General features: G+C 45.9%; 1 protein-coding gene and 1 long non-coding RNA gene across 3 annotated transcripts; one reads left to right on the top strand and one right to left on the bottom strand.

Annotated features, from left to right (window-relative positions):
- Window positions 1-5770: 5770 nt before the first annotated feature.
- On the bottom strand, window positions 5771-26296 carry sp6 (Sp6 transcription factor). 2 transcript variants are annotated; one of them, XM_033035010.1, is made up of 2 exons: window positions 26205-26296; window positions 5771-7703 (listed from the first exon to the last, which is right to left on the bottom strand). In XM_033035010.1, exon 2 carries the CDS (start codon window positions 7667-7669, stop codon window positions 6530-6532), a length of 1140 nt encoding a protein of 379 aa, XP_032890901.1. In that variant the 5' UTR covers window positions 7670-7703; window positions 26205-26296; the 3' UTR covers window positions 5771-6529. The 2 variants fall into 2 exon arrangements, with proteins under 2 accessions (XP_032890901.1, XP_032890899.1); XM_033035008.1 differs by lacking the exon at window positions 26205-26296 and adding an exon at window positions 17969-18306.
- Window positions 26297-43208: 16912 nt separating this feature from the next.
- On the top strand, window positions 43209-64802 carry LOC116982323. The gene is made up of 3 exons (XR_004414419.1): window positions 43209-43243; window positions 58998-59066; window positions 64393-64802. It is a non-coding gene; the product is annotated as an uncharacterized LOC116982323 (long non-coding RNA).
- The last annotated feature ends 54557 nt before the right edge of the window (window positions 64803-119359 follow it).

The following is a 119359-nucleotide window of genomic DNA, read 5'->3' as shown; positions in this document are numbered from 1 at the left end:
TCCTTCGTGAATTCATTCTGGGGTGATTTGATGAACTTGAGCAACATGCATAAAGACGTAGGAATTCTGACGTTGATTGATGAAGACGTTCCTTTGCTCCATGTCTGCTTCTCCTTCATCATCGACGAATTGAGCGCAATACTGTAAAACCCGTACTCTTGAGAAATCACACAAAGGTGAAACATTTGAAAACAAATCTTTATTTCTTTTTTATATCAACACTGGAGACAATGTTAATTAAATAAAAGACACAGTAATAATTTGCTATTGTGTCTGTATTTCACAGCATAATCTCCTGGAGAGCAGAAACTTGTCTTGGGTATGGGTGGAATTGTATGCAGTTCCCAATTTTTAGCCCCATTGCAAAACACCAAGGGCTGGAGAAACACGGCGCGTCAGGCAGCATCTGTGGAAGGGAATGGACAGGTGACGTTTCGGGTCAGCAATCCTCTTCAGATGGAACAATGCCTGGCCCTTCCCGCTATCGATGCTGCCTAAACCATTGAGTCCCTCCAGCACTTTGTGTTTTGCTCAAGATTCTAGCATCTGCAGTTCCTTGTGTCCCCTTTAGTTCCACTGCAGTTGATTCCATTGCTGAAGTATCAAGAACGGCTGATACCATTGCCATCTATATTATGTGTAGGAAGGAACTGCAGATGCTGGTTTAAACTGAAGACAGACACGAAAAGCTGGAGTAACTCAGCGGGACCGGCAGCATCTCTGGAGAGAAGGAATGGGTGACGTTTCTGGGGGGCCTCAACCCGAAACATCACCCATTCCTTCTCTCCAGAGATGCTGAGTTACTCCAGCTTTTTGTGCCCATCTACCATCTATATTATGTCAGATTCCAAGTTGAATTTCTGCCCACCAGATTCTGTAAAGACATATCTAAAAGTGGAAAGGAAAATTTTATTTAACAAATGTTTCAATATTTGAACTGCAGATCAGAATTCTAGTTTATCACACTCTTTACAAAGAAGCCCTTTCAGGGATGAGCTCGTGATGTAACATTGTAAATTTATTGCAAAACATGGCGTTTATTTCTAATTAGTTGTAACAAGCTCCTCCCATGACTTCTGCTTTGTTCCATCCCATTATTACACATTTCACAAATGTTGGTATTGGTAATTATAGCCAGCAACTTGGTTCAGTTTGAGAGGGCCAAGTAACCTGATATTGCACTAATCAACCAGTTATTGAACGGACCCAGATGCAGGATAGAGGAAGAGTGGGTTCCACCGACATTGTTAGGGATGGAGTGAGGGTTCGTATGAAGCATATCTTCAGCCGGATGAGCTGAATGGCCTAGTTGTGTACTTACTCCTCACTTTCATTTCATGTTTCATGTATTTTGTGTTTTTTATGACTATTGGCAGATTTTTTTTGAAATGATGAAGAAACTGAGGTCGGTCGAGGTCCCGACCACGGGGGAAAATGGAGGAGGACTGGCTGAATTTTGTGCCTTCCACCACAGTGATGAATGCTGTGGTGGATGTTTGTGTTCAATTTTTAGTGTGTTCTTTTTCATTATACCGCTGCTGGCAAATTCATTTCACTTGCACTTTATGTGCAAGTGACGAATAAAACTGATTGTATTGTGATTGTAACTGCAGAAGATGGGAGAATACCGAGAGCTGGATCTTTCGGACTCTGGATTACACTAAAGAGGCTAAGATTTAAGTTTGGGTTGCTGGAACAAGGAAAACAAGGACACCATCATTAACAAAAGGATGTTTAAGTGGCCAACTCTCTAAAGCTGTGTGTGAGATGACTATTTGTACCATGGCTATTGAGGGGTGTAATGACTCACATTTTTCTCCTATGATGACTGTTTAGGAATATATATTTGCCGATACAACAGCATCAAAGTGCTGGAGTAACTCAGCGGGACAGGCATCATCTCTGGAGAGAAGGAATGGGTGACGTTTCAGGTCGAGACCCTTCTTCAGACCCTTCGTCAGTGTATCCCCATTTTACTTTACAACTGGCAACATCCAAGATCCCACAGCAATCAGCATCCCTAGTGATGTATCTCTCTAATGTGAAGGAATCCAGGAAGTGGCAAAAACAAGTGTTTTATCCTAAGCATTTACATTAACAAGACAAATATTCATTATTTTTTCATGTAAATATATCTGCTATTAAATATTTCAGTGTCTACCCCAGCAGTCCAATATCTCGGAATGGATATTGATTATTATTTATTATTGATCAGTCAAACACTAGGTGCACCAGTTCACATTTTCTGGAGGGCATGGTTTGTCATTTTGTTCCCATGTATTAAAGTCACATTAATGTCCACAGAATACACAGTAGACAACATCTGAAAATGCACGTAAGAATATAGTTGATAAAAATTAACTTGACAAAACTACTCATAACCACGATCTACAAGAAGGAATAGGTGGTTCTCACAACAAATAAAATGTTTGTCTAATGAGTGGGATGGTGACCTTGTCTTAAAGTCACCCTGAGTCTCTGACACGTCACCCTGTGGTGTGTCGAAAGGCATTTCTTAATGCCTTGACACAGGATTGTCACACTGTACACACAATACTGGCTATAAGGAATCTATTGGGACTACTGTGGTAATTTTTGCAGCTTGCACACTAGGTGATTATAGGCGCACTATGTTACAACTAAAGTTACTAGTATTTTACTTGTTGCCAACCAGACAGTGCCTGGATGATGAGAAGTGAATCAATTTTCTTTCATAAGTCCAACAACAACAAAAATTACTCAACAGTGCGAAAAATTCCCCTTTGGGAATATTCGGGATGTTTGATCAAGCTATTTGCAACTTCAGGGCAAACAAAAGACTTCAGGGCAAAAATCTTTCTGAACATTGTAGTGGTTATGATGCTAATATTTGTTCGAATGATGAGCCGCGGAAAGTCCCTAATGAGGGCTAGAGCAGTTTGATCGAAAATATTTGCACTTTCATAGCACCTAAACTGAACATAGCATCTTGAATCGTCGTTCATGGTGCACTGCTTTTTAGAAGCGTGAAACGTATTAAAATGTAATAAAACTAAGAACTGTGCATTTGTTAATTTACAAAGTTGAGCCTGCAGCAAGTATGCGGCGGTTTGTAGCCATTTCTGTGAACTATGTATTTTCTTGGTCAATGAGGCATGCTGCAGCTCATGTACTGTGTGGCAAGCCCTTCATTGCAGCGGGTCCAAATTCCTCGTACAGTTTGTTCTCAGGGACACTGCTGTCCCGTGGAAGTCAGTCTACTTTTGTAAATAAATCCTGTGTCATGATCAAGCGTGATCATTGGCCTGTACAGACTGAGGGCATCTTTGATCAAACTGGTACGTTGAGGTTTGGGAGAAAACAAGTGTTTCTTGCCCAGAGTAGGTGAATCGAGGACCAGAGGACATATGTTTAAGGTGAAGGGGAAAAGATTGAACAGGAATCTAAGGGGTAAACATTTTCACACAAAGGGTGGTGGGTGAATGGAACAAGCTGTCAAGAGGACGTAGACTTCAGTCTGAAGAAGGGTTTCGGCCCGAAACGTTGCCTATTTCCTTCGCTCCATAGATGCTGCTGCACCCGCTGAGTTTCTCCAGCATTTTTGTGTAGACACAAATGCTGTAGTAACTCAGCGGGTCAGGCAGCATCTCTGGAGAGAAGGAATGGGTGACATTTCGGGTCGAGACCCTTCTTCAGAGCAGGTAGCTGAGTCAGGGACTATCCAAACATTTAAGAAGCAGTTAATCAGGTACTTGGAGCGGACATGTTTGGAGGGATATGGACCAAATGCTGGCAGGTGGGACGAGTGTAACTGGGACATACTGGCCGGTGTGGACAAGTTGGACCGAAGGGACTGTTTCCACACTGTATCATTCTATGACTATGACTCTAAGAGTGTCAAGGGGGAACTTGTTGCATGAAGGAAAATGTCTTTAGCGCACTCTTTGCCCAACACAGGCCATTAAATATATTCAGAGACTAGACTTTTCAGACGGATCCTAAGTTTAGGAATTATGAGGAGAACATTCAGTTACTAAAATGATTTTCTCAGAAGGATAGAAGGAGAATTAATACTGTATATTATTTAAGGTATGATTCTTTTTTTAGAGATTTGATAGGAAAGGGTAATTGTGTGTGATTAATAGGCAGTCATCAAGTTAAAGCAGTCATGAAGTGAATGAGAGCAGGAGTTAGTTGTTCCTTATAGATTATCAATGAGAATAGATGAAAAGATATAACATAACAGGAATAGATTGGGTAGATGCACAGTCTCTTGTCCAAAGTAGGGGAATCGGGAACCAGAGGACATTGGTTTAAGGTGACGGGGGAAAGAATTAATAAGAATCTGTGGGGTAACTTTTCCACGCAAAGGGTGGTGGGTGTATGGAACGAGCTGCCAGACGAGGTAGCTGAGGCAGGTTGCAATGTTTAAGAAACATCTAGACAGGTACATGGAGGCCCCATAGCAGAAGTGTCCACGTCGCGGGGCTGGAAACTGGACGTATCCTGAGCTAATTCTGCTACCACCATCATCTATTGCAACAAGTGATGGCTCCCACTGATTGTCGCCGGAAGCTTGCGTCCTTTTCAGGACGGACGATGACAGCGATGTCAACATTTGAAACATGGAAGATGGACACCAAAGAAGAAAAAGGTACATGGATAGGACAGGTTTAGAGGGATATGGGCCAAATGCAGGCAAGTGGGACTAGTGCAGATGGGACACGTTGGTCGGTGTGGGCAACCCTTAGGTGAATATTGGAATGTACTTAAAACTGAGACAGGCATCAATGGGACACTATATACATTGTATGTCAATGTATATATTCGATTGATGGAGTCTATGATTGCCAGGTGGATATAGGAAATGATTCAAGGATGTGCTCAAAGTCTTCTTGAAGAAATGCAACATTCCCTCTAACTCTCTGGGAATCTCTGGCCCATGGCTGGTCAAAGTAGGGAAGAATCATTCAGGATGCTATTGCGAACCTTGAGTCTATCCATTGGGAGCACAAGGTAAGCCTTTTCTTACCTCCAGTTTTCGTCTCACCCCTGATTCTCAGCTTGAAGAAGGGTCTCAACCCGAAATGTCCCCTATTCCTTTTCTCCGGAGATACTGCCTGACTCCAGTTACTCCAGCATTTTGGGAGTGGTGGATGATTGTTTTTGACAGTGTGCTGAGTACAGTCCAGTTCCACAGGGACTGGTGCAGGAGCCACTGATTTTCTCTTCATGGGTTAGACTTGGGTATTTTGGGTTAAAACAATTCCAGATTTGGAGATGACACCAAAGTTGGAAGTATGATGAAATGCCGGGACAGTTGCAGACTTCTAGAGAATATTGGCTGGTTGGCAGAGTCAGCAGATGCATGGTCAATGGAAGTTACCTGATAAATAACGTGGTATCACATCTTGTTGGGAAGAGGGAAGACAATATTAAATGGGGACGTCTGTGCTTCATAAGTTCCATGTGCAGAATTAGGCCAATCGGCCCATCAAGTCTACTCTGCCATTCAATCATGGTGGATCTATCTTTCCCTCTCGATCCCATTCTCCTGCCTTCTCCCCATTACCCCTGACACCCGTACTAATCAAGAATCTGCTCATCTCCACCTTAAAAATATCCATTGACTTGGTCGGTGGCAATGAATTCCACAGATTCAACACCCTCCGACAACGGAAATTCCTCCTCATCTCCTTGATGAGTGCTGTATGACTATGTGAATGCACAGTATTGGAGTATGGGATCAGAGGGAACTGGTGGTACATGTATAGGTTGGATAAATAGTTTTAAAATATCATGCAAAATACTTAACAGCGACAAGCAGGCGTGATGTGTCCTAATAAAATACTGATATCACAACTAGAATATTGTGTCTAGGTCTCGGCATTGCACTAAAAGTAATTTGAAAAAGCCATAGGGAAGGAAGGCGCAGAAGAGAATGTTTCCCAAATGGGAATGGGAATATGAGCAGGAAGGAACTGCAGACTTTGTTATAGCCAAAGATGGACACAAAATGCTGGAGTAAATCAACAGGATAGGCAGCATCTCTGGCTGTTCACTGTACCTCGGTACACGTGACAATAAACTAGACTCAAACCCAAACTCAACTGGGAAAAACCGCGGAGCTTCAAGGAGAGTGAAGGACCAGCCAGATGGAACAGGAACAGTGGTCTGGTTGACCTCCTTCCACGCTGTAGCTCTAACATGTTTCTCAGTTTTGTAAATAAATTTAAATAGATTTTCATCACCTTTCTAATGCCCTTTTAGTAATGAAAAAAACGTTGGCGAAGTAAATCGTCCCTAGTGTGTGTGTAGGATAGTGCTAGTATACAGGGATCACTGGTTGGCGCGGACTCGGTGGGCCGAAGGGCCTGTTTCCGCGCTGTATCTCTGAAACTAAACTAAACTAACAAAAAGTGTAACCTTTTTTTGGTGGGGAATGTTGACTTTCCTTCAGAGCCTATACAACAATATACAGCGTTTAGCAAGTGCAACTATTTCATACACTAACATGTTAACTTTACAATGAGCGCACACTTGCAAAGTCTCAATTCTGCTGCCTGTCGGCATCTGGGAGGCCGTCGTTGACCCCCTTGCCCTCACGGTCTCTCAGCATGCCGTCTGGTGACTGGGGTTGTCCAGGCAGGGGGACGCACTTGCTGCCGTCCCGGGCGGCCTCTTTGGCGGCCACCTGGCTGGCTTCTCCGTGGGTCTTCATGTGCTTGGTGAGGTGGTCGGTCCTCATGAAGACCCGGTTGCAGACGGGGCAGAGGAAGCGCTTGGAGCCTGTGTGGGTCTGGAGGTGGCGCTGGAGCTCGTCGGAGCGGGTGAAGCGCTTGCCGCAGAACAGCCAGTTGCATACGAAGGGCCGGTCTCCGCTGTGCCACCTGAGGTGGGCCTTGAGGTGGGATGTCTTGACGTACGCCTTCCCGCAGCCCGGGATGTGGCAGTTGTGAAGGGTCTTCTTCTTGTTGCCGCCTTCCACTGATGTCCCCAGTCTCTCGGCCTCCATGCAATTGGGGCAACGGCAGTTCCCCTGTCCCGAGCTTCGAGACAATGATCTTCTGGCCGTCTTGGGTCTGGAGGCTCCATCCAGCGTCTGATTCAAGACTAGGGCATCCTGGATCGGCTCGGACTGCTTATATCCCTCTTGGTTGGCCATGACTTGGTTGAACTGCAACAGGTGAGTGGGTGGCCCGCATAGTTGGTTCTCAGACCCGTAGTTGCCCAGAGTTGGCTGAAGCCCAGCTGGGTGGGTAGAGTTCTGGAGGCCGGCCGTCGTGTTCTGCAGGTCCATCCAGCTCGACCCGGCGTGCAGGTCCCACCAGGTGGTCGAGAGACCCCCGTCCTCGGCAGGACCACCTTGGTGGGAAGGTCTAAACCAGGAGTCGTGATAGTGAGCCATGTCGACTCGCGGGTGCAAGGGGTTGGAAAAGTACTCGACCGTGGACTGGAGGTTGGGCTTGAACTGGCCGCAGTCTTGTCCCTTCAAACTCGGGCCATTGAGCAAGGCATACTTGTTATTGAAGGCGAAGTTGGGAGCTGTGTTGGAAGGGCTGAAGGCACTGCTACCGGACGTGGCTAACCCCAAGTTCTTGGGAAGGGTGGCCGTCTTCCAGGAGTTGTAGCCGGAGGACAGAGGCGAGGCTGGTTGCTCCCCGATGCTACTCCATGTGGCAGTTTGCATTGCCGAGATCACCTCCCCACGGAGTCGATGCCGACTACAAAAAAGAGAGGAAATGTGTTAGCAGGTTCAAAGGACAACTCTTTATGAGCCAGCGCGGCCGAAAACAAGCCGGGCTTGTTGTTACCTTTGTCAAGTCTATAATGGCACACCAGTTAATCAATGAAATTGTAGACTTGTCAAGGAAAGAATGTGCTTCTTTCACAACTCCTTGCTGCTGCATGCCATCTACAAGACCAACGGCGGACAATACCGCAGTGTGGAGGAACTTTAGAAGCTGCCGTGTTAAACGTGCAGAGTTGTGGAGTCACAGAATCACACAGTACAGATACAGGCACTTCAGCCCCCTGAGTCAGCATAATCATCAAAGCTGAGAACAAAGGGGGATCCAGTGGGGGGGGGGGGGGGGGGGGGGGGGGGGGGGGGGGGGGGGGTGCAGTGGATAGGACCGAAGATACAACACAAAAAAGCTGGACTCACTCAGTGGGACAGGCAGCATTTCCGGAGAAAAGGAATAGGTGGCGTTTCGGGTCGATACCCTATTTCAGACGGTTTAGTTCAGTTTAGTTTAGAGATACGTCGTGGAAACAGGCCCTTCGGCCCACCAAGTCCACACCGACCAGCGATCGCTGCACACTAACACTGTCCTACACACACTAAGGACTATTTACACTTATACCAAGTATACCAAAAACACAAGCTAATTAACCTGCAAACCTGTCTTTGGAGTGTGGGAGGAAACCGATGATCTTGGAGAAGGGTGGTGCCAAGACTCGAGGGCCTGAGCTATAGAGAGATTAAGCAGGCTGGGTCTCTATTCCCCCAAATACTCAAAGGTCGTGCAGGTTTGTTGGCTAATTGGCTTGGTAAAAATTTGTAAATTGTCTCTCGTGTGTGTGGGATAATGTCAGTGTGCGGGCATCGCTGGTTGGAGTGGAAGGGCTTGTTTCCGTGTTGTGATTTAAAACTCAAACTAAACAAGAATATTTGACATTGTGGGATTTCATGGTCACTGTAGTTGGTGCTTGTATTTTATTGTCAATTTGGTTCCAATTGCCCGGTTGGCATTTGACTTATGGCCCTGGGTCATCAGTCTGAACATTTGGATGATTGGCTCAGGTGGATGAACAGTGTATGCCCAGGTATCAATGTCTACCTGGTCCAGCCCATCCAATACGGAACTTGAATAAACCTCAGGTATCTCACCAAAGCATGCAGGGGTTGTATTAAATCAGGATTAGTAAAAGCAAATTAATCCTCAAACTTGAAGGGGTACAGAGATTTGCAAGGATGTTGCCAAGGGGAGGGACTGAGATTATAGGGAGATTAAGCCGGCTGAGACTCTATTCCTTGGAGCGCAGGAGGACGAGGGGTGATCTTATAGTGGTGTACAACATTACGAGAGGAATAGATCGGGTATAGGAATGGATTGGATAAACCCACAGAGTCTCTTGCCCAGAGTAGGGGACTTGAGAACCAGAGGACATAGGTTTAAAGTGGGGGGAGAAAGGTTTAATAGGAACCTGATGGGTAACATTTTCACACAAAGGGTTGTGGGTGTATGGAACGAGCTGCCGGAGGAGGTAGCTGAAGCAGGGGACTATCGCAATGTTTGTGAAACATTTAGATAGGTACATGGATAGGACAGGTTTAGGCAAAAATACAGGCACGTGAGACTAGTGTAGATGGGACAAGTTGGTCGGTGTGGGCAAGTTGGGCTGAAGGGCCTGTTTCCACACTGTACCTCTCTATTTCTCTAAATCTGGACTTCATTGTAAATCATTAAAAACTAAATGAAAACTAAAACGTCACATGCCTCTGATGCTCCGGTTTCCTCCCACACTCTAGTGATGTAGAGTTTTGTAGGTTAATTGACTTGTAAATTGTGAATGTCCCTAGTCTGGTGATCGGGGGTCGGCGCAAATTCTGTGGGCCGAAGGGCCTGTTTCCACGCTGTATCTAAAGTAAACTAAAAGTCTGGGGACGTTTGGGGAGAGGTCCATTCTCCAGGATGAAGAGTTCAGCGGTCTTCAGCGGTCCCTATCCTAAACGTCGCCTGTTCATTCCCTCCCGCCAGTCCCGCTGAGTTCCCCCAGCACTTTCACCCGTCTGAAGAAGGGTCTCGACCCGAAACGTCACAAATTCCTTCTCTCCAGAGATGCTGCCTGTCCCGCTGGGTTACTCTATGCTTCTTGCTTCCATTCTGAGTTCGTTTAAGCTATTCTCTGAATAAGACCCGAATAAGGTGCGTCTGAAGAAGGGTCCCGTCCCGAAAAACCACCTATCCATGTTCCCCAGAGATGCTGCCTGACCCGCTTGGAGTACTTGGAGTCTTGCTTAGATCCGGGAAAAGTTTGTACGCGGAGCCCCCATGAATCCTTCATAAACCCATAAGCGATAGGAGCAGAATTAGGCCAAGTCTACTCCACCATTCAATCGTGGCTGATCTATCTTTCCCCATTATCCTGCCTTCTCCCCAAAACCCCCCGACATGGCTTTGAGAGTCGACCTGTTGCCCGTCTAGCAGCAGAGACCCGGGTTCGATCCTAACATTCGGGTGCTGTCTGCGTGGAGTTTGCACGTTTTCCGTGCGGGGTTTCCTCCGGGTGCTCCGGTTACCACTCACATTGCTAACGCCTGCGGGTTGGGAGGTTTATTGTAATTAACCTGAAAGTTACATGGTGCGAGGGTGAGTGGGTCACATCTGCGGAGAATTGGTGGGTGAGGGCATGTTTTCCGTGATCCCTGACAATTTAGACGGGTTATCCCAGATATTTGCGCGCCCCAAGACAGTATCAACTGCACACGAGTCAACGGGGAGGGGGGGGGGGGGGGGGAGAGAGAGAGACACACACACAAAAATAAAACGAAACACAAACTGCTGGCGGGACGGATCTCGGCGGATCAGGCAGCATCTAGGGCATGCGAGGTTCCATGTCTGGACCCTTCTCCAGAACTCAGTGGAGCTAAACACAAAGGCAGGAAGAACACACACGTATCTTTCCTGCAGCTCAGAGCGTTTGAACAAGTAGCCAGGTTACAGGCGGGTGGATCCTTTCATCATCCTGGCTGCGTATTTCTGGCGCAAGATCTGGAGTCAACGTGGTTTACCCGGAAATTAGCCGTCATCATATATTGATATAATGATGATATAACTAAACCCATTGACACCGTATGTCCACGGGACCAGTAGTGATGTTATAGACATTATGATTATGTTATAGACATAGTCTGAAGAAGGGTCTCGACCCGAAACGTCGCCAATTCCTTCTCTCCATAGATGCTGCCTCACCCGCCGAGTTACTCCAGCGTTTTACAGAGAGTGGTGAATCTCTGGAATTATCTGCCACAGAAAGTAGTTGAGGCCAGTTCATTGGCTATATTTAAGAGGGAGTTAGATGTGGCCCTTGTGGCTAAAGGGATCAGGGGGTATGGAGAGAAGGCAGGTACAGGATACTGAGTTGGATGATCAGCCATGATCATATTGAATGGCGGTGCAGGCTCGAAGGGCCGAATGGCCTACTCCTGCACCTATTTTCTATGTTTCTATGTCTATCTTCGATTTTACCAGCATCTGCCGTTCATTCTTAAACATTAATGTTATAGACACGGACCTCATTAAAACAAAAGTGAGTGCTGTTTGTGTAGGAAGGAACTGCAGATGCTGGCTTAACTGGAAAATTAACTTTCGTATCTTGTCTAGTTTAGAGATACAGCGCGGAAACAGACCCTTCGGCCCACCAAGTCCGCGCCGACCAGCGATCTCCGAACACCATCCTACACACACTAGGGACAACCTACATTTCTATACCAAGCCAATTAACCTACAAACTTATACGTCTTTGGCGTGTCGGTTGAGACTAAAGATCTCGGAGAAAACACACGCGGTCAAAGGGAAAACGTGCAAACTCCGTACAGACAGCACCCGTAGTAAACGCGGGTTTCTGGCGCAGTGAGGCAGCAACTCTACCGCTGAACCACCATTTACTTATCGCCCGTCACAATCTTCAGACCCCAGGCCAGCCGGGCTGGTAAGGACGAGATTTATATCCAGGATGTTTGTATGCATTCTTCCCTCGCAAGAGCCTAATTTAACGATAACTATTTACAGTGACGCAGCGTTACTCCAGCACTTTGTCTTTTACTTTGTAAACAAGCATCCGCAGTTCCTTGTGTCCCTATAAAAATTTGCATTCGTTTTATTTTTGATAAATACGCTAGAAATAAACAAAATACTGAAATATTGAAATAATAGGTTACAGGGAAAAGTGACATTAATATTTAATGAAATGCCATATTCCTTACCCTGTCCCACTTAGGAAACCTGAACGGAAACCTCGGGAGACTTTGCGCCCCACCCAAGGTTTCCGTGCGGTTCCCGGAGGTTGCAGGCGGTTCTCGGAGGTTGCAGGTAGTGGAAGCAGGTAGGGAGACTGACAAAAACCTCCGGGAACCGCACGGAAACCTTGGATAGGGCGCAAAGTCTCCAGAGGTTTCCGTTCAGGTTTCCAAAGTGGGACAGGGGCATTAATGCACCGCTTCACTAGTGTCCAAATGCCATGGTCACCAGGCGCACATTTCCGAGGATAAATGAGACGATTGATTTATTGATTGTCTCAAGAAAATTAAAATATAGTCACAACGCTAAAACACCAGACATTCTGTCTGAGCCTAGATTTTAATTTATGGCCGCATACATTTACCCCATTTGTATCACCACTTGGGAACCAATGTGGGTCTTCGCTGCGAAGGGCAACGAGTCCAGAGTTTCTTCCAAAACTCATGGAATTTAATTTCTATATATGGTCACAATATCGAAGATTTCAATTCGGATCACTCCACCAGATGTACACAATTCATTTTTTTAAACCAGATTTCGCGAGATAAGGACACCACCGAACACAAACTACCACGGAAGAAAAGACACAAAGTGCTGGAGTAACTCCGCGGGCCAGGCAACATGGACGGGCGACGTTTCGGGTGGGAGCTTCTTCTTCAGACAGATGGTAAGGGGAGGGGGTGGAGGGAAGGGGCAGGACAAAGTGTGATGGATAATAGGTGAACACAAAGCGAGTAGAAGAAAGGTCTCTAGCCGAAATGTCACCTATTCCTTTTCTCCGGAGATGCTGCCTGACCCGCTGAGTCCAGCTTTACTCGCTCTACTAGCGAGTAAAGGTGGGTTGATAGGCCGCTAAGTTACTCCAGCACTTTGTGTCCTTTTGTTTGGAAACCAGCATCTGCAGGTTTGGGGTTGGGACGCCACTGAGACGGAAACAGCATTCTTGTTTCTACCAACCACGAGAGACTGTTTATAACTCAACAATAATGTTTATTTCAAAAATCTTCGCAGGTACATTTACCCTGTAATCACATTGAGGGCCAACTCCAATTTATTTATTTTTCTTTAATCCTGTATATTACCAAAGAAACACGAGTATGATATTCCTGCAGATAGACACAAAATGCTGGAGTGACTCAGCGGGACAGGCAGCATCTCTGGAGAGAAGGAATGGGTGACATTTCGTGTCGAGACCCCTCTTCATACGCCGTGGCTGGTACTATATATATATAGTATATATGTGTGTGTGATTTTACCTCCATGTAGAGTCATGGTGATACAGCAGAGAAATAGACATTTCGGCCTAACTCGCCCACACTGATCAAGATACCTTGTCCCGTTTGCCCGCGTTTGGGCCAAATCCCTTTAACCCTTTCCTGTCTATCGCACATACTTGCCTTTCAAACGTTGTCGCAATACCCGCCTCAACTACCCCGTCTGGCAGCTCGTTCCAACACATTTTCCATGAAAAAGTTGGCGCTCAGGTCCTTATTAAATCTTCACTCTCTCGCCTTGAACCTTTGCCAAAGAGAGGCACAAACTATTGGAGTGACTCAGCGGGTCCGGCAGCATCTCTGGAGAAAGGGGAGAGGTGACGTTCGGGTCTGGAGCCTTCATCAGACTCTAAACCTAAGCCCTCTCGTTCTTGATTCCCCTACCCTGGGGAAAAGAGACTCTATGGGAATCATCCTATCCATTCCCCTCATAATTGTATGTGCCTCTAGAAGGTCACCCCTCAGCCTCTTGTGGAACAAAACCCCTAGCCTGTCCAACCTCTCCTGCAGCTCAGAGCGCCGAGTGTTGGCAACTTACATTTCAAGTTAACCATTGCCTAATCGTTATTTCCTGTTCATCTTGTTTCAGGATCGTGGGTGTCCCACGGCCGTATAGAAACCCGATTGATATTCTACAGTAACTTGAATGCGGACATTTATTCAGATTAAAGTCACCACCTGTCTAGAAATCGCAATTCTTTCATAAGATAGAGGCCTACACTCTAATACGACCCGACCTCGTTTTTGCGTGAGTTCAATTTAGCGAAGGCAAACATTTTGAAAATCTTGCGATGCAAGTTTTCCCCAAGAACAATAAAAAATAGTTATGATTCGTGAATTGCCAGAGAAGATCCACATGTCAAACGCCCGCGGGCAGCAGAACAAGGTGTGTGCAGGAAGGAACTGCAGATGCTGGTTTACACCGAAGATAGACACAAAAGGTGTCGACCCGAAAGGTCACCCATTCCTTCTCTCCAGAGATGTCGCCTGTCCCGATGAGTTATAGTCTACAACTTCTCTTTTGAGAAGCAAGGAGAGAGAATAATTATATTTCATGTTTTTCTTCATTCCTATGTACGACAGTGATCGTAACTTCTACTGAAGTGTGGATGGCCGTTGGCTCGCTAGAGGCTCATCCGCACTTTGACAGGTCTTGTTTTTGGTCCTGCTGGGGGTCCACAGCCCCCTCCTCACCTAGCGAACCGGGTGGGGGAGACGGTTTAGTCGCCGACTATCCGACCATGGAGCAGGTAGCACGGGATTACATGGTACCCGTGGCGGGGGGAACTCCCCCCAAACTGACCTGAGTTATGGAGTCCTAGACTGATAGAGTGATGCAGCGTGGACACAGACACTTCGGCCAACATGTCCCATCTACACTAGTCCCACCTGCGTTTGGTCCATATCTTTCCAAACCTGTCCTATCCACGTACTGTCCGATCCATGTAAACTCCAACATTTTGTGTCTATCTTCGGTGTAAACCAGCATCTGCAGTTCCTACACCTTACCCTTCCATATCTCTAGACTCCCCCTCCTCTGACTCTCAGTCTGAAGAAGGGCCTCGACCCAAAACGTCACCCATTCCTTCTCTCCAGAGATGCTGCCAGTCCCGCGGTGTTACTACAGCTTTTTGTGTCTATCTTCAAAGGAAAGGGGCTGACGGAGTGGTGCACACAGGCGCGGTTTTAGGAGCGACATATTAAACCCGAATTAGTCCTGAACCGCACAAGGAACTGTAAGATCTTACTAAGTCTCCTAAAGTTCAAATTACAGGTCAGCCAACGTCTGAGACGGACCGTTGACATTTATTGTCTCAGTCGAACTGCTGACCAATTCATTTTGGGTTTGGAACACAAAGTGCTGGAGTAACTCAGCGGCACAGGCAGCATCTCTGGAAATCGTGGAGAGGTGATGTTTCAGGTCGGGACATTTCTTCAGACTGGAAGTGGAAGGGGTCTGAAGAAGGGTCCCAACCCCAAGCATCACCTGTCCATGTTCTGCAGAGATGCTGTTTGCCCCGCCGAGTTACTGTAGTATTTTGTGCTCTACGCAAGAGTCCAGCAGCATCTGCAACTCCTGTGGTTTAGGTTCCATGGTGATAACGTTACAACAGCCACAGACAGCAGCGACCATCACCAAAGTCCCAAACCCTCCCCTGGCTACGCTCTCATTCCACTTCTACCATCGGGAAGATGATATAGGAGCCTGAAAACAGTGACCATCAGGTTCAATAATAACTTCTTCCCAACAACCACAAGGTTCTTGCACACGACACATTGTAACAGAGGCCAAGTTATTGGGTATATTTTAAGGCGCAGATTGATAGATTCTTGATTAGTGCGGGTGTCAGGGTTTATGGGGAGAAGGCAGGAGAATGGGGTTGATGGGGGAAAGATAACGGGATTGAGGGAGAAAGATAGACCAGCCATGATTGAATGGCGGAGTAGACTTGATGAGCCCAAGTGGCTTAATTCTGCTCCTATCACTTATGAACAGCACTAGCCTCAACAATGAATGTCTACGGACATTGTGTTTAAGAAGGAACTGCAGATGCTGGAAAATCGAAGGTACACAAAAATGCTGGAGAAACTCAGCGGGTGCAGCAGCATCTATGGAGCGAAGGAAATAGGCAACGTTTCGGGACGAAACGTTGCCTATTTCCTTCGCTCCATAGATGCTGCTGCACCCGCTGAGTTTCTCCAGCATTTTTGTGTGTCTACGGACATTGGTGTCTACGGACTTCGTGCTTTATTTTGCAGTAGTATCGGGGTTATTTATTTAGTGATTATTTGTTTATTATATATTATCTATGTGGATTCTATTACAGGCCTGCTGTTATGATGCTGCAAGTAAGAATTTTATTCTTGCGAATGAAATACTGCCTGACCCGCTGAGTTACTCCAGGATTTTGTGTGTAAACCAGCATCTGCAATCCCTCATTTTACACATAAGAATTTAATTGTTCGGTAGATAGACACAAAATGCTGGAGCCACTCAGTGGGACAGGCAGCATTTCTGGAGAGAAGGAACGTTTCGGGTCTCGACCCTTCAGACTGAGTAAGGGGAGAGGGAGATATAGAGATATGGATGGGCAAGGCGTGAAAACAAAGACCAAAGGGGACGTTGATCAAGGTAATATAGAATGGTAAAGAGATGCTGCCCGACCCGCTGAGTTACTCCAGCTTTCTGCGCCTATCTTCGGTTTAGCTGAGTGGAAAGGTGGCAACGTGGCATACTCGAGTCTGAAGAAGGGTCTCGACCCGCAACGTCACCCATTCCTTCTCTCCAGATATGCTGCATGTTCCGCTGAGTGACTCTAGCTTCTTTTTTTTTGCTGTCTATCTTCATACAATCAGCAATATTTAATCAGGAGGACAGTTTCCGGAGAACTAGGGTGGGGGAGAGGCGGAGAGAGAGGGAAAGCAAGGGTCACTTGAAATTAGAGAAATCATATTCATCCCGCTGGATGCGAGCTGCCCATCCGAAATATGAGGTGTCAGTGCAAATGACAATAAATACTCTTGATTCTTGACTCTTCAACTAGACTTTCAAAACCCTGAAGAATGACACTCACACAATGTTGGAGTAACTCAGCGGGACAGGCAGCATCTCTGGAGAGAAGGAATGGGTGGCGTTTCGGGTCGAGACCCTTCTTCAGACTTGGGTTGCCCCGAGACAATGAAACATAACTACAGAAATGTGAAGTGTGTGGGAAGGAACAATAGACAATAGACAATAGGTGCAGGAGTAGGCCATTCGGCCCTTCGAGCCAGTACCGCCATTCAATGTGATCATGGCTGATCATTCCCAATCAGTACCCCTTTCCTGCCTTCTCCCCATATCCCCTGACTCCGCTATCTTTAAGAACCCTATCTAACTCTCTCTTGAAAGTATCCAGAGAACCGGCCTCCACCCGGCAGAGAATTCCACAGACTCGCAACACTCTGTGTGAACCGCAGATGCTGGCGAGTTACTCCAGCTTTTTGTGTCTATCTACAGAAATCCAAAGCTTTCGTTCAAATAATTGTGAGTCAAATCCTATCCCCGAGAGATGAGGGAGACGCCACCCACGATCATTGCTTTAATTTCAGCCTGAAGAAGGGCCTCGACCCGAAACGTCACCCATTCCTCTCCAGAGATGCTGCCTGCCCCGCTGAGTTACTCCAGCTTTTTGTGTCTATCATTGCACTAATTGCGGCGGTACAGCAAGGCAAATGCGCGGGCATTGACTGTAGCGACGGCTAAGGATGTTCTCTATACAACCCACCTCCTCCCGGATCCACCGCCCTGACTCAGGAGCACTCCTGAGAGATGGGCTACCCGACGGCAAGGTTTCAAGGAAGGGTTTCGGCCCGAAACGTCGCCTATTTCCTTCGCTCCACAGACGCTGCCTCACCCGCTGAGTTTCTCCAGCACTTTTGTCTACCTTCGATTTTTCCAGCATCTGCAGTTCTTTCTTGAATACTTTGTTATTCGAGTTCAGTTTGTCTTAAAAAAGTTATGATTTTTTAATTCTCCCACTTTTTTTAAATGTGAAAATCATACCAAATGGTTTCCAGACTCGGGAGAGTTTGACAATTCCTACACTAATGAATGCAAGCCCAGGGCGCAGGATTCAGTCCGCTCTCCCCCCGCGGACCGAGCTGTCAGTCCCGGCCGGGAACCGCCAGGGCAAAGCGGGCACCTACCTGCTGTGTCGCCGGCGAAGTGAAGATTGGATCTCCCTCTCTCGGTGAGCGCACAGAGACGGCTGAAGGCGCACAACAAACACGCGGAGTGCTGGCAACGGAAGACAAGCTTCTTCTCCTGAAGAGACGGCGCTTTCCAGAGAAGTCCCCTAGTCGTACTTTCCTTGGCGGCTGGTGAACGCACAGTGAGAGAGTGAGAGGCAGCGGGAAACCAAACGGTGAACTCGGGGAACCTGGGAACGCACGCAGTTCCGGACTGCACCCAACACCTTTCTCCCCGGCCTTTGCCGAGTTTCTCTTTTTTACTCTGGGTCGTACGCTGCTGGCTCCTCCCAGCCAATGACTCGACGCTAAAGTGCACCCTCGGAGAAAAAAAAACAACCCAGCAGCAAAACAAATTATCTAACTGACAGCGGGGGGTGGACACGTACTCACATGCTCATTATAATATCCATAATAGAACAGAACTACTGCGAAAGCCGGCCACTCCCCATATTACAGGGCACCATGAATACAGATACAAGACGCTGCTGGAAGTCCGAGCAAAACACACAAGTACTGGGGGAATACACAGTTAGATAGACACAAAGTGCTGGAGTAAACTAAATTAAACTACAGGTAGACAAAAGCGCTGGAGAAACTCAGCGGGTGCACCCGCTGAGTTTCTCCAGCACTTTTGTCTACCTTCGATTTTCCAGCATCTGCAGTTCCTTCTTAAACTAAACTAATTCCTTTTCCACACAGAGGACAATAGACAATAGACAATAGGTGCAAGAGTAGGCCATTTGGCCCTTCGAGCCAGCACCGCCATTTAATGTGATCATGGCTGATCATCCCCAATCAGTTCATGCCTTCTCCTCATATCCCCTGACTCCGCTATTTTTAAGAGCCCTATCTAGCTCTCTCTCTTGAAAGCATGCAGAGAACCCGCCTCCACCGCCCTCTGAGGCAGAGAATTCCACACTCACAACTCTCTGCGAGAAAAAGTGTTTCATCGTCTCCATTCTAAATGGCTTACTCCTTATTCTTAAACTGTGGCCCCTGGGTTCGGGACTCCCCCAACATCGGGAACATGTTTCCTGCCTCTAGTGTGCCCAAGCCCTTAACAATCTTATATGTTTCAATGAGAAGCCCTCTCATCCTTCTAGGGTGATGGGTGTGTGGAATGAGCGGGTCAGGCAGCATCTCTGGAGATAAGGGATGGGTGACACGTCGCGTTGGGACCCTTCCTCGGACCTTGCCTGACCCGCTGAGTTACTCCAGCAATTTGTGTCTATCTTTGGTATAAACCAGCATCTGTAGTTCTTTGGTTCTGCTGGGCAAACAGAAGAAAGGTCAGGCAGCATTTGCTGGCTACCGAGGGTCTAAGTCCAGTGGGGGGGGCCCCTCAAACAATGGGATAGATGGCACCCGAGGTGGCAAGGATGTTTTCTTTAAATACAAGTTGCGAACACTACCAAGACAATACTGAATGTGCAGACAATGCGAAATATGAAGAATTTCTGTTTTGTGTACTTTAAAAAATCTGAATACAGTTTAGTCAGTAGAAGGCTCCGTTTGTGGAAGTGTCGCGACCCGAACGTCTCCGTCTATTCCCCTCCCACAGATGCTGCCTATCCCGATGTGTTTCTCCAGCAGTTTGCTTTTCGCTCAAGGTTCCAGTCTCCACAGCCGCTTGTGTCTCCAATAGACCTTATGTTCTATGCACAGGCCATTGGAGGTTAAGATGCGGGGGGAGAGATTATCATGTATTGTCTTTCTGCTGACTGGTTGGGACGCGCGATATTGAACTATACCAAACCAAACCAAACTGAACTAAACCAACCCAGATATATTTTCCACACTGAGGATGGTGGGTGTATGGAATGAGGTGCCAGCTTAGATATTTGAGAGAATAACAACATTATAAAAAAGGACACCAAGTGCTGGATTAACTCGGCAGGTCAGGCAGCATCTCTGGAGAACACGGGTAGGTGACGTTTCGAGTCGGAATATGGATAGGAAACGTTTAGAGGGGAATGGGATTAGCTTTGAAGGGGCGGTTTGATCAGCATGGGCGAGTATGTGTGGGAAGGAACTGCAGACGCTGGTCACACCGAAGCTGGACACAAAAATGCCGGAGTAACTCAGCGGGACAGAGTCTGAAGGAGGGTCTCGACCCGAAACGCCACCCATTCCTTCTCTCCAGAGATGCTGCCTGTCCCGCTGAGTTACTCCAGCATTTTGTGTCCGTCCTCCGTGTTGTGTGACTCTGTAACTCTACACTGCATCTCCAATAACCGTATACACTGCTAACGGATCTGAGGATTGTGCTTAGATTTCTTCCCCGCACAGCGTCGACAGATGCTACTCTAACACCAGTCACTGTAAAGAAGCCAACCTGGCACCTATGTGGGAGACACACAAAACAAAAAAGCGTGCCCTCGCCTCTCGGTATGGTGATCTGTTTTCTGCATTGAGTATTTTCCACACGCTCCACTAAACCAGAGCAAGGATTCGTGACATTTGAGCCCAGACTTTGAGTGCGAGCGGACTGGGGACTCTGCTAATTCCGAGCGTCCCCAACACGTCGTAGAAGAAGGGTCTCGACCCGCAACGTCACCCGTTCCTTCTCTCCAGAGATGCTGCCTGTCCCGCTGAGTTACTCCAGCTTTTTGTCTCTATCTTCGGTTTAAACCAGCATCTGCTTACCAGTTTCTGCTTACACATTGTAGATGAGACGAAGGCGAGGGAGGACACACCATTTCCCGGGTCCCAGCGGGATACTGCCAGTGAATATTGGGGCAGATATTCAAGCCACAATCATGATTTCCTTAACTTTTGGGGGGGGGGGGGGGGGGGGGGGGGTGGAAGAGAAATCAATCAATGGCCTCACGCCGAATGTAAGATTTTTATCGACGCTTAAAATACGTTGAACCGAGCAGAATAACATTTGAAGGGCCTGGACCCAAAACATCACCCATTCCTTCTCTCCAGGGATGCTGCCTGTCCCGCTAAGTTACTCCAGTTTTTTGTGTCTGTCTTTAGAATAGGGGATATTCTATAATTTTTTAATACGTACGATTTCTGAAAATCCCACTGTATAACACTGAAATATCGTGCAGCAGAGATTGCCATCTGAGGTGGACAAGGATTCTAGGTGAACATACATGTAAGCCCTCGGCATCGAAGTGGCTTGTGGGTTTCTACAGAGCGCAGCGGGTGTGAACTGGAATTGACCCGATAATCCTCCACCCGGCGTGTTGGTTCTTGCCGCCTTTGAAATTGCCATATCGCGCCAAAGGAATAATGGGTTCGCGGTCAACGGTGAACTGAGGTCTCTGGGCGCCATTCATCACACACAATTAAATGCCTGCTTTTTGCTTCTCATTCCACTGCAATAAAGTGATGTCCACGGCCCCAGTGTGTAATATTGTATAACAGTGTATAATGTAATATTGTTAAAAACATATGTACGACAGGATGGATTCTAATGTCAAGAGTTAAAGAGTGATTGCCGTATGTCCCAGATAGAATAATGAAATTCTTACTTGCAAGCAGCACACAGCATATGTAAACATAGCACACAATCCACAAGACTTAAGAGTGTAGGAAGGAACTGCAGATGCTGATTTAAACCGAAGATAGACACGAAAAGCTGGAGCAACTCAGCGGGACAGGTAGCATCTGTGGAGAGAAGGAATGGGTGAAGTTTCGGGTCGAGACCCTTCTTCAGACTGGTTAGGGAAAAGGGAAATGAGAGATATAGACGACGGTGTAGAGAGATAAAGAACAGTGATTGAAAGATATGCAAAAAAAGTAACGATGATGAAGGAAACAGGTCATTCATTGTTAGCTGTTTGTTGGGTGAAAACGAGAAGCTGGTGCCTATTTCCTTCGCTCCATAGATGCTGCTGCACCCGCTGATTTTCTCCAACTTTTTTTGTGTACCTTCCTATTCGTCTCATTATTGTGTACACTCGGGCATGGATTTAAATTAAATGCAACATTAAAAGACCAGGACAAACCGATTGACGCAAAGTTGATCAGTAGATGACCAGGAGTTTGCGAATCTAAGATTGGGGGGGGGGGGGGGGGGGGGGGGGATAGAGAGAGAGGGAATCTCGGGGTTACTTGAAGCGAGAGAAACCACTATTCTTATCACTGGGCTGTAAGCTGCCCGAACGAAATATGAGATGCTGTTTGTCCAATTTGTGTTTAGCCTCACTCTGACAATGGAAGAGACCTAGGAAAGAAAAAAATCAGTGTGGGAATGGGAAGGAGAATTAAAGTGTTTAGCACCCGGGAGATGAGGTAGGGATGAGATGATTGTCATATGTCCCAGATAGAATAATGCAATTCTTACTTGCAGTAGAACAACAGAATATGTAAACATGGTACACAATTGGTCCAGTGCTCTGTGTGTGAAATTATGTGAGACAAATTTGCAGAAAAAACAAAAGCAAGGGACAGGGGAGGCGAGACACTGGAAAAATCTGATCCCAAATTACCCGAGGAGTTGATGGTTCATAGTTTAGTTTAGAGATACAGCGCAGAAACAGGCCCTCCGGCCCATCGAGACCACGCCGACCAACAATCAACACGTTCTATCCAACACACACTAGGGACAGTTTACAGAGGCCAATCAGCCTACAAACCGGTCCATTTTTGTTGATATTGAGTGAAGCCTGATGATTTACCAGGACCATTGAAGAGCTCCCTGGCTGTTTAAAGAAAAACATGTTTTGTTTTTTTAGTTTAGAGACACAGCACAGAAACAAACCCTCGGCCCACCGAGTCCGCGCCGAGCAGCGATCACCCCGTACACGAGCACCATCCCAACGCACACTAGGGACAAGTTTCAATTTTACCAAAGCCAATTAGCCGACAAACCTGTAAGTCTTTGGAATTTGGGAGGAAACCCGTGCTCCCGGAGAAAGCCTACGCGGTCACGGGGAGAAGGTGCAAACTTCGTAACAGAAAGCACCCGTGGTCAGGATCGAACCTGGGTCCCTGGCGCTGGAAGGTAGCAACTCTCCCGTGCCTTGAAGTTAAACACCGAAGGGGCGGTGGGAGTCCCGGACTCACTACATGCAGTTGTAGTTGAGACAGTCGTCAGAAGGATTTAATAAAAACTATAGACGGCACATTGGCACAGCTAGCGGGTCTTCTGCCTCGCAAATCCCGACCTCGGGTGCTGTCTGTGTGGAGTTAGCGCGTTCTCCCTGTGACCGCGTGGGTTTCTTCCGGGTGCCCCAACTTCCTCCCACATCCCGGCTGCTGGGTCAATCGGTCGCTGTAAATTGCCCTTGGATTCTTAGATAGTTCAGATTCAGATTAGTTTATTGTCATTTGCATCAGGGGCGCAACGAAATACCCTGTTCTCACAGAGAATATAGAGTAAACAGCACACATGGCAACAAGAAACGCCACGAAAACTACAAGACAGTGGAATTGTGCTCAAGTTATGCATTTATCATCGTCTAATTATTGGCAGGTATTTTTGTAACGAATTCACTCGGTGGGTATTTCCCCCTTCTGAAACAAAAATTCCATGCGGAATGTGTAGAGAGGAACTGTAGATGCTGGTGTGTGCTGGAAATAGACACAGGTGCTGGAGTAACTCAGTAGTTTGTCATTGTCCTATCTGGGACACAAGACAAGAACACTCTCTTGATAAGGTAGACAAAAGTGCTGGAGAAACTCAGCGGATGCAACAGCATCTATGGAGCGAAGGAAATAGGCAACGTTTCGGGACGAAACGTTGCCTATTTCCTTCGCTCCATAGATGCTGCTGCACCCGCTGAGTTTCTCCAACTTTTTTTTTGTGTACCTTCCTATTCGTCTCATTATTGTGTACACTCGGGCATGGATTTAAATTAAATGCAACATTAAAAGACCAGGTCAAACCGATTGACGCAAAGTTAATCAGTAGATGACCAGGAGTTTGCAAATCATAGATTCGGGGGAAATTAAAAGAAAAATGGGAATTGTACGAATACATTAAAGGCATTAAATCTTTTCGACTCACTAGAAATGAAACGGGATCGCATTGAATGCCTTGCCAAATAATGCCAATGTTGGTCCAGAAAGCGATGAATGTCGGGTTGAACAGTGGCAACATGGAGTCTTCAATAGGACATTTGCACCGCTCACCCATAACCCCGACTCCCTTTAAACAATAGGGGCAGAAGGAACTGCAGATGCTGTAATCTTGAGCAAAACACAACGTGCTGGAGGAACTCTGCGGGTCAGGCCGCATCTGTGAAGGGTCTGAAGAAAGATTTCGTCCCGAAATGTTACCTATTTCCTTCGCTCCATAGATGCTGCCTCACCCGCTGAGTTTCTCCAGCATTTTTGTGTACCTTCTGTGATGGGAACAGCTGCCTATGCTTGGATAGACACAACATGCTGGAGTAACTCAACGGGACATGCAGCATGTCTGGTTGGGTGATGTTTCGGGTCGAGACCTATCTTCAGATCCCTTCTCTCCGTAGACGCTGCCTGTCCCATAGAAACATAGAAACATAGAAATTAGGTGCAGGAGTAGGCCATTCGGCCCTTCGAGCCTGCACCGCCATTCAATATGATCATGGCTGATCATCCAACTCAGTATCCTGTACCTGCCTTCTCTCCATACCCCCTGACCCCTTTAGCCACATCTAACTCCCTCTTAAATATAGCCAATGAACAACCTTCTGTGGCAGATAAATCCAGAGATTCACCACTCTCTGTGTGAAAAATGTTTTTCTCATCTCGGTCCTAAAAGATTTCCCCCTTATCCTCAAACTGTGACCCCTTGTTCTGGACTTCCCCAACATCGGGAACAATCTTCCTGCATCTAGACTGTCCAACCCCTTAACAATTTTGTACGTTTCAATAAGATCCCCCCTCAATCTTTTAAATTCTAGCGAGTACAAGCCGAGTCTATCCAGTCTTTCTTCATATGAAAGTCCTGACATTCCAGGAATCAGTCTGGTGAACCTTCTCTGTACTCCCTCTATGGCAAGAATGTTTTTTTCTCAGGACTGAGCCCCGCTCAGTTACTCCAGCATTTTGTCTCTAACTTCGGCACCGCGTAAACCAGCATCTGCGGTTCCTTCTTCCACATGTAGTCTACGCTCGGTCTCGCCGATGTTAAGGAGGCCACATCGAGAGCACCGAATATAGTGAACGACCCTTTAAACAACCCGTCCTTTAGTTCCGAATACTGAACAAGGACGCCAACGCGTGTACAAGCAAAACCTCGGAGCGATTAACTTGCGAAGATTTCGCTGAAACAAAACGTCTCATCCATTCGCTGACCTAGCCATGTCTTCCAGATATGCTGCCCGACCCGCTGAGTTTACTCCAGCACTTTATGCCTTTTGTTCCTGCTTGTATCGCGCCAATTTGGTTTAAATCCGCGCTAAAGATCACTGGTGTGATCTTGTGAACATTTCCACTTTCTTGCCAGGGAGATACTTACAAGGGAATTCGAAATATCTTTACCTTCCCGGGTGGGAGTTTGCTGGGCTGGTTTGAGTAAAATATAGGAAAGACAGACACAAAGTGCTGGAGCAACTCAGCGGGTCAGGCAGCATCTCTGGAGAAAATGAATGGGGCGGCGATTCGGATCGGGACAATAGACAACAGACAATAGGTGCAGGAGTAGGCCATTCGGCCCTTTTGTCTACCTTCGATTTTCCAGCATCTGCAGTTACTACTTAAACTAAACTAATTCCTTTTCCAAACAGAGGACAATAGACAATAGGTGCAGGAGTAGGCCATTTGGCCCTTCGAGCCAGCACCGCCATTTAATGTGATCATGGCTGATCATCCCATATCCCTGCCTTCTCCCCATATCCCCTGACTCCGCTATTTTAAGAGCCCTATCTAGCTCTCTCTTGAAAGCATCCAGAGAACCTGCCTCCACCGCCCTCTGAGGCAGAGAATTCCACAGACTCACCACTCTCTGTGAGAAAAAGTGTTTCCTCGTCTCCGTTCTAAATGGCTTACTCCTTATTCTTAAACTATGGCCCCTGGTTCTGGACCCCCCCCCCCCCTCTAGAGTGTCCAAACCCTTAACAATCTTATACGTTTCAATGTGATCTCCTCTCATCCTTCTAAACTCCAGAGTGTACAAGCCCAGCTGATCCATTCTCTCAGCATATGACAGTCCCGTCATCCCAGGAATTAACCTTGTAAACCTACGGTGCACTCCCTCAATCGCAAGAACCTTCTTCAGACCGTTTTCTTTCTAAAATTCTGCACTCACCTCACCCGACTCTTAGAGACGCGTCTCTACGTTTGGTTCGCACCGGGTAGACAAGTTCAAATTCACAGACCCAGCTGGAAGCAGGACATGTGAGTGTGTGTGAACGAGAGGGGAGGGGACGAGCGGGGACGCGAGATAAACGCAGACATTCGGACCTTCAAAGGAAAATCATGAAACGACTGACCAGGCTCTTATATGTAGATAGAGACAAAAAGCTGGAGTAACTCGGCGGGACAGGCAGCATCTCTGGCGAGAAGGAACGGATGACCTTTCTTCAGACTGACGAAGGGTCTCAACCCGAAACGTCACCCATTCCTTCTCTCCAGAGATGCTGCCTGTCCTGCTGAGTTACTCCAGATTTTTGTGTCTATCTCCGGTTTAAACCAGCACCTGCAGTTCCATCTTACACACACTGTGAGGTTTGTTATACGCGACGCGCTGTTTGGGTAGCTAGCGGAGTGGTTCAGCTTCGTTTGAGGTTTCGCGTTCACAATGCTGCCCGAGTCTTGCGGTCCGCAGCTCCATCTGTTCGTCAAACAGGCCGAGCAGCTGTTGCGTATAAAGAGGCGAAGCTTCCACACTCAATTCACAATCTCTTCCCGAATTCCCAATGTTGACCAGCGGATGATCAGCCATTGGCATCAATGATCTATATCCGTACTTAATATTAACTAACCCTTAATATTCGTTACTATCCGTGATTAATAGTTGAATTAGTCGCTGACTCAAAAAGGCAGCCAGCATCATCAGAGACCCACACCACCCTGGCCACACTCTCATCTCACTCCTGCAACCGGGAAGAAGGTACTGAAAGCTGTAAGGTCCAGAATCAGGAAAAGTTTCTTCCATGCAGCCATCAGGTTATTAAACAGCACGACCTCCAAATAAACTCCGAACTACATAGACTTGGGGCATTGTTTTTGTCTTTGCACTATAATGATCTATACACACAGAAACACACACACACACACACACACACACACACACACACACACACGCACACGCACACGCACACGCACACGCACACGCACACACAGAAACACACACACACACATACGCACACACAGAAACACACACACACAACACACACACACACACACACACACACACACACACAGAAGCACACACACACACACACACACACACACATACACACACACAGAAACACACACACACAGAAACACACACACACACACACACACACACACACACACACACAGAAATACACACACACAGAAACACACACACACACAAACACACACACACACAGAAGCACACACACACACACACACACACACACACACACACACACACAGAAATACACACACACACAGAAACACACACACACACACACACACGAGAGAGAGAGAGAGAGAGAGAGAGAGAGAGAGAGAGAGAGAGAGAGAGAGAGGCGGGGGGAGGGAAGAGAGTGAGAGTCTGAAGAAGGGTCTTGACCCATTCCCTCTCTCCAGAGATGCTGCCTGTCCCACTAAGTTACTCTAGGATTTTGTGTCTGTACGTATATAACTTTTAGTTGTTTATTATGGTGTTTACAGAGAACTATGTTGTGTTGCTGCAAGGAAGAATATCATTCTTCCATTTCGGGACATATGACAATAATACACTTGAATTTGACTCACTGTTTTACCCAGCAACAACTAACTATTAACTGACACTAATTCCTGCATTTATATTTTAATTTAAGACATTGATTCCAGATAATATTGTTCTCTTCTCCAAAACAACCTCAACAAAGAGTTATGAGCTAAAAGTAATAATCTATTTTTAGAACAGAGTTCTATACTAAACTCCTCAGAGTCTGGGAGATGATCAAGAATATATAAGGGAGATATCCAAAACCAATCTTGTTCATTCTTGTACAGAGAATGTAAACTGTGGTAATCACTTCACCTTATTATTCCTTAAACTAAACTAAGCTGAAGTAGCTATGAGCTGACCTCTCATCAATGACAGGATGGTAAATGTCAATGTATGGGGTGGCACGGTGGTAGGGCTGCTGCCTTACAGTGTTCAATCTTGACTGCAGGTGCTGTCTGTATGGAGTTTGTACATTCTCCCCGTGACAGCATGGGTTTTCTCCGGGTGCTCCGGTTTCCTCCCACGTTCCAAAGACGCACAGGTTTGCAGGTTAATTGGCTTCTGTAAATTGTCCCAAGGTAGTGAAGGACGGTGCTGGTGTGCAGGGTTGGTCGGCATGGACTCGGTGGGCTGAAGGGCTGTATTTCTAAATTAAACCAAACTATGCAACATTAATGTTGACTGAGCAGTTCTCTGAGCAAGTTCAGCACATTGAGTTTTATAGAAAGCTTTGTCAGCAGTTTAGGAGAAAGGTCCTTCACTTAGTTATCAATTATGGATGACTTTTGCCAACACTCCCATCCCAACACAGAATCAATAATTATATACACTTCAAACGTGCAGTTTTCACTAATGAATATCACGGTATGTCAGAATTTTTGTGAATTATGTTGATATATCAGAATAACGCTAAAGTCGTAAAACGCTTCTAAATTAACTACTTACACAGATCAAAGCACAGATCCTATGAATATAACTTTATTGTATTTAGTCGACAGTTATGAAATGTCCTTTTTGACTTGGACATCTATTTATTAATTTGAAATGCCTAGCACATAGACCCAATGAATTGGAATGGGATCACAAGTGATCTCATGGGCTATAACTAATATATACTGCGGTTAACATTTGAAGATATTAAAATCAAAATCAACATTGAATAATATTAAGGCTGACTTTGTTTGTATGAGTGTGAAGAATTAACCATCGATTAGATAATTAACCACAATAGACATTAATACATAAAATCAAACACATATTTTCGTACATAACACAATCGCAGACACATCTAATGATGCATATTGATGTTCATATAATACATATTTGTGCACATACTAATGTGTAGACACACTAACACATTGATATTCATTATGTATGATATGTATCATTATGAGGTATTAACTTGGTTTGCTTAAGGTTACATTTTGCATTTAGGTGCCTATTACATAGAACGTACAATGTAAAACAGTACGTCACTTTAGCCCATAAAGGGCGTGCCGAACAAGGTGCCAAGCTAAACTAATCTCTGCTTCCATATCTCTCCATATCCACGTACCCATCTAAAAGCCTTTTAAATGCCACTATCGGGATTTTTTGCCACGGACGGCTATGGAGGCGTCAGTGGATATGTTTAAGGCAGAGGTAGATAGATTCTTGATTGATAAAGGTGTCAGAGGTTATGGGGAGGAAGGTATGAGAATGGGGTTAGGAGGGAGGGATAGATCAGCCATGATTGGATGCCGGAGGGGCTGAATGGCCTAATTCTACTCCTATTCCTTTTGACCTTATCACCTAATGACCTGCCTACACCACCACCCCTGACGTCGTAATCCAGGCCCCCACCACTCCCTGGGTAAAACAAAATACCCCCACACATTTCCTTCAAACATTGCACCGTTTAAATCTAAGCTCTCTAGCCGTTTACATTTACACCCTGGAAAAAGGTTTTGACTGTCTACCCCTCTACTTTTTAAATAAAATCAAGATTTAAAATACATTTTTCTCGAGGTTTTACAACAATGAAGGCATTTCATAGACTCATAGAGTCATACAACATGGAAACAGGTCCTTTGGCCCAACTTGTCCATGCTTGACCAAGATGCCCCATCAACAATAGTCCCACCTGCCTGCATTTGGGCCATATCCTAAACCTTTCTTATCCACATACCTGTCCAAATGTCTTTTAAATGTTGTGATAGTCCCAGCCTCAACTACCTCCTCTGGCAGCTCGCTCCATACACCCACCTCTGTGTGAAAAAGTTGCATCTCAGGTTCCCATTAAATCTTTCCCCTTTCACCTCAAAATCTGTGTCCTCAAAACATGTCAGATGATCATAACCCCTCAGTTCCTGAACCAACATATATCTCTTCACACACTGATGTTGATCATGGCCCTGCGATTCCTAGTTCCCCGCATTTTTCTTTCTGATGTACGGGGCTGTAATTACAGTAACGACTTCTCTTTAATGTCCTCCGACATATGAGTAAGATTTATGTGCTGGGATGTGGAGGAAGGTGAGTAGAGGTGAGGTGCTGGAATGCAGAAAACTTGTGCAGGCTCTTCAAAAGCATCTTGGAGAAGGAGTGGGATGGGGGCAGGAACCTGCGTGTTTCAGTTTGTGTCGATTACAGGTCAGAAAATAACAGGCAATCAGAAAACTTAATGGGAAGAGTGCATTTTTCTGTTGCCACCGAATCCCACTGAACAAGAAAAGACACAGCATGCTGGAGTAACTCATCAGACCAGGCAGCATCTCTGAAGTACATGGATCCCTGAAACGTCACCGGTCCATGTCCTCCAGGGATGCTGCCTGACCCGCAGAATCCCATTGAACAGGAAAAAGGCACAGAGTGCTGGAGTAACTTGGCAGGTCAGGCAGCATCTCTGGAGAACATGGAGAGGTGATGTTTCAGGGATCCTTGTTCTCAAGGGATGCTGCCTGACCCACTGGCTTACTCCAGCACATTGAGTCTCCTTTTGTAAACCAACATCTGCAGCTCAATGTTTCTAGCCATTGAGCAGACGATGTTTCCATTTCTGTAACTCTGGAATTTGTAACAATCCCCAATTTGTTCTTCCAGGGAAAAATGCAGAGGCATCGTCCATTCAACTCACCTCCGAATTACCCTGAGTGATGGCAGCTAACGGCACAGAGTCTCGACCCGAAACGTCACCCATTCCTTCTCCTCAGAGATGCTGTCTGTTGTCCTGCTGAGTTACTCCAGCATTTTATGCCCACGTTTGGTGTAACCCAGCATCTGCAGTTCCTACTGCACTGGTTGTTATGCACACATCTTGTCTCTGCTACTCTTGAACCTGGGTCACTGGCAACGTGAGGCACCAGCTCTACCAGCTGTGTCATTGAGCCACTCCATTTGAGTCTTGTTTATCAGGAGTCTTGTCTTTTGAATGAGATGTTAAACTGTGGACATGCCTCACATGTGTCTGAAAGAAAATGCATTTTTATTTTTTAAAACAAGGGAAGACAGCAACCAACATTCTTGCCTCAACTAACTCAGCTAAAACTGATACTTGATCATGATGGGCAAATAGTAACTGAGTGTACGTGACTGACTGCAACATCTCCAATAGCATAATGGTAACTACTCTTAAGAAGGTGGCTCAGAAGGTACTGACAAACCTCTTCATGCATTGACCAAGCCAAGCCCTCACCTCAGAACGAGTGAATGGTAGAGCATGTCAGGGCGCTAAATCGTTTGTTTATTTGTGTGTGGTCAAGTTATGAGCGTCTCAAGAGAGTCTTATTGTTATAGGTCCCGAGATGGAACAGTGAAATGGGGTAGGGAATGGATCTCAACCTGAAATGGCATCCATTGCTTCTCTCCAGAGATGCTGCCTGTGCTACTGAGCTACTCCAGCATTTTCTGTCGATCTAGGGAATGGATGTTCCATCTCAATCAAGAATGGTGTCACTCAGATGTAAGTGCAGAATAAGGCAAGTGGTGAATGCCACAAAGTGCTGGAGTAACTCAGCGGGTCAAGCAGCATCTCTGGAGAAAAAAGATGGGTGACATTTCGGGTCGAGACACTTCTTCTTGCCTTAGAATGGAAGCAAATTCCAACAAAGGATGCTGTAATCTTTGACAACCACCTTCACTATCTGCAATATCAACCGTTTTAGCGTCATCTGCAAAGTTGCTAATCATGCCTTGTACGTTCTCATCCAAACCATTGGTATAGATGACAAACAGCAATGGGCCCAGGAGGTCTGGATCAAACCCAGGTCTCTGGCAACGTGAGGCACCAGCTCTACCAACTGTGTCACTGAGCCACTCCTTTTGAGTCTTGATTACCAGGGGTCTTGCCTTTTGAATGAGATGTTTAACTATGACCATCCCTACTTTCTCACAAGTGTCTGAAAGAAAACACAGTGTTATTTACAGAAAAGGAGAGCTTCCAACCAATGTTCTTGCCTCCACTAACTCAGCTGAAACGGATAATTGATCATTATGGGCAAATAGGAACTGGGTGTGCATGACTGACTGCAATATTTCCTGTAGCATAACGGTAACTTAAGAAGGTGGCTCAGCAGTAGAGTTGCTGCCTTACAGCGCCAGAGACCCCAGTTCGATCCCGACCACGGGTGCTGTCTGTATGAAGTTTGTATGCTCTCCCCGTGACCTGCGTGAGTTTTCTCTGGGTTCTCTGGTTTCCTCCCACACTCCGAAGATGTAGAGGTGTATAAGCGAATTGGCTTGGTATAAATGTAAATTGTCCCAAGTGTGTGTAGGATAGTGTTAGTGTAGCGGATTCAGTGGGCAAATGGGCTTGTTTCCGGCTATATCTCAGAACTAAACTAAACTAAACTAAACTAAGTTAAACTGAGCTAAGTTTAAAAAAGAATTTCTTTGGAAGATCATGAAAATTGCTATAAGCAAGCAGGATTTTACTTTTAAAGAAGTATTGATGTGCGTGGACATATCAGCATGAAATCTGACCATTTGACTGTGGCAGTTGAGTGAGACATAGTTTTATTGGCCAAAATTGCCTGCAACCAGCAATAAGGTGAAATTGGCATGTTCTTTGAGGAAATCATGCTGCATTTAGATGCAAACTACTTTTTAAGGACGTGTCTGGTGATTACAATCTATTCCTGCTTAGTGGGAGATATTTATGGCAAGAAATTGAGGCAATTCATGCTTTATTTTACTGAGTATAAAGCACAATTTCTTCATGATTTCTTAGTGGACACATTTTGTGAGGCAACCGATGAGATTTTATCATCTAGTTTTTAGAAAAGCAAAAGATATTTTACTTCTCAAAACCCCGCAGATGTTGGAACTGTGTGAAATAAAAATGAAGAATGACGGAATGTTCAGTAGGTCAGGCAGCATCTGTGGAGAAGGAAACGATATTAATGTTTCCATGATAACCCCTCATCAGAGCAGGCATTTAATAACCACCGCCCTCAGAACAACGTCTGGTAGTTTAGTCTGAAGAAGGGTCCCAACCCAAACGTCACCTATCCATTTTCTTCAGAGGTGCTGCAGAGGTCCAGCTGAGTTACTCCAGCATTTTTGGTACAAATCCTTCTGCATCTATTTTCTTCCTCCTGCACCTATTTTCTATGTTTCTACAGGCACGGGTTATTGATTGGGGATGATCGGTCATGATCACAATGAATGGCGGTGCAGGCTCGAAGGGCCGAATGGCCTCCTCCTGCACCTATTTTCTATGTTTCTATGTTTCTAAACCAGCATCTGCAGTTTATTTTCATTATATTGCTGGCAGGTTGGTGGTTGTTACTGGATCAGTATCTAGAGTCCTGGTTTATTCTAGGGTACCTAGAATGATGGGGGACTCAGTGAGGGGGGGGGGGCTGTTAACACGTGCGGTGGTGAACCTTTACAACTTTGTCAACACCAAAACTTAGCGACATTTGTGTACTGCCTCGGCAGGGGTCTGCTACACGAATTCACCAGGTTGTACGAAAAACAAACCATTTCATTGTACCTAGGTACATGTGACGATGAAGTATCATTTAATTAATCTGGCAGACACAAATTGAAAGCCCTGTCCCATGGTACGAGTTCATTCCAAGAGCTCTCCCGAGTTTAAAAAAAATCAAACTCGTGTTATGCATGGAGAATAAACGTAGCGGGTACGTCAGAGCTCGGGGACGTCTCTTAGCGCTAACGGCAGGTACTCGGGAAGACTCGCTAACGGCAGGTAAGCATGGGAAGACTCGTGAAGATTTTTCAACATGATAAAAAATGTCCACGAGAGCCCCGAGTACCGACGAGTGGCCATTACCGTAAATCTCCGAGTTCGAATCAGGGCAAACTTGGGAGAACTCTTAGAATGAACTCGTACCGTGGGACAGGGGTTTTAGTGTGTAAGAAGGAACTGCAGATGCTGGTTTAAACCTTAGATAGACACAAAAAGCTGGAGTAACTCAGCGGGACAGGTAACATCTCCGGAGAGAAGGGATGGGTGATGTTTCGGGTCGAGACCCTTATTCACCCATTCTTTCTCTCCAGAGAAGCTGCCCGTCCCACTGAGTTACTCCAGTTTTTTGTGCCTATCTAAGACACAAGTTTAAATCTGTCACACAGCTGGGCATCTAACTTCAAGCAGTTAAATAAATCTGGGGTAGATATTGTTACAGTAACTTAGGAAATGCAGTTTGCATAAAGCTGGTTCACACGAGCAGCACTGTAAAATAAATGATCCAATTAAACAATTTGTCTTGAAATTCATCCCTGGAAGTGCTGTGTAATAGTGGAAGTACTTCATATCCTGCCTCTGAAATTCATTTTCCATTGATGTCCCTGAAAATAATGTGCAGCTGCTAAAATGTAACGTCACCAATTCGGGATGGATTGCAATGTGTCAATGTTTTGATTATAGATAAAATATAGCGCAGGCTACTGGGGGAGAATTCCTATGTCCTTCATTCACATAGTGTCATAGGATTTTTTTTGGTTATCCATCACGGGCTTATGTGACTCACCTGGAACTCAGCGGGATAATTAAAGCTAATGGGAAGATGGCTTAAACGTAAGTAGTCATTAATGGATCATTTCAGACGAGGGATTTAAAAAGTGGAGTCCCACAAATTATTCTCTTGTCAATACAGATATCTGAATCATTTTGGCTTGAATGTAAAGATTACATGTAAAGCTGGTAATGATTGAAAAAGTTATTGGGAGAGTTTGATTATTTTTTTTTGCCTTAGACGTTTTTCGACACAAAAATGTTTTTGACATTTTTGTTTTAGACATCCGCACGTCTAATGGATGTCAGTAAACAGTCTCGCAAATTAATAGGCAAATATTGGCATGAAAGGGATTTAGGAGTTCATGTACACAAGTCGTGGAAGGGTAGAGTGCAGTTACAAGGAGCAATTAAGAGAGAAAATGGTATGTTTGCCTTTATTTCAAGAGGATTGTAGAACAAGAGCATGGAAGTTGTTGTAATTATATAGGGCTTGGTAAGACCACACCTGGAGTCCCTTGTAAAGTTTTCGCCTGAATTTATTCCCTTTGGAGCTGGTGGAGCAGAGGTTTATTAGAGTGGGAGGGAGATTGAGTGGAATAGACTACACGTTTCTAAACATTTCGTAAAGTAGGTCGGTCTCATTGAACATGTATTAAAGAATTCCAAGACAAACGTATGTTTCACTCTGAGGGTGGAGTCAAGGAAAGTCAGAGGGCGGTGGAGGCAGGTTCTCTGGATACTTTCAAGAGAGAGTTAGATAGGGTTCTTAAAGATAGCGGAGTCAGGGGATATGGGGAGAAGGCAGGAATGGGGTACTGATTGGGGATGATCAGCCATGATCACATTGAATGGCGGTGCTGGCTCGAAGGGCCGAATGGCCTACTCCTGCACCTATTGTCTATTGTCTATTGAAAGAGCGTTCACGTCGCGGCCCGGTTTCCACCAGTCTTTCCACCACCACGCACAAGAAGCACAAGAAGCGACAAGACAGACACCATTGTGTGCAGATGCCGAGAAGTACACAAATTAGAGAACAACCTCTAATCTTGTGTGTGGACTCAATAAGAAGAGGAAGACTCTGAGGGAGGTGGGTGTATGGAAAGTGCTGCCAGAGGAGGTCGTTGAGGGAGGTACAATAACATTCAAAATACACTTGGACAGGTATACGGAGAGGAAAGGTGCAGAGGGAAGATAGGCACAAAAATGCTGGAGTAACTCAGCAGGTCAGGCAGCATCTCTGGAGAAAAGGAAAAGACGTTGTTTCGGGTCGATGCCCTTCGTCTGTCTGATGAATCGTAAATTGTCCCTACTGTGTGGAGGATGGTGTTAATGTGCGGGGATCGCTGGTCGGCGCGGACTCAGTGGGCCTGTTTCCACTAAAAAAACTCCATGACCAGTTCAAATGATTCTACTTCAGGTGTACAATAACTCAGGCCACTCGTTTAATTCAGATAGAATCTCAAGGACTACTTATTCCTAGTGTTAAAAAAATTCCCCTCTCCATCCTTTCACATTCCGATATGATTCAGATCCCCACTGATAATTTGTGTGTCCAACCTAATTTTGCCGCCAGCACCAGTTAAAAATAACCTTTACTTAAAAACCATCTGAAGGCAAATACTTCTAAAATAGCCTGTTACTCCCAATATTGGAATAATTAATTATTGGAGTTGCAAATAGTTTAAACACCCCACTTCTCATGTAATTGTCCATTGGCATGAATAAGCAATTCCCCAGCAAAGGTACCCTGACTAAGGCTGACTCAGCCATTGAATGATGGTGCAGAATAGTGCAATGAGAATTAATAAACGGGGCTTGGGAAGCTTGCAACACAGCAGTATAAATATTGATTTCTCCAAGTTCAAATAACCCTTACATCCCCTCTCTCTCCGTCCCAACCCCACTGCGCTAGTCGCCACACTAGTTTCACTGTCGCCCTGCTTAGTTCCACTGTTTGTATCACCTTCTCCACAGCCAACAATGGACCATTGTGGGCTCCACCTTTCCTTGATCATGGTTGCTGGCTTTGATTTGTCCTTTTGCATGCCTTTCATTCAGTCTCTAGACTCCCTCTCCCCTGACTCCCAGTCTGGAGAAGGGTCTCGACCCGAATCATTTTCTCCAGAGATGCTGCCTGACCCGCTGAGGTACTCCAGCTTTGTGTGTCCGTCTTCATTGTAAACCAACATCTGCAGTTCCTTCCTACACACTAATCATTCTCAAAGTCTCAATTATCAAAATAGAATTGCTTCGAATTGCTCTGATGTAGATCATTCATAAGTTCAAAAGTGATAGGAGCAGAATTAGGCCATTCAGCCCATCGGGATTACTCCACCATTAAATCATGGCTGATCTATCTTTCACTTTCAACCCCATTCTCCTGTCTTCTCCCCTTAACCCCTGACACATGTAGATCATTCTGCCCACTAATGTTTCATTCCCAAGTGTAAGTCCTCTGAACATCTCCGTCTACCTCCCCCTCCCCATGTACCAACTAGTTACCACCCAACCTCCATGTACCTAATATGCGCTGGTTTGTTACAGAAAACACAAGATGTGAGTATATTTATTGTAACAAATTTGACAATGTAAGGACAAGTGGGAGAAGGGATGATTTATTTCAACATTCCTTCTGTGGGAGCTCAATTGTTTTTTTTCCCCTTACGAGAATTATTCTACATTGAAGAAGTGGAAACCATTAAATAGAGAATCCAGAATCTACTCAAGATCTGAGTAATTCCAAAGTATACAGTGGAAGGTGACACTGGGCAATACTCGAGAACGTCGAACGTTCCTCTCCTGGTCCACAGATACTAAACTGAATTAGACAAAAAATGCTGGAGTAACTCAGCAGGACAGGCAGCATTTCTGGAGAGAAGGAATGGGTGACGTTTCGGGTCGAGAGCCTTCTTCAGACTGAATTATTGTCTAAACTGAATTATTGAGCTTCATACTCTAATCAATAGTTCAGCGAGTAACCTGGAAGTTTTCTGATATCTGTAGTCTGTCTCACTCCCTAAGATACGTTTATTTATCGAACCATCTGAAACGTTGGTTGGAATTTTTGTAGTATGCAACACGTTAGTACTGGATCATGATCCTGTTGGCACAAGTCCAAAAACGGAATCAATATTTCTCTCTGCAGTCACTGTTGCAGCAATGTCAAAAATAGTACAGCCCATACCAGTTTTGAGATCATTCATAAAATACCTGTTGATAAGTATCTGTGATGGTTATCAGCTGTTATGACAGACCTTCTCTATACTTAGTTTAGTTTAGTTTAGAGATACAGCGCGGAAACAAGCCCTTCGGACCGTCAGGTCCGCGCCGACCAGCGATCCCCGCATACTAATACTATCCTACACACACTACGGACGATTTACATTTATACCAAGTCAATTAACCTACTAAATTTATACGTCTTTGGAGTGAGGGAGGAAACCGAAGATATTGGAAAAAAAACCCATGCAGGTCACGGGGAGAACACGCAAACTCCGTACAGGCAGCGCCCGTAGTCAGGATCGAACCCGGGTCTCTGGCGTTATAAGTCAAGTCAAGTTTTATTCGTCACTTGCACATAAAGTGCAGTGAAATGAATTTGCCTGCAGCGGTACAATAAAAAAAGAACAATCAAAGATATTTAACACAAACATCCACCACAGCATTCATCACTGTGGTGGAAGGCACAAAGTTTGGTCAGTCCTCCTCCATTTTCCCCGTGGTCGGGACCACAACCCTCCACAGTCTCTGCTGCCAGCGTCCAGATGTGCAGACAAGGTAAGTCCAGGTAAGTCCCGAATCGGCGCCGCCCCACCGGAGACCGCGGCTTCAAGATGGTGTAGGCCGCAGGCCGGCGATCGAAGATCTAAAGTCCCCGCCGCAGCCAGAAGCACCGCAGACAACGTAGGTCGGAGCTCCTCTCCAGGGATCCCCGTCGAGGGATCCCGCTCCGGAAGGTAAGCCCCCGCCGCGCCCGCGGTCAGAAGTTGGCCGCAGGCCGGCGGTCGGAGCTCTTCTCCGGGGTCTCCAACGAGAGATCCCAGGCTCCGGACGCCACGGCAGCTGGAGCTCCCCAGACCACGGCTTCAGGCTGCCGCGGGTCAGCGAACGGAGCGCTTCCCTCCGGCAACCCCAGCATGGGCTCGCCCGCTCCGCGACGAAAGAGTCCTCGCTGCGCCCGCTGCTGAAGCCCCGGAGGAGGCGACCAAAGCGGTTTCCCCCTTACCCCCCCCCACACCACCCCCCACACAAGACACACAGAGAAACATTAAAAACACACATTGTGACACACTAAAAAAACAAAAGTAGAAAAAACTAACACGCTGCTGGCTGGGCTGCCAGCTCGCAGCGCCCACACCCTCCACCGAGGAGGATAAGGCAGAAACTCTACCGCTGCGCCACCGTGCCACCCTAAATTGTGGGTCTTGTGGTGGCTGATGAGACAATGCTAGAATGGCAGCCTCTGCCATTGATGGGACAGATGATGGAGGATAGGGCCTGTGTGGCGTTTAGTTAGTGAGTTGGATGTGCTGTCTCTGCCACCTCTGTAAGGCTACATCTCCCAATGAAGGCACTGAAGGTCTTCAATAGCATTTCGAATGCTCCATTCTCCACTTGGGAAGGTAGTGGGCCAGTGAGTCCCAATAATCAGTGGGGATGTTGCTCAGTATTTGTCAAAGGAAGCTTTGGGAGCATTCTATTTGACACTGTTAGTCTGGGAATCTCGTTGTTTGTCTGAACTCAGTACAGAGCATCTGTTTGTGGAGTCGAGTGTTGACTTGCAAGCGATGTAGCCTGCCCAACAAAGTCTACAAAGTGTATCTAGGACCTTAATACTGGCCTGGGAGTTGACACTGATGCTGGCCTACTTGTCATTCTATTGAATTTCAAGGATTTTGTAGAGTTGCCTGCCTCAGGTAGTTCAAGTCTCAGAATATTTTTAAGGCAGAGAGAGATAGGTAGATTCTTGATTTGCGTGGGTGTCAGGGGTTCTGGGGAGTAGGCAGGAGAATGGGGTTAGGAGGTAGAGATAGATAGAATGGCGTAGACTTAATGGGCTGAATGGCCTAATTCTGCTCCTATCACTTATGAAGTTATAAACCTATGACTCATATAGTAGAGTGCTACACTATACGTTTGGTACCCAGATGGGTTCATCATCTTTTCTCAAAGACTCTGTTGGTGTATTTAAGGCGGTGGTGAATTTCATCTTTGATGTTTGCCAATGCTGTGGGATGGCTCCAGAAGTACACATAGCGGTCCCCATTTCCCACAGTCCCCTCATGAACGTCGATTGTCTGAAGGCAATGTGGTCCGACAGAGTCTTATTGGCAAAGAAACCTGGTTTTAGGTTGTTCAGTTAGTTAGCAAAACTCTGGTGTACAAAGAGATAATTTGTACAACCATGTTGGTGCCTGATCTTTGAAGGAGCAGTCCTCAAGTAAACCAACTCCTACGATAGACACATAGTGTTGGAGTAACTCAGCAGGTCAGGCAGCATCTTTCTTGCCATAGAGGGAGTGCAGGGAAGGTTCACCAGACTGATTCCTGGGATGTCAGGACTTTCATATGAAGAAAGACTGGATAGACTCGGCTTGTACTCGCTAGAATTTAGAAGATTGAGGGGGGATCTTATAGAAACGTACAACATTCTTAAGGGGTTGGACAGGCTAAATACAGGAAGATTGTTCTCGATGTTGGGGAAGTCCAGAACAAAGGGTCACAGTTTAAGGATAAGGGGGAAATCTTTTAGGACCGAGATGAGAAAAAAAAAATTCACACGGAGAGTGGTGAATCTCTGGAATTCTCTGCCACAGACGGTAGTTGAGGCCAGTTCATTGGCTATATTTAAGAGGGAGTTAGATGTGGCCCTTGTGGCTAAAGGTATCAGGGGGTATGGAGAGAAGGCAGGTACAGGATACTGAGTTAGATGATCAGCCATGATCATATTGAATGGCGGTGCAGGCTCGAAGGGCCGAATGGCCTACTCCTGCACCTATTTTCTATATTTCTATGTTTGGAGAAGAAGGATGGGTGATGTTTCGGGTCGAGACCCTGCTTCAGACTGAGAGTCTGGGGAGAGGGGAACTAGAGGTATAAAATAGTACTGAACAAATCCGAGCCAACACCGATGGCCAAGCAACCCGTAATGGTCCATTAGCCTGCATCTGCGGTTCCTTCCTACACATAACCCAATTCCCATGATCTTTCTCTCACGAACACCTACACTTCCCGTTGGCCTATTGCTCATCAAATTACCCTTCCATAAAGCAATCATTTCTTTCTCAATCACTTGGCGTGACAAGATGCACATTCCTCGAACCGCCCCCTGCCTCATCTCATTGACTGCCCAGATCATACAACCCCAGAATAACTTTAAGGCAAGAGGGGCAAAGTATAAAGGAGATGGGGTCAGCTTATTAGACAATGCTTGCAACACGCTGTCAGAGATGGTGGAGGCGGCAGATACAATAAGGACATTTAAAAGACTTTTTGATAGGCACATAAATATGCAGGAAATAGAGGAATATGGATTATGTGCGGGCAAATAAGAGTTGGCTTGGCATCATGTCCGGCACAGACATTATGGGCTGAAGGGCCTGTTCTTGGGCAATACTGTTCTAAAGAATAATCCTCATAAAATTATATTTTAGAGCTCTATGACACAGAAACATGTAGTGTTTTTCATTTTAATGTGCTAATATATTACCACAGTTTAAGATACCTGTAGTGATGTAGGTTTGATAAAATTGATGATTTAAGATTTGATATTAAATTTTAATATATAAAAAAGAGTTGTCACTTTTCTACCAGCCCTTAAATACTTATTAGGACCGGTTTAGAGGGATATGGGCCAAACAAGGGCAGGTGGGGCCAGTGTAGATGGGACATGTTGGGCGGTGTGGGCAAGTTGGGCCGAAGGGCCTGTTCCCACGCTGTATGACTACATCATGCTTTGACTCTACGTAAGAAGAAAATGAATTATTTTAGAGCCAATACCATGTTATCATAATCGTACGTTTATCAGATGGATTCCTCTTCTTGTTTAAAATAATTGATATTTAATGAAGAGATAATGTATAAAAGTACTTATGACATAGTTTAAAGTTTAATCTTGTTCTACACATAGAAAAGAGTATGAAAAGGGCTCCTGATCCAGCATAAAATATAGTCAAATTGCTTGTAATGTTACAATATATTAAGTCCGAAGAAGGGTTTCGGCCCGAAACGTTGCCTTTTTCCTTCGCTCCATAGATGCTGCTGCACCCGCTGAGTTTCTCCAGCTCTTTTGTGCACCTACAATATGTTAATGTTTGATGAAAAAGGTTCAAAATACTACTTAACTACTAAATGTGTTTGTGAATATCAAAAAATGTCAGATGCAGGAAATATTTTGTAGTAAGAACAGTAAACGCTGCATAGAATATAACTAATTTCAGTTTTTATAATTAGTCATAGTCATAGAGTCTTACAGCATGGAAACAGGCCCTTCGGCCCAACGTCCAACATGTCCCATCTACACTAGTCCCACCTGCCTGCGTTTGGCCCATATCCCTCCAAACATGTCCTATCCATGTACCTGTCCAAATGTTTCCTAAACGTTGCGATAGTACCTGCCTCAACTACCCATTCCGGCAGCTCGCTCCATACACCCACCACCCTTTGCGTGATAACATACATACATTTAATTTGAACTAATACTGAAGCAAATAATTTGCTTCATCATTTGCAAATAAGAAGGGTCCCGACCCGAAACGTCACCTATCCATGTTCTTCAAGGATGCTGCCTGACCTGCTGAGTTACTCCAGCACTTTGTGTCCAATTTGATAAACAGCCGAACATCAGTATGAAATCCTCTGCACCATATTTACGTCGTGTTATAACTCGCATTTTAAGGGGGCGATATTACTGAGACAAAGCGCCCAGGAAACGTTTTTTTACATTTGGCTTGTTGGAGGATATGCGATGTGATCCCAGCTGGTACAGACAGAATCTTGTGGTTTAGGCACCCAGGTTTAGATTGATTCTAACGAGCTGAAAGCTTTTATCTGGAGACCTGGAGTTTCCTGTTGGTCTACCTTTGATATGGAAGAAACACCTGCAGCAGTGGAGCCACTTCCTCATAAACCTTTACCTTGCCTCTTTTGATTCATGGCGCTGGGGTTTGCTGTTCAAGTGCACAGTCATTACTGTCTCCAGACTCGCCTGTTCGACGCCAGCCTTTGCTGCATCTTCAGTTGTTTATGGGCGGGTTCGCATGTATTTTACAAGAGACAGAATTCCTTCTTTTTTTTCTCTTGCAAAGCTGCACTCTCAAGCTGGCTTTCGCAATTATCAAAGCCGCTCCTTACTTTTGAACACTGTTACACAGCCACGCCCAACCACTTACAAAAATATTCGCGCTCCACGGAAAATCATGTCAACTTTCTTTTAGAAAACATTATGTCAACTCTTTTTTAAGAAAGCATCGCAAGTCATGTAAGTATTTTTAGTGTCTATTTTCGAATGATTGGCTTTTACCATGACAACCCATTTTGAGTATGAGTTTAGTTTATTGTCACGTACCAAGCTTTTGTTGCGTGCTAACCAAGTCAGCGGAAAGACAACACATGATTACAAACGAGCCTTCCACAGTGTACAGATACATGATAATGGAAATAACGTTTAGTACAAGATAAAGCCAGTAAAGTCCGATCAAAGATAGTCCGAGGGTCTCCAATGAGGTAGATAGTAGTTCAGGACTGCTGTGGTAGGATGGTTTAGTTGCCTGATAGCAGCTGGGAAGAAGATGTCCCTGAACCAGAGAGGAGATGAGATTTTTTAATACACTGTGAGCCATTCTGATCTGGGAAGCAATACCTGAGTGGATGCAGATATCATAGTAACTTTCAAAAACAAATTGAATGTACATTTAATAATACATGTAAATTGAATATACAATTTGGAGGAATATAGAAAGACTAAATTGACGTGTTTTTCAAAAGACAACACAAATGGACCAGATAGCTTCCTTCTGTAATTTCGGCAAAAGAATAACTCATTTGTTTTTATTCATTGAGAGGGCGATATATTTTCCAGTAACAGTACCTATTGAAAAGTTGATACATTTGTCATAGAGTAATACAGCTCGGAAATATCCCCTTTGGCCCAACTTGCCCATGCCGACCATGCCGCATCTATTCTAATCCCACCTGCCTGCGTTTGGTCATGTCTCTGTAAACCTTTTCCTATCCATAATCTCCTTAAACCATTTCATAAAACAGGGACAAAATCAGGAGAAAGTAATTTCAGGAAAACAGTGGAGGGCCAATATTTTAATCCCCAACAAATGCCAATGATCAATTATCAGGCAAGTGAATCATCCCACCAACAACTAGAGAGCAGTCCTGAGCTACTATCTACCTCGATGGTGACCCTCGGACTATCTTTGATTGGACTTTACTGGACTTTATCTTGCACTAAACGTTATTCCTTGTACCGTGTATCTGTATACTGTGGATGGATCGATTGTAATCATGTGTTGTTTTTCTGCTGACTGGTTAGCAAGCGACAAAAGCTTTTCACTGTACCTCGACACACGTGACAATAAACAATAAAGTAAGTAAGTAAGTAAGTTTATTGGCCATGTATTCACATACAAGGAATTTGCCTTGGTGCTCCGCCCACAAGTAACAACATGACATACAGTGACAGTTACGAATGACTCAGAAAACATTAAACATTAATAATAATAAAACATTAATGATAAAACACCATTGATCAAGCATGTGAACCAACAAAATACCAGATCAAAGGGAGGCTACAGATTTTTGGCTGTTGAGTAGAGCAACTACTCGTGGATAAAAACAGTTTTTATGTCTGGTTGTGGCAGCTTTGACAGTCCGGAGTCGCCTTCCAGAGGGAAGTGATTCAAAGAGTTTGTGGTCAGGGTGAGAGGGGTCAGAGATGATCTTGCCCGCTCGCTTCCTGGCCCTTGCAGTGTACAGTTCATCAATGGAGGGAAGGTTGCAGCCAATAACCTTCTCTGCTGATCGGACGAAACTAAGCAAATACAAATTTCTGCACATTGTCTGAAGCACGCGAGCTCGCACCATCACAAGTCACGTTTAAAGATGAGTGGTTTTGTTAACTTTAATAATGTATTCTTTCCCAAGGTCAAGAACTGAGATGTAGAAGAAACAATGTCTTTCAGGATTACCTTCAATCACTTTAATATTGAATCCATTTAGAATCACAGTCATACTGCACGGAACAGATCCGTTGGCCCAACTCATCCATGCCAATCAAGATGCCCATCTCACTAGTCTCATTTGCCTACATTTGACCAACATCCCTCTAAACATTGAATAAAACACAACCTGTTTGAGGAAGTCATTGGGTCAGGCAGCATCCGTGGAGGGAAACAGTCAGATAAACTTTTGGGGTGGGATACTACTTCAGTCTGATACCTAACACAATGTTTCCATTTAAACATTCTCATCCTTGTTCCCAAATCCCTTCTAGATCTTGACTTATTCATCTCTAAAGCCACCTCCAACTCACACACACACACGTTTTATCCTCTTGCTCAACACCAATTCTTTCTACTCCACCCCTGATGCATGGTCCTAAGTGTGGGAAACCCCTCTCTAAATGCTCTCTCTCTCCGCTGGTCTACCTCTACTCCCTCCTTTAAGATGTTCTTAAGAGCGTCTCTCTGTGAGGAAGTCTGCAAGAAGGAACTGCAGATGCTGGTTTAATCCTAGGTTCGACCCAAAAGCTGGAGTAACTCCGTGGGACAGGCAACATCTCTGGAGAGAAGGAATGGATGACGTTTCGGGAAAGAACCTTTTTCAGACTCTTTGAGGACTGTGTCAAATGTTATTTGGTAAAACTCCTGCATAGAAAATGTTCCTACACTAAAGGCAGTATATATATTAGAGATATTGCGAAATAAGGGGGTGTAGCCAAGCCCCAGAGATTAGGAAATGTTTGACGTTGATTCCTGGGTTGGATAAAGGACATAAACAATGCTCGCTCATTCCATTATTGTTACCCAGTTAGTCATCCAGGAAATAGCTGTGAGTGAACATTGTGTAGGAAGGAACTGCAGACGCTGGTTTAAACCGAAGTTGGACATAAAAAGCTGGAGTAACTCAGCGGGACAGGCAGCATCTCTGGAGAGAAGGAATGGGTGACGTTTCGGGTCGAGACCCTTCTTCAGACTCCACATTGTTCACCATGGTTATATGGACTGCCAATGCTCCATGCCTCAGGCTGCAGACATTACCTGAGTATCCTTGGAGTAGATGGGAAGAATGATAGGGTCACCTTGGAAGGGATGCAGAAATAATCTGAATTTACAAAACACAAAAGATTCCTGTTTTACTTACACGTCCCATTGAATGAAGTCTTTGAAGCTCCCAGTCCCAGGAAATGAGTACAGATAGTTTAGTTAGAGGTTAGCGATACGGGTGGAAACAGGCGTTTCGGCTCACCGAGTCCACGCCGACCAGCGATCCCCGTACACTTTCACTATGCTGCACACACCAGGGACAATTTACAATTTTGTACCGAAGCCATTTAAACCCACAAACCTGTACGTCTTTGGAGTGTGGGAGGAAACCGGAGCACCCGGAGAAAACCCATGCGGTCACAAGGAGAATGTACATGCTCCGTACGCATCCGTAGTCAGGAACTCTACCGCTGTGCCGCTGTGCTACCCCCACATAGTCAACTGACCTCACACTTGTAATCCCGACAGTGTGAGAACAAAATCTGCTAACCCATTACTGGAGAGTTTCCGTATAAGATCATGTGGGGGAATAGTTAGGGTAGATGCACAGAGCCTTTCACCCAGGGTAGGGGAATCAAGAACCAGAGGGAATAGGTTTACAGTGAGGGGGGAAATATTTAATAGTTGCCCTGAGGAGCAACCTTTTTACACAAAGGGTGGTGTGTGTATGGAACAAGCTGCCGGAGGAGGCACTGTAGTGTGTGCCAGGTACTATCGTAACATTTAAAAAACATTTGGACAGGTACATGGATAGGATAGTTTAGAGCAGTGGTGCCCAACCTTTTTTAGTTCATAGAAACATAGAAAGGTGCAGGAGTAGGCCATTCGTCCCTTCGAGCCTGCATCGCCATTGAATATGATCATGGCTGATCATCCAACTCAGTATCCCATACCTGCCTTCTCTCCATACCCCCTGATCCCTTTAGCCACAAGGGCCACATCTAACTCCCTCTTAAATATAGTCAATTAACTGGCCTCAACTACCTCCTGTGGCAGAGAATTCCACAGATTCACCACTCTCAGTGTAAAAAATGATTTTCTCATCTCGGTCCTAAAAGACCCCCTTGGGGGCTCTTTAATTTTTCTTTTGGCCCCCCATGACATTATTAGCGGAAAAAAGTGGCCCCCTTCATTGAACCTGTGGCCCCCTAAATCCCCAAATTTTTCTGTGGCCCCCTGAAATTTGCCATGGCCCTAAATGGCCCCAGGTTGGGAATCACTGGTTTAGAGGGATACGGGCCAAACACAGGCAGATCGGTCTGTTGTAGACGTGGTATGTAGGTCGGCCTGGGCAGGTTGGGCTGAAGATCCTGTATCACGCTGTATGACTCTAACTTTATGTCAAGTTCCAATGTGTTGATCAAGAGTCATTAACATTTAGTTGCCATACGTAACTGTAATGAAACAATTAAGTTCTTACTTGCATAACAGGCCTGCAAACACAATATACGTAGATAATTAGGATGGTGCAACAGTTGAGTTTCCGCCTTACAGCACCAGAGACCTGGGTTTGATCCTGACTATGGGTGCTAACTATATTGAGTTTGCCGTTCCACCTGTGACCTGCGTGGGTTTTCTCAGGTCCCCTCCCACATTCCAAAGACACACAGGTTTTGAAGGTTAATTAGTTTCGGTAAAATTATAAATTGTCCCTGGTGTGTGTGGGATAGTGTTAGTGTGAGGGGATCGCTGGTCGGTGCGGGCTCGGTGGGCTGAAGGGCCTGTTTCCGCACTGTATCTCTAAACTAAACTAAACAAAACAAATCTAAACTAAACTAAACTTATAATATATATATATATTTTAAATTCAATAAATTAATAACCCCAATACTTGTGCAAAAATAGCCCAGTCTTTAGTGCAACCAAAGACAATACACAGTTCAAAGGTGACAAAAATGCTGGAGAAACTCAGCGGGTGCGGCAGCATCTATGGAGCGAAGGAAATAGGCAACGTTTCGGGCCGAAACCCTTCTTCCAGCAGTTCACAGTTGAGGTTAGTGTTGTGTAGAGAGCTAAATTACTATCCTCATAATTGAAATTAGTTATGAATCAGCTAATGGAAATTTGAAAGCATGATAAAAATCCCTGAAGCATTCTTCACACTTGCCCAGTCATCTTTGATTTTAGCTGTGGAGCCACAAAGCTTTTGTTGTGGTGAGTGTTGCACCTTCCCATCCTTGGATGTCGACACAGACTTCACTAGCTGTGTGTTTTACGGGATCAGGGGCTTCCTCTGTCTCCTCTGACCCCATTTCAGATCTAACGAAAGAATGTTTGTGATCCTGAAAGGGTGCAAAACTTGAAAAGTCAATGTGGATGAAACAAAATTTATATTCAGATTTCTTTTCCCCTCTCTCTCTCTCTCTCTGCTTAGTCTGCTTCCTGTGGAGCCTGAGGGCTACTAACTCCCGCTGGGAATGCAGATCTGTGGCTGTCAACAAACTTGCCGGCACTTCTCTCCCTCAACTGAATATCAGTCACCAACACTATGATGTAAGTTAGTAAAGGAAATAAGATTCTGGTCTTCATAAAAGAAGCATTGGACAGGGACACGGAAAGGAAGGCTTTAGAGGGCCAAACGCAGGCAGGTGGGACTAACGTAGATGGGACATGTTGGTCGTGGGGGCATGTTGGCCCAAAGGGCCTGTTTCCATGCTGTATGACTCCGTGACTCTATAAACAAGGAGCACAAAAGCAGAGCCATAAGATAACATATTTCATCCCACTTTGTTCACTGCACTTTGTCTCAAGAAACAAGAGTGTTTAATTGTCATGCATACCAGCAGTAGAGTCATAGAACCTTACTGCACGGAAACAGGCCCATCGGCCCAACTTGCCCACACCGGCCAACATGTCCCGTCTACGCTAGTCCCACCTACCTGCGTTTGGCTCATATCCCTCTAAACCTATCCTACCCACATACCTGTCTAATTGTTTCTTAATCGTCATTGCCTGCCTCAACTACCTCCTCCGGCAGCTCGTTCCATACACCCATTATGCAAAAAACATTATGCAAAAAAAAAAACACCGCTCAGGTTCCTAGTAAATCTATCGCCTCTCATCTTACACCTATGTCCTCTGGTTCTCGATTCCCCTGCTCTGGGCAAGAGACTCTGTGCGTTTACCCAATCTATTCCTCTCATGATTTTGTACACCCCTGTAAGATCATTCCTCATCCTTCTGTGCTCCGAATAGAGTCCTAGCCTACTCAACCTCTCCCTATAGCTCAGGCCCTTGCGTCCTGGCAACATCCTCGTAAATATTCTCTGCACCCTTTCCAGCAACGGAATAATGAAATTCATCCTTATGGCAGCTTTGCAGTCCCAATGATCCCAATATGAGGAATAATCGGAGGAAGGGCATTCTTGCCATAGAGGGAGTACAGAGAAGGTCCATCAGACTGATTCCTGGGATGTCAGGACTTTCATATGAAGAAAGACTAGATAGACTCGGCTTGTACTCGCTAGAATTTAGAAGATTGAGGGGGAATCTTATAGAAACTTACAAAATTCTTAAGGGGTTGGACAGGCTAGATGCAGGAAGATTGTTCCCGATGTTGGGGAGGTCCAGAACAAGGGGTCACAGTTTAAGGATAAGGGGGAAATCTTTTAGGACCGAGATGAGAAAAACATTTTTCACACAGAGAGTGGTGAATCTGTGGAATTCTCTATCACAGAAGGGTAGTTGAGGCCAGTTCATTGGCTATATTTAAGAGGGAGTTAGATGTGGCCCTTGTGGCTAAAGGTATCAGGGGGTATGGAGAGAAGGCAGGTACAGGATACTGAGTTGGATGATCAGCCATGATCATATTGAATGGCGGTGCAGGCTCGAAGGGCCGAATGGCCTACTCCTGCACCTATTTTCTATGTTTCTATGTTTCTATAACACTGACATATCTACAGATTGTACAATAATCAGTAATACAGGAACTTAATAAGATTATCTTAGAGGCATTGATTGATTGATTGATTGATTGATTGATTGATTGATTGATTGATTGATTGATTGATTGATTGATTGATTGATTGGTTGAAAGATTGATACAGCGTGGAAACAGGCCCTTCAGCCCACCAAGTTCATGCTCGCCATCGATCACTGGGACCTTTCTAACCTCATTGTTCAGTACCTCGGTAGCTGACACCCAGATTTTCTAGAAAGCTGAAAATGATTTTCACCAAATTAGTACAAATTATGCGAAACTCCTGAAGAATGCATGGTAAAAGGATTAAACACCCCTTTGCAGCTTTCACAAAGGGGAAAACGCTTTGTACTTGTAAATCCTTGTAAATCCAAATCCAAATAGGGATTCAAGCTTCTTACAGCTGATGACATTATCCTAAATTAAAAGCTTTGATGATAAGAATTCCCTGTAGAACCAGTCCCGGTGTTCTCATTACCTTCCGAGGCAGCTTCAGTGAACAAAGATTGTTGTTATTCTAATTCTATTTTTACATACATTTGCTGTTGAGACCACCATGTATAGAGATAGGGAAAGCCTTAGTTAAGGGTCCCAGCCCGAAACATCGCCTATTCCTTTTCTCCAGAAATTCAGCCTCATCCACTGAGTCATTTTGTGTCTATCTTCGCTATAAACTGGTTTACACATCACAGCTACAGTGTAAAGATTCTTGTGTGCTGATCTCAGGAATGGGTAGGTTATGGGAGCCAGAATTTCTGACCCCTACCCAGGGACTAATAACCAGAGGTTTACCCCAAACAAAGAAGGAGGGAAGGAAATAAATTTGCATTCCTATTGTATCCTTGAGTTCCTCCCAGCCAATAAATTACTTCTGAAGACTAATCACTGTACGTGATCTGCCTTGATATCCCCTCTACAATCCTTGACACCAGTGCCCCAGGTACGGGAGGAGAATCGCCTACAGATTCTCTCCCAGATTGCTCACCTGCTTGTTTCTGTTGTAAGTGCCTGTGAGAAGATCAAGCTGAATCCTTCCCAGGCTCCATCACAAATGTACCTTGTGCCTTCTCAAGCTGTGTCACCAGGGGAGGTGAGGGTGGGGTTACCTACATCTACCGGTGGCCAAGTATTAAACTAGATGCTTCCCGGCATTCTGAGATAAGGGACTGGATATTTGTCAATGGTTATTGCCACTAAATGAGTCAATCAGTTCACCAACCCGACATTCTGTTCCTTTAAAAAGCTCGAGAAATGACAGCTTTAATTATCTGTGAACATTGCTTTATCTTTTATGGCTTATTCTGTTCTGTCTTTTGCTCTTTCTCTCTCCCTATTTCGCCCTCTTTCCCTCTCTCTCCCCCTCTCTTTCTCCCCCTTATCTCTCCCTCTCTTTTTCTCCCACACTCTCTCTGTCTCTCTGTCTCTCTCTCTCCCTCCTCCTCTCTCTCCCCCTCTCTCTCACTTGCTCTCCCTCCCTCGTACTTTCTGTCTCTCTCTTTATTTATCTCTCTATACTTCTCTCTTTCTGTGTGTGTGTGTGTGTGTGTATTTGTGGGTGTACAGACAACCAAGCAGAGAAAGGAGGAGAGAGAGAGACAGAGACAGAGACACAGAGAGAGTGTGTGAGCAAAAGAGAGGGAGAGATAAGGGGGAGAAAGAGAGGGGGGGAGAGAGGGAAAGAGGGTGAAATAGGGAGAGAGAAAGAGAGAAAGAGAGAGAGAGAGCAAAAGACAGAACAGAATAAGCCATAAAAGATAAAGCAATGTTCACAGATAATTAAAGCTGTCATTTCTCGAGCTTTATAAAGGAACAGAATGTCGGGTTGGTGAACTAATTGACTCATTTAGTGGCAATAACCATTGTCAAATATCCAGTCCCTTATCTCAGAATGCCGGGAAGCATCTAGTTTAATACTTGGCCACCGGGGGATGTAGGTAACCCCACCCTCACCTCCCCTGGTGACACAGCTTGAAAAGGCACAAGGTACATTTGTGATGGAGCCTGGGAAAGGTAACTCAGCGGGTCAGGCAGCATCTCTGGAGAAAATGCAGAGGCGACGTTTTGGGTCGGGAGGAACCCATCTTCAGTCCAGAACTCTATTCCGCACTCTGTATCTCCCCCTTTGTTCTACCTATTAGAAACATAGAAACATAGAAATTAGGTGCAGGAGTAGGCCATTCGGCCCTTCGAGCCTGCACCGCCATTCAATATGATCATGGCTGATCATCCAACTCAGTATCCCGTACCTGCCTTCTCTCCATACCCTCTGATCCCCTTAGCCACAAGGGCCACATCTAACTCCCTCTTAAATATAACCAATGAACTGGCCTCGACTACCCTTTGTGGCAGGGAGTTCCAGAGATTCACCACTCTCTGTGTGAAAAAAGTTCTTCTCATCTCGGTTTTAAAGGATTTCCCCCTTATCCTTAAGCTGTGACCCCTTGATTGTAGAACCAAGGAACCGGTTTACAAAATAAAAGAGACAAAGTGGCGGAATAACTCAACGGGTCCAGCAGCATCTCTGGAGAATGAAGAAGGCGCCCATACCCAAATGACACCGGTCCATTTTCTTCAGAGATGCTGCCTGACCTGCTGAGTTACTTGTGTCGATCATTTGTATAAACCAGCCCAGGCATTCCCTCTCTATCCCTCCCTCACTAGCTTCTCATTTTCACCCAACAAACAGCTAACAATGGTCTGTTTCCTTTATCATCGTGACTTTATTGCACATCCTTCATTCATTGTTCTTTATCTCTCAACATCGACGTCTTTATGTCTCGTAGCCTTACCCCGACTAGTCTGAAGAAGGGTCTCGACCCGAAACATCACCCATTCCTTCTCTCCATAGATACTGCCGGTCCCGCTGAGTTACTCCAGCTTTTTGTGTCTATCATCGGTTTAAACCAGCATTTGCAGTTCCTTCCAACACAGAAAGAATACGAATATCTAGTTGAATATGCCAGCTAGTTTAGGGTCAAGCCAGCAGTGGGTTGCTACTTAGAAGAAGTGTGACCCATCCAGTCTCCTAGTGTCTGCTAACCCCTTTTAGAGTGGAAGGCTGGAGTTTGGATTCTTTTCATTCTGAAACCTTGCCACTTGACCTTGGAGCTTGGACGAGCCCAGATGGTGGGCGTACCAACCGGCCTCCTCTACCCACCTGGAGCCACGCCAAAACATTCCTGTAAGCTCGTCGGGTCTTGTTTGCATTGCCTAAACACGTGCAAAAGATCAAAAGGAAGTTGCAGGCTAGAACATTATAGACAATCAACGCTGTATTATTACTGACCAGCAAAGCATTTCAAGCCTGTTTTACAAGACAATGGGCGTGACAATATCAGGATTATACATTGCTTTAATTATAGCCTTAGCTGCCTTCGTCCCCTCTCATTTAGTAAAAACAGGACATTTCCTTTGAGTTTTTACACCGACCTGTTTTGATTTTTCTTGCCTTCGTTAGAAGTTGGACCCTATGTTTAGAGCTGGCTACAGACAAGGACATAACGTCAATTGTAAAGGTTCCTCCTCCTGACTCAGTGGCTGATTGCAATAGCATGATTCTACAGAGGAGCAAAGGAGTTATGCCTCATCTCCCTGCCCAATATCTATCATTCCCAACCAACATTTACGTAGAAGATAGACACAAAATGCTGGAGTAACTCAGCGGGACAGGATGCATCTCTGGAGAGAAGGAAAGGGTCTGAAGAAGGGTCTCGATCCGAAACGTCACCCATTCCTCTCCAGAGATGCTGCCAGTCCCGCTGAGTTACACCAGCATTTTGTGTCTATCTTCGGTGTAAACCAGCATCTGCAGTACCTTCCTAGACACATTTTCATAGAACTGCTGTGGGTGCTGGCTGTGCATAAATTAGTTTAGTTTAGAGATACATTGTGAAACACACCCTGGGGCCAAGGGAGACAACGCTGACCAACGTGGTATAACATAGAACGCACTAGCTCTATTTTATCCCACTTTCACATCCACTCCCTGCAGACGAGAGGAAATTTACAGAGGCCAATAAACTTACAAATCGACATTCTTGCTATCGAGGGAGTGCAGCGTAGGCTCACGAGATTAATTCCCGGGATGGCGGGACTGTCATGTGCTGAGAGAATGGAGCGGCTGGGCTTGTACACTCTGGAGTTTAGAAGGATGAGAGGGGATTTTATTGAAACATATAAGATTATTGAGGGTTTGTGCACGCTTGAAGCAGGAAACATGTTCCCGATGATGGGGGAGTCCAGAACCAGGGGCCACAATTTAAGAATAATCGGACTCAATTTTAGTTTATAAAATCATCCATGGACTAGCCCCACCTCCGTTAAAATAATTTATAAAGAAGAACATAAATAGGTCGACAAGAGCAGCATCCAGGGGTGATTGTGTTGTCCCGTTTAAGAAAAGTGTATTTGGCCAGACAGTATTTTCCTATAGAGCGTCGCATACCTGGAACGCGATCCCCTGCTTCATACGGGATCTGCCAACCATCACCACATTTACAAAACAACTCAAAAAATGGTTACTGGAAAATCAAACCTGTATTCATAATCAACCGTAATATAATCATCTGGCAGTCTTTTATTGTTACTTTTTAACTTTATTGTCTGTTTTGTTATGTTTTTTGTTTGTATTTTGTTTTGATTCCTTTCTTATGGATTGAATGTGTTGTGATGTGTTAACCTGGTTTACCAGAGGGACTACAGATGGAAATTAGCCTATAGCTATAATCTTGCGTATTGCATGCAAATGTTTATAAATATGCACTGTCCTTAATAAAAAGGGTTAAGCCAAAAAAAATAAGGGTTAAGCCATTTAGAACGGAGACGAGGAAACACTTTTTCACACAGAGAGTGGTGAGTCTGTGGAATTCTCTGCCTCAGAGGGCGGTGGAGGCAGGTTCTCTGGATACTTTCAAGAGGGACCCAGAGAGGGCTCTTAAAGATAGCGGAGTCAGGCGATACGGGGAGAAGGCAGGAACGGGGTACTGATTGTGGATGATCACCCATGATCACATTGAATGACGGTGCTGGCTCGAAGGGCCGAATGGCCTCCATTCCTGCACCTATTGTCTATTGTCTATTGTCACATCTTTTGGATGTGGGAGGAAACTGGATGACCCAGTTTCTGGTCATAGGTAACTTATAGGGAGGTATCTTTAGAATGGAGATGAGGAGGAATTTCTTTAGTCAGAGGGTGGTGAATCTGTGGGATTCATTGCAACAGATGGCTGTGGACTCCAAGTCAATGGATATTTTTATGGTGGAGGTTGACAAATTCTTGATTTGTACGGGTGTCAGGGGTTGTGGGGAGAAGGCAGGAGAATGGGATGGAGAGGGACAGATAGATTGCCCACGATTGAATGACGGAGTAGACTTGATGGGCCGAATGGCCTAACTCGACTCCTATAACTTATGAACCTATGGCCCACAAGGTCACTGGGAGAACGTACACACTTCACACAGACAGTATGTTTAAGAAGAAACTGCAGATGCTGGAAAATCGTTGTGTAGACAAAAGTGCTGGAGAAACTCAGCGGGTGCAGCAGCATCTATGGAACGAAGGAAATAGGCAACGTTTCGGCCCGAAACCCTTCCGGGTTTCGGCCTGAAACGTTGCCTATTTCCTTCGCTCCATAGATGCTGCTGCACCCGCTGAGTTTCTCCAGCACTTTTGTCTACCTTCACACAGACAGTATCTGAAGTCATGATCAAAACCGGGTCTCTGGCGCTGTGAGGCAGCAGCAGCTCCACCAGCAATGCCTCTGAACCATCCTATTAGCTTTTTCACTGAATTCGCTTCAGTGTTTCCCACACTGTAACTATTACTGCACATGAAAAGAAACCCATTGACTAACGAGTGTTCTGGGACATGGCGAATGTATAAAAACACATAAATTTTGATATTTTCCAAAGCAGGGGGGAAATAAGCCAGTGATTCTTTGTCTAATAATCATCTTAGTTCCTTATTTTCACACAGGAAACACTTCACCGAGCAATTCCACTCCTGCACAAGTTTGGCCTTGTCACCTTCCCACATTTCCAAAACAACTCCTCCCACGTTCATTCATCGAAACACTGGAGGCAATTTACATCGGCCAATTCATCTCTCAATCCGCACGTCTTTGGGATGTGGGAGGTAACTGGAGCTCCTGTAGGAAACTCATGCGGTGACAAGGGGAGAACGTGCAGACTCCACACTGACAGCACCGGAGGTCAGGATTGAACTGAGAATGCTGATATTGTGAGGTGGTAGCTCTACTGGATGCGCCACTGTGATGTGATGTGATTGTGTGTGTGTGTGTTTGTGTCTTTCCTTTAGAGATGCAACGTGGAAACAGGCCCTTCAGCCCACCGAGTCTGCATCAACCAGCGATCACCCCATAAAACTAGCACTATCCTACATACTAGGATCGATTTACAATTTTTACCGAAGCCAATTAACTGACAAACCTGAAGTTCTTTAGAATGTGGGAGGAAGCCGGAGCACCCGGAGAAAACCCACGCAGTCACATTGAGAACGTACAAACTCCGTACAGACAGCACTGTGTGTGTGCTTGTGTGCATATGTGTGCATGGGTGTGCGCATGTACATATGTGTGCTTGCGTGTGTGTGCTTGCGCGTGTGTGTGCATGCATATCTGTGTGTGTGTGTGCGCATGCGTGTGTGTATGTGTGGGGGGTGCGCATATGTGTGTGTGTGTGTGTGTGTGCTGCTGAATGAGAAAGAAACGGATTGAAATGATTGAAAACAATCTCCCCTTTCCCCCCTCCCCCCTCCCCCCCCCCTTTCTCCCCTCTCTTCCCTGTACCACACTTGGATGTGCACCCATTTCTCTCACAATCCTGCCCCCCTTCCTCCTCCTCTCCTCATCCACCCATATCCTTTCCTCTGGCTTCACATTTCATGCCTCTCCTCTCCTTGTTTCTTATCACACGGCCCTTTGCTCTTTCACCTCTGGCCTTTGTCCAACCTTCTGTGAATCAACCCCCCTCACCTGTCATTCAACAGACTTTGTCCCTCCTCCATCTCTCTATCCCCTCCTACAACAGTGTGAAGAAGGGTCCTGACCCGAAACGTCCCCTATCCATTTTCTCCAGAGCTGCTACCTGACCCGCTTTGCATCTGATTCTGTAAACCAGCCTCTGCAGTTCCCTGTCTATCCATCTAAGGGGTGGCATGATGGCGCAGTGGTAGAGGTGCTGTCTCACAGCACCATAGACCCGGGTTTGATCCTGACTACGGGTGCTGGCTGTATGGAGTTTGTGTGTTTTCCCTGTGACCATGTGGGTTTTCTCCGGGTGCACCGGTTTCCTCCCACATTCCAAGCACATGCAGGTTTATAGGTTAATTTCTTCTGTAAGTTGCCCCTAGTGCGTAGGATAGAACTAGTGAACTAGTTGATCGATGGTCGGCGCGGACTCGGTGGGCCGAGGGGCCTGTTTCCATGCTGTAGCTCTAAATATAAAACTAAGACCGAAACTAAGATCTGAAGAAGGGTCTTTCCCCAAAAGGTCACCTCTCCATGTCCTCCAGAGATGCTGCCTGACCTGCTGAGTTACTCTGGCACTTTGTGTCCTTTCATGTATTAATCAGCATCTGCAGCTTCTACTGATTGCAATGCCTCTCTGGTCTCAATGACTCAATCACCAGGCACATGAGTGAGGAATGGGCACCCAGGGTAAGATGCTAGAGGGTGGTTGGCACCTGTGTAGACCAAGTCAGCTCCTTCAGAAAGTTGTGGATAAGACTGGGAGCTGAAGATAATGCTGGAGTAACTCAGCGGGTCTGAAGAATGGTCTTGATTTAAAACGTCACCCATTCCTTCCCTCCAGAGATGCTGCTTGCCCCGTTGAGTTAGTCCAGCATTTTGTGGCTTCAGCGGGTCTGATGAAGGGTCTCGACCCTAATCGTCACCCATTCCTTCTCCCCAGAGATGCTGCCTGTCCTGCTGAGTTACTCCAGCATCTTCGGTTTAAACCAGCACCTGCAGTTCCTTCCTCCACAAACTAAGAGCTGAATCAGCTTTGCTCTTTAAACGTCTGGCAGTGAAACAATGCCTTAAGAACATGACCTAGGGCAGGCAGAGCTGTTAAAATAATCCCCCACAAGATTAAAGGCTGCGGGATGTCTCCCATTTCTACCTTGCAAGCCAAATGTTCTTGTTTACTGGGGCTGGTTAATTACGGTAGTGACAGAAATGTGAATCAAAATAAATTATAGTTCTGAATATATGATCTTACATCTACCCTTTAAAATTCTCTCCACCTAACATGTTTTTTGTTTGAACTTATGGCAGGCTAACCTTTAAGAGACTTAGCAACTTACACCATATTACCTTTGCTACAAACCTCTTTCCCCCAAGCACTCCCATGACTTGAGTCATGTTAAACAGGTGGAGGAGAGGGTGGGAGACGAAAATATCCCGAAACATAGGGTGAGAAATTCCATTAGTCATCAATAAATACAAAAGAGGATTCAATGTAGGAAGGAACTGCAGATGCTGGTTTAAACCGAAGATAGACAGAAAATGCTGGCGTAACTCAGTGGATCAGGCAGCATCTCTGGAGAAGAGGAACAGGTGACGTCTCAGGTCGAGACACTTCTTCGGACTGAGAGTCAGGGGGAGTAAAAGCATTCAAAAAAATGTTTTCAAGAGAAACTGATTTAGCTCTGAAAATGAGTCGGTGGAACTGTTTACTGTTACGAAAGGAAATAGCAATGTGTGTCTTGAAGGAGAATGAGATGAAAATCAGAAATGGGAGAAGAGTAGAGAGAAATACTTGTAGATAGACACAAAATGCTGGGGTAACTCAGCGGGTCAGATAGCATCTTTGGAGAAAAGGAAGAGGTGACGTTCCAGGTCGAGACCCTTCTTCAGACTGTAGCAAAAGTTGTAGCATTAGACAGGGACAGCTACAGCCGTACCTGTGAGTGTAGCATTAGAGGATTTGATACTTGATTAAAAGTCCAAGCAAAAGCAACAGAAAAGGCCAATTCTGAATGGTCTGTCCTGTGATGTACCCTCGATGTAAATAAATAGATAACAATCGCTAATGAGGTAAATAATGTTCAAAGGGGAAACAGAATCATTGTCGTTTCAGAGCTTGCTGTGAGCATATTCTTTCTTTACATTGTCACTGACTATACTACAGAAATTGTTGGTCGTAAAGAGACATCTGAAGGCACTAAACTACTGTTTGCACCTGTTTTGGTCATCTAAGTGCAGCTTTAAGATTAACCATCAACCTGCTTCCATTCTTGTCCATGCCAGAACCACCATGGACCATCACACTATTAAGATCGCTATCCTTCTCCTAACGCCACCCCTTCCCATCTCCGCCTCCTCTCACTAAATTCATTCACCTCTCTTAGAGATAAGAGTTTAGAGATACAGCGCGGAAACAGGCCCTTTGCCCACCAAGTCCGCACCAACCAGTGATCACCCCACACTAGGGACAATTGACAATTTTACCAAAGCCAATTAACCTACAAACATGTGTGTCTCCGGAGTGTGGGAGGGAACTGGAGCACGCGGAGAAAACCTACGCGGTCACGGGGAGAATGTACAAACTCCGTACGGACAGCACCTGTAGTCGGGATTGAACCCGGGTCACTGACGCTGTAAGGCAGCAACTCTACCTCTGCGCCACCGTGCCGCCGTAGCTGTTACATTACTCCACAGTCATCATTCTAAACGCACACGTTACCATGGTTAACAGAGTCCGGTGAAGACACCCCTCAAACAAGCAAAGGGATATCACCACAAAGGGCCACATGAGTGGCAAGGGTAAAGATACTGTTTTAGTGTATTGTCATGTGTACCGAGGTACAGTAAAAAGCTTTTGCTGCGTGCTAACTAGTCAGCGGAAAGACAATACATGATACAATTGTGCCATTCACAGTGTACAGATACATGATAAAGGGAAAAGTTAAAGCCAATAAAGTCCGATCAAAGATAGTCCGAGGGTCTCCAATGAAGTAGATGGTAGTTCAGGACCGCTCTCTAGTTGTGGTAGGATGGTTCAGTTGTCTGATAACAGCTGGGACGAAACTGTCCCTGAATCTGGAGGTGTGCGTGTGTTTTCACACTTCTACACCTTTTGCCCGATGGGAGAGGGGAGAAGAGGGAGTGGCCGGGGTGCGACTCGTCCCTGATTATGCTTAATGAATGCATAGACATTGAGAATGTCGGCGGAGTTTTTGCAGAGCTATCGTTTTGTATCTACATTTTATTCTGAATAAGGTTTATTTTTGGCAAAAAAAAAATTATTAACAGGTAATAATACCGAGGCAAATTGATCTGGTCTGAAAAATCACAGCAGAAGCTGGAAGTTCAAAATACACACAGAAAATACTTGAAACAGGCCGCAGATCAGGCAGCACTTGTGGAAAGAGAAACAGAGACGATAGGAAAAAGGAAAATAAGTTTAGTTTGATTTTTGAAATATAGCACGGAAATAGGTCCACTGGCCCATCTGGTCCACTGGCCATCAATCACCTGTAGATAAACACAAAATGGTACTTTAGTTTAGTTTAGTTTAATTTAGTTTAGTTTAGTTTAGTTTAGTTCAGAGATACAGCCCACTGCGTCCACGCCGACCAGCGATCCCCGTACACTAACACTATCCTACACACTAGGGACAGTTTACAGTCTTTACCGAAGCCATTTAATCTATCAACCTGACGTACACAAAAATGTTGGAGAAACTCAGCGGGTGCAGCAGCATCTATGGAGTGAAGGAAATAGGCAACGTTTCGGGTCGAAACCCTTCTTCAGACTGATGGGGGGTGGGGGGAGGCGTGGAGAAGGAAAGAAAAAGGAGGAGGAGGAGCCCGAGGGCTGAGGGAGAGGTAGGAAGGGGGAGGAGATAGCAAGGGCTAACAGAATTGTGAGAATTCAATGTTCATGCCACCAGGATGCAGACTCCCCAAGGTGCTTGAGGTATGAGGTGCTGTTCCTCCAATTTCCGGTGTTGCTCACACTGGCCGTGGAGGAGGCCCAGGACAGAGAGGTCGGATGCGGAGTGGGAGGGGGAGGTTGAAGTGCTGAGCCACCAGGAGATCAGGTTGGTTAATGCGGACCGAGCGGAGGTGTTCGGCGAAACGAGCGATGTAGGTCAGCTGACATCTAGAGCAGCAGGTGCAAAGATGAGGTTGGAGGAGGTGCAGGTGGAACGACTGCTTGGGTCCTTGAATGGAGTCGAGGGGGGAGGTAAAGCGATAGAAGTTCAACCTCTTTGGAGTTAGGGAGGAAACCGGATCACCCGGAGAAAACCCACACAGTCAAGGGGAGAACGTACAAATTCCATACAGACAGCACCTGTAGTCAGGATCGACCCGGGTCTCTGGCGCTGTGAGGCAGCAACTCTACCGCAGCACCACCATGCCGGCCTCTTCAAACGAGTTCTATGTTACCCCATTTTCTCATCCATTCCCTACACGTTGGGGCGATTTTTTTTTACAGAGGCCATTTAACCTACAAACCCGCACATCTTTGTGATGTGGGAGGAGGCCGGACACATGGAGGAAACCCACGCGATCACAGGGAGAAGGTGCAAACGCAACACGCACACAGCACCTGGGTCTATGGTGGTGTGAAACAGCAGCAACACTATGGGTTTTCAGATCCCGAGGCCCTTCATCAAAAGCGCTGAGTGTTGCCCACATTCTCTGTTCTTATTTGGAGACACAAGGAACTGCAGATGCCAGAATCTCGAGCAAAAACCCAAAGGCACCCTTGTTCAGATCTGTTCCAATCTGAAACCTTGCCTATTTATTCAGATGCTGCCTGACAATAGACAATAGGTGCAGGAGTAGGCCATTGGACTCTTCGAGCCAGCACCGCCATTCACTGTGATCATGGCTGATCATCCACAATCAGTACCCCATTCCCGTCTTCTCCTCATATCCCGTCACTCCTCTATCTTTAAGTGATCTTTCTAACTCTCTCTTGAAAGCCTCCAGAGAATTGGCCTCCACTGCCTTCTGAGGCCGAGAACTCCACAGGTCACAAGTCTCTGGGTCAAAACGTTTTTCCTTATTCCTTATTCTTAAACTGTGACCCCTGGTTCTGGGCTCCCCCAACATCGGGAACATATTTCCTGCCTCTAGCGTGTTCAAACCCTTAATAATCTTATATGTTTCAATATGAACCCCTCTCATCCTTCTAAATTCCTGAGTATACAAGCCTAGCCGCTCCATTCTATCAACATATGACAGTCCCGCCATCCCTGGAATTAACCTTGTGAACTTACGCTGCACTTCCTCAATAGCAAGAATGTCCTTCCTCAAATTTGGAGACCAAAACAGCACACAATACTCCAGGTGTGGTCTCACTAGGGCCCTGTACAACTGCAGAAGGGCCTCTTTGCTCTTATACTCAACTCCTCTTGTTGATCTGACCTGCTGAGTTACTCCAGCACTTTGTGTTTTGCTTCTGTTTTTATTTGTTGTACCATTTTGTGAACCTTGCTCAGAATGGGAATTCTGCCAGTATTCTTTATAAAGCTGCCTACTACAAAGTGCACTTAGCAACTGGGCCATCGAATAATTTGCACTAATTTACCAGAATTCTTTCTTGAACAGGTTCACCCTGCATAATCGCGGGAAGGGAGATGGAAGTGCAGAGGAAGTCCAATAAACAAGTTAATAGTCATCACGGAATTAAGACGTTACACTTATCAAAACAAAATTGAACTGCTGGAGGCTCTTTTCTTCTCCAGAGAAGTAACACTAACTAGTGACCTGATTGGGTTCTTTGAGATTGCGAAAGAGATTCTTAGTTCAGTTTCAGTTCAAATGTGCAGAAGAAATGGAACAAAGGAAATTTTGATGAGGTTCGATGAACAAGGGCGAGAGGAGGTTTGTGTGGGACATAAATAATGGCTTGGATTCAGTAGCCTGTTTCCATGGTGTAAGTCTATGTCGTACAATGTAATGGATTAGACCAATGCAGCGTAAGACAATAAGGTGCAGAGCCGCGTAAGATTGCATGTTACAGGAGGACAGGTAAAACCAGTAGGCCCTGTTCTGCTATAACACACGTCCTGTAGCTACTAATTGGTGTAAGGGAAAGCACGCACTCCACATGGTTCCTCGACTTGGACTGGAAGATTATTTTGAAGTATTGTGTTCGGTTTTGGTCACCCTCCATAGGAAGCCTGTTGTTAAAGCTGGAAAGAGGGCGGAAATGATTTACGAGGATGTTAGAAACATAGACATAGAAAATAGGTGCAGGAGTAGGCCATTCGGCCCTTCGAGCCTGCACCGCCATTCAATATGATCATGGCTGATCATCGAAATCAATATCCCATACTTCCCTTCTCTCCATACCCCCTGATCCCTTTAGCCACAAGGGCAACATCTAACTCCCTCTTAAATCTAGCTAATGAACTGGTCTCAACTACCTTCTGTGGCAGAGAATTCCAGAGATTCACCACTCTCTGTGTGAAAAATGATTTTCTCATCTCGGTCCTAAAAGACTTCCCTCTTATCCTTAAACTGTGACCCCTTGTTCTGGACTTCCCCAAAATCGGGAATAATCTTCCTGCATCCAACTTGTTGACAGGGCCTGAGCTATCGGGAGAGATTGAGCAGGCTAGAACTTTATTCCTTGGAGAGCAGGAGGATAAGGGGTGATCTTAACTGAGGTGTATAGAGAGAGGGAGAGGAGAGCAAGAAAACGATCAAGACAAACGCAGAGAAAAATATTTAGCGGGAACGTTTATTTGGCAGTTTGTCCAATACGTGGGTGGAATAAATTAATAAGTGATTCTGTCAAAATTGACCTTTCGAAAGTAATCTTGATTTTGGCATGTCTGTGTGGGTTTCAATATCTCACCCATTTAACAATGGCCTCCACAGGAACCCTTTAAAAAGTTAAGGATCTTTTGAGGACTTTTCCAAATGAACTAATGGGCTTGCATTCATTAGTGTAGGAATTGTCAAACTCTCCCGAGTCTGGAAACCACTTAGTATGATTTTCACATTCAAAAAGTGGGAGAATTAAAAATCATAACATTTTAAGGCAAACTGAACTAGAATAACAAAGTATTCAAGAAAGAACTGCAGATGCTGGAAAAATCGAAGGTAGACAAAAATGCTGGAGAAACTCAGCGGGTGAGGCAGCATCTATGGAGAGAAGGAATAGGTGACGTTCAGACTGAAGAAGGGTCTCGACCCGAAACGTCACTTATTCCTTCGCTCCATAGATGCTGCCTCACCCGCTGAGTTTCTCCAGCATTTTTGTCCACCTTAGAAAAACAAAGCAGCTCATTTATTAGAATAACAACATACCTTTTCTGCAAAAGGGTAGTATAGTCACCTTCTTTAAAAAGTTTGGTCACTGCCTTATAATAATGGCATAATTCAGAAACTGTAGTATTGTGAGTTTCTCTCTATACTTTTTCTGAGCTGGAACACGAGCTCTTTTCCAGGGGCTTCCACACGATCTGAAATACCTGGGGAATATCTACTTCAGACAACCGTTAATTGAATATGGTTCCGCCTTCAACACCATATCTCCGAATGAAACGCTCGAAAGCTTTAATCTCCCAGGTGTAAATACCACCAACAATTTCTCCTGGACCAGACATCCCAAAGCAAAAAGCCAAGAAAGTACACCAATGCCTCTAGTTACCGACGGCTTAGGAAGTCTGGTATATCCCCAACTACTCTCACCAATTTCTACAGATGCGCTGTAGAAAGCATTTTATCAGGATGCATCACCGCATGGTTTGGGAACGGCTCCTATCCAAGATCGCAAGAAATTGCAGAGAGGTAGCCCACACCATCAAGCAAACCAACCTTGATTGACTCCATCCCCGGCAAGGCCACCAGCATAATCAAGTACCAGTGTGTATATATTTATATTTATATTTATATTACGGTATACGGACACACTGATCTGTTTTGTAGTCAATGCCAACTATGTTCTGTTGTGCTGAAGCAAAGCAAGAATTTCATTGTCCTATCAGGGACACATGACAATAAACTCACTTGACTTGAACTTGAACTTGAACTCAGTCTCACCCTGGTCACTCCCTCTTCTCCCCTCTTTCATCAGGCAAACGCACACCTTCAGATTCAGGGACAGTTTCTTCCCAGCTGTTATCAGGCAACTGAACCATCCTATCACCAACGAGAGAGCAGGCGTGACTTCCCACCTATCTCATTGGAGACTCGGACTATCTTTAACTGGACTTTACCTTGCACTAAACGTCATTCCCTTATCCTGCATGTGGACACTGTGGACAGCTTGATTGTAATCATGTAAAGTCTTTTCCCTGACTAGGTATTACGCAAAAAAACAATATTTTCACTGTACTTCTGTACACGTGACAATAATAAACTAAACTGATCTAAACAGTGAGCTATGGTCCAAAGATGCACACAGATGCCTCTACTTCCTCAGAGAACAAAGGAATTTCAGCGTGTCTCTAACAGCTCTTACCAACTTCTAATAATGCACCATGGAAAGATTCTATCACATACACTGCATCACACCTTGGTTTAGAAACAAGCTCTGCCCAAGACCACAAGAAATGTCAGAGAGTTGTAGATGTAGAATACAGCTCACCCCCTCCATGACACACTGGTCAACCTGAGGAGCACCTTCAGCAACAGACTGACTCCACCAAGATGCAGGACAGAACGCCACAGGAGATCCTTCTTCCCTGTGGCTATCAAACTGTACAACCCCTCCCCCTTCTGTCGTGGGGTAGACTGACACGCCTCCCACCCTCCCCAATCTTTGCACATCCCCAATCCTGGACTTTCCGCTTGTAACTTTAATTTTGGGGCTCATGTTGTCGACCTCCCCGTGGTGAGCCCTGTCATCTGACCTCACACGGGCAAACGACAATGGACAGAGACGGCAGCAGCGCCGCAGCTTGGCGCCAACCCGGAGAATGCGCCCTTTTTAGGGCGGGCACCTACGGATGTTGAACCGGATGGCATCATCCTGATGCAGACGTTTGCTGACTCAAACGCAAGAAGAAGACTTTCATTCCATGTTTCGTGTATCTTGTTGTATTTTATGACTGTCGGCAGATCAATTTCCCTCCTGGGATGAATAAAGTTCTATCGTATCGTATTGTGTCGTATCATATCATAGTCCAGTTCATCACACATACTAGCCTCCCCTCCATTGACTCCATCTACATTGAACACAGCCTAGGCAAAGCAGCCAACATAATCAAGGACCATTTGATTATTTACATTCTGGTCATTCTCTCTTCGCTCTGCTCCTGATGGGGAGACGACACAAAAGCTTCACAGCATGTAAGTAAGTAAGTAAGTAAGTAAGTAAGTAATTTTTATTTATATAGCACTTTTAAATCAAATCACGTTGAAGCCAAAGTGCTTTACAGAGAAAAAAATTAGATGACCATACATCCATATAAAATAAAAAAGAAGAAAAAAAGACACAATACACTGTAGGATTCAACATGAACGTCCCCCCAACAGCAGAATCGTTGTCTCTGTACTGTACACTGACAATGACAATTAAAGTTGAATCTGAATCTGATCTGATCTGAGAATCAACAATTTCCACGGTGAGGGAAGGCACCAAAGAGTCCCGTCCTCCTCCTCCTCCTAGTCCACCCGAGGTCGTTGCCTATTTGAGGCCTCCGCAGCAAGTCGCCACAACGGCGGCCCGATGTTATAGGACCTCTTGCCGGGAAGATGGATGAACACTCCGGCGTCGGGTGAACACTCCTCAGCGGCTTGGAATGTCTGGAGCGGCTGCTTCCTCCTCGGGGACTGCGGCTCCCGAAGTCCTCAGGCTGCGCTGGTTGGAGCCCCGACTCTGGCGATCCCGGATCCCAGTACCACCAGATTCAAGAATAACTTCTTCCCTACTAGTTATCAGATTACCGAACAATCCTTCTAAAGCCCTGATCTTCCAATCTACCTCATAGCGGACTTTAGACTTTTTATCTGTAACTTTAGTTTAGTTTAGTTTAGTTTAGAGATACATCGCGGAAACTGGTCCTTCCGTCCACATCGAGTCCACACCCACCAGCGATCCCCGCACACTATCACTATCCGACACATCAGGGACAGTTCAGTCCTTGGAACCTTTATTCCTGCTCCAAGGAATAAAGTCCTAGCCTGCCCTATCTCAAGTCAAGTCAAGTGAGTTTATTGTCATGTGTCCCTGATAGAACAATGAAATTCTTGCTTTGCTTCAGCACACAGAACATAGTAGGCATTTACTACAAAACAGATCAGTGTGTCCATATACCATAATATAAATATATACACACATGAATAAATAAACTTATAAAGTGCAAATAACAGATAATGGGTTATTAATAATCAGAGTTTTGTCCGAGCCAGATGGCTGTGGGGAAGTAGCTATTCCTGAACCTGGTTGTTGCAGTCTTCAGGCTCGACACTTGACATGACTTGGTAGACACAAAATGCTGGAGTAACTCAGCGGGACAGGCAGCACCTCTGGAGAGAAGGAATGGGTGACGTTTCGGGTCGAGCCTCTTCTTCAGACTGATGATTCCAATTCCTGTATTCTGTGCCCTGACTGATGGGGCCAACGGGCGAAATACCTTCTTCACCACCCTACCGACCGGTGACGCCACTGCCAGGAAAATATATACATACTCCTTCGACGCTCCCCAGGGCCCTACCGATCACGGTGACCTTGACCTCAATTTCTATCCCGAACTCACTCATCGCAACTTCGCTCCTTTTGAACTTGCAGTTCCCCATTCACTGAAGCCCAACCCTAATGTTCTCATTAATCTGAATCCGAAATTCTGGAACTCCCTAGCCCACAGCATGATGAGAGTACCTTCACTTGAAGGACTACAGCAGAGGCGGTACATCATCGCAGCAACTGGGGCAATAAGGGATGGGCAACAAATGCCAGCAACGCCCAGATCCTGCAGTAAAAGATTAAACCTGTTGACAAGGATGTTTCAAAGAACCGCCCTCCAGTTGCTGTTCCCCAGCTCTCTCTCTGTCAACTCCTCACATCTTTGCCTAAAGCACTGGAGGTCAAGCCACCAGCTTCCAGCCGGTGAATACATCTTCTTTGAAGGCCTGCCCACCATTCACTGTTCCCCCCCAAACTCCTGTTCATAGTTCATATTGCCAAACTCATATTGCCTAATTCTACCCTCTTCCGAAACCCAACAATGTCTAAATCTAGTTTCTACCTGCTCTTGGCATTAATTTCGTGGGATCAATGTTTTCCGGCACTCACTACTTTGTCTCACCTACTCTGACCTCTTTGGATTAAACAGTGAGAGTGGAGATAGTGGATAGCCAGTGTGAGCGGAGGAGAGGAGGTGGAATCAGACATGGACCAGGTATCTCCTCCAACCTCATCTACTGCATCCGCTGCTCTAGATGTCAGCTGATTTACATCGGGGAGACTAAGCAGAGGTTGGGCAATCGTTTCGCCGAACACCTCCGCTCAGTCCGCAATAACCAACCTGACCTCCCGGTGGCTCAGCACTTCAACTCCCCCTCCCATTCCCAATCCGACCTCTCTGTCCTGGGTCTCCTCCATTGCCAGAGTGAGCAACAGCGGAAATTGGAGGAACAGCACCTCATATTCCGTCTAGGGACCTTGCGTCCGGATGGCATTAACATTGAATTCTCCCAATTTTGCTAGTCCTTGCTGTCTCCTCCCCTTCCTCAACCCTCTAGCTGTCTCCTCCCACCCTCCCATCCGCCCGCCCTCGGGCTCCTCCTCCTCCCCTTTTCCTTCCTTCTCCCCCCCACCCCCCATCAGTCTGAAGAAGGGTTTCGGCCCGAAACGTCGCCTATTTCCTTCGCTCCATAGATGCTGCTGCACCCGCTGAGTTTCTCCAGCAATTTTGTGTACCATGGACCAGTAGAAGATTGCCGGACTGAGGAGGTATAAGAAAGAACCGCAGATGTAAATCGAAGGTAGACACAAAATGCTGGAGTAACTCAGCGGGTGAGGCAGCATCTCTGGAGAGAAGGAATGGGCCATGAGTTACTCCAGCATTTTGTGTCTAGGAGGGATGAGGTATGAGGTAGTTGAGGCCACAGTTCATTGGCTATATGTAAGAGGGAGTTAGATGTGGCCCTTGTGGCTAAAGGGAGCAGGGGGTATGGAGAGAAGGCAGGTACAGGATACTGAGTTGGATGATCAGCCATGATCATATTGAATGGTGGTGCAGGCTCGAAGGGCCGAATGGCCTACTCCTGCACCTATTTTCTATGTTTCTATGTTTCTCTGTTTCTATGTTTCTATGACGGGCAAAAGTAGACAGAATGGGGGGGGGGGGGGGAGGAATAGGGGACGGGGGCGGGTGGGTGACGGGTGGGTGACGGGTGGGTGACGGGTGGGTGACGGGTGGGTGACGGGTGGGTGACGGGTGGGTGACGGGTGGGTGACGGGTGGGTGACGGGTGGGTCGGGTGATCTGTGGAGTTATTGGTCTCTGCCCAATTTAAGCTGCATCAACCCAATGGTACAATGGTGCTTTATTAATCACGTGTACGACTGCACGGGGAGATTCTCGTTGCATATTTACACATGTGGGCGCTGCCATATTTTGGCGCCATTTAAGAAGCACAAAGTCCGGCCCGCTCACGCGCTTGGTCTACTTGAGCAGTTCGCGATCCTGGTGAGCTCTAGGTTCCTGCAGGGCCTCCCACTGTCTCCTTCAGGCAACCTGGATGTATGGCGGGAACCAGGCTGTTTTAAGGAACAATTTGAAGCTGTCACAAGAGGTCTGGAAGAAGGGTGTGGTCTTAAAGCATCACCTATCCATTTTCTCCAGAGATACCACTTGAAGGATATATTCCTGATCTTCCAATCTACCTGTTATGCTCAGCCAGGTATGGTAGGATTGAATGGTGTGATTTGGTACACCATAGTATGATTTATCTAGACAAGGTTTTTCACTATATTCTGGCTACTCATGCTCTTTGTGGATTACAGCTCAGCTTTCAATACTATCATTCCGGACATTCTCATCGACAAACTGGTCACTCTCGGCCTCCCCACTCACACATGTGCCTGGATAAAGGACTTCCTCACCAACCGGCCCCAGACTGTGAGACTCGGCCCCCACCTCTCCTCCACTCGCAGGTTGAGTACCGGCTCCCCACAGGGCTGTGTGCTAAGCCCCCTCCTATACTGTCTCTACACCCACGACTGTAGTCCGGCCCACAACGACAACCGCATCGTCAAGTTTGCTGACGACACTACTGTAGTCGGACTTATTTCAAAGGGAGACGAGGCAGCCTACAGAGAGGAAGTCCTGAAGTTGACAGCCTGGTGCTCAGAAAACAGCCTGGCTCTGAACACCAGGAAAACAAAAGAGCTCATTGTCGACTTCAGGAGGCACAGCACCGACTTAGCCCCCCTATACATCAACGGCGAGTGTGTGGAGAGGGTCTACACCTTCCGGTTTCTCGGCGTCCTCATCTCCGCTGACATCTCCTGGACAGACAACATCACAGCGGTCATCAAGAAGGCTCAGCAGCGGCTGCACTTCCTGAGGGTTCTCAGGAAGCACAACCTGGACTCCAACCTGCTGCTGACCTTCTACCGCTCGTCCATTAAGAGCCTGCTGACATACTGCATTACAGCATGGTACGGCAGCTGCACCATGGCAGACAGGGAGAGGCTTCAGAGTGTAGTTAGGGCAGCACAGAAGATCATTGGCTGCCCTCTCCCCTCCCTGATGGACATTTACACCTCCCGCTGCCTCAGCAGGGCGAAGAACATCATCAAGGACAGCTCCCATCCTGCATTTGGCCTGTTCGACCTGCTGCCCTCAGGGAGGCGCTATAGGTGCATCAGAACAAGGACAAACAGACTCAAGAACAGTTGCTTTCCAAAAGCCATAACCTCCCTGAACTCACACATGCACTGACTTCTCAGCCTAACCCCCGGACTTCCATCTATCCACCTACTGTAATTTGTACTGTAACTGTAATTTTTAAAATATGTGCAATAACCCATACTGTATATAGGAATCCTATTTATTCACTCTATTCATCCATTGTCTTTTTATAGATATGTATATAGCGCCGCAGAACTGTATATAGCACCTTATCCCCCCCCCCCCCCTTTGTTTTGTTTTTTGTTTTTTGCACTAATTACATGTCTGCACTGAGTAGGAGCTGCTTTTAATCTCATTGTACATGTGTATAGTGGCAATAAAATGGCATTCTATTCTATTCTATTCTATTCTATTCTATTCTATTCTATTCTATGATAATAAACCAATGGCAATTTCGTTTGTTTAGAGATACAGCATGGTACACAAGCCCTTCAGCCCACCGAGTCCGCGCCGACCAGTCATCACCCATAGCAGGGTCTGAAGAAGGGTTTCGGCCCGAAACGTCGCCTATTTCCTTCGCTCCATAGATGCTGCTGCACCCGCTGAGTTTCCCCAGCAATTTTGTGTACCTTCGATATTCCAGCATCTGCAGTTCCCTTTTGAACACATCACCCATAGCACACTAGTTTTATCCTGCACACTAGGGACAATTTACAGAGACCAATCAACCTACAATCCTGTACATATTTGGAATGTGACAGGACACTGGAGCGCCCGGAGAAAACCCACAGGGTCACGGGGAGAAGGTACAAACTCCATACAGACAGCACCCGTAGTCAGAATCGAGCCCGGGTCTCTGGCGCGGTGAGGCCGCAAGCCTACCGCTGCCCCCACTGTGGTGCCCAATATCTTAGGGCATTTGCTGGAAAGCATTTTTTTTTAAAGGAGTTGCTGTGAGGCCCGCAGATGGCCATTGATCTGGAGCAGGGGGACACATGTGCTAGCACTAAACACAGCAGCCTGACCCTGAAGAAGGCACCAAACTACCACACACAGCTCAGCCGAGCTAAAGTGCAGCACTTAATCAGAAAGCACACCCACCCAAACCACATCACATCACACACAGCTGGGGCCTGATAGTCTTCTCTGTGGTAGCCAGCCTCTACAGAGGAGCCACTGACTACTGACCTTCCTCAGTCTCAGACGTTTCATCTTGTGACCACACACTATCTGTCCTATCTTTCGTTCTCCTTGTTAGAGGTGGCAGTGGTAGATACTTAATAAACAAAAGAACGCAAAGTGCTGCAGTAACCCACCGGGTTGGGCAGCATCTATGGAGGACATGGATAGGTGACGTTTCAGGTCGGGACCCTTCCTCAGACTGATTGTGGTGGAGGGGAAGAGAACGCTGGTCGGTGTAGGCTCGGTGGGCCGAAGGGCCTGTTTTCCGCGCTGCATCTCTAAACTAAACTAGCATTGAAACATAGTAGGCCATTCGGCCCTTCGAGCCAGCGCCGCCATTCAATATGATCATGGATGATCATCCAGAATCAGTACCCCGTTCCTGCTATTTCCCCGTACCCCTTGATTCCGTCAGCCCTAAGAGCTAAATCTAAATCAAATCTAACTTATATCAATACCTTCAACCTGCTGGCTGTTACTTCTTGTGTTTATGGCAATCTTTAACAAAATTGTAACGAGATTCCTAGCTATTTCCTCCATCTTTCCTTTGAAGATTTAGGGTGGGACCCACCTGGCCCAGGTGCCTTTTATATATTTCATATTTCAAGGCTTTTCATAGCACACGCCTGCATTAGGGAGAGTTCAACTGGTTTGATCAGACTTTGTTTCATTTTGCAAACTTCATTCATGAAAGATAATGAGAAAAATGTACGATGCAGTTAGTATTCCACACTTCACTACACTATAGTAAATGTACATAGTTTATTACTTAAGAGGATTCATCTGGTCTCAGAGTGGTTAGTACTTAATTTAATAAGACTCTTTTGATCCCCCTTGTGTTGTTAGCAAGCCTTTATGTTGCTCTCTTCCCACTTCAGATATTCTTTTCAGTTGTGTTCAAAAGATTACTGTCTAACTCAGTCCTCCATAATTTTCGATTCCATGGGGTTAGAATTCCTCTCTGCTTGCTCTGTCTACTGACAACACAAGTATGTCTGTGATAATTTTTGCAGTGAAATTGGAGCCAGGTTCTGAAAGAAGCATTTAAAAGTCCTTTCAAACGCTTAGAAATGTGACTGCACTTGGTAGCAGGGAGCTTCCATCTGGATCTGAACACGTGTGTCGGAAGGAACTGCAGATGCTGGTTTAAACCGAAGAAAGACACAAAATGCTGGAGTAACTCAGCGGTACAGGCAGCGTCTCTGGAGAGAGGGAATGGGTGACCGTTTCTTCAGAAACGTCTGAAACGTCACCCATTCCTTCTCTCAGACTGTCCCGCTAGGTTACTCCAGCATTTTGTGTCTATCTTTGGATCTGAACACAACTCTCACTAAAGAAAGTCTAGCATTCTCACTGCGGCTTGACGGGATGGACCCTTAATGCACGTTACAGTCAATGAAGTGTAGACAGTGTTGTAATGAAGAAATATGAACAAAACAATTCCCATAACGAATATGGTGATATTGACTCATCTATTTCTCGTTAGTGTCAGTTTAAAGTTAGATCGGACATTGGGGTGAACTCCCACGCTTCCCTTCCAAAGTGTTTTGGGATTGTGCTAAACCATGGGAGTGAACAGGCTCATGCAAGGTTTACACAAAGTGCTGGAGTAACTCAGCGGGTCGGGCAGCATCTGTGCGAAGAAAGGATGGGTGATGTTTCGGGTCTTCTGACAGAAAGAAGGGGGTGGGAGATGTTGCTGAAGAACTGGAAGCGAGAATAGACCAGGACCATTCAGGGCCAGCCACAAATGATCTCAGGCAGGAAGTTGCCTGGTGGGCCCAATGTTGGCGAGATGAGCTGTGATCTCAAGAGGGAAACAATATGGAGAACTGTGTAATTGGTAAAACAACTAGGGTGGGGGAAGGGGGCAAGAGGGGAGGGAGGAGGGGTAGGGAGTGTAAGTAGAGGTCACTTAAAATTAGAGCATTCATTGTTCATACCGCTGGGTTGTACGCTTCCCTAGCAGAATATCAGGTGCTGTTCCTCCGATTTGCATGTGGCCTCACAGTGGCAATGGAGGAGGTCATTATGGGAAAGGGAAGGGGAGTAAAAATGGTTAGCATGCGGAAGATCCAGTAGGGCTTGGTGGACCGAACGCAAGTCAATGGTCCCCGAGTCTACGTTTGGTCTCGCCAATGTGCAGGAGCCCACCTTGGGTACACAGCATGCTGTACTTTCAAGTTAGACAGTGGTCCACAGCACGGACCTGGTGGGCTGAAGGGACTGTTTCCGTGCTGTATCTCTAATCAAAACTAAAGAACACAAAGCCTGCTCTGTTGGGGAATGAGTTGTACCATCTGTGGAGGCAACAGGCCAGGACTGAATGTGGGATTGTGGCTTTGGATAATATTCTGAAGTTTTGTTGGTTATACTTGGGATTAAGATAATCTTCACACAAACCTTCCCCTTAGGGTGAGAGAAGAAGTCTGTGACAAGGTCCTCTGTTCACAGTCTGGAAACGGTGAGTGTGTAACCAGGGTAAAGGCATCAGTTGTTTAATAAAATCATACATCACGTCAACAACTCGGAAAATAATCTAGCTTCTTTATTTTAATGCAGAGGTCACAAAGGGGCCAAGACGTCATGGAATTAAAAGGGAACTGTGAGAAATATTCCTTCAAAAGAAAAAATGCTGGAGCATTCAGAAGGTCAGGTAACATCTGTGAAAAGAGAAGCAAAGTTCATTTTTTGGGTTTAAACACTTTTCATCAGAATCGGGAAATAGAGAGAAAATGTCAGTTTTAACGCAGGTGGGAAAAGAATGGGTGGGATAAATGGATCATTTGTGATAAACATGTTTAGTTTAGTTTAGTTTAGTTTAGTTCAGTTGCAGGAGACATGTTCCCGGTGTTGGGGGAGTCCAGAACCAGGGGGTCACAGTTTAAGAATAAGGGGTAAGCCATTTCGGACTGAGATGAGGAAAAACCTTTTCACCCAGAGTTGTGAATCTGTGGAATTCTCTACCACAGAGGACAGTGGAGGCCAATTCAATGGATGTTTTCGAGAGAGAGTTAGATTTAGTTGTTAGGACTAACGGAATCAAGGCATATGATCAGCCATGATCATATCAAATGGTGGTGCTGGCTCGAAGGCACAAATGCCCTACTCTTGCACCTATTTTCAATGTTTCTATGTTGAATTTAGTTTAGAGATACAGCGCGGAAACAGACCCACTGAGTCCCCGCACATTAACACTAGGGACATTTTTTTTGTAACATTTATACCAGGCCAATTAACCTACAAACCTGTGCGTTTTTGGAGTGTGGGAGGAAAGCGAAGATCTCGGAGAAAACCCACGCAGGTCACGGGCAGAACGTACCAACTCCCGTGATCAGGATCGAACCGGTGACCCGGGTCTCTGGTGCTGTAAGGCAGCATCTCTACAGCTGTGAAACCGTGCCGGGATATATTGAACAGTTCTCCAGTCAAACGCGCCGTTAGAAGATGGTAATACATGCGCAAAAGCAGGTAGAAGTATCTGTAGACTCTACCCTCAAAACTCTCACAAAAAGAAATGTGAATGTGCCTCGGCACACGTGACAACACACGAAACTAAACACCTCCATCTTCAACAAGGTGATGGCTCAACTAATTGTTGGCTGCGATTCACTTCCCCCGGCAACCAAAAGCCCAACCAACTCAGCCCGAATGGACCTCAGTGCAGAAACAAAACATGGGCAACATTATAGATAGACGACTTAGAACAGAACAGGTTTGTTCTGATACAGACAAAAATAGCAAGTATCTGCAGTATTTTTGAGTTTCAAGATTTTTATTGGAAGAACATTTGGGCTTCCAGAGAGGGTGGAGGAGTACAACTCTTCCAGTTATTTTCCAACGTGCTCTGATTTGGTGCCAAAAATGTCTGGGATGTGGTATTATGTCAGATTCTCTGTCTAGTCTGAAAGGTGCAAATGAGATACGTTTTTATTATTCTATGAGAAATACACAGCCTTCAGAGTTTTGATTATAATTTTAGAAACATCAATAATCTCAACTTGTACCAATAGTAAGATTTGACCATTTGGGAGGATAAAAGTCTGACTTAATCCATGTGTAGGAAGGAACTGCAGATGCTGGTTGAAATTGAAGATAGGCACAAAATGCTGGAGTAACTCAGCGGGACAGGCAGCATCTCTGGAGAGAAGGAATGGGTGACGTTTCTGGTCTGAAGAAAGGTCTCGACCCAAAACGTCAGTCTGAAGAAGGGCCACCATGCAGCCATAGCTGTTACATTACTCCACAGTCATCATTCTAAACACACACAGCATGGTTAACATGAAGACACCCCTCAAACAATGAATGAATGAATACATTTATTGTCATTGCACAATACTGTGCAACGAAATTCCATTGCATCTCCTCCGGTTAAAAAAATACAAACACGACAACCATTGACACATATGTACACTTATTAGTAAAAATAATAAATAAGTATTTAAAAAGAATTTTAAAAGAATGTTGCATTTCTTGAAATTACATTTTGCTTCCCCAGTGTTCTCTGTTGGAATTAAGTTCTTTTATCGCACATGGGTAGAAACTATTTTTTAGTCTACCGGTGGTGCGAGCCTTCAGAGACCTGAATCGCCTCCCAGAGGGTAGCAGAGTGAAAAGGTGGTTGGCAGGGTGGGATGTGTCCTGCTTGATGTTTGTGGCCCGGCGCAAGCATCGGGCCCTATATATATCATCCAAGGAGGGCAGTTCAACGTTTGTAATGCTCTGTGCAGTTTTTATAACTCTCTGCAGTGCCCTCCTCTCAGCCACAGTGCAGCTAGCAAACCACACCAGGATGCCATAGGAGAGGATACTTTCCACGGCGCAGTGAAGGGATATCACCACAAAGGGCCACATGAGTGGCAAGGGCAAGGATAGTTGTAAACTCTACAGTTAGTTAGTTTATTGTCACCGAGGTACCGTGAAAAGCTTTTGTTGCGCGCTAACCAGTCAGCGGAAAGACAATATATGAGTACAATCAAGCCATTTACAGTGTACAGATACATGATAATGGAATAACGTTTAGTGCAAGGTAAATAATAATAATAATGGATGGGATTTATATAGCGCCTTTCTAATACTCAAGGCGCTTTACATCGCATTATTCATTCACTCCTCAGTCACACTCGGTGGTGGTGAGCTACTTCTGTAGCCACAGCTGCCCTGGGGCAGACTGACGGAAGCGTGGCTGCCAATCTGCGCCTGCGGCCCCTCCGACCACCACCAATCACTCACACACAGTCAGACACATTCACACACAGGCAAAGGTGGGTGAAGTGCCTTGCCCAAGGACACAACAACAGTATGCACTCCAAGCGGGATTCGAACCGGCTACCTTCTGGTCGCCAGCCGAACACTTAACCCATTGCGCCATCAAGCCAGTAAAGTCCGATCAAAGATAGTCCAAGGGTCACCAATGAGGTAGTACTGCATCTATTGTACTATTCCGACACTCGTTCTTAAGTATGATCGTGTCTATGTTCAGTCAGACTTTTACTGAAATTTATACCAAAAAGGAATGACACTGTTACCCAGGTACATGTGACAGTAAAGGACCGTTGAACCATTGAGCAAGTTTTTAAATGGAGAGGGTGCCTGGAGTGTGGTGCCAGGGGTGTGGTGGAGGCAGATACAATAGTGGTGTCTAAGAGTTTTTGGAAAGGCACATGGATATGCAAGGAATGGAGGGATATGGATCACATGCAGGCAATGGATTAACAGTGGCACAGTGGCGGAGCACAGTGGCGCAGCGGTAGAGTTGCTGCCTTAAGTGCCTGTCCCACTAAAGGGCCTGTCCCATTAACGCGACCTTTCAGCGACTGTCTTCCACCTTGAAGCTCGAGGGCACTCGTCTGAAAAACCTCGAGCTGGATCGACTGTCAGCGATGAAACCGCGAGCCGGATCGACTGTCTGCACGCACGTCGGGGGCCAGGGAAAGTGGGGAAGCGCTGTCTGAAATTCACACCCGCGATGAACAGGATGGTAAAAGATGGCTGGCACAGTTACGGTAAGTCCTTTAGAGAGCGCGGAGAGAAAGGGGGGATGGTGGGAGAGAAGGGGAGAGTGGGGGAGAGAAGGGGAGACAACGTGAGAAAAGGTGAGAGAAGGGGAGAGAAGGGGAGAGAAGTGGGGAGAAGGGGGGAGCAGGGGGGAGAAGGAGTGGAGACACTTTTAAAAAGCCAGACAACTTTTAATAAAGTTTAGCGGGCATTTAATACTACCGGTCGGTTTACTTACGTTTTTTTTCTCAACGAGCTTTACCTTCGACTACCTTTGATTGCCTTTGATCACCTATGATAGCATTACGTCCTACCTCAACTAAACCTACAAGTAAAAAAATATCGATTTTTTCCATGGCAACCTTTTTTTACTCGCGGCCATTTTACAGCATGTTGAAAAATACGCTGCGACCTAGCTGAGGCCTCGAGTACGGGGGGACTACTCTCGAGCATGAAGGAGAGTTAGAAAGACCTCCTAGGACCTCGTGTCGACCAAGCTGCGAGTATGAGTCGAGGGTAAACTCTTCTGAACTCGCGGATTAGGTCGCCGCAGTGGGACAGGCCCTATACAGCACCAGAGACCCAGGTTCGATCCAGACTGTGGGTGCCATCTGCACGGAGTTTGTACGTTCTCCCTGTGACTGCGTGGGTTTCCTCCCACACTCCAAAGACTGGCAGGTTCGTATGTTAATTGGTTTCTGTAAATTGAAAAAATTGTCCCTAAGTGTAGGATAGTGTTAGTGTACAGGTCAGCGCGGACTCAGTAGGACGAAGGGGTCCACGCTGTATCAGTAAAGTAAAGTAAAGTCTAAAGTCTAAACTTGACATCATGTTTGGCGCGGACATCATGCGCCAATGTGCCAGTTTCTGTGCTGCACTGTTCTATGTCCTATTGCTAATATTGGCTAAATTAAAGATACCATAAAATGGAGGATCCCTGCACTTGTCAGAATTGCTTAACCCTTGTCAGCTGAACTTTACAGGTTTTGATTGGTGCCAGCCGGTCCAGGCTCAGACTGATATGCAGGAAGGTAAGGGGTCCAGGTGTTCTCCTTGTTTCTCTTAAATTGATAACATGTATAGTGGTTTTGCAAACCAACCTTAAATGGATAATTTCCATTGGATCGCTGCAAAAGCATTGTAAATAGTATAAATAATGTTACAAGATGGTCATCCTGTTAATTGATGATTGGTCGAACTGTTGAGCCTTGGATAAATTGTTTGATTCCCAGGGCACATGTGTCAATGTTTGATCTTGGTTGCTTCCTTTGAGAGCTTTCTTTTTTATACAATGTATGAACTGTTGTATCATTGGGTTAGGGGAATGCCTGTTATAATAATAATAATAATAAACCTTATTACGGACTCGAGGTCCAGACAAGGGGCAACATTACATTAAAAAAAAATGCATTGCATATTAAAAAAAATATCATAAAGTACATATAAAATAGTAAGATTAAACGAGAACTTACCAGTTTGAAGTTTGATCTGTATTTTATGAGGAGTTACGATGAGGGATTACGTGAAGAACCCGCTCAGTGCGCAGGCGCGGCATACTTCCAAGCAGCGGTGTGGAATCACAGATAGACACAGTTATTTTGAAGTAAACATAGTAAAGATAAGGAGACATCAATTTATTAGTTTGATCCATATAATGAGGGTGGGAGCGGAGGGCACGTAATCCCTCATCGTAACTCCTCATAAAATACAGATCAAACTTCAAACTGGTAAGTTCTCGTTTAATCTTATTATTTTACTTCGGAGTCACGTGAGTGACTACGTGAAGATTTCAAAGCTCTGTGATTTCAAACCGTGTAACAGTTTCATTTCACTCACTGCCGAAGTTCTTGAGGGAGGAAGTGTTATCGTAATGAACCAATGAGTCTATTTGTAGAAAAACACAATGGTATTTTTTAAACAATAACAACAAAGAATTAAGTTGCTCCCCTGGGCTTAAATTAAATATTTGCAGTTCGTAAATCTTTACTGCAAATAAACCAGGTTTTGCCAACGGCTTATTATAAAATTTCTGAACGGTCTTTTCCCTTCCCACCATCCTGCTGTAGCCAGGATGTGGTGTATAGGCATGTCCATTCTTTAGCCGTCGACATGGATGCTGCCCTGGTGGAATAAAATTTGTACATGTTAGTGTTTATCCCAGCAGTTTCTAGCACCTGCTTGAGCCATCTCGCAATGGTTTGGCTCCTACTCCACCATAAGGTTTTTGTGACTGACCCACAAGGCTTTTCATCTCCCTCGAATATTCTGGTTGTGTCTATGTAGGATAGTAGGTAGGTCATGGCACATAACCGTGGTTCTGGTGGGTAAGCCACGACTGGATTAGGTGTTCCTGGTCTGCTCTGTTTGACCAGTCGCTGGATAACGACAGATCTGGTCTGGAGCTGTGATCATGTTGTCCAGTCGCAATAGGTGTAGTGACTGGACCCTCTGAGCGGATACAAGTGCCATCAACCTAAGCGTCTTTAGTGTAGCTTGCTCGAGGCCGGGGGATCTGGCTGGTGGCCATTCCCTGAGATATGTCAGGACCACACTGATATCTCATCAGTTTTACCACCAGTGGATGGGATCCCATCGCCTGTTGTCCTGCCGCTGGTTTGAGATAAGCAGAAAGAGCACTCTGCACTGTGTTGATGGCACTGTAACTGATCCCTACATCGTGGTGTAGATGGCCAGGAACTCCAGTATGTTGGTGGCTGTAGCTGTTGCGTATGTTGTCCATGTTTCCTGGCAGTACTTCCCCTTTTTTGATGCTGGTTAAGTACTGCCTCTTGGTGGATGTTCGAAGGGATGCCGACATGGTGGTGATGGTTTGTTTGGACAATCCCAGTTCCAGGTAAGGTCTGTTCAAACTTGCAACCCTGGCGTTTAATTTTCTCATGGCATGGGTGTTTAGCTTACCTGGTAGGTAAGTAGCTGATAGCCAAATATGTCTTTCGACATACCATTGCCAAATCATGTTGACCAATTTGTCGCATGATAATGATTTTATGCCACCCATATGGTTAATATAAGCCATCACCGTAGTATTTATCAATTTGTAACCGAACATGCAAGTGCTGCATATTAGATACATATGCTTTTAAACCATAAAAGGCGCCCAACATCTCTAGATAGTTAATGCCCAGTGTAAGTAGTAATGATGACTCTAGTTTAGTCCATCTACCACTTGTGCTGGATATGGAGTTAGTCGCTCCCCAGCCTTGAGCACTGGCATCTGTTTGAATAACTAAAGTAGGGTTAGTGATAAAGATAGGGCTGAAACTATGCCAAACGTTTTCTGCCCACCACTGTAGCTCTGATATTGCTTCAGTGGGTAAGTTCATGACACGATCATAGTGACCTGTATGTCGTTTTATTGCCCGTATCTTTGCTCTCTGTAAAATGTTTTGATAGTGCAAAGGTCCGAATTGTGTAGCCGGAAATGCTGCTACCATTTCCCCAATTACTCTTGCTACTTGTCGAATAGTTGGTCGCTCGTTGACCATTAATTTGTTGCATGATTGTGCTAATTCAACCATTTTTGCCTTTGGCAAGGTAACAGTCATATGGACTGAGTTAATTGTGAAGCCCAGGTAGTCCATGATAGTGGATGGCTTCAACTTAGATTTATCTGGATGTAGGACGAACCCCAGAGTTTCGAGGAGCTGTTTTGTAGCTGATACTGCTGCCACAGCCAATTCCATCGTTTTCCCTACTATGAGAATATCCTCCAGATATGCCATGACAATATGTTTTCTTAGTATTGCCATGGCTGGGTTCAATATTTTGGTGAATAATCTTGGGCTGAAGTTCGCCCATAGGGCAATGCTTTGTACCATCCAGATAAATTTTAGGTATCTGCGATGATCCTTGTATATGGGTACTAGATAGTAAGCATCTTTAAGATAAATGCTTGCCATGAAGTGTCCTTTGGAATTCAGTTGTTTGGCAGTAACATATGTCTCCATTTTGAAATGTATATACTTAACAAATTTGTTTAGTGATGTTAAGTCAATGATGATGCGACAGACACCATCTTTTTTGGTTTTAGTGAATATATTCGATACAATTTCCAAAGGTTCATGTTTGGTCTTTTCGATGACCCCCTTTGTGATAAGTCTCACCAGTTCAGCTTGTCCCTCACGTTTCTCTTTGACGGAGGGAGAAATACCCTTTGGGGCCATTGTTGAACTGGCGGCGTTTTTTCTGACATTAATTGTATTTTATATCCTGTAATGTTGTTAAGTATATACTTGTCACTCGTGACCATACCCCATGCTTCTTTAAACAAGTGTAATCTCCCCCCTGTTAATAAAGCACCCTTATTCTCTATATGCTGGTAGGGACCAGACCCACCTACCTCCATGGTTATTGGCGATTCTGTTTCTTCATTTTCCTGAAGATTTTGTTCTGACGTGCTGGCGATGTTGGGGGGAGGCGCATTTTCCAGAGGGTCCGCTGCGGGCCCTGATCTGAAAGATCTTTGGGGATAATGTGCGGACCCCAAGCGTTCACCAGTCCCATATTGCGGACGTCGACTGGTGGATGCCGTGGGGTGCTGCCACTTGGGTATCGGAGGTCTTGGTTTGCTCGTCCCGGGGCCTGCCCTCATTAGGCCGAAGGTTTTTGATGCTTCCTGCATCTCCTTCAGTTTTTATTGAAATCTTTCCCAAATGGCAGCGCGTCCGTCTCCGCAGCTGGGGCTTTACACAAGCCAGCAAATTTGGGATTGAGAGCAGGTCTTATGTTTCCCTCCGGAGATTGTTGATCTCAAATTGTGTGGTACACATTAATTCCAGCACATCCTGCTGGCAGGTATCCATCTCCGTGGTCTCCACGGAACGAGCAAAGGCTGTGATGGCTGACGTCAGGAGCCTTAGGATCCGCTGTAGCTTGAGTTCTTGGGTCTGGATGTGTGACCCACATGCCCCCAGATTTGGCTGTTGACACTTTTTACTTTGAGGGCCTCACCGTTTTCTGGTGCTGTGTTGTTTCAGCACCTCAGCGAGCACCTTTTCCAGTAATGGTTGATGCTGGCCGCCATTCTTGGTTCCAGCGGTGCTCCAGCCCGTGGGGTTGCTACAAGCGGTCCATCACACCCAACAGCTCTTCATGTTCCTGCACCCCTGGCATACTCCCGAATTCGTCCGCCTGCCCCTGTTCCAGACCAGCCCAGCCCTGGTCACCAATGCTAGCCTCCAGTAATGAGGGAGCAAAGGGCAGTGCATGAGGCACTGTGGAGGGGGTGCCTGACCTCCCTCCGCGAGAGCGCTCTTTCTGCGCATCTCGCTGGAGCTGCTCCAATTGCTGTTGGATGCAGCTCAGGCGGCTGTCTCTCCTCCATTTAGGTGGAGACATGTCCCCGTCCGACGAATCGGACGCCACCGGCCGGATGCCTGTTCGGATGGCTAGACATCCAGCCCGCAGTTCAGGCACTAGCGGGACTGGGCAATGTTATGTGTGGGGTAAATCGATATATGTAATTGGGCTATTGAGAGACCACCCCTGTGTGGTTCGGTCCCACGAGGTCCCAGGACATATAAAAATCCGAGATCACGAGGCACAGCATCGATCTTCTGGGAGAGCGCTTTGGACTGCGTGACCTTCTGGAGTGTCCCTGCCTGAGCGAGGCCTAGAGGGCTTGAACAGGCAGACACGAGGATCGAACCCGTGGTGGGATAGGTACATTAGTTGAACTGTGACGCGCTTTTGTTAAAATAAAATGTAGTTGTTTCAAGTGGTTGATTCAGTGTTTTTACTGAAACTAGACTGGGGGGAAAGCTTAGAAACGAGCCATTATCATTATGTTCCCTAAATACTTGTCTCTCCTCAGACGCTACCTTCCCAGATAAGAATTTCCAGCATTTTATTTCCTATTACATGGCTTTTTTGTTCCACCAAAATCCCAAATATAAAGGGCTATTTTAAAATGTTTATGACACAACACATAGTGACCCCACTCTGGAGCCCACGAGTCTAGTGTGGAATGATCCAATGGAGAGATCTATCTATCTGTATATCGCCAGGGATTCTTGGTGCTATTGAAATAAAGGGCACATTTGAAATAATGCCGCTATTGAAATAACACGGCACATTTTCAAACTGAAACAAAAAGTCTATGTGTATTTTGTTTAGACTTTGTCTATTGGAGTCAAAGTGGTTCTGAGAGGCGATGGTTGTGATATACAGATGAAGCTGCTGGCTACAACCCCGTATTCCTGCAAATGATTTCCCTGAGGCAATAGACTCAGTAGCACACAAAGAATGAAGCAATTATTTGGCTCCAGCAGTAGATGACAAATCCATTGACTACAGTATGTTCCAGCTGTTTGCTGGAGGGCCTTGTGGTTTGGCGCTGCACCCTGAGTGGGTTTCGATGTGTGCGAGCTTTACACGCAACACTCTACGGCTTCGCACAGGCGCGTCGGCAATTCTCCTACCCATTGGTTTCCATGGGAGAGGTGATTGGGAAGGGTGTGTTAACCTGTTGCACGCCTGCTGCTGCAGCAAAGCCAGGCATGCCTATTCACCCTTGTGTTTCCCTGAATGTCCTTTCCATGGCCCGTGTGACATTCCATTCAGGATAGGCTCCACCCTGTGGTGGAACCAACACAGCATGTAGGAAGGAACGGCAGATGCCGGTTTACACTGGAGGATAGACACAAAATACTGGAGTGACACAACGGGACAGGCAGCACCTCTGGAGAGAAGGAATGGGTGGCGTTTCGGGCCTGGAACATTCTTGCTGAGTTTTTCCAGCATGGATCTCTTGTTTCATTGCACAGCCATCTATATTTTAGCAATGTAATGCATAATTTATGTGTCATTTGTATTTTTATGAGTTTATGTGCCATAGGTGTTACTGAGAGCGTGATTATTATTGTATGTAAAACAAAGAATTGTACTGTGCATAAAATATATTTTATTATCTTTAATCTATAACCTATCCACCGAGATGGAGGTAGGGCAGTGTGGATAAGGTGAAAGTGAGTGCAGGATGATTTCTAGCAGTAAAGATGACAAAGGTATCACAGGCATTCTCTTCTTTCTCTTCACGCATCTCCCTTCTTTGCAGTTTGTAACATGTCTAGGAAGGAACTGCAGATGCTGGTTAACACCGAAGATAGACACAAAATGCTGGAGTAACTCAGCGGGACAGGCAACATCTTTCGTTCTCTCTCTACAGGTAGTGTTATGGAGTCACCAAGTTATACATTGTGGAAACAGGCCCAACTTGCCCATGGCAACCAAAATGCCCCATCTACGCTAGTCCCACCTGCCTGTGTTTGAACCATATCCATCTAAACCTCCTATCCATGTACCTGTCAAATGTTTTTTTCAACATTGTGGTAGTACTTGCCTCAACTACCTCTGCTGGCAGCTCATTCCATCATGTAAAAAAGATGCTCTGCAGATTCCTATTAAATCTTTCCCCTTTTCACCTTAAACCTATGTCCTCTGGTTCTCGATTCCCCGACTCTTCAATAAAAGACTACATGCATTTACCCTTTCTATTCCTCTCATGATCTTAAACACCCCAATAAGTTCTGCCCTCAGCCTCCTGAGCTCCAAGGAGTGAAGTCCTGGCCTACTGAAACCTCTCCCTGTAGCTCAGGCCCTCGAGTCCTGGCAACATCCTCGTAAATCTTTTTCCAGCTTGACAACATTGCTGCCTGATCGGCTGAGGACTTGACCCATTATTGATCAAGGAATGACACTGGCTTCTCCCTGGTCTGCTGGGTCTGGAATCCCTACCCAAATGTAAATGGCCCACGTGACTAATGTCACCAGCAGGACAAGTTTGAACTTGAACTTGAACTTGAACTTGAACTACATGTGTAAAGGTCATTGCGTTAGAACAGCGACTGGAGGAGTGATGATCAATCAGGTCCCCCCCAGGTAAGGAGTTGCCTAGCAACGATGATGTTGTTGGCAACTGCATCCGTCATTTGGATTTACTTAGACATTCCTTCCATCTGCGAGTCAAATTTGAACCCAATAATATCACCAATCCCATTACCAGCTGATGACAGCAATTCTGACATCATGTAGAGATGGAATAGCCATTTGTGGCATTTATATAATGGTAGATGGACACACTGATCTGTTCTGTAGTCAATGCCTACTATGTTCTGTTGTGCTGAAGCAAAGCAAGAATTTCATTGTCCTATCAGGGACACATGACAATAAACTCTCTTGAATCTTGAATCTTCTTGTAGAAAAATATAAAAATCTTAAGGGATTGGACAGGCTAGATGCAGGAAAAATGTTCCCGATGTTGGGGAAGTCCAGAACCAGGGGGTCACAGTTTAAGAATAAGAGGTAGACCATTTACGACTGGATGAGGAATTTTTTTTACACCCAGAGAATTGTGATTTTACTTCGGAGTCACGTGAGTGACAACGTGAAGACCCCGTCCAGCACGCATGCGCGACATAGCGTCTCACGCAGTGCAACAGCGACGAACGGGAGTACAGGCGCTCCCGCAACAAGTTTAAAAATGGGACCTCCAGGTAAGTAACTTACTCTGAGGTCGTGTTTTTTCGAAACCCTTGTTCTGGTTTATTCACACAGGATCATGAACAAGGGAAAACAAGCATGGAAGGTCGTACCCCGTTCGACTCCGACGGAACAGGAAGGTTCCATCAGTGGGGGGCGACCGGCGGCACCTGGACCGCACACGCTGCAGTCCACAGTCACCGACAGCATTTCCGATCTGAGCCCAGCGCCGCTAGCACAGCCTGAACAACAGCAGTGGGCTGGAGGTAAGGCAAAACGGAAGTCGGACCGGCCGGTATACTCAGACGAGTCCGGTGCGGAAGACTCACTGCCCAAGAGCGGCAAAGGTGGCCGTTTGAGCCCAAATGGAAAGGCTCATGGAGCAAATGCTCCAGCGAGACTTGCTCCGGGAGATGGGGCAAGCTCGCCAAGGGAGCACAAGCACTCCCGCTCCAGTGCACTACCACGCACTGGCCATCGCATCTCCCTCAGCAGAGGGGAGCGTTGGCGACCAGGACTGGGCTGGTCAAGAACAGGGGTCACTGGCTGAAGATACCGGGAGTATGCTTGGGGTACAGGAACAGGAAGAGCTGCTGGGAGTGGTGAACCGCTACGCGGCAACACCGCGAGTGGGACAGCCGTTACAGCCTAAACTGGCGGCCAGCATTGACTACCTGTCCTTTAAACCACTGCAAGAACAGGTAGTCAATGAGGCGTTGGACCTCTACACGCCTCCTGAAAACTGCATTTCGCTCAATGTACATGCTGTCAATAGTCAAATCTGGGGGTACATTGGGCAGGGTATCAGAACCCAAGAATTAAAACTGCAGAAAATATTGAAGCTCTTGACGTCAGCTATCACCTCCTCTGCTCGTTCCGTGGACGGGGTAGACATGACAACTAACCAGCAAGATACCCTGGCTCTACTGTGCAACACACAGTACGAGATTAACAACCTCCGTAAGGAAGCAATAAGACCTGCCCTCAATCCTAAATTTGCAGGACTGTGTAGAACACCGGCCTCAGAACCACAGATCCTGCTATTTGGCAAGGACTTGCCCAAGCAAGTCAAAGACCTGGACGAGGAATCCAAAGCATTTGGCCTCATGAGGGCAGGACCCGGAACGAGCAGAACCACGCAACCCACACGGCAGTACCCCATGGCATCCACCAGTCGGCGTCAACTTCATGGGACTGGTGAAAGCTCGGGGCCCGCACACCATCCCCGGAAGTCTTTTTTAGGACAGGGCCCAGAGCGGGCCCCATGGAAAATGCGCCACCCCCCAACAGCACCACCCCGACAGACAAGGAACCAGAAACAGAAGAAATGAATACACCACCAATAACAATGGAGGTAGGTGGGTCTGGTTCCTACCAGTACATAAAAGGTGGGGGGATAGTGCTAACAGGGGGGAGACTACACCTGTTTATGGAAGCATGGAGGACTATCACACTTGATAGTTATATACTTAACAGTATTCGAGGATATAAAATTGAATTCATTCAAGAAAACATGCCACCAGTTCAGCATGCGCCCCAAAGGGGTTTTATCCTCTCACTAAAAGAAAAATGGGAGGGACAAGCAGAACTGGTGAGGTTACATACAAAGGGTATCATAGAGGAATCTGAACATGAACCTTTGGAATTTGTTTCAAATATATTTACTAAAACTAAAAAAGTTGGTGGATGTCGCATCATCATTGACTTAACTACATTGAATACTTTCGTTAAGTATATGCACTTTAAAATGGAAACATTTGTGACTGCCAAACAATTGATTTCCAAAGGATACTTTATGGCAAGCATCGATTTAAAAGATGCATACTATTCAGTACCTATTCATAAGGATCATCGTAGATACCTAAAATTTACCTGGATGGGGCAACCATGGCAGTTCAAATCGTTGCCTAATTAACTAACATCAGCCCCAAGACTGTTTACCAAGATATTAAAACCAGCCTTGGCAATATTAAGAGAACAAAAACATATTGTCATGGCATATCTTGATGATATTTTGCTAATAGGCAAAACCGCTGCTTTGAAGTATGTCGCGCATGCGTGCTGGACGGGGTCTTCACATAATCCCTCATCGTAACTCCTCATAAAATAAAGATCAAACTTCAAACTGGTAAGTTCTCGTTTAATCTTACTATTCTGTGGAATTCTCTGCCACAGAAGGCAGTGGAGGCCAATTCACTGGATGTTTTATACAATACAATACAATACAATTCAATTTATTGTCATTTGGACCCCGTGAGGTCCAAACGAAATGCCGTTTCTGCAGCCATACATTACAACAAATAGACCCAAGACACAACATATTTTACATAAACATCCATCACATTGCTGTGATGGAAGGCCAAAAAAACTTCTCTCTCCACTGCACTCTCCCCCCCCATGTCAGAGTCAAAGTCAAAGCCCCCGGCGGGCGATGGCGAATTGTCCCGTGGCCATTAAACCACGCCGGGTAATGCAAGTTCGCGCACCGGTTCTTGGTGTTAGAGCCCCCGGCGCGCGCTCGCAGCCCGCCGCCATTCCAAGCCGCGCGGGGCGATGATGTAAGGCCCCGCTCCAGGAGCTCTTCAACCCCGCAACTCGGGCGGGAGAAGTCGCCGTTGCGGAAGCCCCGAAAAGCGGTCTCCCAGCAGGGACCCGCGGGCTCCCGGTGTCACTGTCCGCCAAACCCGCAGTTGCAGCCACCGGATCTCCGGGGGTCGGGTCGCAGCAGCGTCCACCACAGCTCCACCCGCTCTGGACTCGGCCAGCTCCGCGACGGTGAGGTGAGTTCGGCACTGGAGTCCCCGGTTTTCCTGCTGGAGGCCGCTCCTCGTTGCAGCCCCAACGACAACGGAGACCCGACAAAGAAAAGGTCGGGTCTCCCGTGCAGGGAGAGATTTAAAAGTTTCCCCCTCCCCCCCACACCACCCCCACCCCCCCACACACATACCCCAACAAAAATAACAAAAACTACATTAAAACATAGACATAAAATAATAAAAACGCAGACGGACTGCAGAGGCCGCTGCTGGCGAGAGCCGCGCTGCCTACCGGGAGAGTTAGATTTAGCTAGATTTAGCTCTTAGGGCTAATGGAATCAAGGGATATGGGGAAAAAGCAGGAACAGGGTACTGATTTTGGAAGATCGGCTATGATCACATTGAATGGCGGTGCTGGCTCAAAGGGCCGAATGGCCTACTCCTGCACCTATTTTCTATGTTTCTAAAATGGTTCAATGGTTCTTTATTGTTACTTTGTGCACTGCACCGTGAAATCCTTTTTGCATAGCTCACACATGGACGAGTCACCACATTTTGGCGCCATTTAGTAAAATAAAAAATGTTGTACTTCAATTCAGCCACTCTGTCATGCGCAGAGGGAGGGTTGCTGCCTCACAGCGCCAAAGACCCAGGTTCGATCCTGACCACGGGAGCTGTCTGCAAGATGTTTGGACATTCTCCCCGTGACCATATGGGTTTTCTCCGGGTGCTCCGGTTTCCTCCCACACTCCAAAGACGTGCAGGTTTGTAGGTTAATTGGCTTCTGTAACTTGTCCCTAGTGCATTGGGTAGTGCTAGAGTATGGGGTGATAGCTGGTTGGCACAGACTCGGTGTGTCATAAGGTCGTAATGAATAGAAGTAGAATTAGACCATTCGGCCCATCGTCTACTCTGCCTTTCAATCGTGGCTGATCTATCTCTCCCTCCTAACCCCATTCTCCTGCCTTCGCCCCATAACCTCTGACACCTGTACTAATCAAAGTCAGAGGGCCTGTTTCCATGTTGTTCCTCTAAAACTAAAACTAAAACATTGAGGTGGAAACGAAATGAGCAGAAATCACAGCAGGTAAGACAGGTGCAGGTCTCAGCACGTGTATCACATTTGTCTTCGCATTTGTAACAATCACTCACATGAGTGCTTGACATAATTTCAATTGCTCAATTAAGGTCAAGTTTCTAAAAATGTTCAGCTCACGAACAGATAACGCGATTGCAACCAACAATGAAAGGGAAACCGCGCCGAGCTCCAACATAACGTGCAATGAAAAGGTCACGTTTCAGCAAGAGTCCAGTTCCAGTTGCTGATACAAATTTGCAGTTATACAGGGACCCGGTGAGACCGCACCTGGAGTATTCTGTGCAGTTTTGGTCTCCTAATTTGAGGAAGGACATTCTTGCTATTGAGGGCATGCAGCGTAGGTTCACCAGGTTAATTCCCGGGATGGTGGGATTGACATCTGATGAAAGAATGGGTCGACTGGGCTTGTATTCACTGGAAATTAGAAGGATGAGAGGATATCTTATAGAATCGTATAAAATTCTTAAAGGATTGGACGGGGTAGATGCAGGAAAAATATTCCCGGTGTTGGGGGAGTCCAGAACCAAGGGTCACAGTTTAAGAATAAGTGGTAGGCTATTTTGGACTGAGATGAGAAAAAACTTTTTCACCCAGACAGTTGTGAATTTGTGGAATTCTCCGCCTCAGAAGGCAGTGCAGGGCAATTCACTGGATGTATTCAAGTGAGAGTCAGATTTAGCTCTTGGGGCTAACGGAATTAAGGGATATGGGGAGAAAACAGGAACAGGGTACTGATTTTCGATGATCAGCCATGATCATATTGAATGGTGGTGCTGACTCGAAGGGCCGAATAGCCTACTCCTGCACCTATTTTCTATGCTTCTATGTAATACTGCTGGTAGTCGACTCCCTTCATCTTCAATGAAAGCTTGCCTTCAGATTTAATGTCATACACTTAGCCTGGGTTAAGTGTGAAATGGAGTCAACAGGTGTCAATGAATTACTCTCAGCATGGACACAGGTTCTTCTACTCATTGAGTCTCGAAGCCGTCATTTGCACGAATCCTATACTAATCCCAATTTTGTTTTCCTATATCTGGTGGTCTGGTCCAGCGATCACCCATACACTAGTTCTATCCTACACACTGGGGATAATTTGCAGAAGCCAATTAACGTGTACGGTCCTTGGAATGTGGGAGAAAAACGGAGCACCTGGGCAAAACGTGCAAACTCCATACAGACAGCACCCGCAGTCAGGATCGAACCTGGGTCTCTGGCGCTGTGAGGCAGCAACTCTACCGCTGCGCCACAGTGCCGCCCTAGAACTATGCAAATCAGAAACACTGAAAATATCCTGAGATTTAAAAAAATCTCAGGATATTTCTCAACCATTTTCACATCTCGAAAACAATCTTTGACTTGAACTGCCACTGATGTGAATATTTACACTTTGCACAACAACTGTTGAAAAGTATTTAACAGATACAATGGCCTTCAGTTCCCCTGGGCAAGGGAGGGGAAACTTCACCATAGCTACCAAATAGTATCAAACATTATGAAGGGTGTTTTCCCCTGGGGGTGCTTAATATTCTCAAGGTGCAGAATACACTTCTTGCTAGATTAATAGTTACATACTTAGAAATCCGTGTTGATATTTCCTGAACACTTAATCCAAAATCTGTCAGGGTTCCAAATTCTATTTGCTTTGGAGAAGCTGCCTCTGCTTTCACCTTGAAGGTAGATACAAAATGCTGGAGTAACTCAGCGGGACAGGCAGCATCTCTGGAGGGAAGGAATGGGTGACATTTTGGTTCGAGTTCAGACTGAAGAAGGGTCTCGACCCGGAACGTCCCACCCATTCCTTCTCTCCAGAGATGCTGCCTGTCCCGCTGAGTTACTCCAGCATTTTGTATCTACCTTCGATTTAAACCAGCATCTGCAGTTTCTTCCTGCACATTTCGCCTGTTTGCACCTTTCCTGCTGAAAGTATTCAGCCCAAAATTTGGGGTGGAAGATTGCAACAGTCACGAGGTCCGCCCTGTTTCGATGAATGCAATCAACCCGGCGTGTGAATAAGATCAAATAGAACAAGTTGCCCTACAACTTTAGGCTGTGCACGCCATACGCAAGATGAAGAAGCAACAATATCTGAAATATTCCCCTTTCTTGACAAATGTTGGCTGGCGCAGATGAACCACATGTGCTACCTGGAGGGTTTAATTTAGAAATATGGTGATGGAAACAGGCCCTTCGGCCCACCGAGTCCGCACCGACCAAAGATCACCCCATACTCTGGTTCCATGTTATACCACTTTCACATCCTGCACACTGTGGGCAATTTACAGAAGTTACTTAGGCTGCAAACCTGCACGTCTTTGGAGCTTGGGAGCAAACCGGAGCACCCGGAGAAAACCCGAGTGGTCACAGGGAGAACGTGCAAACTCCGCACAGACAGCACTGCGTTGTCAGGATCGTACCCTGGTCTCTGGCGCTGTGAGGCAGCAGCTCTACCACTGCGCCACCGTGCCGCCTACCAGAGGGATTTGGCATGATGCTTATTGTAGATACAGAAGAACGTTGAGGTCTTTGATATTACTGCAACATGTTCCAAAAGTCTTCAGAGTTAATTAACTCATTGACGTGCAGTCACTAATACAATTCAGAAAATACGGCAGCCACTTTGTGAACGGCAAGCTCCTAGAGGGGAGTAGCGAGACAGTGATTAGATTGTTTTGTTTATTGCTGGCAAATTGGAAATTAACATGGCCCATCATATTCCACCCAATATTTGTTCCTTAACAGCCCATGAAATAGCACCTTGAATTTTCTACTCTCACCTGAGAGCGAAAAATATAAACTGAAGCCTGAAGTAATCTCTTTGAGTTCATGCTTGATCCATTTCTCCATCGGCCCACTGTGTCTGCGCCGACCAGCGATCACCCCCACACACTAGGGACAATTTACAATTTTTACCAAAGCAAACCTGTTTTTGGCGTGTATGAGGAAACTGGAGCACCCCGAGAAAACACGGTTTCCTAGGTCTCTGACTAGTTTTCCTGATTAAATATTACCGATTGTATGCCTTGTTGTCATCTTCCCCTCAGCTAACTCCATTCTACATTTGTCTTGATCACCATCCCCTTTGATCTCTCGTTTTCACACTTCCACATCTCTGTGTCTCCCTCTCCCCTGACTCTCAGTCTGAAGAAGGCTCTCGACCCGAAATGTCACCCATTCATAGATACATAGATACATAGAAAATAGGTGCAGGAGTAGGCCATTCGGCCCTTCGAGCCTGCACCGCCATTCAATATGATCATGGCTGATCATCCAACTCAGTATCCCGTACCTGCCTTCTCTCCATACCCCCTGATCCCTTTAGCCACAAGGGCCACATCTAACTCCCTCTTAAATATAGCCAATGAACTGGCCTCAACTACCCTCTGTGGCAGAGAGTTCCAGAGATTCACCACTCTCTGTGTGAAAAAGTTTCTTCTCATCTCGGTCCTAAAGGATTTCCCCCTTATCCTTAAGCTGTGACCCCTTGTCCTGGACTTCCCCAACATCGGGAACAATCTTCCTGCATCTAGCCTGTCCAACCCCTTAAGAATTTTGTACGTTTCTATAAGATCCCCTCTCAATCTCCTAAATTCTAGCGAGTATAAGCCAAGTCTATCCAGTCTTTCTTCATATGAAAGTCCTGACATCCCAGGAATCAGTCTGGTGAACCTTCTCTGCACTCCCTCTATGGCTATAATGTCCTTCCTCAGATTTGGAGACCAAAGCCGTACGCAATACTCCAGGTGTGGTCTCACCAAGACCCTGTACAACTGCAGTAGAACCTCCCTGCTCCTATACTCAAATCCTTTTGCTATGAAAGCTAACATACCATTCGCTTTCTTCACTGCCTGCTGCACCTGCATGCCTACTTTCAATGACTGGTGTACCATGACACCCAGGTCTCGCTGCATCTCCCCTTTTCCCATCTCACCAGAGATGCTGCATGTCCCGCTGAGTTACTCCAGCATTTTGTGTCTATCTTAAGGGCCTGTCCCACTGTACGAGGTAATTCACGAGTTCTCCCGAGTTTTCCCCTGATTCGAACTCGGAGAATGTCCGTAGTGGGTCCGTAGGAGTTCATGGATGTCTCGTAGCGGCTCGTACGAGTAAAAAGTAACAATTTCTTTCACCACGAGTATTTTTTTACTCGTGGACATTTTTCACAGTGTTGAAAAATCGTCACGAGTTTACCGGATTTCCCGAGTACCTACCGTTACTCGTACGAGCCGCTACGAGACATTCACGAACTCCTAAGGACCCGCTACGGACATTCTCCGAGTTCGAATCAGGGGAAAACTCGGGAGAACTCTTGAATTACCTCATACAGTGGGACAGGCCCTTTAGGTGTAAACCAGTGTCTGCAGTCCCTTCCTACACATACAAACACTGTACAGACTGCACCCATAGTCAGGATCGAACCAAGTTCTCTGGTGCAGTGAGGCAGCAACTCTACCGCTGCAGCACTGTGCCGCATTAAAAAAAATGTAATAAAGCATGTGAAGTGGTGAATCTGTGGAATTCTCTGCCACAGAAGGTAGTTGAGGCCAGTTCATTGGCTATATTTAAGAGGGAGTTAGATGTGGCCCTTGTGGCTAAAGGGATCAGGGGGTATGGAGAGAAGGCAGGGATGGGATACTGAGTTGGATGATCAGCCATGATCATATCGAATGGCGGTGCAGGCTCGAAGGGCCGAATGGCCTACTCCTGCACCTATTTTCTATGTTTCTATGTTTCTATGAAGCATAGACTCCCCATTTAAAAAAAAAAGATCTTCTTGGTAATTTCTACCGTTGATCAAGCTTCTGATCGTTTCCTCTCTTTGACATTTGATTAGTGCAGGATTACTGCAGGATTCTTGATCAGTACGGATGTCAGAGGTTATGGGGAGAAGGCAGGTGAATGAGAGAGATAGATCAGCCATGATTGAAAGGCAGAGTAGACATGTTGGGCCGAATGGCCTGATCCTTCTCCTAGTCTTTATGACCTCGTGACCTTGGACACTAGCAGCCAGCCATGCGGACCTGAAACTGTCCCTCTGGTGTTAAGGCCCTGGCCAGACTGGGGAACATTATCTCAGTCCGTCTCGAAAGGTGGAATTACACATCATTTTTGAGCATGAAAGTATAATTCCAAAATATGCATAACAATTTTTAATGTGTATAATTAGCTTATGATTTGAGGATGGGTTAAAGAAGAATTTACAGACATTGGGATTTATCTTCATAGACCTGGGCTGGTTTGGAAAAATCACAGCTCCCTGTATCATCTCATTAACATCTGTAAAAGCTTACTAATGAATTGAAGTAATTACACTTCAGCCAAGCTGAACATGTAACGATTGAACAGACCTGCCCTGTATTCAGTTCTGAAGACACACAAAGACTGAGAGCGCGGGTGGTCCAATAATTGATGTACTTGAATCTCAAGTGAAAAAAAGAGGTGTTTCATTCCCAGGGCTGTCTGCCGCTTGAGTTCGGTCATGTTCTAGCTGAATCGTTCCTTGGTGTGCCACACCGATATAGCAGACTCCGTCATGGAGCAGAGGAGACTGGTGAGATCACATTGGCCGCTGTTCTGCGGCTCGAGCGGTAACCATTCTTCCTGGGTTGGCACTTCTTCGCACAGAGTGACTGCCAAGGGGCTCGATTTGGAGATCGGTCAGCACCACAACAAGGCAACGAAGGAGGCACAATGAACTTTGGGTGGTCTAACATGGGCAGGACATGTCATCAGTGGATATTTCTGAGGCAGAGACAGATAGATTCTTGATTAGTACAGGTGTCAGTGGTTATGGGGTGAAGGCAGGGGAATGGGGTTAGGAGGGAGAGATAGATCAGCCATGATTGAATGGTGGAGTAAACTTGATGGGCAGAATGGCCTAATTCTACTCCTATCATTTATGACCCTATGACCTTATGAGGACCTATACAGTGAATGGTAGGGTTCTGGGCTGTGTTGTAGAGCTGAAGATCTAGGAGTGCAGGTGCATAGTTCCTTGAAAGTGGCGTCCTAAGCAGATAATGTGGTCAAAAAGACTTTCGGCACATTGGCCTTCATCGGTCAGAGTGTTGAGTATAGAATTTAGCAGTTCATGTTGAAGTTGTGTAAGATGTTGGTGAGGCCACATATTATTGTGTTCATTTTTTGGGCACCAAGTTATAGGAAATATGTTGTCAAGCTGGAAAGGGTGCAGAGATCCGGGTTCGATCCCGACTACGGGTGCTGTCTGTACGGGTGACCACGTGGGTTTTCACCGAGATCTCCGGTTTCCTCCCAAACTCCAAAGGCATGCAGGTTTGTGGGTTAATTGTCTTGGTATATGTGTAAATTGTCCCCAGTGTGTGTAGGATAGTGTTAATGTGCGGGGATCGCTGGTCGGTGCAGACCCGGCCTGTTTCCCCGCTGTATCTCTAAACTAAATTAAACTAACCCACCCCCCCCCCCTTCTCTTCCCAGTGCCCCCCCCCACCACCCGAGTGCACACACAGTTCTCCCAACATCTCCCACCCACCCCAGCCACCCTGCACCCTTCCCCTGCCGTACACTCCTCTCCCATCTCTGAGCCACATATTTCCCCATTATCCGCTCCCACCTCCCTTCCTTTTTCCGCCCATATCCCTCCTTCCAGCTTTTCATTTCATTCCTCTTCTCTCCGTTATCACTGTCTCTTCACCCAACTGCCGGTCAAACCCCCCTCATCAGTATGCACCTTTCACTTTGTGTTTTGGTGAAGATTCCAGCATCTGCAGTACCTTGTGTATCCTTGAGCAGGAAGGAACTGCAGATGCTGGTTTCATGCTGGTTTTCCCTCTCCCCTGACTCTCAGCCTGAAGAAGGGTCTCGACCTGAAACGTCACCTATTCCTTCTATCCAGAGATGCTGCCTGTCCCGCTGAGTTACGCCAGCATTGTCCTTGTGTTAACTGTGTTCTCTTATTGTTCAATGGCTTAACTCCTCAAGGCACACCATGACAAGAATTCTCCAACCAACTGAAGAGCAGTCCAACAACGTTGACAGAGGTACACAAAAATGCTGGAGAAACTCAGCGGGTGCAGCAGCATCTATGGAGCGAAGGAAATAGGTGACGTTTCGGGCCGAAACCCTTCTTCAGACTGAGAGTCCTCTCCCCTCTCCCCTGACTCTCAGTCTGAAGGAGGGTTTCGGCCCGAAACGTCACCTATTTCCTTCGCTCCATAGATGCTGCTGCACCCGCTGAGTTTCTCCAGCATTTTTGTGTACCTTCGATCTTCCAGCATCTGCAGTTCCTTCTTGAACACAAACGTTAACAGAGGTTTTTTTTTCCTCAGATAAAGGCTATACTACGCTGAGCTTGGTGGAAAGACCATAGGGGGAGGGTGGAGAGTTTGGTGGCGGAATGTGAAGGTTGCCGGATTTGGTTCTCAAATTGTCTTCAAATAAAATAGAACACAGAGTCATTGAATCATGCAACGTGGAAACAGGCCCTTTGGCCCAACTTTCCCATGCTGACCAAGATTATCATATTAAACGTGTAACGTGGAAGTTGGATCTTTGATACAGCAGCATGAGTTTGAATCGTGCAGTGAAAGCTGGGGAATTTTTAATTCAATTGACTAATTTTATTTTTAATTATGGAATTAAAAACCAGTTTCTGCAATTGAAATTAAGAAATGACTGACACTGGGCCTGTGCTCGCTGGAGTTTAGAAGGGATGAGGGGCAAACTCATTGAAACTTACCGAATAGTGAGAGGCCCGGATAGAGTGGGCGTGGAGAGGATGGCGGAGTAGACGCGATGGGCCGAATGGCCTAATTCTACTCAAATCTCTTATGATATTATGAAAGAAACACACAAATTCAATAGACCAGAGACAATAGGTGCAGGAGTAGGCCATTCGGCCCTTCGAGCCAGCACCGCCATTCAATGTGATCATGGCTGATCATCTACAATCAATACCCCGTTCCTGCCTTCTCCCCATATCCCCTGACTCTTCTATTTTTAAGAGCCCTATCTAGCACTCTCTTGAAAGCGTCCAGAGAACATAGAAACATAGAAACATAGAAAATAGGTGCAGGAGTAGGCCATTCAGCCCTTCGAGCCTGCACTGCCATTCAATATGATCATGGCTGATCAGGTACAGTATCCTGTACCTGCCTTCTCTCCATACTCCCTGATCCCTTTAGTCACAAGGGCCACATCTAACTCCCTCTTAAATATAGCCAATGAACTGGCCTCAACTACTTTCTGTGGCAGAGAATTCCACAGATTCACCACTCTCTGTGTGAATTTTTTTTTTCTCATCACGGTCCTAAAAGACTTCCCCCCTTATCCCTAAACTGTGACCCCTTGTTCTGGACTTCCCCAACATCGGGAATAATCTTCCTGCATCTAGCCTGTCCAACCCCTTAAGAATGTTGTGAGTTTCTATAAGATCCCCCCTCAATCTTCTAAATTCTAGCGAGTACAAGCCGAGTCTATCCAGTCTTTCTTCATATGAAAGGTCCTGCCATCCCAGGAATCAGTCTGGCGAACCTTCTCTGTCTCTACCGCCCTCTGAGGCAGAGAATCCCTTGTGTATCCTTGTGCATGCCTATGGAGGCACGGACCTGGTGGTCATTAGCCTGATCCGCGGTCAGTGCTGGACCCAACTGTTGGACGGCGACATTGGAAATTCCTGATGATTTCGATGGAAGACCCAGGACCTCTGATAATCTGGCGCCGTGCAGAACCAAGTAATGATACTTGGCTCGGAAAATGAGTGCAAACTGCAAAATACGCTGCCCTGTCTCCACCACATAATTTCACTTTAAACACAATGTTTTCTTCCCAAGACAGAATGCTGTCTTCTTTACCTCCATGGAGCTCCGTCTGCGACGTATAATGATCGGCTTCATTCCCTTTCAACTGTGGAGATGTTATGAAGCCGACACCCCTCATATTTCACTCCGCAAACGCCGATCTTTTAATTGTTCCTTTACCTACTGACGTCTAGCCAGTGTAACTGTGGAGCCCTCCAACCAGCCTTAAACTATCCCATTAGTACAAATATAAAATCGCATCCTTCCAAGAAAATGTTTTTTTCTGCGTTCCTGTATAATATATATGTACACTCTCCAGAAATGCAAACCTCAAAAATGCCTCTTAGACCAAATAGAAATCCTAACCAGACTCTGTGTCAGAAATGTGAGGCGTGGGGGAAACCACTCCTAAAAACTTGTACATCTTCTTATCGATTAAGTTCAGTTTTGTTTAGTATTGTCATGTGTAAAGTGAAAGGCTCATTGACGCATGCTATCCAGTCAGTGAACAGACTGTACACGATTACAATCAAGCCATCCACAGTGTACAGATACAGGATAAAGGGAAATAACATTGCAAGATAAGGTCCACAAAGTCCGATTCATGATGGTTCGAAGGTCTCCAATGAGGTAAACGGGAGATAGACACAAAAAGCTGGCGTAACTCAGCGGGACAGGCAGCATCTCTGGAGAGAAGGAATGGGTGACGTTTTGGGCCGAGACCCTGCTACAGACTGGTTAGGATAAAGGGAAACGAGAGATATAGACGATGATGAAGAGATAAAGAACAATGAATGAAAGAATGCAAAAAAAGTTACGATACTAAAGGAAACAGGCCAGTTATCTGTTTGTTAAAAGCGGTCAGGGCTGCTCTTTAACTGGTGAAAGAACGATTCCATTGCCTAATAACAGCTGGGAAGAAACTGTACCTGAATCTAGAGTGTGCGTTTTCAAACTTCTGTATCTCTTGCCTGGTGCGATCCTAATCAAGTTCTTCCCAGTTCTCCGACCAGTCTGACAGTCTCCGAGGATATTTTATCTCAGTTTGCTTTGTTGTTACCTTCTCCCAGCTAATCTATTCTACATATTCCTTGATCTCCATTCCCTTTGCCTTGTTTTCACACCTTACACTTCCTTATCTATGTATCTCCCTCTCCCCTGACGTCAGTCTGAAGAAGGGTCTCGACCCGAAACGTCACCCATTCCTTCTCTCCAGAGATGCTGCCTGTCCCGCTGAGTCACTCCAGCTTTTTGTGTCTATCTTCTAATCATTCATACGTTTGGCCATTGAAATCACTTCACAAACCGTTAGATATCCTTGTCCCTGGGTTGCTGCCCGACCTGCTGAGTTACTCCAGCATTTTGTGTTTTATTCAAGATCCCTACTCACCACAAGTTCTGCTGAATTATTTAATTTAAAGTGGTATTTTGACTGCCATTTCTATTAGTTTTGACAGTCACCTCATATTCCTTGCAGCAATCAACTTCTTGAGATAGAAAATTATAAATTGCTGTGGCCTTTTGTCCTAAGTCCGCTCCCCGAACCAGAGTTCTAACCATAATGCACTCCAAAGCTTCTTGTTTTTCTCCGAGATGCATACATGGTGCATAATCTAAGTGGCTAAAGCGATATTGAAGGCATATGGTTTGTTTGCTTTCATAGGTCAGGACATTGAGTATAAAAGTCAGGAATTCATGATGCCGCTTTATAGGAATTTTGTTCAGCTGCGTTTGGAGTATTGCGCGGAAAGCCCACGCGGTCACAGGGTGAAGATACAACCTCCGCACAGACAGCACACGAGGACAGCATCGAACCCGGGTCTCTGGTGTGGTACGGCAGCAACTCTGCCGCTGCTCCACCCCACCGCCCTTGCAGACTGCAAAGCAAAGTTAATGATTCAGATCAATGACCTTAGATTCCAGGTGGGGGGGGAGATTGCAACCTTCACGTGGTCCGCCCTGTTTCAACAAATGCAATCAACCCGGCGTGCACAATCAGGTAAGATCAAATGGAACAAGTTGTCCTACAACTTTAGGCTGTGCACGCCATACGCAAGAAGAAGAAGAAGTAGATTCCAGGAGATTGAGCGGTACGGTGGAGTTCTGCCTTACAGCGCTTGCAACGCCGGAGACCCGGGTTGGATCCTAACTACGGGTGCCGTCTGTACGGAGTTTGTACGTTCTCCTCGTGACTGCGTGGGTTTTCACCGAGATCCTCAGTTTCCTCCCACACTCCAAAAACGTACAGGTTTGTAGGCCACCTACGTTTATAGGTTAATTGGTTTGGTATCATTGTAATTTGTCCTCAGTGTGTGTAGGATTATGTTAATGTGCGGGGATTGCTGGTCAGTGTGGACTCGGTGGGCTGAAGGGCCTGTTTCCACACTGTATCCTTCTTAAAATTAAAATAAAGAATAGTAACAATGAATAAATCAGCATTTTATAAAGCAAAGAAAAAGGGTTGTGTTAAATTCATCATGTACGCACGTTTAAAAAAGACGCAGCTTATACAGAACAACTCATTGCTCCACTAATGAAAAGCACTTTGGCCGGCGAAAGTTGTTTTTTAAATGTGCTATATAAATAAAAGTGACTTGACTTAACTTAACATTGCCTAAAATATTAGCAGGTCGGGCAAAAACTGACACTTTCATCATTTACAGTATCTGCAGACCAGGAGAGGTATTGTCATTTCATTATCACGACCTATGATGGTCCTGGAAGGCTCCAGGCGGAACCAAGGGTGTTGGAGAATCAGTGTTCAATCTGTAAATGATATTACTGTCAATATACAGATAACTCTGGCTGTTTCAGGGGACTTGAATATGAAATTCCTCATTGGGTTATTTTAATCACAGTTCACATAGTTTATGTTAAATAATCAGGAAGTATAATTAGACAACAAAGGTAAAAGGAACATACTTGTGTTGTCCATGTGAAGCTATGTTTCCGGAGTGAGGGACACACATTAGTGATTGGGATATATAACTTCATTTTATTACATTTTTTTGAATAAAGGCGTGGAATGTTGAGTGTTGCCTGAATGTATTATTATCAGGAACTGGGAGGACTGCACCTCACTGTTAATTTAATGAGGACACATTGTCTTGGAGTTGATGTTTGGTGACTCAAGGTTCACATGCCAACTGGACAACAACAAACCTGTGAGAGGGGACTGAGTCCCTGCAAAAGCCCGAAAAACTTGTCAGAGACCATGACGACCTTCTGTGTGGAATTTGCACGTTCCCCCTGCGACCGCTTGAGATTCCTCTGGGTGCTCCAGTTTCCTCCTGCATCACAGCGATGTGCAGACTTGTAGGTCAAATGGCCTCTCTGTAAATTGTCCCTCGTGTGGAAGGACAGAAAATGCTGGAATAAATCAGCAGGTCAGGCAGCATCTCTGGAGAGAAGGAATAGTCTGAAGAAGGGTCTCAGCCCGAAACATCACCTATTCCTTCTCTCCAGAGATGCTGCCTCACCCTCTGAGTTAATCCAGCATTTTGTGTCTATCTTTGGCTTAAACCCAGCGCCTGAAGAAGGGACTCGACCCGAAACATCGCCCATCCCTTTTTTCCAGCGATGCTGCCTGTCCCGCTGAGTTACCTCCAGAATTTTGGATTAACTTTGGTTTGCACCAACATCTTCAGTTCGTTCTTGCACATCTGCAGTTCCTTCCCACACCTGGTGCGTAGGGAGTGGATGAGTAAATTGGGATAACTGTGACCTAGTGAGAACGGGGTATCAATTGTTGGCATGGACCCCGGTGGCCCAGGTTGTGTCTCTAATATAAACAAAACAAAGTGGTGCAATTGATTCCAACAAGTACTATTACACGGCAAGTTGTGCTAATAGCAATGGCAGGCCGGGACGTGTTAACAAATTGTTTTGAAACAGTAGACTACATTTATATATGAAGGCAAAAAGCTGCCAGCTATTTGAATGATGGAAAACACCAGGAATTCCTACAAGTCTCACACTGGCAGACAGCCTGGGAAAGATGATGATGACAGGTGATTGGGATTCATGAAAGATATCAGCACGCATCACTTCAGCTAATTCGTTGAAAACAAGAATCATTTGCTAGCTGGAGAATGGTTTTCAAAGGCAGTATAAATTTACATATCCCTTCCTGGAATATACAATTTCTCTCCTGGGATAAATAAAGTTCTATCGTATCGTATATAAGGTCTTAAGGTAATAAGTGGTAGGAGTAGAATTAGGCCATTCGGTCCATCAAGTCTACTCCGCCATTCAATCATGGCTGATCTATCTCTCCCTCCTAATCCCATTCTCCTGTCTTCTCCCCATAACCACCTGACTGACACCTGGTACTAATCAAGAATCTATCTCCAGAACCAGCGGCCACAGTCTTAGAATAAAGGGGAGGCCATTTAAGACTGAGGTGAGAAAAAAACATTTTCACCCAGAGAGTTGTGAATATGTGGAATTCCCTGCCACACATGGATGGATTTAAGAGAGAGTTAGATAGAGCTATAGGGGCTGGTGGAATCAGGGGATATGGGGAGAAGGCAGGCATGGATTATTGATTGGGGACAATCAGCCATGGTCACATTGAATGGCGGTGCTGGCTCGAAGGGCCGAATGGCCTCCTCCTGCACCTATCTTCAATTTTCTATGTTTCTATCTATCTCTTCCTTAAAAATGTCAATTGACTTGGCCTCCACCTCCGTCTGTGGCAATGAATTCCACAGATTCACCACCGTCTAACTAGATAAATTCCTCCTCATCTCCTTCATAAAGGAACGTCCTTTAATTCTGAGGCTATGACCGCTGGTCCTAGACTCTCCCACTAGTGGAAGCATCCTCTCCACATCCACTCTATCCAGGCATCTACTTCTCATGCATGCTCAGCTCCAACATCATGAGTACTTGTTAATATCTGAAACTTTGTCCAAGTGGGTTGTCTTCTGCAGAATGAAAGGCTATTAGTTTAAGAAGGAACTGCAGATGCTGGAAAAATCGAAGGTAGACAGAAATGCTGGAGAAACTCAGCGAGTGAGGCAGCATCTATGGAGCGAAGGAGTAGGTGACGTTTCGGGTCGAGACCCTTCATCAGATCATTTCCTCGATGTTTCGGGCCATTAGTGGTCTCTTTACTTGTGGACCAGCATCAGAACCTCACAATATGTTGGTGCATAGGTAATGGTGGATAGTGTCTGAATATAGTTGATAGACACTAAATGCTGGATTAACTCAACGGGTCAGGCAGCATCTCCGGAGAAAAGGAGCAGGTAAAATATGCAGAATATTACTTCTCAGTATTGTCCCAGTGAACGTGCCAGAGAAAGCCTTGATCCCACCGTCTTAACTCTCAGTGATCTCAACCGACAACACCTCTGAATATGCAGATAATGCACGTGTTGCTCCGTACAGTAGAGTTCCCAGAATTTGCACATCACCCGGTGCACCACTCCTTACTCTTGTACGCCTGTTACCCTTTGTGAGAGTCCTCTGGAGAGCCCTCACATGCCTGAAGTCAGAGCTCTTTGTCCCACAAACTATGAAGAACTAGTTCCTCTACACGTGTGGAACACTGCCAACTGCGAATTCCTTTTCAGCTCACCTCCCCATCAGGACTTAGAAGTTGTACAGAGCCCTAGTGAGACCACACCTGGAGTATTGTGTGCAGTTTTGGTCCCCTAATTTGAGGAAGGACATTCTTGCTATTGAGGGAGTGCAGCGTAGGTTTACAAGGTTAATTTCCGTGGATGGCGGGACTGTCATATGCTGAGAGAATGGAGCAGCTGGGCTTGTATACTCTGGAGTTTAGAAGGATGAGAGGGATTCTCATTGAAACATATAAGATTGTTAAGGGTTTGGACACGCTAGAGGCAGGATGTTGGGGGAGTCCAGATCCAGGGGCCACAGTTTAAGAATAAGGAGTAAGCCATTTAGAACGGAGATGAGGAAACACTTTTTCTCACAGAGAGTTGTGGAATTCTCTGCCTCAGAGGGCGGTGGAGGCAGGTTCTCTGGATACTTTCAAGAAGAGCTAGATGGGGCTCTTAAAAATATCAGAGTCAGGGGATATGGGGAGAAGGCAGGAACGGGGTACTGATTGGGGATGATCAGCCATGATGACATTAAATGGCGGTGCTGGCTCGAAGGGCCGAATGACCTACTCCTGCATCTATTGTCTATTGTCTATTGTCTGTATTCGACTAGGAAACATATTGCCCATCCACTGTTGCTGGGTCTAAATCTTGGAAACCTTTTCGTCAAAAGCACTCTGAAAGCAACTTCACACAAGTACAGCACAGTGGCGCAGTGATAGATTTGTTGCCCTACGGCTCCAGAGAAGCCAGGTCCCATAATGATTACAGGTGCTTCCTCCTTTCCCTCTCCCCCGACTCTCAGTCTGAAGAAGGGTTTCGAGCCAAAACGTCACCTATTCCTTTTCTCCACAGATGCTGCCTGACCCGCTGAGTTACTCCAGCTTTTTGTGTCTATCTACAGATGCTTGGCCGTACAAGTTTGTACATTCTCTCCCCGTGACCTGCGTGGGTTTTCTCCGGGATCTCCGGCTTCCTCCCACATTCCAAAAGCTTACAGGTTTGTCGGTGAAATCGCTTCTGTAAATTGTCCCTTGTGTGTAGGATGGAACTCGTGTGTGGGGTGATCGATGGTCGGCAATGGCCAAATGAGTCCACACCAACCATGAATCACCTGTCCACAATAATTCCATGTTTCCATCCCTGGATTATCTGAGGAAGGGTCTCGGCCCGAAACGTCACCCATTTGCACGCTCCCCCTGCAATGGAATGAGTTTCCTTCGGGTGCTCCGGTTTCACAGGTTCACGAGTTCGAAAGTTATAGTAGAATTAGGCCATTTGACCCATCGAGTCCACTCCGCCATTCAATCATGACTGATCTCTGCCTTGCAATCCCATTTTCCTGCCTTCTCCCCGTAACCCTTGACACTCGTTCTAATCAAGAATGTTTCTATATCTGCCTTAAAAATATCCACTGACAAGGTCTCCACAGCCCTCTGTGGCAATGAGTTCCACAGATTAACTACCCACATCCTCCCTCATCCCAAAGACGTGCAGATTTTAGGTTAATTGGCCCCTGGGAATTGATGAGAAGGTCGGATGAAACCGGAGCACCCGAAGGAAACCCATTCCATTACAGGGAGAGCGTGCAAACTCCACACAGACTGCACCGGGGGTCAGGATTGAACCTGGATCTCTGGCGCTGTGAGGCAGCAGCTTTACCATCTGCACCACTGTGTCTCCTGTTTAAAATCCATAGGCTCGGATGTTGCAATGTGACAACTTGCTCAGAAGAAATCTTTGACTGTGTAATGACTCGTGTATTAATGTGAGCCTGACAAACCCAGGGATGTTATATGAAGGAACTACAGGTGCTGGTTGTACACCAAAGATAGACACAAAATGCTGGAGTAGCTCAGTGGGTCAGGCAGCATCTCCGGAGAGAAGGAATGGGTGACGTTTCGGGCCGAGACCCTTCCTCAGACAATCCAGGGATGCCCCCTACTGCTGCCCTGAGGTATTGCACACTCTCAGTGGAGTCTACTGGCACCGCTAAGAAATAAGCCGGAGAAGGGCCCCGACTGGAAACGTCACCTGCCCATGTTCTCCGGAGTTTGAGTAAAGGTCTCGACCTGAAAACGTCAACCATTCCTTCTCTCCAGAGTTGCTGCCTTTCCCGCTGAGTTATTCCGGCATCTTGTGTCTATCTTTTCTGCCTGACCCGCTGAGTTACTCCAGCACTTGGTGTCTTTTTTTGTAAGCCAACACCTGCAGTTCCTGGTGTCTACACCTCTGGATAATGTTTGACAATTACTGGCACCGTGTGTGAACTCAACGTCCTCACACTAAGTAACCAGGATCAGTCCAGAATGTTCCCATCCTACCTTTCATGCTTCTCAATTCATTTTTAAAGATCGAAGTAAAAGGGACAAACTTTACAAAATAATCCAGCTTATATTTTGGACATTCGATTTGCCATCAGGTAGAAGGGGATTTTTTTGTTCAGGCTCACGCCAGTATGATTGGCTATGGGGTCTCGGTGATCATTGGTGAATCTTAATGTTTAATGTTTTAATGTTTAATTTTCATGTTTTATGTGTCACCCTTAACTGTCACTGTATGTCATGTTGTCACTTGCGGGCGGAGCACCAAGGCAAATTCCTTGTATGTGAATATACTTGGCCAATAAACGTATTCATTCATTCATCTGTGGAATTCATTGCCACAGACTGCTGTGGAGGCCAGGTCATTGTGTATTTTTAGCGCGGAGATTGATAGGTTCTTGATTATATATAACATGGAGCATAGAACAGTACTGCACAGCAACAGGCCATTCAGCCCACAATGTTTGTGCTGAACATGATGCCTAGCTGGACTGATCTCATCTGCCTGCACGTGATCCATATGCTATTTCCTGCACTTCCAATAACCTGTGAAACGCCACCCTCGTATCTGCCTCCACCACCACCCCCGGCAACCACCCTCTGTGTACAAAAAATGTGCCCCGCACATCTCTATTAAACTTTCCCCTTCTCACCTTATAACTTTGCTCTCTAGTGTTGGACATTTCCACCCTGTGTAAAAGGTTCTGACTGTCTACCCTCACTGTGCCTCTCATAATTCTATATACTTCAAACAAGTCTGCCCTCGACCTCCGACGTTCGAGGTAAAACACAATCCTAGTCTGTCCAACCCCTCCTTGCAACTGAAACCCTCTAACCCAGGCCGAATTCTGGTTAAAAGGGTGAAACAAAGATGAGTGAGAGTGTGAAAGGTTAATGGGAGAAGGCAGAAGAATGTGGTTGCGAGGGAAAATCTATTTTTCTGCAGGTGCAGGATTTCCAAAGAGTTCATCTGCAAGTCGAATCGGCAGTGAAGGTCATGGGGAATAGGAGTAGAATTAGGCTCATTCTTCTAAACTCCAGCCAGTTCAATGCGAGTAAAGTAGGCAGACACAATGCTTGCATTTATTACAAGAGGGCTAGAATACAAAAACAGGGCTGTAATGCTGAGGCTCTATACGGTGCTGGTCGGGCCGCATTTGGAATATCGTGAGCAATTCTGGGTACCATATCTGAGGAAGGATGTGCTGGCTCTGGAGAGGGTCCAGAGGAGGTTAACAAGAATGATCCCAGGAATGAGTGGGTTAACATATGATGTGCGTTTGACGGCACTGGGCCTGTACTCGCTGAAGTTTAGAAGGATGAGGGGACACCTCATTGAAACGTACTGAACAGTGAAAGGCTTGGATAGAGTGGATGTGGAGAGGATGTGTCCACTAGTGGGAAAGTCTAGGACTAGAGGTCATAGCCTCAGAATTAAAAGACGTTCCTTCAGGAAGGAGATGAAAATAAATTTCTTCAGTCAGAGGGTGGTGAATCTGTGGAATTCTTTGCCACAGAAGGCTGTGGAGCCATATCAATGGTTATTTTTAAGGCAGATTCTTGATTAGTACGGGTGTCAGGGATCATGAGGAGAAGGCAGGAGAATGGAGTCAGGAGAGATAGATCAGCCATGATTGAATGTCGGAGTATCCATCGAGGGGATCTATTGCAGTCGCTGCCTCAAAAAGGCTGGCAGTATCACCAAGGACCCACACCATCCTGGCCACACACTCATCTCCCTGCTACCTTCAGGTAGAAGGTACAGGAGCCTGAAGACTGCAACAACCAGGTTCAGGAATAGCTACTTCCCCACAGCCATCAGGCTATTAAACTTGGCTCGGACAAAACTCTGAACATTAATAGCCCATTATCTGTTATTTGCACTTTATCCGTTTATTTATTCATGTGTGTATATATTTATTTAATGGTATATGGACACATTGATCTGTTCCGGAGTCAATGCCTACTATGTTCTGTTGTGCTGAAGCAAAGCAAGAATTTCATTGTCCTATCAGGGACACATGACAATAAACTCTCTTGAATCTTGAGTAGACTTGATGGGTCGAATGGCCTAATTCAGCACCTATTTCTTATGATAGTTTATCTCATGATCATTTGATTAGTCAGTGTGAGGATGTACTGGAATAGTGGAGTGTGGTCTCGTCTAACTGATGATGACATAGAGGATGTGCAGTTTTAGTGTAAGACAGCGCCCTCTCGTGGCCACGAGCATTTATACAGTTCATCTCCTCCTGACAAGTTATCACCAATTGATATTCTGGTCGTAATTAATGAACCACGTAAATGACAGCTACTCCTAATCGCATGTGGCCTGATTATTTTGAAGGGAAGTATAAGAGCAGGGAGGTTCTACTGCAGTTGTACAGGGTCTTGGTGAGACCACGCCTGGAGTATTGCGTACAGTTTTGGTCTCCTAATCTGAGGAAAGACATTCTTGCCACAGAGAAGGTTCATCAGACTGATTCCTGGGATGGCAGGACTTTCATATGAAGAAAGACTGGATAGACTCGGCTTGTACTCGCTAGAATTTAGAAGATTGAGGGGGGATCTTATAGAAACTTACAAAATTCCTAAGGGGTTGGACAGGCTAGATGCAGGAAGATTATTCCCGATGTTGGGGAAGTCCAGAACAAGGGGGTCACAGTTTAAGGATAAGGGAGAAGTCTGTTAGGACCGAGATGAGAAAATCATTTTTTACACAGAGAGCGGTGAATCTGTGGAATTCTCTGCCACAGAAGGTAGTTGAGGCCAGTTCTTTGGCTATATTTAAGAGGGAGTTCGATGTGGCCCTTGTGGCTAAAGGGATCAGGGGGGGATGGAGAGAAGGCAGGTACAGGATACTGAGTTGGATGATCAGCCATGATCATATTGAATGGCGGTGCAGGCTCGAAGGGCTGAATGGCCTACTCCTGCACCTATTTTCTATGTTTCTGTGTTTCTAAGTCATAGGACCAGCAATTGACACTTTCAAATCATTGACCAGCCTGCTTCACCATGTATTTGTCAGTAATATTACCAGCCCTTGACTCCATTAATGTGTTAATAATAAACTAATACCAGGAGCAGCGGTAGAGTTGCTGCCTCACAGCGCCAGAGACCCGGGTTCGATCCTGACTACGGGTGCTGTCTGTACAGAGTTTGTACGTTCTCCCTGTGACTGGGTGGGTTTTCTCCGGGAGCTCCGGTTTCCTCCCACACTCCAAAGATGAACAGGTTTGTAGGTCGATTGGCTTCAGTAAAAAGTGTAAATTGTCCCTGGTGTGTGTGTAGGATAGTGCTAGTGTATGAGGATCGCTGGTCAGCGTGGACTCGGTGGGTCGAAGGGCCTGTTCCATGCTGGGTGGGTGGGGGGTGGGGGGGTGGGGTAGGTGTTTAGGTGGGGGGGTAGGGGTGGGTGGGTGGGTGGGGGGGGGGGTGCACTCTGCCCCGGTCTGTTGTAAGCTATGTCTCAGCCCCAAAGCTAAATGCAGTTCTGTGGCTGTGCTCACAATTTCTGACAGGCAGGCAGGCAGGCTGGGATGAAATGAATGGGGCCATTGAAGGCTTGGTGAACAAAAATCTTATTGATGTTCTTAATGCCTGAACATCGGGGAAACCCAGAGGAGTTGGGAATTGCCGTTGCAGATAGGCAGCTTCTGGACATTCGGACCTTGAAGCAGATCCGCAATGCAACACACAAACCAATTTAATAATTCCAGCTTCTGGCTGATCATCATCTCTTTTAGGCTGCTTTGTGCATCACAGGCATGAATAACAAGGAATAACATTGACCTCACTTTAAAATTACAGTGTCATGCTCCATTTAATGACTTCCAATTTTGGAATGATTACAGTTTGAGGGAAGGATTACAGAGTCACATGAGGACATGAGGAGTGTGTGGGGGGGGGGGGGGGGGGGCAGCCTTGTTAACCCTGTCCTGGCATTCAATGTGATCATGGCTAATCTGCCTCAGGTCTTATTTTAGTTTAGTTTACTTCAGTTTAGTTTAGTTTAGTTTAGTTTACTTTAGTTTAGTTTAGTTTAGAGATACAGGAAGGAAAGCTTAAGAAGATGGGGGTGGATTCCACATTTATCTCCTGGATATACGACTACCTGACGGGTCGACCACAGTTTGTCAAGCTGGGGGACAGTGTCTCTGGCACAGTGGTGTGCAATGTTGGAGCCCCACAGGGAACGGTTCTGGCACCGTTCCTCTTCACCCTGTATACAGCAGACTTTGACTATAAGTCTGACACATGCCACGTACAGAAATATTCAGATGACACAGCGATTGTGGCATGTGTAAGGAACGGGCAGGAGGAGGAATACAGGAACTTGACCAGTTCCTTTTGTGCCTGGAGTGAAGAGAACTGTCTCATCCTGAACACAACTAAGACTAAAGAGATGGTGGTTAACTTTGGCAGGTCCAAGCTCCCCCTTCAGCCGGTCAACGCTGCAGGGGCTGACATTGAGGTGGTGCAGACATATAAATACCTTGGAGTGCACCTTGATAACAAACTGGACTGGTCTGTCAACTCTGACTCCCTCTACAAAAAAGGCCAGAGCAGACTCTTTTTCCTCAGAAGGCTCAAATCCTTCAATGTGTGTAATGAGATGCTGCACATGTTTTACAACACTGTGGTTGCAAGTGTCATTTTCTACGCTGTTGTCTGCTGGGGCAACAGCATTAGTGCAAAAAACAACAAGAAGCTGGTCAAACTGGTTAAACGAGCTAGCTCAGTGCTGGAGGGGAGAGTAGACTCTGGGATGGATGTGCTTGAGAGGCGTATGAGGCACAAGGTGCAGGCCATCCTGAAAAACCCCAGGCATCCCCTCCATATAATTCTGGAGAGTCAAAAGAACACTCAGAACAACAACCGGCTCCTCTCCCTGCCCTGTAGAACGGAGCGGTTCAGGAGATCCTTCACCCCTGCAGCCATTAGATTTTATAATTCGGACCGCTAGGCTGTAGGGGGATGCATTTTGCAATTTTTAATTTTTAATTGTTAATTATTGGTCTTTTTAAGTGTTTATTGCTCTCAGGTAGTGTCCACATTGTATTCTATGTATTTTCTGTCTGCGTTCGTTTTGAATCTGTGGGTTTGTTGGTTGGGGGCTTCTGGACATCTGAATTTCCCTGAGGGGATCAATAAAGTATTTATTATTATTATTATTATTATTATTATTAAACAGGCCCTTCGGCCCACCGAGTCGGGTCAGAAAGAATCTCTGGAGAAATGTAATAGGTGACGTTTTGGGTCGAGACCCTTCTTCAGACAAAGGCTAATGTTAGTCAATGCTCGAACAAAACGTGCAGAAGGGTCCAAATGGCCAAACGTGATAAAAGCACTGGCTCCAGCTCCAGTCAAGCATTTATCTATTCTCACAGAGCAGCAATCTGCTCTCATAGAAACATAGAAAATAGGTGCAGGAGTAGGCCATTCGGCCCTTCGAGCCTGCATCGTCATTCAATATGATCGTGGCTGATCATCCAACTCAGTATCCTGTACCTGCCTTCTCTCCATACCCCCTGATCCCTTTAGCCACAAGGGCCACATCTAACTCCCTCTTAAATATAGCCAATGAACTGGCCTCAACTACCTTCTGTGGCAGAAAGTTCCAGAGATTCACCACTCTCTGTGTGAAAAATGTTTTTCTCATCTCTGCCCTAAAGGATTTCCCCTTTATCCTTAAACTGTGACCCCTTGCCTGGACTTCCCCAACATCGGGAACAATCTTCCTGCATCTAGCCTGTCCAACCCCCTACGAATTTTGTAAGTTTCTATAAGATCCCCCCTCAATCTCTCAAAGGAAAGTAATCTACTGATCTCCTCAATAGATCTCTGATGGATTGGACTGTGCATGAAGTGAATCATCAATTGATTATGGGCGGCACGTTGGCGCAGAGTTACAGCCTTACAGTGTCAGAGACCTGGGTTTGATCCTGACTATGAGTGCTGTCTGCAGAGTTTGTACATTCTCCCTGTGACCCGGGTTTTCCCTTTTTTTTCATACAAAATGCTTTTATTCAGAACAAACAAAAATACAAAGTAGTAACACGATCAGAGAATGCCTATATTGGCATTTTACAAAGAAAATTATCAAATAAAAAAATTAACATTTTTATCAATAATACATTCGACCTCCTGCGGTGACCAGCGTTCACGGAAGGCCTCCACAGTCCCCGTGGACACCGCATGTTCCCTCTCTAGGGACACCCGGGTTTTCCCCGGATGCTCCGGTTTCCTCCCACATTCCAAAGTACAGGTTTGTACGTGAATTGTAAATTGTCACTAGGATTGTGCTATTGTATGGGATCGCTGGTCGGCGCGGACTCGGTGGTCTGAAGGGCCTGTTTCCGCACTGTATCTCTTAACTAAACTAAACTAAACTAATCTGTGATGGACTGGCCTGTGCATCAAGTCAACTCGACAAATCAAGTTTCTTGTCATCTGCACAATTACAGTGAAAAATCTTGCAAAAATGTTCAGCACTTAGAGAAGGGCCAGCACACAGCTCTGGGGCTGAATGGACTACGTCCAGCAGAGGGGACGCCCAGGCATTGGTAAGGAAATTGGAATCCATCACAACCAGGGATTAGAACAACACTGGCATCTGAGCAGCAGTTTTGAACACAAGTGTCGGGAACTTTAGGCAGAATCTACTGAATAAGTTCTGATGTTAGGTCGTGGGTGAGAGCAGAAGTGTAGAGGGATTGATTGTTCTCTTCAGGGAGTTAATCGATCAGTTCTAGAAGAGAGTATTGATGATTCAGACTATGCATGGATCTGCCAAATAGCCCAGGGTGTGTTTTAGATAATTCACTGGTCAAGTACGGACTTGTTTGATAATGTTCATTGAGCAAATATTTGTGTGACAATTATTTCGACATGCTACAACAGCTCAAGGTATGATTGGGAGCAACCCAAGCAGCCACGGGGCAGCCACAGTGGTGCAGCGGTAGAGTTGTTACCTTACAGCGCTTGCAGCACCGGAGACCCGGGTTCGATCCCGACTACGGGTGCTGTCTGTACGGAGTTTGAACGTTCTCACCGTGACCGTGTGTGTTTTCTCCAAGATCTTCGGTTTCCTCCCACACTTCAAAGACGTACAGGTGTGTAGGTTAATTGGCTTGGTATAAATGAAGTGTAAATTGTCCCTAGTGTGTGTAGGATAGTGTTAAACTGAAATACATGGTCCCAGAAGACTGTTGAGAAAATGTTCTTCAGTGGGTGGGGTAAAGGAGTACGTTTCAGCAAAGGGTCATGAGGGGTGACATCACGGGATGGTCGGGACTGTGGGGAGAGCTTGTAAATATTGTCTGAGCACAGGGACAAAGAGGCTGGTCCAGTGAACAGTCGGCCTGGAACATTACATTATGGGTGTCATCAGTTTTGCAACTACATCTATTAAGGGCGGCACAATAGCACAGCAGTAGAGTTGCTGCCTCACAGCATCAGACAGAGATCCAGGATTTAGATTCTTAGATCACTGGGATCTGTTTTGGAGTAAGGGGGAACTGTACAAAAGGGACGGATTGCATCTTAACTGGCGGGGGACCAGCATTCTGGCAGGCAGGTTTGCCACTGCTACACAGGTGGTTTTAAACTGAATAAGGGGGTTGGGGTGTCAAATGGGATAGTCGAGGATGGAGTTAAAGGGAAAGGGTTTCTTAAATGTGTGAGCAGAGAGACAGAGGGGTGTAAAATGAGGGTAGAAGCAATAGGTAGCAAGGTGAAATGTGGCAGGCACACAAATCCAGGGCAAAAATCAAAAAGGGCCACTTTTCAACATAATTGTATAAGGGGTAAGAGTGTTGTAAAAACAGGCCTAAAGGCTTTGTGTCTCAATGCAAGGAGCATTTGTAATAAGGTGGATGAGTTCAATGTGCAGATAGTTATTAATGACTATGATATAGTTGGGATCACGGAGACATGGCTCCAGGGTGACCAAGGCTGGGACCTGAACATCCAGGGATATTCAATATTCAGGAGGGATAGACAGAAAGGAAAAGGAGGTGGGGTAGCGTTGCTGGTTAGAGAGGAGATTAACGCAATAGAAAGAAAGGACATTAGCTTGGGGGATGTGGAATCGATATGGGTAGAGCTGCGAAACACTAAGGGGCAGAAAACGCTAGTGGGAGTGGTACAGTCCACCTAACAGTAGTAGTGGAGTTGGGGATGGCATCGAACAGGAAATTAGAATACAATTCAATTTATTGTCATTTGGACCCCTTGAGGTCCAAACAAAATGTCGTTTCTGCAGCCATACATTACAAACAAATAGACCCAAGACACAACATAATTTACATAAACATCCATCACATTGCTGTGATGGAAGGCCAAAAAACTTATCTCTCCACTGCACTCTCCCCCCCGATGTCAGAGTCAAAGTCAAAGTCAAAGCCCCCGGCGGGCGATGGCGAATTGTCCCGCGGCCATTAAAGCCACGCCGGGTGATGCAAGGTCGCGCACCGGGTCTTGATGTTAGAGCCCCCGGCGTGCGCTCGCAGAGTCCCGCGGCCATTCCAAGCCGTGCGGGGCGATGGTGTAAGGCCCCGCTACAGGAGCTCTTCAACCCCGCAGCTCGGGCGGGAGAAGTCGCCGTTGCGGGAGCCCCGAAAAGCGGTCTCCCTCCAGGGACCCGCGGGCTCCCGGTGCCGCCGTCCGCCAGACCCGCAGTTGCAGCCTCCGAATCTCCGGAGGTCGGGCCGCAGCAGCGTCCACCACAGCTCCACCCGCTCTGGACTCGGCCAGCTCCGCGACGGTTAGGTGAGTAGTCGGCACCACAGCTCCCGGTCTTCCTGTTGGAGGCCACTCCTCGTTGCAGCCCCAACGACAACGGAGACCCGACAAAGAAAAGGTCGGGTCTCCCGTGCAGGGAGAGGTTTAAAAGTTACCACCTCCCCCCCCCCCCACACCACCCCCACCCCCCCACACACATACCCACAAAAAATAACAAAAACTACATAAAAACATAGACATAAAATAATAAAAACGCAGACGGACTGCAGAAATGTGTGCAACAAAGGTAAAACAGTTATAAAGGGTGACTTCAATCTACATAACCATATAACCATATAACAATTACAGCACGGAAACAGGCCATCTCGACCCCTCTAGTCCGTGCCGAACACATAATCTCCCCTAGTCCCATATACCTGCGCTCAGACCATAACCCTCCATTCCTTTCCCATCCATATAACTATCCAATTTATTTTTAAATGATAAAAACGAACCTGCCTCCACCACCTTCACTGGAAGCTCATTCCACACAGCTACCACTCTCTGAGTAAAGAAGTTCCCCCTCATGTTACCCCTAAACTTCAGTCCCTTAATTCTCAAGTCATGTCCCCTTCTTTGAATCTTCCCTACTCTCAGTGGGAAAAGCTTTTCCACGTCAACTCTGTCTATCCCTCTCATCATTTTAAAAACCTCTATCAAGTCCCCCCTTAACCTTCTGTGCTCCAAAGAATAAAGCCCTAACTTGTTCAACCTTTCTCTGTAACTTAGTTGCTGAAACCCAGGCAACATTCTAGTAAATCTCCTCTGTACTCTCTCTATTTTGTTGACATCCTTCCTATAATTAGGCGACCAAAATTGTACACCATACTCCAGAATTGGCCTCACCAATGCCTTGTACAATTTTAACATTACATCCCAACTTCTATACTCAATGCTCTGATTTATAAAGGCCAGCACACCAAAAGCTTTCTTTACCACCCTATCTACATGAGATTCCACTTTCATGGAACTGTGCACAGTTATTCCCAGATACCTCTGTTCACCTACATTCTTCAATTCCCTACCATTTACCATGTACGTCCTATTTTGATTTGTCCTGCCAAGATGTAGCACCTCACACTTATCAGCATTAAACTCCATCTGCCATCTTTCAGCCCACTCTTCCAACTGGCATAAATCTCTCTGTAGACTTTGAAACTCTTCTTCATTACCCGCAACCCCACCTATCTTAGTATCATCTGCATACTTACTAATCCAATTTACCACACCATCGTCCAGATCATTGATGTACATGACAAACAAACAGTGGACCCAACACAGATCCCTGTGGCACCCTGATAAGCAATCTACATATAGATTGGGTGAATCAAATTGGCAGGGGTGCTGAGGAAGAGGATTTCTTGGAATGTATGCGGGATAGTTATCTAAATCAACATGTAGAGGAACCAACGAGAGAGCAGGCTATTCTAGACTGGGTATTGATTAATGATGAAGGGTTAGTTAGCAGTCTTGTTGTGCGTGGCCCCTTGGGCAAGAGTGACCATAATATGGTTGAGTTCTTCATTAGGATGGAGATTGACATAATTAATTCAGAAACAAGGGTTCTGAACTTAAAGAAAAGTAACTTTGAGGGTATGAGACATGAATTGGCCAAGATAGACTGGCAATTGATTCTTAAAAGGTTGACGGTGGATATGCAATGGAAGGCATTTAAAGACTGCATGGATGAACTACAACAATTGTTCATCCCAGTTTGGCAAAAGAATAAATCAGGGAAGGTAGTGCATCCGTGGATAACAAGGGAAATCAGGGATAGTATCAAAACAAACAAACGATGAAGCATACAAATTAGCCCGAAAAAGCAGCCTACCAGAGGACTGGGAGAAATTCAGAGTCCAGCAGAGGACAAATGGGTTAATTAGGAAAGGGAAAATAGATTATGAAAGAAAACTGGCAGGGAACATAAAAACTGACTGCAAAAGTTTTTATAGATATGTGAAGAGAAAAAGATTAGTTAAAACAAATGTAGGTCCCTTGCAGTCAGAAACAGGTGAATTGATCATGGGGAACAAGGACATGGCAGACCAATTGAATAACTACTTTGGTTCCGTCTTCACTAAGGAAGACATAAATAATTTGCCGGAAATAGCAGGGGACTGGGGGTCAAATGAGATGGAGGAACTGAGTGAAATCCAGGTTAGCCGGGAAGTGGTGTTAGGTAAATTGAATGGATTAAAGGCCGATAAATCCCCAGGGCCAGATAGGCTGCATCCCAGAGTACTTAAGGAAGTAGCCCCAGAAATAGTGGATGCATTAGGGATAATTTTTCAAAACTCTTTAGATTCTGGAGTAGTTCCTGAGGATTGGAGGGTAGCTAATGTAACCCCACTTTTTAAATAGGGAGGGAGAGAGAAAACGGGGAATTACAGACCAGGTAGTCTAACATCGGTAGTGGGGAAACTGCTAGAGTCAGTTATTAAAAATGGGATAGCAGCACATTTGGAAAGTGCTGGGACCCCAGCTATTTACAATATATATTAATGATTTGGACGAGGGAATTGAATGCAACATCTCCAAGTTTGCGGATGACATGAAGCTGGGGGGCAGTGTTAGCTGTGAGGAGGATGCTAGGAGGCTGCAACGTGACTTGGATAGGCTGGGTGAGCGGGCAAATGCAGTATAATGTGGATAAATGTGAGGTTATCCACTTTGGTGGCAAAAACAGGAAAGTAGACTATTATCTGAATGGTGGCCGATTAGGAAAAGGGGAGATGCAATGAGACCTGGGTGTCATGGTACTCCAGTCATTGAAAGTAGGCATGCAGGTGCAGCAGGCAGTGAAGAAAGCGAATGGTATGTTAGCATTCATAGCAAAAGGATTTGAGTATAGGAGGAGGGAGGTTTTACTGCAGTTGTACAGGGTCTTGGTGAGACCACACCTGGAGTATTGCGTACAGTTTTGGTCTCCTAATCTGAGGAAAGATATTCTTGCCATAGAGGGAGTACAGAGAAGGTTCACCAGACTGATTCCTGGGATGTCAGGACTTTCATATGAAGAAAGACTGGATAGACCCGGCGGCTTGTACTCGTTAGAATTTAGAAGATTGAGGGGGGATCTTATAGAAACTTACAAAATTCTTAAGGGGTTGGACAAGCTAGATGCAGGAAGATTGTTCCCGATGTTGGGGAAGTCCAGAACAAGGGGTCACAGTTTAAGGATAAGGGGGAAATCCTTTAGGACCGAGATGAGAAAAACATTTTTCACACAGAGAGTGGTGAATCTCTGGAATTCTCTGCCACAGAATGTAGTTGAGGCCAGTTAATTGGCTATATTTAAGAGGGAGTTAGATGTGGCCCTTGTGGCTAAAGGGATCAGGGGGTATGGAGAGATGGCAGGTACAGGATACTGAGTTGGATGATCAGCCATGATCATATTGAATGGCGGTGCAGGCTCGAAGGGCCGAATGGCCTACTCCTGCATCTAATTTCTATGTTCAATCCGAACAATGGGTTCTGTCTGTATGGAGTTCGTACGTTCTCCCTGTGACCATGTGGGTTTCCTCCGCGATCTTCATTTTCCTCCCACACACCAAAGATGTACAGGTTTGCAGGTTCATTGGCTTGGTGTAAATGTAAACATTCTCTCGCGTGTGTTAATG

Source organism: Amblyraja radiata, chromosome 16 (assembly GCF_010909765.2).
Source record: "Amblyraja radiata isolate CabotCenter1 chromosome 16, sAmbRad1.1.pri, whole genome shotgun sequence".
In the NCBI taxonomy this organism is placed as follows: Eukaryota; Metazoa; Chordata; class Chondrichthyes; order Rajiformes; family Rajidae; genus Amblyraja; species Amblyraja radiata.
The sequence above is the reverse complement of the archived record's forward strand: the minus strand, read 5'-3'. Positions and strand labels throughout refer to the sequence as shown.

Excerpts from the sequence above, each read along its gene's own strand:
- sp6 (XM_033035010.1), bottom strand. The coding sequence starts at position 7,669 with ATGCAAACTGCCACATGGAGTAGCATCGGGGAGCAACCAGCCTCGCCT.